This window comes from Leucoraja erinacea, chromosome 3 (assembly GCF_028641065.1).
Source record: "Leucoraja erinacea ecotype New England chromosome 3, Leri_hhj_1, whole genome shotgun sequence".
Taxonomy (NCBI): Eukaryota; Metazoa; Chordata; class Chondrichthyes; order Rajiformes; family Rajidae; genus Leucoraja; species Leucoraja erinaceus.
Window position 1 is genome coordinate 14,959,773 of NC_073379.1, and position 104,867 is coordinate 15,064,639.

At 44.1% G+C, this 104,867-nt stretch overlaps 1 protein-coding gene across 1 annotated transcript; it reads left to right on the forward strand.

The window, feature by feature from the left end:
* Nucleotides 1–2,269: 2,269 nt before the first annotated feature.
* Nucleotides 2,270–83,319, forward strand: znf366 (zinc finger protein 366). The gene is made up of 5 exons (XM_055632167.1): nucleotides 2,270–3,445; nucleotides 27,971–29,264; nucleotides 44,405–44,596; nucleotides 71,908–72,082; nucleotides 78,223–83,319. The coding sequence occupies exons 2-5, from the start codon at nucleotides 27,993–27,995 to the stop codon at nucleotides 78,684–78,686; spliced, it is 2,103 nt and encodes a 700-aa protein (XP_055488142.1). The 5' UTR covers nucleotides 2,270–3,445; nucleotides 27,971–27,992; the 3' UTR covers nucleotides 78,687–83,319.
* Nucleotides 83,320–104,867: the final 21,548 nt, after the last annotated feature.

Here is a 104,867-nt window from a genome sequence, read left to right on the forward strand (position 1 = left end):
CCTGAATTCTGTTCTATTAGAAAATGTCTCGTTTGGAGTAGGATCAGAAAACATCAGGGGCATGAGATTTTCAACCAGTTGGCCTAATAGTTGCAGAACCCTGTGACCTGCATGGGTTTTCCCCGGTATCTCTGGTTTCCATCTACACTCAAAAGACGTACAGGTTTGTAGTCTAAGTGGCTCCAGTAAAATTATATTTTGTCCCTAGTGCGTGTAGGATAGTGTTAGTGTACGGGAATCACTGGTCGGTGCATACTCGGTGGGCCGAAGGGCCTGTTTCCACGCTGCATCTGTAAACTAAACAAAACTGGAACTGTGCAACTCAGATTGTGAACATAAGCTCCACGTTTTGGCAAGAATTCAAGAACATTGCCAAGCAGAGAGCAAGTATTCCCTGCAAGTGCAGGAGGGAATGAGAGCTGAAGCGCAGGTCATTCCGACACATTTTCGAGTCAGATTAGCAGAGAAGGAACTTTCCTGTGTATTCTTTTCACTGGGATAAAATAAAACAACCAGTAAAACTACAGAGGAGGAGGGTAACGGCTCCCTCTTGAAAATAGAACATAACTGGATCTTAAATATGGAATATAGAAACATAGAAACATAGAAAATAGGTGCAGAATGGGCCATTCAACCCTTCGTGCCATCACCGGCATTCAATATGATCATGGCTGATCATCCAAAATCAGTACCGCGTTCCTACTTTCTCCCCATATCCCTTGCTTCCGTTAGACCTAAGAGCCTCATCCAACTCTCTCTTGAAAACATCCAGTGATTTGGCCTCCTCTGCCTTCTGTGGCAGAGAATTCCACAGATTCACAACTCTCTGGCTGAAAAGATTTTTCCTCATCTCAGTCTGATATGGCCTACCCTTATTATGGCCTACCCTTTACGTGGACGGTCGTTTTGACTGCTTATGCAGTCCCACACCATGTTCTATGTTCTATGTCCTATTACCCAAAAGTAAGCATCCACAATGCCCGCAAAAGAAAATCAAAAAAACTGCAGCTGCTGGAAATGTGGCTTATTGGTGGAAATATTCAGCAGTTCGGGCAAGAGGAGAGAGTGAGAGTGTTATTGTTTTAGGTCAGGAACCCCTTTATCAGAAGTGGGATGGGATAACTCTGATAGGGTGGGTCCAAATAAATTAACGGGTCAGTTACATGCACATTAATAGACAATAGACAATAGACTATAGGTGCAAGAGTAGCCCATTCGGCCCTTCGAGCCAGCACTGCCATTCAATGTGATCATGGCTGATCATTCACAATCAGTACCCCATTCCTGCCTTCTCCCCACATCCACTGACTCTGCCATCTTTTATGTGTATTTGTCTTTAATAGGTTGTAAATATCAAGTTTGGGGAAATTGCCCAGAACAGAACATAGAATTGCACAGCGCAAGAATTTTAAGAAAGTAATCAAAATGGAAAAGGACCAGGAGGAGTTGTAGGTAATCCTCCTCCTGAAAGATCCTCGGAATGAAAAAGAGAGAAGTACCAGAAAAAATACACATCACACCCTCTCTATTAAGGAGCTGAAAGTGGATGTGTTACAATTGAATGTTTGCTTTTTTTTAACCACCACCCTCAAATAGCCCTCAAACTTGCCAGGTTGTGAGAAGGTGAGATGGTTGGAGCCGGAGGTTGGGGTGAAAGGGAGTTAAAATGCTTGAGTCAGGCTGACTGATTAAAGAGTTTACTTGGACTATTGTGTGCAGTTTGCAGTATTGTGTACAGTTCTGGTCGTCCCATTACAGGAAAGATGTAGAGGCTTTGGAGAGGGTGTAGAGGAAGTCTATCAGAATGCAGCTACAGGGAGAGGTTGGATAGACCTCAACTATACTTTATTCTCTGCCAAATCCGCCCAGACTGAAGAAGGGTCCCCACCTGAAACGTCACCTATCCCTGTGCTCCAGAAATGCTACCCGCATTGTTGTGTTACTCCAGCACTTTGTGGGTTTGTTTTCTCAGGAATGTCAGAGGTTGAGGGGAAACTAGATAGAAGTAAATAAAATCACGGGAGGCATAGATAGAGTAGACAGTCCGAACCTTTTATTGTAGAACCTCGAAATGTCCAACAATAGAGGGCATCTCTATAAGGTGAGCGGTGGGGGGGAGGGGGGGGGGTTAATGGGGATGTGTGGGGGCATGTTTTTTACTCAGAGAGTGGTTGGCACCTGGAACACACTGTGGAGGCAGATATGATAGTGCTGTTGAAGAGGCTTTTGGATAGGCACATGGATAGGCACATTCAAAACATGTGATTGAGGCAGTGCAGCGTAGGTTCACGAGATTGATCCCTGGGATGGCGGGATTGTCATATGAGGAAAGATTGAAAAGACTAGGCTTGTATTCACTGGAGTTTAAAAGGATGAGGGGGATCTTATAGAAACATATAAAATTATAAAAGGACTGGGCAAGCTAGATGCAGGAAAAAATGTTCCCAATGTTGGGCGAGTCCAGAACCAGGGGCCACAGTCTTAGAATAAAGGGAAGGTCATTTAAGAAACGTTTTCACCCAGAGAGTTGTGAATTTATGGAATTCCCTGCCACAGAGGGCAGTGGAGGTCAAGTCACTGGATGGATTTAAGAGAGAGTTAGATAGAGCTCTAGGGGCTAGTGGAGTCAAGGGATATGGGGAGAAGGCAGGCACGGGATATTGATAGGGGACGATCAGCCATGATCACAATGAATGGCGGTGCTGGCTCGAAGGGCCGATTGGCCTCCTCCTGCACCTATTTTCTATGTTTCTATGTTTCTATGGAAGTGCAGGGAATAGATGGATTATGGGTCATGTACAGGCCGATGAGATCAGTTTAACTTGGCATCATATTTGACCCAAACTGTGGGATGAGGGGCCCGTTCCTGTGCAGTACTGTTCCACACCATGTCACAACATTCAAAACATGCATTACTAAATTCAATGATGTTGATCACTTTGTATGCGGGTCTTAAGCTTTTATTATAAAAACTGAGTTTGCATTCTGCTAATAAAGTGGGTACTAAAATCCTTAAAAACTGTTTCTTGTTCACTAAATGTCTCGTAAATTATGTTTAAACTCTTAACTCTCCATAAAAACAACAAAGTCCTGCGAGCAAGCAGTGCCCCAATCTAGGCTGGGAATGAAGGCTCAAACCTCTATCTAATTTCCTTTTTTGTTGTTTCCATATGAATCTCTTTTTTTTCTCAGAGAAAGATGACTATCTGGAGTTTCCTTATTTTTTTGCAGGAAGTCAAAGGCTTGTTGGTTTCCTCTCCCCTCCCTTCCTTCCTTTTTTTCCGAAGGTACTCATCTGAAAAAAAAACGAGAACAAAGTAACTCTGTTCCTGTTCTCTTTCTTTGGTAGTTTCAAACGTTGAAGCGATCAGTACCTTCTTTTAATCAAATCTATGTGTGGAGGCTGAGAGGAGCAGGTAGCCAGACGTACTTTATAGACCCACTGGTAAGTTTCATGAGAAATTCAGATTTCGATTGTTGACATGTACGCTAGTTGAAAGGGAATAACCTTGTGATTGTTAGTCTGACAAGGTAACACTTGTCAAATGATGCACTGTTAATTAGAAATATTTTAAGCACAGAACTCACACGTGTTACAGTTTGGTGGTGGTGTCATTCTTTCTTCATTTGAAATTCATTGGTTTGTAAGAATACTATGTTTCTCTAAAGGAAATAACAGGAAGTTTTTGAGAATCCAAGTACTGGTGTGAAGTGTGTGGATATTCTGATTTTTTTCTGGATGTGCATATTTAACATACTTTTCAAAATGATTAAGATCAAAATGTATAAAAGATCAGCCTTTCAGCAAGTTCTCCTTGTCTCATTTTATCTCAGAGCTTTGTCAGGTTTGTAAAACTATATCTCCCATGGTTAGACATGAAACTCTGCCCACGGTCCAGGATGGTCCCGAAGTATTTGCATACAATTTGAAATACCAATTGTTCAAAAAATAATTTATTGATGTGTTGCTTATTTTGCCAATTTAAATGAATCTGCAAAGTAATAGCAACTGCATCATTTGTATGCAGTCGCTGCATTGTAATATATTCATTGTCATTTTGATGTGTTTTTTTAATTTTTGAGATGATCTGATTTTTTCTGTAACTTTAACGCAATGCAACAATTTGTATCTATGGTATAGAAGCCTGCAGGCAGCCGCAAATTGCTTAGATTAAGTGATGTGTTCATTCATGAAATCTGGTTGAAATTTGCACATTGCATTGCAAGAATTCAGAAAATTGTATAGAAATTATTTTAATGAACATAATGGTTGAGCACAAGAACAAAATACACATCTAAACTGTTTTAATAATCTCTCCTTCTCAAAAGGCTGCCTTATTTAACCTGAACAGTTAAATAATTACTCATTTACATTTGAAATGATCCGAAAATAATCTAGTAACTCTATCGTTCTACGACTTCTACCTGTATGCAGGCATACACAAACATAGCCACACATACACAGACACACACGTACACACACACACACATGCACGCACAAAGACAGACATACACATACACACACACATGCACACAGACAGACATACACATACACACACACATGCAGACATACATATGTACACATACACACACACATGCAGACATACATATGTACACATGCACACATGCAGACATACATATGTACACATGCACACATGTAGACATACACAAACACATACGCATATAACAAACCAAGATTCCCAATAGTGCCCATCATAGGAATAATTATTCTAATACATTAGCAGATTTGTTTCAAATGCAGAAGAGTAAATTGAAACTAAAAGATTTAAAAGCAGGAAGTGTTCATCCATTTATCGGCAAATGAAGGTAAATTCCCAGGGCAAAAGGCAGAGAGAGCAACAGCAGAAGTCTTGTGTTTCTGTCGAGAGCATCGCACCAAACCAGCAGAGACGCCGGCTCGATTTCACTTCCCTATTTCAGTAAATCATTTTCAAAACAGATCACAGATTTTCAACTGATAAAATGACGGCCAACATTTTTAGTATTCTGAGGTGCTGGCCCATAGATTTCCACGCCTGATCCTGCAGAGCGAGTATTGGAAGAGGTTTCACAAATGCTGAATAATGCAGCAGTCATTCACTCTGTTTCACACAGGATCATAAATTGAATGAAACTTCTGTGACCCTCATGATTTTCCAAATGCATGAGCACATTGATATGTAGGAAGGAACTGCAGACGCTTGTTTATACAGAAGATTCTGGAGTGACTCAACGGGTCAGGCAGCATCTCTGGGGAAATAGAATAGGTGACATTTCGGGTTGGAACCCTTCTTCAGACTGAAAGTAGAGGAAGGTTGGGGGGGGGGTAGGAAATAAACTGGAGGTGAGGAAAGGCTGAAAAATCAGGGCCGGCCGGCAACAAATGACCTCAAGGAGGTAGAGCCCATAATGTTATATTGTTGGCCGGGGAAGGTGAGATAACGAGGGATACGGATATGCGAGCTGTGAAACTGGTAGGTGGAGGAAGAGGAGAGAGAGGGGCAAGGAGGGAATGCAGGAGTTACTTGAAATTAGAGAAAGCACAATTCATTCTGCTAGGTTGTACTTTTTAAAAACTGCTGTAATTGAACAATGTGCTTCAGTCCACGTGAAGCACTCTGTGACACGATAGGAACTGTACTTTAGTTTCTCCAGTAAGTTTTTCTCTCATAACTATATACAACCATGTTGGTGAGATAAGGAACGATGGATTCACATTTCTAGGACATCTTGCTTGACTGGAACCCCTATCATCACCATAAACATTCAATTCCTCCACCACCAAGACTATAACTCGCACCATCTGCAGACTAACTACACACATGAAGTCTAATTCAACAATACCATCTCAACCCGTGACCACTGCATCAAGAAGGACTAGAGCAGCAGGTACATGCCATCCTTAAAAACAAAGGGTAGGCCATTTAGGACTGAGACGAGGAAAGACATTTTCACCCAGAGAGTTGTGAACCTGTGGAATTCTCTGCCACAGAAAGCTGTTGAGGCCAATTCACTGGATATTTTCCAAGAGAGAGTTAGATTTAGCTCTCAGGGTTAATGGAATCAAAGGATATGTGGAGAAAGCAGAAACGGGATACTGATTTTGGATGATCAGCCATGATCATATTGAATGCCGGTGCTGGCTCGATGAGCCGAATGGCCTACTCCTGCTCCTATTTTCTATGTTTCTATAGTTCCATCCTGACATGGAAGTATATTGCTCTTCCGTAACTGATATTGAATCTGAATTGTGGAATTGTCTCTCCCATAGTCTTATTGCAGCACATGTTCCAGAGAGCTGTGAGGTTTCAGGCACACTGGCATCTTAGAGACACGGAACAGATGCTGGCTTTTCTAAAGATGCTCCCATTCAGAAAAAAATAACCAGAAAGAAAATGGAGTGCATTGATATCAGATTATACTGGTAATGAATGCATTAAAATAATTCCATGCAATTGTGGTCACAGAGTCATACAGCATAGAGACAGGCCCTTCTGTCCAACTTGCACAGGTCGACCAAGATGCCCCATCTACACTAGCCCCATCCGCCTGCATTTGGCCCATATCCCTCGAAACATGTCTTATCCATGTGGCTGTATAATGTATTTTAACTATTGTGATAGTATGTGCCTCAACGACCTCCTCTGGCAGCTTGTTCCATACGCCCACCATAATTCTTTGCAGCTGATATTAAATTAGTTTTTAGGTTTTGAGTACGGATAAATTGCACAGTTTGGGAAGTGTTGATGAGGTTATTCAAAAAAATAACACCTGGAGGAAAAGAAAATGTCACATTGATGAAATGATGATTTTATGGAGTGAAACAACAAAAATATAATGAAAACCTGTAAAGAAAATCTGGTTTGAAGTCTTATCACAAACTGCATTTATCTTGCTATAACCTTTGATTTTATTTACATTTCTACTTGAATACGTTGCCGCAATGCGAACATTTCCTTTTAGTTTTTAACATAGTGTGTCCAACTCCCGCCTTAAGGGACCTGTGAACTGTTGGTCTAGTGGACTTTTAGTTCAGTTTAGTTTAGAGATACAGCTCGGAAACAGGCCCTTCGGCCCACCGACTCCACGCCGACCAACGATCCCCGCATATTAACACTATCCTACACACACAAGGGACAGTTTTTACATTTACCAAGCCAATTTACCTACATACCTGTACGTCTTTGGAATCTGGAAGGGAACCGAAGATCTTGGAGAGAACCCATATGGTCATGGGGAGGATGTACAAACTCCATACAGACAGCACCCGAGTTGATGTCAGAGACCCGGGTTCGATCCTGACTTCGGGTGTTGTCTAGACGGAGTTTGTATTTCTCTCTGCATTTTCTCCAGGTCCTCCAGTTTTCTCCCACATTTCAAAGATATGCAGGTTTGTAGGTTAATTAGCTTCTGTAAAAATTGTGCCAAAAAGTGGGTAGGATAGAACTAGTAATGGGTCGGCACGGACTCGGTGGGCCAAAGAGCCTGTTTCCACACTGTATCTTTAAACTGATCCAAAAGATCAAATATACCAAACATAAATACAATCTGTTCAAATTAACCATATAATATAACCATATAACAATTACAGCACGGAAACAGGCCATCTTGGCCCTTCAAGTCCGTGCCGAACACTTATTTTCCCCATGGTGTGAACACTTATTTTCCCCATAGTTTCCCTCAAGTACTATATGTAGAAAAAAGGGGAATACGGTGTGCAGAATTCTCAGCATTGCAGTGCATTGTTGCACATCTGCTATTTAAACAGAATCAAATGTTCTCAATGGGGTGGAGATGACTTATGGAAGGACCATTGAGAAGCCCGATGACAGAAGGGAATAAGCTGTTCCTGAGATTACTTTTGTGTGCTTTTAAGCTTCAGTACCTTCTGCCGGTCGGGAGCAGGGAGAAGAAGGAATGACTGGGTGGGTCAGGTGTTTGATGATGTTGGCTGCTTTTCAGCAGCAGTCTGAAGTGTAGATGGAGTCAACGGTGGGAAGTCTGGTCCGTGCGATGGATTGAGATACATTTACAACTCTGCAACTTCATTGCAAACTTGGGCATAGCTATACCATATACGCAGACAGTATGACAATCTCCCAGATAACCCTCATCTTCTACAAATATTTCAAGCAATCAAAAAGAGAAAATTGTCGAAAACATTTAGTAGGGCAGGCAGCCTCTGTGGTTTATGGGAAAAAGGTAATTATCCAACTCGGAGCAAATGAACTGTTAATCATATTCCCCGTATGTTACCCAAGTGTTTGTTATTATTTACAAGTTGTGGATGTCGCTGGTATCCCCTATTGTCTGTCCATACTTGCCCTGAACTAAGGGGGCAATGAAGTGAACTGCATTGGTCGTTCTGCATTCTCATTTAGGCCGTGGCCAGTTAAGGTGGCAGATTTTCTTCCTTGAACTTTGGTGAACCGGTATCAAGACACAAGAGACTATAGATGATAGAATTTTAGTTTAGTTTAGTTTAGAGATACAGCGCAGAATCAGGCCATTCGGCCCACAGAGTCTGTGCCGACCAGCGATCCCCGTGCACTAGCATCATCCTTCAGACCAGGAACAATTTACAATTTTTACCGGAGCCAAATTAACCTACAAACCTGTATGTCCTTGGAGTGTGGGAGGAAACCAGAGCACCTGGGGAAAGCCAACGTGGTCACAGGGAGAACGTGCAAACTCTGTACAGACTGCACCCATAGTCAGGATCAAACCCGGGCCTCTGGCACTGTAAGGCAGCAACCCGACCTCTGAGGCACTGTGCACAGCAAAGTCAGGATTGAACCCGTGTCTCTGCCGTTCTATCGCTCTACCGCTGCGTCACCGTGCCACAGCAAGAAACAAACTACTGAAGGAGCTCAGCAGTCCAGGCAGCATTTGTGGAGGGAAATGGGCAGACAACGTAACTATCTTCAGACTCTGAAGAAGGATGGAAGATATGACAGCCACCGTTGCTGAGACCAGTTTATCAATAACTATTTGATGAATGACTTGATAAAGTCCTGATTGATGGAATGCACTGAAAGTGTCCCCACCTTGATTCCTGCTAATGTGGCTGGTTTCTGCTAATGAGGACAGAGTAAACAGACTGGGCAGCAAGCTAGTTTCTTGCACACGAACATCACTGAAACATGAACTGGCCGGGTCACACTCACAACAAGAAATTCAGAATGGGGATGGGAAGAATATTTTCCATTTAGAGGTTAGTTAAGGGCCTGTCCCACGAGCATGCGACTGCATGCGGCAAGCGCGACCTAATGTGGTCTCTTGAGCCGTACGGCCTCACGGGGCCGGTCCCACTTTGATCGCTGGAGCCGTATGGAGTTGTGCGGAGCTGGTCCCGACATCGCGCGGAGCTCCGGAAAAACTGACACTGTTCAAAAATTACACGCGGCAACGGCCTGCCGGCCCGCAGCCGCATTGAGGCCGTACGCACCGTCTCGACGTCGTACGCAGCGTCTTGACGGCATACGCCCTGCGCGAATTTCCAGCGGACTTCGCTCGAACTCCACGTCAACTCGTACGGGATCACTTGACCTCCGCGCGGCCCCCGCTTACGGTTTGATCGCGCTCGCCGCATGCAGTCGCATGCTGGTGGGACAGGCCCTGTACGGGGATCACTCGACCTCCGCGCGACCCCCGCTTACGGTTTGGTTGCGCTTGCCGCATGCAGTCGCATGCTCGTGGGACAGGCCCTTAAATCTTTGGAATTCTCTGCGGAATAAAGCTGTGGAGGTTCAGGCTTCCGAGATCAGCACATTTCGAGAGATTAAGTATCGGGGGAAATAGAGCCTCAGTCGATGCTGAGGTTTTAAACCGATGAAGCAGGAAGGAGGGCATGAATGACCTACACTTGCTACTATATCTTACAATCTTATTCCTCACTTCAGGTCAGTTTATTGTTACGTATACCGAGATACAGTGAAAAGCTTTTGTTGTTTGCTATCTAGTCAGCGGAAAGACAATACATGATTACAATCAAGCCATTTAAGAGGTGGAGCAATTGTGGTTGTCACACTTGTCACACCTCCAGACACACACTTGTCACACCTCCAGACACTTGAGACTACTTCCACGCTGCTCCCCTGAGCTATTAGGAGTTACACCTGCATTTAATCTGCTCCCCTAATCTATCTCTTGGTATAAATACCTGAGATCATCACCAATTCGGTGCCTACTAATCCGTTCTGCATTCTGTCAGTTCAATAGCAGTTCAGAGTTCTGTCGGTTCCAGGTCCTTATCTTTTGGTTCAATTCGTGTTTGCATTTTCTTCAGTACTTCTCAGTGAGCCTGCATTCGAGTCCATTTCTGAGCCTTCTGACAGTAATATGTGATTGCAAATCTGTTTCCGTGAGTAGCACGCAAATAGTCGCCATGGGTTGGGCACCTTCAAGGAAGCATCCTCAGCAACTATGGTGGGATTCAAGTCTCAAGCTTGAATCATTGTTTCAGAACTCTGGTCATCTCCCAGTAACTAAGGAACTATACTCCTATGCATAATCCTACGTAACTATCTGTATTTCTACAGTATCCTGTTCACTGTGGAGATACAGGTGATGATCAGGAGTTGTGAATTATACTGCATGAAGTAAAATAATTTTAGTTCCAGTATTTTGATTTTGAACTCCTTGAAGAAAAGCAAAGACATAGATACTTTGACACTAGGCTATTTCACAAAAGATGATATTGTTCTGCATTCCTTTGCACAGATAGCTGTTGGTTTAATGTGAAGAACATAAAGAGCACACTCTACCATGTAGCTATGAGGAAAAATGTTTTCACCCAGAGAGTTATGAATCTGTGGAATTCTCTGCCACAGAAGGCAGTGGAGGCCAATTCACTGGATGTTTTCAAGAGAGAGGTAGATTTAACTCTTGTGGCTAATGGAATCAAAGGATATGGGGAGAAAGCAGGAATGGGGTACTGATTTTGGATGATCAGCCATAAACATATTGAATGGTGGTGCTGGATCGAAGGGCTGAATGGCCTACTCCTGCACCCATATTTTATTTTATGAGATCATGTCTAAATCACCATGTCACTGCTTTCCATTCCACTTTTGGATCTACAGTTAATAAATCTTAGCCTTGCATATATTTCTCGACTAACCATCAGCCCCAATAGATTTCAAGGCATTCACCAACCTCTGGGTGAAGACATTTCTTGTTAACCCAATCCAAGTAAGTGGCAATTATCCCTATTATACAATCCTTCGTTCTGAACCTTTCTAACGGGTCGACAAAACCTCCCAGTTTGTCCAGCATTTTTTAAAATGTATAGTTAGGAACTGCGGATGCTGTTTTATACTGAAGATAGACACAAAATGTTGGAGTAACTCAACGGGTCAGGCACTAACTCAGCCGGTAAACATGTAATCCATTTCAATGAGCTCTCTCATATTTCTTCTAAACTCCACGGTGTAAACACCAATTCTACTCAATCTCTCCTTGTACAACAAACATTTAGTCCAATCAATCCAATAATACTTTGTTGCAGGAAAGAACTGCAGATGCTGGTTTAAATCGAAGGTAGACACAAAATGCTGGAGTAACTCAGCGGGACGGGCAGCATCTCTGAGAGAAGGAATGGGTGACGTTTCGGGTCGAGACCCTTCTTCAGACTGGAGAAGGATGTCGACCTGAAACGTCACTTATCCCTTGTCTCCAGAGATACTGCCTGACCCGCTGAGTTACTCCAGCATTTTGTGTCTACCTTCGATTTAAACCAGCATCTGCAGTTCCTTCCTACACATGTAGACCTTTTGTATCACCTCAGTGTTTACCCTCAAATGCAATAACAACTGGGACGGCAAATGTTCATGAGCTGGAAGATTAAAGAAAGTGATATGAATATCTTGGATCTATTGGCTTTGTGGAATACGTGGGTATGTGATTTATGAAGGTGACAGCAAGATAACTAAAAAGCTATTAAGCGAGCTTCAAAAAACCTCTGTGGACTTCAGAGAAAGTAGTTTTTATTTAGCACAATGGAAATCAGTTCATTTTTATTGGAAAGCAGGAAGTGTTTTTGAAGCTGCATTATTGCTTATTGGAGCTTTACTGCAGAGGCTGAAAAACATTCCTCGTCACAAAAACAGTCCTCTGGAGTCAATATACCATATGGATAATAAAAACAAATCCTAAAGATACATAATTAAAAAAAAAAATCTGTTCTGGATGGGAGAAGCATCTTGTAATGAAATGGCAATTTTCCATGTTAAATACAGGAAGGAATGGCCACAAAGAGGGGGTTGATTTTCACATTTGAATGACTGCTGTTCACAGATGATATCGCAGTGACTGATATTCCTTGATTGTGTGCATCATTATAGTGAGATAAGAACACCCTACCTACTGTACTGTAGTTTGAGTTTTAGGATCTAAGAGGATCAGTGATGTTTCCACTAGTGGGAGAGTCTAGGACCAGAGGTTGTGGGCTCAGAATTAAAGGACGTTCCTTTAGGAAGGAGATGAGGAGAAATTTCTTTAGTCAGAGGGTGAAGAATCTGTGGAATTCTTTGCCACAGAAGAGCGTGGAGGCCAAGTAGATAGATTCTTGATTAGTACAGGTGGAGGGTGAGATAGATCAACCATGATTGAATGAATTTAGGAGTAGGCGATGGGCGGAATGGCCTAATTCTGCTCCTATCACTTATGACTTTTTGATTGTTAGGCTGAGTCTTTCCTGTAAACCCACTCTATAGAACTTTGTTTTAGCTTCTCATTAATAATAAGAATTAGTCCTGTGGGAAACAGAGGCAGTGTCCGTGCCGAGAATAGAGCTTGGGATCGATTATCTTTTGGGTCTCTTTGCAGTGGAACAGTGAAGGGACCCAAAAACATTTTGAGTAGGAAGGAATTGCAGATGCTGGTTCACACTGAAGATAGACACTGAGTGGTAGAGTAACTCTGTGGGTCAGGCAGCATCTCTGGGGGAAAATGCCAATTTGGTCAGCATGAACAAAGTGGGCCAAAGGGCCTGTTTGCATGCTGTGTCGCACTATGACTCCATGATCCTCTGAAATGTTTCTCTCTTTAAGCTTCAAATTCTTTATGCATTTTTGGCACAGGATAAAAAGTGTAATTTATTTGTTTTATTTCTGTTTTGACCTGGTAATATTTAATATATTCCAATGGGCGCTAGAGTTCAGCGAACTTAGTTCATAAAGGACATACTAGAGGAGTGCTTGGCTTTAAAGACAAGAATCAGCTTATTGGAGGGTCATTCTGACACATTGAATTTAAATCTACAAGGGAAGAAACCTTGCAACTTGATCTCTCGATCATGCAGAATATTCCTCAAAATTATTTCTCAAATGTCTGCTATCAAACGTATGAGAAAGAGAAGCAAGAGAGGCAAGGAAGGAGATGAAGAAAGTGTGATAGCAATTAATTAGACATTGGTTTATTATTATCACTTGTGCTGAGATACAGTGAAAGACTAGTGTGTGACACGGTGGTGCAGCGGTAAAGTTGCTGCCTTACAGCGCTTGCAGCGCCGGAGAACCGGGTTCGATCCTGACTACAGGTGCAGTCTGTACGGAGTTTGTACGTTCTCCCCATGACCACGTGAGTTTTCTCCGAGATCTTCGGTTTCCTCCCATACTCCAAAGTTGTACAGGTTTGTAGGTTCATTGACTTGGGTTTGTATAGTTGGTATAAGTGTAAGGCACACAAAAATGCTGGAGAAACACAGCGGGTGCAGCAGCATCTATGGAGCAAAGGAGATAGGCAACGTTTCGGGCCGAAACCCTTCTTCAGACCGTCACGACATCAACCGCCTCAACTTCTTTACTCCCCTGTCTCACTCCAATCTCTCTCTCCCCCCCCCCACCCCCCCCCGAACGTACTGCCACCGACTCACTCCGCAACAACCCAGAAAAAAAAAACAAGTTAGACTATTGGTATAAGTGTAAATTGTGTGTAGGGCAGTGTTAATGTGCAGGGGTCGCTGGTCGATGCAGACTCGGTGGGCAAATGGGTCCACTCAGCGCTGTATCTCTAAACTAAACTAAACATTGTGGTGTATCTGAGTACAATCAACACAAGTGCAGCAGATGCAAAGAGAAAAATACTATAGTGCAAAATATAATATTACAGCATTGTAGCATTAAAATTACAGAGAAAGTGCAGATTATAAAAAGTGTAAGGGCCACAATGAGTATATCGGGCCTACATCTCCAGCTTATGAAAGGTCTGATTCGTTATGTGATAACAGCAGGGAAGATTGTGATGGTATGTGCTTTTAAGCTTTTGTACCTTTTTCCCGACAGGAGAGAGGAGATGAGGGAATGACCAGGGTGTAATGGACTGAGTGACTGTGAAACAGAAATGTACTATTTCAATGTACTTTTGCTCATTGACAACAACATTTTTATCGTCCAGTTTTGTGCTGTTGGTGACAGGACTTCCTGAACAATGATCAGACACTCCAACAACTCAGACATGCCTTACTCACAATTAATTTAAATGTATTCAAAATTCTCTTTCTCTTTTGCACAAGTATTGTGGTTATTCATTTATTGAATGTTGTTTATTGCACATTATCTGTGTGCATTGTGTTTACAGGCCCGTTATGCTGGTGCAAGTAAGAATGTAATTGTTTTGCTGTTGGTACATATGACAATTAAACACTGTTGACACTTGAAACTCAAAAAAGCCGCACTCCGGTTTAAATACGTTCAAGAAAGACAAACAAAAAACTAAGCATGAGGATTCAGTTAATGATCTAATATATAATATTTGCAAAGGGCGGGCTATCTTTTGGCAAGTAACATTAAGACTGCTTCTTCCTATTTGTCAACCATAACTTTCTCTCATAAGATTATGTGATAGGAGCAGAATTAGGCCATTCGGCCCATCAAGTCTACTTTGCCCTTCAATCATGGCTGATCTATCTCTCCCTCCTAACCCCATTCTCCTGCCTTCTCCCCATAACCTCTGACACCCGTACTAATCAAGAATCTATCCATCTCTGCCGTAAACATAGCCACTGACCTGATCTCCATAGCATTCTGTAGGAAACAGTTCCACAGATTGACCACAGGTTTCATGTGGATGACCTGAGATTGACCTTCTCCAACCTATTCTATTGCATTCAGTGCTCATCATAAGGTCTCCACTACATTGGCAAGACCAAGTGTAGAATAGGCAACCAGTTTAAAAGCATCTTGAGCTTCTGGTTACATCTCATTTCAACTCCCCTTCCCATTCCCACACAGTCCTCTCCGTCCATAGCCTTCTCCATTGCCAAGATGAGGCCAAACGTAAACTAGAAGAACAACATTTCATATTCCGCATGGGTAACTTACTGACTAATGTTATAAACACTGACATTTCCAGTGCATTCCTTTCCCGCTGCCGTTGTGCAGCCATACATTACAGGTTCTCTGATCCTTTGTTCACCTTTATCCTCCACTGCACTCTCCCCCCCCCCCCCCATGACCAAAGTCAAAGCCCCCGGCTGGCTATCCCGCGGCCATAAAGCCACGCCGGGTGATGCAAGGTCTCTTGGTGTCCACCTATCGAAGAGTCCCGTGGCTTCCAATTATAGGCCCAGGACCTCTTCAAACACATCGGGCGGGGGATACACAGGCCGTAAAAGCGGGTTCCTTCCACCCGCGGGCTCCCGGTGCCCACACAGACCTCCGTTGATGCAGGATCTCAACCCAAAAGCATCAACCATCCTCCACCGCTCCTCACAGATGCTCGCTTGACCCCGCCGACGTTGAGTCGTAGCACCAGAGTCCCCGGTCCCTTCTGTACGAGCTAATCGTTGCAAACGACAACGTTCCCCGAGAAAAGGTCGGGTCCCTTGCATTCGAACCCGGGAGAGATTTAACGGTAACAGCCGCATCCTTCACGTACCCTTGTGGGCTCGCAGGTTCGTGGATCATTTTTCAACATTTTCCATTGCCCGACCTGGCTCTTCTAACGATCATCTCTCCTTGAGCTATCGAACCGCTCCTTTCCCCACACATCGATACACTGCCGCATTAACGTTACACATGCCGATGCAGGATCTAACCCAAAACATCAACCATCTCTTTTGCCTCACAGATGCTGCCTGACCTGCCGAGTTCTGCATTAAGGGCCTGTCCCACTGTACGAGCTAATTCAAGAGTTCCCCCGAGATTCCCCTGATTCGAACTGGGAGAATTACGGTAATAGCCACTCGTAGGTACCCGGGGCTTTCGTGGCCATTTTTCAACATGTTGAAAAATCTTCACGAGTCTTCGCTGCCATTAGACGAGCTAGACGCCCCGAGCTCGTACCACGGTGGGAAAACTCGGGAGAGCTCTTGAATTTTGCTCCAGATTCCAGCATCATCATCATATTGTTTCTCCATAAGGACCACAAATAGACTGAGCTGGGTTAAGGAACTGGGCAATGGTTCGGCAAATAGAGGATAACGTCGTAAAGTATGAAACTGTCGGCTTTCACGGAAAAACTAAAATGGAAGCATTGTGAGTGATTGCAGAGCACTGAGATACAGAGGAAACTGGGTGCCTTGGAAAATGATTCGCAAAAAGCCTAGCATGCAGGTAAAGCAAGTAATTAGTGAAGTTAACAGGATGTTGTTATTTTTTTAATTTAAAATAAATGTAATTGTTTATTCATTTATTGCCAAGGTAATTTAATATAAAAGTAATAGTTTATACTTCAGATATATTATGCATTGGTGGGACTTCATCTGGAGTGCTGTGTAGAGTCTCTTATTCAAGGAACTAGTGGGGTGCTGCACGGCTTGGTGCTGGGACCCCAGTTATTTACAATATATATTAATGATTTAGACGAGGGAATTAATTGCGATATCTCCAAGTTTAAGGATGACACAAAGCTGGGTGCAGTGTGAGCTGCCAGGAGGATGCTATGAGGCTGCAGGGTGACTTAGATAGGTTGGGTGAGTGGGCAGATGCATGGCAGATGCAGTATAATGTGGATAAATGTGAGGTGATCCACTTTGGTGGCAAGAACAAGAAGCCAGATTATTATCTGAATGGTGTCAGATTAGGATGGGGGGTGGAGGGGGCAACGAGACTTGGGTGTGCTTGTACATCAGTCACTGAAAGTAAGCATGCAGGTACAGCAGGCAGTGAAGAAATCTAATGGCATGTTGGCCTTCGTTGTGAGAGGATTTAAGTTTAGGAGCAAGGAGGTCCCACTGCAGTTGTACAGGGCCCTGGTGAGACCACACCTGGAATAGTGTGTGCAGTTTTGGTCTCCTAACTTGAGAAAGGACATTATTGCTATTGAGGGAGTGCAGCGTAGGTTCACCAGGTTAATCCCAGGATGGCCGGATGGACATATGATGAAAGAATGGGTCGGCTGGGCTTGGTATTCACTGGAATTTAGAAGGATGCGAGGAGATCTTATAGAAACATATAAAATTCTTAAAGGATTGGACAGGCTAAATATGGGAAAAATGTTCCCGATGTCGGGGGAGTCCAGAACCAGGGACCACAGTTTAAGGATAAGGGGTAGGCCATTTAGGACTGAGATGAGAAAAGACATAGATACTTTGACACTAGGTTATTTCATAAAAGGTGATATTGTTCTGCATTCCTTCGCACAGATAGGTTTAATGTGAATAACATAAATTGCACACTCTACCATGTAGTGTAGATGAGGAAAAAACGTTTTCACCCAGAGAGTTGTGAAGCTGTGAAATTCTCTGCCACACAAGGCAATGGAGGCCAATTCACTAGATGTTTTCAAGAGAGAGTTGGATATAGCTCTTAGGGCTAAAGCAATCAAGGAATATGGGGAAAAAGCAGGAATGGGGTAATGATTTTAGATGATCAGCCATGCTTATATTGACAATAGACAAAGGTGCAGGAGTAGGCCAGTTGAATGGCGGTGTTGGCTCAATTGGCTAAATGATCTACTCCTGCACCTATTTTTTAATGTTTTTTTGTGTTTCTACGGAAGGATGCTGTTGTGTTACAAACAGTTCAGAAAAGGTTTACCAGATCAAAACCTAGAATGGGTAGGTTGACTTAAGAGGAATGGTTTGACAAACTGGACTTAAATCCACTTGAATGTAGAAATATGAGAGTTGACATTGTTGAAATAAAATATCCTGAGTAGTCTTGACAGGATGGATATGGAAAGGATATTTATAGACAATAGACAACAGTTGCAGGAGTAGGCCATTTGGCCCTTCGAGCCAGCATAGCCATTCAATGTGATCATGGCTGATCATCCCCAATCAGTACCCCGTTCCTGCCTTCTCCCCATATCCCCTGACTCCCGCTATTTTTAAGATTATTTCCTTTAGTAGGAGAATTTACAACTAAATTCACCCCTATTCCCGAATATTCTCCAAGGGTTTAAAATTCATTGTATACATTATCACTTTATTGGTCCTCACACAATGCATATCCTCACACACACTTGAATTAAATGTCATCCTGCCATTGCTCTGTTTATTTCACCAACTGATCAATATTGTTCTATGGCCTGATACTACCCCTCACCATCAATAACACATTAAGTATCATAGAAGCTCGCTCCATAGATGCTGCTGCACCCGCTGAGTTTCGCCAGTATTTTTGTGTACCTTCGATTTTCCAGCATCTGCAGTTCCTTCTTAAACACAAGTATCAGAGCAGGCCACGTGGCCAATTGTTAATGATTAATTCAAAGATACAGCATGGAAACAGGCCCTTCAGCCCACCATGTCCACGCTAACCATTGATCACTTATTCACGTTAGGTCTATGTTATCCCACTTTCTCATCCACTCCCTATACACTTGCGCCAATTTACAGAGGAAAATGAGTTTACAAACTCGCATGTCTGGCATATAGGAGGAAACCAGAGCGCCCGGGCCAAACCCACACGATTACTGGGAGAATGTTAATGTGTTTGGATAAAAATTGTAATCAGCCCATTGTGTGTGTAGGATAATGTTAGTGTATGGGGTGATCACTGGTCGGCACGGACTCAGGGGGCTGAAGGGCACGTTTCTGTGCTGCATCTCTAAAGACTAGAGTCTAGAGTGTTTTATTGTCATATGCCCTGAAACATAACAATAACATTCTTACCTGTAGCAGCACAACAGATAGGTAAACATAGTAAGGGCCTGTCCCACCAGCATGCGACTGCATGCGGCGTGCGCGACCTGACGTGGTCGCTTGAGGCGTACGACCTCGCGGGGCCGGTCCCACTTCAATCGCCGGAGCCGTATGGAATTGTGCGGAGCTGGTCCCGACATCGCGCAGGGCTCCGAAAAAACTGACATTGTCCAAAAATTCCGCCCGCAGCCGCATTGAGGCCGTACGCAGCGCCTTGACGGGCATACGCAGCGTCTCGACGCCGTACGCAGCATCTCGACGTCGTACGCAGTGTCTTGATGGCGTACACCTAGCGAGTGGCGTTGCACGATGACGTCACCGCCCGGCGTGCCGTTGCGTGATGACGTAACCGCCCAACTCCGTGCGATGTCCAAATTCAGTCGGCCCGCCTCCTACCCAGCTGATTGGTGAGTATGATGTCGGGACCAACCCCGCACAACTCCAGACGGCTCCGGGGTTGGAAGTGGGACCGGCCCCGCGACGCCGTACGCCTCAAGCGACCACGTTTGGTCGCGCTAGACGCATGCAAACGCATGCTGGTGGGACAGGCCCTTTACTTATCATACTGGTAGATTTGGATGTTTGTGGTGGCGGTATTGTCGATACCTTTGACGAGGCTGCCACAAGTTGTCCATGACAAAGAGGTGCTGATTAATGGACTGTCATCTTGGTGCTGAGCTTGAGCTCTGATGTTGACCACATCTTTGCTTGATCTCAATTTTTTCCCTACGATTAGGTCTGTCATGTGTTCCTCAAAGATTGTGTGTCATTGTGGAACAAACGAAAGCCAGTCACAAATTTTTGAAGACAGCTGAATTTAAGACGGATCCTCCATATTCCTATTCAATCCACAGAGTTGTAAGTTTTATGACGTCAAAGAAACTAGAATTGGGAGTTTGTGTTCCTGTTCAACTTTTCCTTGGCTTTATCATGAAGTGCATATTGTAATCTTTAGACTTTACTTTAGACTTTAGAGGTACTTTAGACTTCGTAGAGACAGTACGCAAACAGGATTTTTGCCCACCGAGTCTGTGCCACCTAGCGATCAACCATACACTAACACTAAATAACCTACAAGCCTGTACGTCTTTGGAGTAAACCCACGCGGTCACAGGGAGAACTTGGGCAGCACGGTGGTGCTGCGGTAGAGTTGCTGTCTTACAGTGCTTGCAGCGCCAGAGACCAGGCTTCGACCCCGACTACGGGGGTGCTGTCTGTACGGAGTTTGTACATTCTCCCCGTGACCTGCGTGGGTTTTCTCTGAGATCTTCGGTTTCCTCCCACACACCAAGGATGTACAGGTATGTTGGTAAATTGGCTTGGTATATGTAAAAATTGTACCTAGTGTGTATAGGATAGTGTTAATGTGCGGGGACTACTGGTCAGCACGGAGCCGGTGGACCGAAGTCTCTCTAAACTAAACTAAACTAAACTAAACTAAACTAAACTAAACTAAACTAAACTAAACTAAACGTACAACCTCCATGCAGGATCAAACCCAAGTCCTCAGTGCTGCAAGGCAGCAATTCCACCACTGTACCACTGTGATGGCCAAATACTGCTTCTATATCTCATGGACTCATGGACCACGTTTCTCACCAGTCGCATAACTTGGTGGAACTTTTGAATGTTTAAGTCTTTCCCCAAGCAGCATTTTGTAGATGATCCTCCTTCAAGACTGGAAGTTTTCAAAGTGCACACAAAACAAGATGTTCCCTTCTGATCTCACCTCAGGAAGTACTTCACTAGTTTGAGGGTCATGGGTTGAAATCCCCCTTTAAAGGCTTGAGGCCTAATCTAAAATGGCTGTGCAGAGTAGACCAACTGCCAAGCCAGGTAAGCAGATTACCACAAAAACAACATTAGGACATCACCTGGCAATTTGAATCCAAATGTTTCCCCACATTTTTCACCACTTGGATAACTTGGAGGACTTGTACAAGATCATGAGAGGAATCAATCTGGTAGATGCACGGAATGTCTTGCCCAGAGTATGGGGAATCGAGGACCAGAGGACATAGGTTTAAGGTAATTTAATAGGAATCTGAGGGGTAACCTTTTCACACAAAGGGTGGTGGGTGTATGGAACGAGCTGCCAGAGGAGGTAATTGAGGCAGGGACAATTGCAACGTTTAAGAACAATTAAACAGGTAGTTCAACAGTCCTTTATTGTCACATGTACCCTAAGGTACAATTAAATTTGATTTACCCTACAGTCATACCAACAAAAGGCAATTAGGCACAATATTACATAAAAATTAAACATAAACAGCCACCACAGCGGCGTGTGAGAATTCCTGGGCACACAGCATAAGTGGAGACCCAAAGCCATCAGTCCAATGTCCGGACCACACGCACACGCTCCTTCACCGTGATGTGACCAGAGTTGCACCGACTGCTTGTCCCTCACTCTGCAGTCCCTGTCCACCCGAACAGCCAAAAAGCCGTTCACACTCTCACCAGACTACAGGACGCTCCCGTGGTGTGACGTCCACCATACTTACGGTAATCCCTCCGAGTCCCCACCAGCACAGGATCCATCTTGCATTTTGGTGACCTTGCACTCCTCACTGTGATGGAAGGCGAATAACTTTTACCTTCTTCCTCCTTGGATAGGACCTTCTTCCTCCATGGATAGGACAGGTTTGGAGAAATATGGGCCAAAAGCATGCAGGTGAGACTAGTGTAGCCGGGACATGTTGGCAAGTGTGTGCAAGTTGGGCCGAAGGGCCTGTTTCCACACTGTATCACTCTATGACCTTCTGAATGGCTCTAGTTCAGTTCTGAGGGAGCTCTGCACTGATAGAAATCAATTGTGCTTCTGGGTGGTTGTGATAAAGCCTTTGGCAAAACCTGAAGAAAAGCAGAAGAGTTATTTTAATCTTGTAAACTATTATTATTCCTTTAATGAAAGTCAATAAGTAATTTGGAAAATTTGTAGAAACTATTCCCTAGATATAATAATAATAATAATAATAATAATAATAATAATAATAATAATAATAATAATAATAATAATAATAATAATACACTTTATTGTATAACGTCTGAGTGCAGGTAGATGGGACTAGGTGAGAGTAAGTGTTCGGCACGGACTAGAAGGGCCGAGATTGCCTGTTTCTGTGCTGTAATTGTTATATGGTTATATGGTTATTATATTGTCATTGTAAATACATACAACAAAATTTCAGGCGCATTGCCCGAGCGGAGCTCCAACGTAACAGATAAATAATAAGGACAATGAAAACAACAAAAACGTCAAGAAAAACATCGTTGTCAGAATGTGCAATATTTGACAGTCTAGTGTTGTGGCAGTACAAAATATTGGCTATGGGAGCTGTGTGTTCAGTGCAGAGTTCAGAATGGTGATTGCCTTGGGGTAGAAACTGTTTGTTAATTTTGTGGTGTGTGATTTGTTGGACCTGTAACGCTTTCCTGAGGGCAGAAGGGCAAACAAGTGATATGCGGGTTAAGATGGATCCTTTAGGATGTGCGATGCCTTCCGCAGGCAATGAGAGCTAATTATCTCTTCCAGGGCAGGCAGGTGTGTGTTGGTGATCTTCTGGGCTGTATTGATGATTCTCTGCAGAGCCTTGTCAGCCGCAAAACTGTTGCCATACCACACCAGGATGCCATGTGTCAGGACAATTCTCTGTGGAGCAACGTTAGAATGACACTGGCAGCTGTTATGGCAAGTTGACTTTCCTGAGTGATCATAGGAAGAATAGCCGTTGTTTACCAGGGAGAGCGTGTTAGTTGATCAACTTTAAAGTATATCATCAACTTTAAAGTGTTTTGGTTCATCCTAAGGACATAAAAAACACGAAAAAAAAATTCCAAGTTTGAGCTTTCATTTTTAGTTGAAATTCTTATATCATTTGTGAAAAATATACATCTTCTAGATGCACTGGGATGCATCCTCAGTGATGTAACCTGGGGTCATTGGGTGTTTCGGGTCTCACAACATCAGACACCCTCGCCCAGGCGACCCAGCCGGTGTTGATCAGGCCCCGACTTGTGTCCCAGCAGCAACCGCTCATGGATCAGCCATCTTAGTAACCACTCTGCAGGAGTTGGAAGACTCTAGTGCATGGAGGGACTGGGCTAAGTGGGGTGAATCCTGGCCGGGCTCCTCCTGTGTCTCACCAGGTTCGAGGCCTGTGCGCTGCAACTCTTTCACCTTCTCTGAGTATTTCATTCTCGCCTGATGGATTTTTAGGCCACGGTGGTTCATTAGGCCTTTCCGTAGCTTTATTAGTCATTTTAAATTGATTCAAATGTAGAAATCTGGACATTTTAATTTAAAATATTTCTCCTTTATTTTATAAAACAGGGATGTTTTAAGCTGGATCTGGAGAGGGTGGCGTTGAAATGTGGCGTTGGTCAGGCCACATTTGGAATATTGTGAGCAATTTTGGGCACCATATCTGAGGAAGGATGTGCTGGCTCTGGAGAGGGTCCAGAGGAGGTTTACAAGAATGAGTCCAGGATGAGTACGTTAAACCTATGATGAGCATTTACTAGCCTGTACTCGCCGGAGATTGGAAAAATGAGGGGGAACCTCATTAAAACGTACTGGATAGTGAAAGGCTTGGTTTGAGTGGATGTGGAGAGGATGTTTCCACTAGTTGAAGAGTCTCGGACCAGAGGTCATAGCCTCAGAATTAAAGGGCATTCCTTTAGGAAGGAGATGAGGAGGAATTTATTTAGTCAGAGGGTGGTGAATCTGTGGAATTCTTTGCCACAAAAGGCTGTGGAGGACAAGTCAATGGATATTTTTAAAACAGAAATAGATAGATTCTTGATTAGTACAAGTGTCAGAGGTTATGGGCAGAAGGCAGAAGAATGGGGTTAGGAGGGAGGGATAGGTCAGCCATGATTGAATGGCGTAGTAGATGATGGCCGAAAGGCCTAAATTTGCTCCTATCACTTATGACTAGAGCCAGGATTTTGCCATAAATGCCATGTGCCTTTCCATGCCTTTTTCTGATGATTTCACCAAAATAATGCCTTTTTCACAATCATGTGCCTAAATCTGCCTTTTTTTGCTGTTTTCCTAAAAGGTTGTGCTATTTTCTCTAGTTGTACCATGATTGCAATGATGTTTTCTATGTTAACACGCTAATATTAATGTTATTATTAACGTGTTAATATAGTATAAATTACAAGAACATTTCCACCACCGGGGTGAATCCGAGGGTGCCACTGTCGGTTGTTCATTTGTTCCTGCCGCTGCCCGCTGGTTCAGTCTCCTCCAAGATCTATTAAGAAAGATGCAGATGCTGGAAAAATCGAAGGTAGACAGAAAGTGCTGGAGAAACTCAACGGATGAGGCAGCATCTATGGATAGAAGGAATAGGCGATGTTTCGGGTCGAGACCCTTCTTCAGACTGATGTGGGGAGGGGGGGGTGGGAAAAATTAGGGAAGAGGCGGAGACAGTAGGACTAGAAGGAGAGCTGGGAAGGGGGAGGAGGGAGAAGCCAAGGGCTATCTAAAATTAGAGAAGTCAATGTTGATACCACTGGGGTATAGACTACCCAAGCGAAATACCCAAGCTTGTCTCCTCACTACATTTACTGCTGGCTCCAGTTGCAAATCGGAGTTTTCGAGCGATCTGTGCAAGGCATTCATTGATGCTGGAATTCCACCGTGGAAATTGGAAAACAAATCTCTCAGAGATCTTTAGAGAAATACACAGAGGAACATAGACCAAGCGAGTCATCATTACGGAAAAATTATGTTGACAGTAACTTCAACATTGTTGTCTAGAAAATTAGAGATGAAGTTGCATGCAACAAAATATGGATCTCAATAAATGAGACAACCGATGCTGTGGGGAGATAAGTTGCCAATGTGGTCATTGGTACACTGGAGGCAGGACAACCATCAAAGGAGTATTTGTTGACATTGGAAATATTGGAGAAATCAAAAAGCTCAACTATTGCTCAGTTGTTTACATCTTCACTTGCTGTACTTTGGCCAGAAGGTATAAAACACGAGAATGTTCTTTTGTTTGTGACTGATGCAGCCCCGTACATGAAAAAAGCTGCTCGTGCTCTTAAAGTTTTATTCCCCAAAATCTTGCATTTGATATGCTTAGCTCAAGGACTTCATAGATTTGCCAAGCACATACGTAGCTTGTTTCCAATGTCAAGAAAATCTTCCTCAAAGCACCGTCACGTGTGCAGTTGTTCAAGGAAATGGCACCCGAAATTCCGCTACCGCCTCAGCAGGTTTTAAATAGGTGGGATACATGGCTCTCTGCTGTACTCTACTATGCTGCAAAAGATAAAATAAATCGTCAACTGTTTTGAAGAAGAAGAATCTGCTGCAGTCAGGATCATCAGTGAAATCGTGCAGAAAAAGTTCCTCCACCGCGATCTTGTATTTATTGTTTCCAATTTTGCAAACTTCCCACAAGCTATCACTTCCCTTGAGAAAAGTGGTGAAACATTAGTGAATAACTTGCAGGCTTTCAACAAAGTAACTGACGATATTTGTATAATTTCTGGCGATATAGGTAAAGACATGCAAGGAAAATGTGAGAGATTGATTTTAGCTAACAAAGATCTTGAAGAAATACAAAGCACAGCTAAAGTTCTCAAAGGTAGTTGTAATGCACAAGATATCTACACGAATCTGGAGTCTGTAGCTTGTTTCAGGTATGCACCACTGACCTCAGCTGAGGTAGAAAGAAGTTTTTCACAAATGAAGCATATTCTGTCTAACAGACGGCATAGTTTAATACCAGATAATTTAAAAAGAAAATGCTAGTAATTATGTACAACCAGGCAACTTTGGTCATTTAATGTAGTATACCTTTATATTATCATTTTTAACCATATTTTGGTGGTGGAAATACATGCCTTTTTTGGTCAATAAATGCCTTTTTCGTGCTGTTTTTGTAATTTTACTATGCCTTTTTGCCTGCCTATTTCAGTTTTTTAGTGCCTAAACATCCTGGCTCTACTTATGACCTTATGACCTTTACGCAAAATGGCACAACCTGCTGGAGTAATTCAGTGGGTCAGGCAGCATCTCTGGAGAGCATGGATTGGTGACGTTCCGGGTCAAGACCCCTCTTCTGAAGAACGGGCCTCGACCCGAAATGTCACCTATCCACGTCCTCAAGAGTTGCTGCCTGATCCACTGAATTACTCCAACACACTGTGTCCTTTTATCTCCAAAATCACCTCTGTTTAAGCTGACCTCAATCCATTATGCTACTTGTCTGATGAAGGGTCTCAACCCGAAATGTCGCCCATTCCTTCTCTCCATAGATGCTGCCTCACCCGCTGAGTTACTTGATGATTTTGTGTCTACATGCTACTTTACAATTCAGTTTCACCAAAATTTAATTCCAACTTGAACTTTGACTAGTTCCCTCGATGAATTTGTGAGATTCACCAAATGTGTCGGTAAGGAAAGGCTCTTTATTTTCTTTAATACACAAATATCAAGAGACACATCGTAAGCATTGTGAAATACTCGACTTGATCAGAAAATGACTAGTGATCACCAACTCAACCAATGAAAGGTACACATGACTTCTCAGTCAATCACTGATTTTAAATGAGCTATTCAAGGTGGACGGCTTAAAACCTCAATAAAAGTAGTTTTGCTGAAAATAGGTTTGTTGTCGAATGAACAATCTATTACACTACTCAATAGTTGTTCATTGAAATTTTCCATGAGTGTTTTGCAAATTATTTTTCACTTAAGCTATATCCTAGCGCACTCAATTTCAAACTAACTTATTGCCAAACAGAAAAGGTACATGACTGATTAAGAATTGTTTGAAAGATATATGACATTCCTCATTAAATAGTTATCTTTGTATAATTACAATCAATATCCCATTTGAAACAGCACTTCAGAAATATTTAAGGGCGGCACGGTGGCACAGCGGTAGAATTGCTGCCTTCCAGTGCTTGCAGCGCCAGAGGCCTGGGTTCGATCTAGACTATAAGGTGTTGTCTGTACTGAGTTTGTTCGTTCTCCCCGTGACCGCATGGGCTTTCTCCGAGATCTTTGGTTTCCTCCCACACTCCAAAGACGTACATATTTGTAGGTTAATTGGCTTGGGTTTGTTTACTTGGTATGTGTAAATTGTCCCTAGTGTGCGTAGACTTGTGTTAATGTGTGGGGATCGATGAGCCGATGAGCTTGTTTCCACGCTGTATTTCTAAACTGAACTAAACTAAACTATTCATAGCATCCAATCCCAGCTTAATTTTTTGGGACCTTACAGAGAGCATAATTTCTAAATTGTATTTTATTTATTGGTTTTTCATAACCTGAAGGCTAGCAAGGCCAGCATTCTTACCCATCCCCGAATGCCTTTCAGAAAGTGGTAGTAAGCCATCCTCTAAAACTAATTTTTCCCCAAGCTTCATTAATGTCACCATCAGTTTCCCATATGGAAGGACCAGAAATATGATTTTTTTTTTGAGGATATATATCTAAGGACCTGTTAGAAAAAGCTTTAGTTTTGTTTAAATTAAATTAGAGATACAGCGCGGAAATAGGCCCTCCGGCCCACCAAGCCTGCACTGACCAGCGATCCCCGCACATTAACACTACCCTACACACACGAGGGGCAATTTTATATTTATACATTTATACCAACCCAATAAACCTACAAACCAGTACATCTTTGGAGTGTCGGAGGAAACCGAAGATTTCGGAGAAACCCTCATAGGTCATGGGGAGAACGTACAAACGCCATAAAGACAGCACCCATAGTCAGGATCGAACCCGGGTCTCTGGCGCTGTAAGGCAGCAACTCTACCCCTGCTGGGCTATACATTTCTATCATCTGTATTACCTGTTGGTGAAGGATATTTTTTTTACTGTTGTGTTATTTCCTTTATTTTAAGGAAAGAAGTCGAGTCAGCTTCAATGGAGTACAAGGACACGGATGAAAATTATAAAGACATTCTTAATTCCAGGTACATGAAAGGAACACACACTTCTCCACACTTCCCAATACGGCCTCTTTCACTGACCATGAAAACAAACAAATTCACATCCTATCAATATGATGAATCAGCGATTCCCTTCTCTAGACACAACGTCACTAGTGGAACCTTGGAAGGATTCTCAACCATCTCCGAAGGAGGGTCTCGGAAGAGGAAAAGCACGCCCACAAAAGTCATCCATACCGTTCAGTCAGAAGAATTGCCGAAAGATGTCGAAGAAGATATCAAAGTGGAATTGCCATCACCGACACCCATGAACCAAATGATAGATTTAAGCAATGTAGGATTTCAGCTGTTCAGAAGTTTTGATCCCCATGACACAATGTGCATGAGGCATGAGCCCATTAAACACAACGTGATGTGGCCCCCCAGCCCTCTGATGATGCATCCGTCTCGACCGTACTTTGCCAATGTCCCTCCAGAGTTCATCCTCCCCTTTGTCATGGCACCATCAAGTCTGCATCTGAGGTATCCCTTTTACCAAAATGCCCCTCTGCGAAACCTTAATACTGGCGCCAGCACTCTGGAGGACAAGCAGACCGCAGTTGAGCGTGTTGACGTCAACATTCAAATCGATGACAGCTATTACGTTGATGTGGGCGGCAGTCAGAAACGTTGGCAGTGCCGCATATGTGAGAAGTCGTATACGTCCAAATACAACCTCGTGACGCATATTTTGGGACACAGTGGCATCAAGCCGCACGCTTGTTCTCAGTGCAGGAAGCCCTTCAAGCAGTTGAGCCACCTCCATACTCACATGCTGACCCATCAGGGCACCAGGCCTCACAAATGTCACGTTTGCCACAAAGCCTTCACTCAGACCAGCCACCTCAAGCGGCACATGATGCAGCACAGTGACGTGAAGCCGTATAATTGCAGCATTTGTGGCAGGGGATTTGCTTACCCGAGCGAGCTGAAAGCCCATGAGACCAAGCATGCCAATGGCCGGGATAACATTTGTGTCGAATGCGGACTTGACTTCCCCACCCTGGCGCAGTTAAAGAGGCATCTCACATCTCACCGAGGCCCAACACTCTACCGGTGTGACGAATGTGACAAAACATTTCAGTACCCGAGTCAGCTGCAAAATCACACAATGAAGCACAAAGACATCCGTCCATATATCTGCACTGAATGTGGCATGGAATTCATTCAATCTCATCACCTCAAACAGCATTCCCTGACTCACAAGGTAGGCATTTCCTGCAAAACTGAGATTGGAAGACTGGGGTGGTAGGGTGAGATAGTGAACTTTCACCTTCAGCAGAAAAGGCACAAACTGCAAGATGTAGATTTAAAGAAATAGGCAGATTTAAAGAAATCATTTAAGAGGAATTGAGGGAGAAAATGGTGGGATTTGTGCTTGATTGGATGAACAATCTGAAACTGGAAATGTAAAAAGATGTGTGGGGCAAAATGTTTACACAAAGAGCGGTGGGTGCTTGGCACGAGCTGCCAGGGATGGTGATGCAGGCGAATGTGACAGTGGTAATTAAAAATCTTATAGGTTGGCACATTGATACACTATGCAGGGAATGGAGGGGAATGGAGTGTTGTAACCCATGAAGCTATGATCAAGAGTTGGAAACTATATTGAAAAATTAAAACTAAATTAATCTGTATACACAACATTCATTGATACTTTGTTGTCACATGTACTTAGGTACAGTGAAATGCTTTGTTTTGCTTACAACCCGGTAAAATCATACAGCAGACCTCACCTAGGCAGTAGATGTGTTGCCATGTTTTGGCATCGACAAAGTTACAAAAGTTGACCGAACAGTCCTATGTACTGCCTGCCGCTGCATGTGGCAGCAGCCCCCCGCCCACACCCACATCCCTCCTGTTCTCGGCACCTCCCCCGGCCACAGGGTGCACCTTCGTTCTCAGTGCTCCCCCTCCACCCCAGGTGAGGATGAAGAGGAGGAGAGATTGACACAAATTACCCACTACTTATATTGGTTTTGAAGAATGAGATCTGATCTTGGATTTGGAGAGGGATTGACATGGTGATGTTTTCCCTAATAGGAGGCTCAGAACAAGTGGTGGGCTGCACTGTGGCGCACTGGTGGAGTTGCTACCATACACCGCCAGAGACCCGGGTTCATTCCTGACTATGGGTGCTGTCTGTACTTACCCATGTAAGTTCTCCCCGTGACCGAGTGGGTTTTTCCCGGGTGCTCCGGTTTCCTCCCACACTCCAAAGACGTAAAGGTTTGTAGGTTAATTGGCTTCTGTAAAAATTGTACTAGTGTACGGGGTGATTGCTGGACTGTGCGGACTCGGTGGGCCGAAGTGCCTGTTTCCACGCTTATCTCTAAAATCTAAAATCTAGTCCAGATGTTAGGGTGTTAATTCTACCGCTGTTACCCCCACAGATTAAGGTCAAGGTTCTGTAGACTAGGGTCTCTGATGTTCTCAAAGCCGAATATGTACCAGGTGTGAATGTTCAAAAAACATCAGTCAAAATTTGAATAGCTTTTCAAATGGAAGTTTTGAGACAATAAAGGGATTATAAAACAGCATAAAACAAGAGAAAAAAAGTAAACCCTTGGATCCAACTTCATCTAAATATTATTCTTGTTCGGTCAGTCTTAGAACGAAAAAAAAATCAAAAATCTGCAGATGCTAGAAATTGGAAATAAAAACCGAAAGCCTTGGGACCAGACACTTTTCGTAATTCAGAATTTCTCGGCTTTCAGAATGGAAGATTTTTAGCGTAGATTTTAACGGCTGGCTCAGTGGTAGAGTGCTCGGCTCGTATCCGCAAGGTCGCGAGTTTGCGCCTCGATCCCGACAGTTACTCATTTTTAAGTTTGTGGAATAAATCAGACATAGAGATGGAATTGAATAAAAAACCTGCAATGTTGGAAAATCAATATGTCCCAGACAGAACAATGCAATTCTTACTTGCAGCAGCACAACAGAATATGTAAACATAATACTCTGTAAACAATGTAATAAATGATCATAAAACCCGGGTGTGTGTGTTGGAGTGTGTGTGTGTGTGTGTGTGTGTGTGTGTGTGTGTGGGATGTGTACTTGCAGTGGGCCTGTGTGGTGTGTGAGGTGTGTGCTCGGGCTGTGGGTGTGTGCCACATGTGTGTTGTAGTGTGCATGTGTGTGTGTGTGTGTGTGTGTGTGTCTGTGTGTGTCCAGGGTGTGTGTGTGTCAGTATAACAGTGTGCTGTGGGCCGTGTGTGTGTGTGTGTGCTGTGTATACGGGTGTGTGGAGTGTGGCTGTGCGTGTGCGTGTGCGTGTGCAGTCGTGTTCCGTGTGTGCGTGTCCGTGCCCCTGTGAATGTGTGTGTGTGTGTTGTCCCTCTGCAACTGCAAACAACCCCACAGTGTGTGTGTACAGGGTGGTGTGGAGTGTGTGTGTGTGTGTCCCTACGGGGACAGCGGAGTGTGTGGAACGTGTGTGTGTGTGTGTGTGTGTGTGGTGTGTGTGTGGTCTCTGTGTGTGTGTGTGGGCCTGGGGGTCGGTGTGTGGTGACTGTGTGTGTGTGTGTGTGTGCCCCCGTGTGTGTCTGTGTATATATATAAACAAACAGACAATAATAATGCAAAAGACAAAACTAATGTCCCCAATTCTATGTAGTTCAGAGCTTATTTGGAGGTTGTAGTGTTTACTAGCCTGATGGCTGTAGGCTGCGGGGGGACAGTTTCTTTCCAGCTGTTATTAGGCAACTGAATCATCCTACCATAACCAGAGAACAGTGCTGAACCATTATCTACCTCTTTGGTGACCCTCGGACTATCCTTGATCGGACTAGCTGGCTTTACCTTGCACTAAACGTTATTCCCTTATCGCATACACTGTAGATGGCTCAATTGTAATCATGTGTTAGAAACATAGAAACATAGAAAAATAGGTGCAGGAGTAGGCCATTTGGTCCTTCGAGCCAGGATCACCATTCAATATGATGCCTCAAAAGGTCAGCCAAATTCATCAAGGACCCACACCATCCTGGCCACACACTTATCACACCATTGCCATCAGGAAGAAGGTACAGGAGCCTGAAGGCTGTAACGTCCAGGTTCAGAAACAGCGTCTTTACCACAGCCATCAGGCTATTAAACACAACAAATAAGCTATGAGCTCTGAACTGCAAAAGATAATATTATTATTTGTTATTTGCACTATTTTTGTTATTTATTGAACTTTTTCTTTTTTTTCCCCATTATATACGATGTTTACATATTCACATATTCTGTTGTGCTGCAGCAAGTAAGAATTTAATTGTCCCATCCGGGACATACAACAATAAAATACTCTTGAATCTTGACTTGACTTGGTCATGGCTGATCATCTAAAATCAGTACCCCGTTCCTGCTTTCTCCCTATATCTCTTGATTCCGTCATCCATAAGAGCTATACCTAACTCCCTCTTGAAAACATCCAGTGAATTGGCCTCCAGTGTTTTCTGTGGCAGAGAATTCCACAGATTCACAACTCTCTGGGTGAAAGCGGTTTTTCCTCATCTCAGTCCTAAATGACCTACCCCTTATTCTTAAACTGTTACCTCTGGTTCTCGACTCCCCCAACATCGGGAACATTTTTCCTTCATCTAGCCTGTCCAACCCTTTAAGAATTTTATATGTAATGCCTGCAACAAAAACTTTTCACTGTGCCTCGGTACAAATGACAATAAACTAAACTGAACCAAAGAAGATGTTCCTGAACCTGGATTTAATATTGACGAATTATGAACCAGAAGCAGGGAAATGGATCTAGCCCGTGAAACCAATTGGCAACATTAACCTATTGGGCTGAAGGGCCTGTTTCCACACCAATTAGCTCTTTGACATTGCCTCAAAAAAGCTTGATTCTAAAATCTTTGTCCCATTTAATCATTATAAGATTATGTGATAGGAGTAGAATTAGGCCATTCGGCCCATCAAGTCTTCTCCATCATTCAATCATGGCTGATCTATCTCTCCCTCCTAACCTAATTTTCCTGCCTTCTCCCCATAACCTCTGACATCTGTACTAATCGAGAATTTATCTATCTCTGCCTTAAATATATCCACTGACTTTGCCTCCACAGCCTTCTGTGGCAAAGAATTCCACAGATTCACCACCCTCTGACTAAAGAGGCATCCAAATCTTGATTCTCTTACATGTAGAGAGCCAGTTCAATGGATACAAATCATTTCAATATCTTTAATTGTAACCATCTTATAAGCAATTACTTGGTTTGAATGGGTCTTCTTCAGGCAGCCTTCCCTGGCTGATAATCTGCCCCGTTAATAATTTCCTCCCCAGTTCAGAAGGCAAAGCAGTGCATTTTAAAGACATTGCGAAGGATTGTTTTTCGTTCAACTCACAGCTAAACATACTTGAACACAACAGGAAGGGACCGCCGCCTCGTGTCATTAACCCCTCGAGATTGGTTACAGCTTTCAGGTTCAGAGCTACCAGCAGCGGACAAAAGAAAAGTTAAGGAAGTTGATTGAAAGAGGACAGGATATAGGCAAGGCTGCGAGCTTGGTAGATAGAAAGAACGCGGCTCTCCTGATATGTACGCAGCAGGAAGAGGAAAGCAGCTGGTGTTCAGATGTCTTAAAGTTGTTTTGCATTTTACTGTTCATTATAGGTTATTAGGAGGCTCGTTTCCCCATCATTTTGTGCAATTCTGGTGTGATTCTGAATAAAATAATTCAATTAAGTTGCAATTATAACTATTCTTGTTTTAAATAGTAGGCAGACTGAAGGTCTTAAGAAGGGTCTCAACCTAAAACACCACCTATCCATGTTCTCCAGACCTGCTGCTTGACATGCTGAGTTACTCTAGCATGTTGTGTCCTTTTAGGCACACTGAAATTCTGTCCAAAAGTTGCTGAAACACATTTGCTTGAAACAACATTGTGTGAGAGGCACCATCTTTCCTAAGCAATGTTTCCAGTAAGTGATGGCTATAATTGAACGGATACCATGTGCTTCTCACAGCTGATAGGCCCTATGGCATCAGAGATGACCATCTGGGGCAACTCTCCTTCAGGTGGAGAAATCCTACAGTAGCTTGCAAAAGTATTCATACCCCTTGAACTTTTCCACATTTTGCACGTTACAACCACAAACGTAAATGTGTTTTATTGGGATTTTATGTGATAGACCAACACAAAGTGGCGCATAATTGTGAAGTGGAAGGAAAATGATACATGGTTTTCAAATTTTTTTACAAATAAAAAACTGAAAAGTGTGGCGTGCAAAAGTATTCAGCCCCCTTTACTCTGATACCCCTAAATAAAATCCAGTGCAACCAATTGCCTTCAGAAATCACCTAATTAGTAAATAGAGTCCACTTGTGTGTAATCTAATCTCAGTGTAAATACAGCTGTTCTGTGAAGGCCTCCGAGGTTTGTTAGAGAACATTAGTGAACAAACAGCATCATGAAGCCCAAGGAACACACCAGACATGTCAGGGATAAAGTTGTGGAGAAGTTTAAAGCAGGGTTAGGTTATAAAAAAATATCCCAAGCTTTGAACATCTCACGGAGCACTGTTCAATCCATCATCCGAAAATGGAAAGAGTATGGCACAACTGCAAACCTACCAAGACATGGCTGTCCACCTAAACTGACAGGCCGGGCAAGGAGAGCATTGATCAGAGAAGCAGCCAAGAGGCCCATGGTAACTCTGGAGGAGCTGCAGAGATCCACAGCTCAGGTGGGAGAATCTTTCCACAGGACAACTATTAGTTGTGCACTCCACAAATCGGGCCTTTATGGAAGAGTGGCAAGAAGAAAGCCATTGTTGAAAATAAGCCATAAGAGGTCCCGTTTGCAGTTTGCCACAAGCCATGTGGGGGCCACAGCAAACATGTGGAGGAAGGTGCTCTGGTCAGATGAGACCAAAATTGAAGTTTTTGGCCTAAATGCAAAACATTATATGTGGCGGAAAACTAACACTGCACATCACCCTGAACACACCATCCCCACTGTGAAACATGGTGGTGGCAGCATCATGCTGTGAGGATGCTTTTCTTCAGCAGGGGCAGGGAAGCTGGTCAGAGTTGATGGGAAGATGGATGGAGCCAAATACAGGGCAATCTTGGAAGAAAACCTGTTAGAGTCTGCAAAAGACTTGAGACTGGGGCAGAGGTTCACCTTCCAGCAGGACAACGACCCTAAACATACAGCCAGAGCTACAATGGAATGGTTTAGATCAAAGCATATTCATGTGTTAGAATGGCCCAGTCAAAGCCCAGACCTAAATCCAAATGAGAATCTCTGGCAAGACTTGAAAATTGCTGTTCACAGACGCTCTCCATCCAATCTGACTGAGCTTGAGCTATTTTGCAAAGAAGAATGGGCAAACATTTCAGTCTCTAGATGTGCAAAGCTGGTAGAGACATACCCCAAAAGACTTGCAGCTGTAATTGCAGCGAAAGGTGGTTCTACAAAGTATTGACTCAGGGGGGCTGAATACTTTTGCACGCCACACTTTTCAGTTTTTTATTTGTAAAAAAATTTGAAAACCATGTATCATTTTTCTTCCACTTCACAATTATGCACCACTTTGTGTTGGTCTATCACATAAAATCCCAATAAAATACATTTACGTTTGTGGTTGTAGCGCGACAAAATGTGGAAAAGTTCAAGGGGTATGAAAACTTTTGCAAGCCACTGTAGTTGCTGTCCTGCTGTAAATGCAGCGTCGGAGACCTGGGTTCGATCCTGACTACAGGTGGCGTCTGTACGGAGTTTGTACGTTACTTTTTTGCTTACGTGGGTTTTCTCCGAGATCTTCGGTTTCCTCCCACACTCCAAAGACGTACAGGTTTGTAGGTTAATTAGCTTGGTAAATGTAAAAATTGTCCCTAGGGGATGTAGGATAGCGTTAATGCGCTGGGATCACTGGTCGGCGAGGAATCGGTGGGCCGAAGAGCCTGTTTCCGCACTGTATCTCTAAACTAAACTGAACTAAACTAAACTTTAGGGATATGGACCAAATTGTAGCCAAATGGACCTCGCTAGAATAGACATGTTGGTTGACGTGGACGGGTTGCACCGAAGGGCCTCTTTGGCTGTGTGACTATTTGGCTGTCTGACCTTGGGTTTTCAATCCACAGATGCTCTACTTGATATGCTGAGTACCGCATCCATTTTCTGTTTTAATTTACAATTTACAGCATCTGTAATTTCTGAATCATAAGGAGTGAGACAGATCACAAGTTTACAAGTTCACGTCATAGGAGTAGAATTAGGCCAAAGATAGACACAAAAAGTTGGAGTAACTCAGCGGGACAGGCAGCAACTCTGGAGAGAAGGAATGGGTGACATTTCGGGTCGAGACCCTTCTTCAGACTGAAAGTCAGAAGAAAGGGAAATGAGAGAGATAGAAGATGATGTGGAGAGATAAAGAAAAATGAATGAAAGATAAGCAAAGATGTTAAAGGAAACAGGCCATTGTCAGCTGTTTGTTGGGTGAAAATGAGAAGCCGATGTGACTAGGGTGGGGGAGGGATAGTGAAAGAGAAGGAATGCCGGGGTTACTTGAAGTTAGAGAAATCAATAGTCTTACCACTGGGCTGTAAGCTACCCAAGCAAAATATGCGATGCTGTTCCTCCAATTTGCATTTAGCCTCTGACAATGGAGGAGACCTAGGACAGAAAGGTCAGTGTGGGAATGGGAAGGAGAATTAAAGTGTTTCGCAACTGGGAGACCAAGAAAGGTGTCGGAGATGGTCCAAGTAAATTTGAGTGCAGGATGGAAATTGATGGTGAAGTTGATGAAGCCCAAGAGTTCTGCATGGGTGCAGGAGGTAGCACTTATGAAGTCGTTAATGTAACAGAGGTAGAGTTCAGGGATAGGGAGAGTGTACGCCTGGAACATGGATTCTTCAACGTAGGCCATTTGGCTCATCAAGTCGACTCCGCCATTCAATCATGGCTAATCTCTGCCTCCTAATCCCATTTTCCTGCCTTCTCCCCATAACCCTTGACACTCGTTCTAATCAAGAATTTCTCTGCCTTAAAAATATTCACTGACTTGGCCTCCACAGCCCTCTGTGGCAATGAGTTCCACAGATTAACTACCCTCTGACAAAAGAAGTTCCTCCTCACCTCCTTTCTAAAAGAGCGCCCTTTAATTCTGAGGCTATGACCTCTGGTCCTAGACTCTCCCACCAGTGGAAACATCCTTTCCACATCCACTCTATTGAAGCCTTTCATTATTCTGTAAGATTCAATGAGGTCCCCTCTCTTAAACTCCAGCAAGTAGTGGCCCAGTGCAGTCAAACGCTCATCATATTACATGGTAAATGGTAGCGAATTGAGGAATGCAGTTGAACAGAGGGATCTAGGAATAACTGTGCATAGTTCCCTGAAGGTGGAATCTCATGTAGATAGGGTGGTAAAGAAAGCTTTTGGTGTGCTGGCCTTTATAAATCAGAGCATTGAGTATAGAAGTTGGGATGTAATGTTAAAATTGTACAAGGCATTGGTGAGGCCAATTCTGGAATATGGTGTACAGTTTTGGTCGCCAAATTATAGGAAAGATGTCAACAAAATAGAGAGAGTACCGAGGAGATTTACTAGAATGTTGCCTGGGTTTCAGCAACTAAGTTACAGAGAAACGTTGAACAAGTTAGGTCTTTATTCTTTGGAGCGCAGAAGGTTAAGGGGGAACTTGATAGAGGTCTTTAAAATTATGAGAGGGATAGACAGAGTTGACGTGGATAAGCTTTTTCCATTGAGAGTAGGGAAGATTCAAACATGAGGACATGATTTGAGAATTAAGGGACTGAAGTTTAGGGGTAATATGAGGGGGAACTTCTTTATTCAGAGAGTGGTAGCGGTGTGGGATGAGATTCCAGTGGTAGTGGTGGAGGCAGGTTCGATTTTATCATTTAAAAATAAATTGGATAGGTGTATGGATGGGAAAGAAATGGAGGGTTATGGTCCGAGTGCAGGTAGATGGGACTAGGTGAGAGTAAGTGTTCGGCACGGACTAGAAGGGCCGAGATGGCCTGTTTCCGTGCTGTAATTGCTATATGGTTATATGGTTATATGCTAACCCACTCAATCCTGGAATCATTCTTGTAAACCTCCTCTGGACCCTCTCCAGAGCCAGCACATCTTTCCTCAGAAATGGGAAGATAACAGTCTGACGAAGGGGTCCCGACCTGAAATGTCACCTATCCAAGTTCTCGAGAGATGCAGCCTGACCCGCTGAGTAGGTCATAGAGTTGCCAATGGCTTTTCTAATCCAATGGGATTGGTTAGTTTAGTTTAGTTTATTATTGTCATGTGTACCAAGGTTTACACTGAAAACTTTTATTTCCTTTCTATCCAGTCATAGAAAATATTATACATGAATACAATCCACAGTACACAGATAAAAGATAAACGTACAACATTTTGTGTATATTGAAGTCTGATTAAAGATAGTTCAAAGGTCTTCAATGAGGTAGATGGGAGGTCAGGACCAAAGATCTTATAGCGAAGCAAGATAGGCTACTCGGGCTAAATGCAATGGACTGACGTGTAGTACGCTATGGAGGGGGATCATGGGCATTTTCCACGCCCATTTTAGCAACCTGAGCCTACCTAACCCGACCCGACTCGCACTGTAATCAATGTTGCGGGGCAACAGTTTGTGTGGGTCAGATTCATAAATCTGTCAGTTCAAACTTCTTGTCAAGAATAAAATTTGACTCTGGTAATTGTCTTTGGTCAGGACCGCACTCTTGTTGATGAGAGGACTATCTAATTGCCTGATAACAGCTGGGAAAAAACTGTCCCTGAATCTGGACGTGTGCGCTTTCAAACTTGCCTGATGGGAGAGGGGACAAGAGGTATTTGGTGGGATTGTGTCAAAAATAAAATATTTTGAAAAATAATTTCTAACCTATTGCCTTTATCTCTTCTCCTAAACATTTAGCAGTAACAGCATTGCACGTTGTCATGTTCTTAAGTGGCAAGAAATATTTACAGCCAAATGCTAGAGAAAGATTGTTTAAAACAAGAGCACTGAGCCATCTGCTTGCGGCTATAAAAGATCCTACCATCATCAATTGTCATTAGCTAGAACTTCATTTGAAGCATCTGTCTAATTGCCTTGGTAACTAGAGCAGGTCATATATTAGGTACTCTGTACAGAAAGGCTCAATTTCTGACTCCGAAGCAGCTTTGTGCGTGAGGTGAAACACTCTCATCGTTGAAACACCTTCAACCTTTTATCATTCATGTCAAGTTGGCCAATATATGATGCCCATCTATTGAGGGTGGTATGGTGGCAAAGCTGGTAGAGCTCCGGCCTCACATCATCAGATAATCAGGTTCGATCCTGATCTCAGGTGCTGTCTGGGTGGAGTTTGCATGTTCACCCTGTTACCGCGCAGTTTTTCTCCGGGGACTACAGCTTGCTCCCACATCCCAAAGACCTGTGGTTTGTAGGTTAAATGATCTCTGTAAAATTTCCCCTAAAATGTACAGAGTGGATGAGAAAGTAGAATAACATAACACTAGTGTGAATGGATGATTAATGGTCTGTGTAGACTTGGTGGGCTGAAAAGCCTATTTCCATGCAGTACCTCTAAATTAAAAGACTGATAGAAACATAGAAAATAGTTGCAGGAGTAGACCATTCGGAATTAATTTGTTTAAACATTAGTTTCGGTGAAATAACTGCTACTCTACACTACTCTAGTAGTGTACTGGTTCATGAGTTGATGGGTCAGCAAACATTTGGGAAGGAAAAGGGCGTGATGATCTTTATTGCAATGGGGTTTAGTGCAGTTTAAGGACATTTAGTTGGAACTGTGTAGGACTTCAGCAAAGCCATATCTGGAGTACTGAGTGTAGTTTTATCTCCATATTTCAGGAAGGATAAGATTGCCTAGGTGGCAATGCAACATGGATTCACCAGATTGATTCTCGAGATGTTCCATTGATGGGAGATTCAGGAGGAGTGGCTTATATTCACAGGAGCTTAGAAAAGTGAGATGGGATCTTATTGAAATCTATAAAATCTAACAGCAGGTACTGTCATAACATTTAAGAACATGACATTGGAACAGGTACACAGATAGGAGAGGTATAGACAGTTATGGCCCAAGCACAGGCAGGTGGGACCAGTGAAGCTGGGGCATGTTGGTCGGTGTGGGCAAGTTGGGTCGAAGGGTCTGTTTCTACACTGTTTCACTCTATGACTCTCTTTGACTGCATGAATTGAGAGACTAGAAGCGGGGATGGGTCAGACTGGGTTCACCACTGTTATGTCCCTGCATGTTGGAATTACAGTACCAGGCCATGATGCGACAATTTAGGATATTTCTACAGTGTATCTATCAAAGTTTATTAGAATATTCGGTGGCATGCCGAATCTCTTTAAACTTCTAAGTAAAGGTGGCGTAGAGCCTTTTCTGGTTATTACATCTATTTGCAGGTCCCAGGACAGGCCATACGAGGTACTTATGCATCAAAGTTTGAAGGTGCTATCTCTCTCCATCACCAAAGCACCAGTGAAACTTGCCGTGCTATATCCTGGTTTCCCCTTTCTGAAGTCAACGTTTCGTTGATGCAGAGTGAGTGGTTGTTGTTGAAGCTGCACTCATCCAGATGTTCTATCTCCCTCCTGAATGCTGACTCATCACCACCCAAGATTCAGCCAACAACAGTGGTGTCGTTGCCATGAGAGCTGTGCTTATTGGCGCAGTGATGGGTGTAAAGAGAGTTGAGCAGGGGGACAAACAGGAAGCCCTGAGATGTATCTGTGTTCTTCTTCTTGTGTATGGCGTACACAGCCTTTGTGTTCTATGATCTTATTTGATTGTGCACGCCAGGTTGATTGCATTCGTCGAAACATGGCGGACCACGTGAAGGTTGGAATCCCCCACCCCGTACCTGGGTTGATAGTGAGTGAGGAGGACACATTGCGATAAATCTACACTGACTGAGGTCTGCCGATGACAAAGTCAAGGGTCCAGTTGCAAAGGCCGTAAGACATGGAGTCGAATTAGGCCATTCAGCACATCAAGTCTACCCCACCATTCAATCATGGCTGATCTATTTTCCCCTTTCAATCCCATTCTCCTGCCTTCTCCCCGTAACCTTTGACACCCTTCCTAATCAAGAACCTATCAATCTCCGCTTTAACAATACCCAAAGAATTGGCATCGACAGCTGTCTGTGGCAATCCATTCCACAGATTCACCACCCACTCATTAAGGAACCTCCTCCTCAGTTCTATTCAAAGGGAGGCAGAAAGACCCACATCATGAAAATATTACCTGTAAAAAATATCGTTCTGAAGAAATTAATCTACATACCTCATGGTGAACTAAATAAGATAGACTTTAGACGTTAGACTTTAGCGATACGGAGCAGAAACAGGGCCCTTGGCCAACCAAGTCCATGCTAAACAGCAATCATCCCGCACACTAGTACTATCCTTACAATTTACAATTTACAATTTTTACTGAAGCCAATTAACCTACAAACCTGTACATCTCTGGAGTGTGGGAGGAAACTGGAGCACTCGGAGAAAACCCACGCAGTCACAGGCAGAATGTGCAAACTCCGTACAGACAGCACCCGTAGTCGGAATCGAACCAGGGTCTCTGGCGCTGTAAGGCAGCAACTCTATGGCTGTGCCACCATACTGCCCCTAGTCATGGAATTAATGGAAGCATTGATTGTTATATTCCTACATTTCTAACTTATTGGACACTTCCTGGATATTGGAGGATGGTGAGTGTAATCCCACCATTTTAGTTTAGTTTAGTTTGGAGATACAGCATGGAACCAGGCCCTTTGGCCCACCGAGTCCACACCGAACAGTGATCCCGGCACATTAACACTATCCTACACACACTAGGGACAATACGCACACACACCAAGCCAATTAACCTACTTACCTGTACATCTTTGGAGTGTGGGAGGAAACCGAAGATCTTATGTTCTGTTGTGCTGAAGCAAAGCAAGAATGTCATTGTCCTATCAGGGACACATGACAATAAACTCACTTGAACTTGAACTTGAACTTGACTTGAAGTGCTGGAGAAATTCCACGGGTGCAGCAGCATCTATGGAGCGAAGGAAATAGGCAACGTTTCAGGCCAAAACCCTTCTTCAGAATGAAAGTGTCTCGTTCAGGGCGCCTGGTAGTGTCTGACAGAGTATTACCAGACTCCAGCTACTCATTGGTATTGGTCGTAGAGTCACAGAGTGGAAACAGGCATTCGGCCCAACTTGCCCACACCGACCAACATGTCTCATCTACACTAGTCGCACCTGCCTGCGTTTGGCCCATATCCATTTAAACCTGTCCTTATCCATGTACCTGTGTAAGTGTTTCTTAAACGTTGCGATAGTCCCTGCCTCAACTACCTCCTCCGGCAGCTGGCATTTTTATTAATTATTCATTGTCATGTGTAGCAAGATACAGTAAAAATCAATGTTTTGTGTACAGTCCTGGCAGAACATACCACACGCGTGGACAATCAAACCATATGTGTGTGCAGCAGGTGGTCCTAAACGAGAAAGGAAACAGGATATACAGGAAACATACTGATTGGGATGAGGGAACTGAATGTAATATTTCTAAGTTTACCAAACATGAAACTGGGTCGGACTGTGAAATGGGAGGAGAATTCAAAAAAGATTCAAAGGGAATTCAGCCAAGATCAGCGAGTGGCAAATAGGTGGCAGGTGCAATATAATGTGGATAAATGTAAAGTCATCCAATTTAGTGAATAAATCAGAACGGTAAAGATTATTTTGGATTACACTTCTTCCCACCCTGCTTCCTGTAAGGACTCCATCCCCTACTCACAATTCCTCCGTCTACACCGCATCTGCTCCCAGGATGAGGTTTTCCAAACCAGGGCATCGGAGATGTCCTCATTCTTCAGGGAACGGGGGTTCAAGATACAAGATACATTTATTTGTCACATGTACCAATTGGTGAAATGTGTGGTCGCCATACAGCCATACAAATAATAAAGAGCACAGAACACTCTTCTACTATAGATGAGGCTCTCACCTGGGTCTCTTCTATAGCCCGTAACTCTGCTCTCACTCCCCATCCCCCCACTCGTAACAAGGGCAGAGTCCCCATTGTCCTCACCTTCCACCTCACCAGCTGTCACATACAACAAATAATCCTCCGACATTTTCACCACCTCCAACGGGATCCCACCACTGACCACATCTTCCCATCTCCTCCGTTTGCTTTCAGCAGAGACTGCTCCCTCCGTAACTACCTGGTCAATTTGTCCCTTCCCACCCAAACCACCCCCTCTCCGGGCACTCTCCCTTGCAACTGCAGGAAATGCTACATTTGTCGCTTTACCTCCCCCCTTGACTCCATTCAAGGACCCAAGCAGTCTTTCCAGGTGTGGCAGAGGTTCACCTGCACCTCCGCCCACCTTATCTATTGCATCCGCTGCTCTAGGTGTCAGCTGCTCTACATCGGTGAGACCAAGTGTAGGCTTGGCGATCGCTTCGCCCAACACTTGCACTTGGTTCGCAATAACCAACCTGATCTCCCGGTGGCTCAACACTTCAGCTCCCCCTCCCATTCTGAATCTGACCTTTCAGTCCTGGGCCTCCTCCATGGCCAGAGTGAGGACCACCGTAAATTGGAGAAGCAGCACCTCATATTTCCCTTGGGCAGTTTACACCCCAGCGGTATGAACATTGGCTTCTCCAATTTCAGGTAGTCGCTGCTTTTTTCTCCCGCTCCCAGCTCTCCCTCAGCCCACTGTCTCCGCCTCTTCCTTTCTTCTTCCCACCCCCCCCCCCCCCCCCCCCCCCCCCCCCCCCCTAACATCTCCACCCGAAACGTCGCTTATCTCCTTCTCTTCATAGATGCTGCCTCCAGCTTTTTTGTCTACCTATTATTTAAATGATGATAAATTTTGGAAAAGGCCTGAGAGTCTAGTCACTGAAAACAAACTCGCAGGTGGAATGGTAGACATAAAAAGCTGGAGAAATTTAGCGGGTGAGGCAGCATCTATGGAGAGAAGGAATCTCCCCACTATCCAGGTGGTCACAGTAGGGATAATATCCTGGGACTCAACAGAATATCAGGGCTTCTAGGCTCAGGCATGCAGTATAACCATTTGGACGAAATACAGCAGGTGCCTTTGGAACAGCACTGAAGTACAAGTCAGTGCATTTTGAAAAGGGAAATCAAAAAAGAAGAGAAAACAGAAGCATTTTTCGCATCTAGTTCTCATTTCTTTGTGGCTAAGATTTCAAGCTGAGAGCGAAAGAAGTTGGAAATTTACACCGTGTCGACATAATTGAAAGCACAAAATGAGATTTGACAGGGGATTCCCACAGTAAAATGTTTCCTCTTTTTGTCTCTTGTTTCAGGGCGTGAAGGAACATAAATGTGGGATCTGTGGACGTGAGTTTACTTTGCTGGCAAACATGAAGAGGCATGTCCTTATTCACACCAACATCCGAGCCTATCAGTGTCATCTTTGCTTCAAGAGCTTTGTGCAGAAACAAACTTTGAAGGCACATATGATCGTCCACTCTGACATCAAACCCTTCAAATGCAAGGTTTGGAAAGATGCATGAATTTTTTTTAAAGCGCAGATGCCGAAAGTCTGAAATAAAAACAGAAAATGCAGGCAGCACCGAGCATGTCGGGTAACATGTGTGGAAAGGGAAACAGCGTTGTTTTAGGGCTGAGCCCCCTCTGTTAACACTGTTTCTCCTTCCACAGATGCTGCCTGACCAGTTGAGTGTTTCCAGCATTTCCTGTTTGTATTGAATAATTGTGCAGCTAAGCAAATAAATTGTTTTCTCTTCATGATCATTGGTTGTAACTATCCAAGTGAGGCAAAGTGAAACTGATAAACTGATTAGCATTCAACAGGGCAGCAGAGTGGTACATAGAAACATAGAAACATAGAAATTAGGTGCAGGAGTAGGCCATTCAGCCCTTCGAGCCTGCACCGCCATTCAATATGATCATCGCTGATCATCCAACTCAGTATCCCGTACCTGCCTTCTCTCCATACCCCCTGATCCCCTTTAGCCACAAGGGCCACATCTAACTCCCTCTTAAATCTAGCCAATGAATTGGCCTCAACTACCTTCTGTGGCAGAGAATTCCACAGATTCACCACTCTCTGGGTGAAAAATGTTTTTCTCATCTCGGTCCTAAAAGATTTCCCCCTTATCCTTAAACTGTGACCCCTTGTTCTGGATTTCCCCAACATCAGAAACAATCTTCTTGCATCTAGCCTGTCCAACCCCTTAAGAATTTTGTACGTTTCTATAAGATCCCCCCTCAATCTTCTAAATTCTAACGAGTACAAGCCGAGTCTATCCAGTCTGTCTTCATATGAAAGTCCTGACTGCAAGCAGAGGAGTTGCTGCCTTACACCACCAGAGACCTGGCTTCGATCCTGTCTACGAATGCTGTCTGTAAGGAGTTTGTACGTTCTTCCTGTGACTGCATGGAGTTTCTCCAGATGCACGGTTTCCTCCCACATTCCATAGACGTACAGGTTTATAGGTCAATTGGCTTTGGTAAAATTGTAAATTGTCCTTAGTGTGTGTAGGACAGTGCGAGTGTACTGGGTGAACTCTGGTCAGTGCGGACTCGATAGGCCGAAGGGCCTGTTTCCACACTGTATCTCTAAAGTAAAGTAAAGTTGCACATAAGTCACGTCATTAATTTTGATAGCCAGCAATTTATTTTCCAAAATGTTGCCTGTCCAACAGCACAAAGAAATTATAATATCTCAGGCTAAAGGGTGACGATTATTGATATTTTAATATATGGGTTATTATTTATATAGTTAACAAAATGTCATTCATTGATTTGTTTTAATAAGTAGGAGCTTAAAATGAAGCAGTAAAAGTGTGCTGTAATAAAAAAATAGGAAAACAATTGAGATAAATAAAAGTCCAATTACTTTTCATGGCCTCTTGCATTATGAAGGCAAGAGGCCATTTGTCCACTGAGTCTATGTTGACTCCCTGTGGAGTAGTCCAGTCAACTATCGCCCCAACGTGATAATTGCATTCTTAAGAAACTTTGTGTTATACAGAATTGCGTTACAAAGTCAAATAGGAGAAAAGAGGTCAGGGACAAAGAAGTCTCAGATTCATAATAACAAAGTTATTTTCCTGCAGGGTTTTCAAATTTAAAGATCTTTTCAACAGCAATAAGTTGTATTATATTACTGCAAGCCAGAACTACCAAAGTTTGCATGTTACATTGTTTATAGAACATTGGTGCACACAAGTATCAACAGAAGCAATTCATCGTCAATTTAAATGGCCACCCGCTGGTTGAAAGCAGCAGCTGTGTTTTTAAGAGGCCTTGGTATCCAAATACTGTGGGGAAGTTACATGGAAACTGTTTTCCCCCCTGTACTGTTTAAATCCAAGACAGCTTTTTCCTAGAAGGGTCCTGACACAAAACATCACCTATCCATGATCTCCACAGATACTGCCTGACCCGCTGAGTTACTCCAGCACTCTGTGCTTTATTTTGTAAACCAGCATCTGCAGTTTCTTGTATCCACAGCTTATTTCTTCCCGTCAATTTCGAAAGTGAGTTTCTCTAGTTTCTGATTGAAATTGCATTATAACCAATTATAACCACATAATGCAAATGCTGTTCCCGAATTGATCATTTGCGTTATATCTAATCCATGTCATGGAAATGCTTGTTATAGCAGAACCATCTGTATCAGGGACTGGTATGCTAAAGTTTTGATTCTTCAGTACACAGAGCTTCTGATTTCAGCCCTTTATTGCAGGAAGGTGTCAAGTGAATAGAACATTTTCAGCTAAGGGATTATGAGAGTGATGCAAAGGGACACTAAAGGGCAATGTTCATTTTGCTGAGCAAAGGGCCTGATATCAGTTTTGGGAAGATGGACAACGCAGGGTGGTGAGGTGACTTGAATACTCATCCATTCTTGCAGAGATTGGTACAGAGGCTGCTGCTTCCCACTTGTAATGGAGATGGAGAGGGACACAAGTGGGTGAGTTGCCCACTGCTGGCCTCTGGTATTCAGTTGGCACGCAGTTGGTACGGAAGTAAAAAGTAACAGGATGAGAGGGTAGATCTAACCAGCCCACGTAGGCTCTGGAGCAACATTGCTGCTGGATCCAGGTGGTTCATAAGGCCATAAGTGATCGGAGCAGAATTAGGCCATTCAGCCCATCAAGTCTACCCTGCCATTCAATCATAGTTGATCTATCTTTCCCTCTCAACCCCATTCTCCTGCCTTCTCTATATAACCCCTGTCACCCGTACTAATTAAGAATTTATCAATCTGTGCCATTAATTTATGAAGGCGGTTTGAGGATTTATAATTAACTTGATATAATATGGAAGCAGGCCCATCGGCCCACCGATCAATGATCACCCCTTGCAACCAGCTCTATGTTAACCCACTTTGCCATCCACTCCCTACAGTCTGGGGGCAATTTCTGACAGAGACCAAATAACCTGCAAACCCGCACGTCTTTAGGGTGGGGGGATATCAGAGCACCCTGAGGAAACCCATGTGGTCACAGGGAGAACATGCGAACTCCACACAGACAGCACCTGAGATCGGGATCAAGTCTCGGGTGCTGAGATAAGATACCTTTACCAGCTGCACCACTGTGCCGCCCTATAATTTTCATTTAATGCAAACACAACCCCACCACCCGCTCCATCATTTGTACCAAGTGAGATTTGAACCTGTCTTATTTGGGTTACATGCCATTAGCCTTGTTCACTACCACTATGCCACCATGCAGTACAGAGAAGTTGATTTCTAGCAGTTGGATAGAATTTTATTCGCAAGACGTAAAATAGCAGGCTTATTCCATGAGTTTGTCCTTCTTGTATGATTTTAAGCTCCATGTAAACTTTAAGAGACCAATATTAAAATTATACAGGAAGGTAAATAATAAAATTATAATTATTGACATTTAATTAACATAATATTATATGATGTATATTATAATACATATTATGCATATTATCAAATATAATATATAATATAATAATTAACATATAACAGGATGGTAATCCTCACTACTGAAGCTTAAGTGGATTCAAAATTAATATCATTCAAATATCTTAAATTTATATGTCACACATTTCACAATGCTGCTGTCAACATCGACCTTATGGTTGCCCAGTATTTTAAATAAGATGTGACATCCAATTTAGTATATAAACACATAACAGATTGTAATTCCATTTTCTGTAAGAAGATTTGTTTTCTGAGCGGGGGAGTTCTGTAAAGATTATCTGTGACCCAGACACGCTGATGACATGAAGCATTTAAAGCAGAGATACCTATCATTAGTTCGGTGGAGGGTCAAAGCTCTGCGATCTCTGCTCCTGCTTAGTTTAGATACAGTGCGGAAACAGGCCCTTCAGCCCACCGAGTCTGCACCGACCAGCGATCCCCGCATATTAACACAATCCCACACACCAGGGACAATTTGCACATGTACCAAGACAATTAACCTACAAACTTGTACGTCTTTAGCGTGTGGGAGGAAACCGAAGGTCTCAGAGGCAACCCACGAGGTCAAGGGGAGAACGTACAAACTCCGTACAGACAGCACCTGTAGTCGGGATCAAATTCGGGTCTCCAGCGCTACAAGTGCTGTCAGACAGCAACTCTACCGCTGCACCACCGTGCCACCCGTCACAGTTGCCGCCAGTTGCAATCTCTGTTCCTGCTGTGTGCTGGGAAGATTGTAACTTACTGCAGATAATATATTGTTTTCTCTTTTGTACAAATCTTTTATAGATCATTGATAATATCTTCAGAACTAGAACCAGACAAGAATTAACTGTGAATCTCCACCTCATTAATATGTAGATGGACACAAAATGCTGGAGTAACTCAGTGGGTCAGGTCGCATCGCTGGAGAAAAGGAATAGGTGACGTTTCGGGTCGAGACCCTGCTTCAGATGAGTCAGGGGAGTGGGAAACTAGAGGTAGGAAAAGGTACAGAACAAATCAGAGCTGGCACCGATGACCAAGGAGAGGTAGAGCCCACAATGTTCCATTGTTGGCTGTGGAAGAGGTGATAACGCAGTGATACGAACAGTGAAACTAGCAGGATGACTAGGACGGGGGAGGGACAGAGAGAGAGGGAATGCAAAGGTTACTTGATTAGAGAAATCAATATTCATATCTGATGGGTTGTAAGCTTAATCCTTAATTGCATTTGCGTATGTCGGAAGTAAACAAATAAAGTCCAAAATCAAATAATGTGCGAAAGCAATAAGGATACTAGATATTTAAGTAAAACAAGAGCAGACCAATGTGGGAGTTCAGGTGGAACGAGTCATCTTGTCAATGCCCATTGTATCTCTGTTCTTCAACGCCAGAGCTGGCCAGTCCATACCACTCCATATTCAGGTCAGATCACTTAAGTTAGTTCTAAAAGTGAACTGACAAAACTTATGAAACTATGTAAATGTTGCCCACAATATGAAATGAAACATGACCTCATGTTTCCCCAAAGTCGTCAGTCGAGAGCAAGAGCAGAGAGCGGCGCTATAAATTGCTTACAGAGTAATAAATCCATCTCAAAATGACTTGACATGTAGGCTATGATAATCTATGACTGGCACTGTAATTAAAATGAATTATATATTTTTTCAAAAATCTTCAGAATCATGTTGGGAATTACTGACCAAAACTAATAGGGCAAATTAATGCATAGTCTGTGTATCTTTCATTGCTGCCAGATTATTGAACGTTGGAAAAGCTATACAAAATTAGTGATGAATGTGTACTTAATAAAATCTAAATAGACAATAGACAATAGATAATAGGTGCAGGAGTAGGCCATTTGGCCCTTCAAGCCAGCACTGCCATTCAATGTGATCATGGCTGATCATCCCCAATCAGTACCCCGTTCCTGCCTTCTCCCCATATCCCCTGACTCCGCTATTTTTAAGAGCCCTATCTAGCTCTCGCTTGAAAGCATCCAGAGAACCTGCCTCCACCGCATTCTGAAGCAGAGAATTCCACAGACCCACCACTCTCTGTGAGAAAAAAGTGTTTCCTCGTTTCCGTTCTAAATGGCTTACTCCTTATTCTTAAACTGTGGCCCCTGGTTCTGGGCTCCCCCAACATCGGGAACATGTTCCTCTAGCGTGTCCAAGCCCTTAACCATCTTATATGTTTCAATGAGATACCCTCTCATCCTTCTAAACTCCAGAGTGTACAAGCCCAGCTGCTCCATTCTCTCAGCATATGGCAGTCCCGCCATCCCGGGAATTAACCTTGTAAACCTACGCTGCACTCCCTCAATAGCAAGAATGTTCTTCCTCAAAATAGGGGACCAAAACTGCACACAATACTCCAGGTGTGTTCTCACTAGGGCTCTGTACAACTACAGAAGGACTTCTTTGCTGCTATATTCGATGCCTCTTGTTATAAAGGCCAACATGCCATTCGCTTTCTTCACTGCCTGCTGTACCTGCATGCTTACTTTCATAGACTGATGTACAAGGACCCCCAGATCCCGTTGTACTTCCCCTTTTCCCAACTTGACGCCATTTAGATAGTAATCTGCCTTCCTGTTTTTCTACCAAAGTGGATAACCGCACATTTATCCACATTAAACTTCATCTGCCATACATCTGCCCACTCCCCCAACCTATCCAAGTCACCCTGCATTCTTATAGCATTCTCCTCACAGTTCACACTGCCACCCAGCTTTGCTAATTTTCTAATATTACTTAGAATCCCTTCATCCAAATCATTAATGTATATTGTAAATGTTAAGAGGTTAATAAAATCTGCAAAACTCTAATAGACACACTATGATCTGTTAGGATATTGTTTGGCACATACAAAGGAACAGCTTTAGTCAGAGGGTACTGTAGTTAATCTGTGGAACTCATTGCCGCAGAGGTCTGTGAAGGCCGTCAGTGGATATTTGTAAGGCAGAGATAGACTAATTATTGATTGGAACAGATGTCAAGGGTTAGGGGGAGAAGGCAGGTAAATGAGATGAGGAGGCAGATATCTACCACGATTGAAAGGTGGAGTAGGCTCGATGGGCCGAATGGCCTAGTTCAACATATAACCTGTGAAATGATATTATGATGTAAAATTATATCTTATCGTCAGAGGTTAAGATTAGTGACTGATCTTGGTTAGTGAAGGGTTAAAACAGTGACCAGATAGATGCCTTTTGGCACAAGGATCCTCTTCAGCAGAAGGAAGGATATCGCTGCACTGACTGCCTGCTTAACAATAGTTTCATGTCCCCGGGGAACTTTCTGCAAATAGATTTCATCTCGCTTTCTCTTGCACTCCTTAAAACTTCCTGTTTTCTCACGGTCCTGTTGGACAAATTATAGGCTTGTTCCCTCTCTCTGAGAACTCAGAAACCTCTCCAGAATAATTCAAAATGTGGACAGCAACATTGTTTTATAGCCCCATGATTTTAAAATTGAGATTCAGGGCTACATTTAGTGGTGTGGTGGCTACCTGTTACTATGAATTTGTAAAGACAAACAAATTGAAACAGTATAACTGACTGGATGTTTAATTTAGTTTAGAGATATCGCATGGAAACAGACCCTTTGGCCCACCAAGTCCGCGTCGAGCAGCAATCCCCGCACATTAACACTATTTGACACACACTAGGGACAATTTACATTTATACTAAGCCAATTAACCTACAAACCTGGACGTCTTTGCAGTGTGGGAGGAACCCAAAAATCTCCGAGAAAACCCACGCAGGTCACGGGGAGAACGTACAAACTCTGAACAGACAGATCCCGTAGTCTCTGGCACTGTAAGCGCTGTAAGTCAGCAACTCTACCGCTGCACCACCGTGCCACCCTAAATGTTGTGGAAATGTTTCTTGAATCATCGGTATTTATATTTATTGAGTCATTTGCACAGTTTCAGAAGGAATTTAAAAACACACTCCAGGAGTTTGTTGATGTCCAGGGTTATGGCCATCCAGACAATGCTATTCCTTGGTAAGACGCATGCATTTTCCCACACTCTGTATTATATAGTGTGATTCACCTGATTTACCAAACATTCAGGATTATCTGCAAAGTGGGATTCAGGTGTGTGATGGAATCATTTCCACTTGCCTGGATGAACAAGTCCAACAAGCCTCAATAAGCTCAATATGGGGCAAAACACCTTTTCAATCCTGACCTCGGGTAATGTCACTGTGTGGAGTTTGTACGTTCTCCCTGTGAGCATGTGCGTTCCTCCGCATGCTCCAGTTTCCTCCCACATCCCAAACACATGCGGGTTTGTAGGTTAATTGGCCTCTGTGCATTACTCCTATTAACCAGGGAGTGGATGCAAGAGTGCAATAACATAGAACTAGCACAAACCAGTGATGGATGGTCAGTGTGGATTCACTGTGCCGAATGTCCTGTTTCCATGCTCTATCTCTAAACTAAACTAAACTAAACCTTCCTTAATTGTCTTTCTATCCTAAATATTCGTTCCCTCCACTGATGGCTACCTTGGCTGCAAGATGTACAGTTTACAACATGCACTGCGTGTACTTGCGTAGGTTGTTACAGCTCCACAACATTTACCATAGAGAAGAGTAGGAACACTGCCATCGGTTCTCCTCCAAGTTGACAATCATTCTCTAAGGTGGCACGGTGGCACAGTGCCACTGGCTTACGGCGCCAGAGACCCGGGTTCAATCCTGATTACGGGTGCTGTCTGTACGGAGTTTGTATGTTCCATCTGTGACCATGTGGGTTTCCACTAGGTGCTCTGGTTTTCTCCCACAGCCCAAAGACATTGGCTTCTGTAAATTGTCTCTAGTGAGTTGGATGGAACTAGTATATGGGTGAGCGCTGGTCGGCACAGACTCGGTGTACTGAAGGGCCTGTTTCTATTCTGTATCTCTAAACTAAACTAAACTAAACTAAACTAAACTAAACTAAACTAAACTAAACTAAACTAAACTAAACTAAACTAAACTAAACTCGAATTCTGATTTGGAACCATATCATTGTCCCTTCATCACCATTGGGTCCAAATCCTGGAAATCCTAATTTAAGACTGTGAGAATATATTTAACAGAGGTGAGCGTTGACAATGCAGGGCATTCCTACATCCAAATCATAATTAATATCCGAGGCTGCATTCAATCAATGGCTCCCTGTCACCAACCACAGTGAAATGGCCAAGTGCAATATGTTACAGCTTAAGATTTGATTCCCTCCAGATTTCCTCAATTGTGTGTAATGGGCACTCAAGAGTCAAGAGAGTCAAGAGTCAATTTAATTGTCATTTGGACCCCTAGAGGTCCAAACGAAATGCCGTTTCTGCAGCCATACATTACACACAAATAGACCCAGACACAACATAATTACATTTTACATAAACATCCATCACATAGCTGTGATGGAAGGCCAAAAAAAACTTATCTCTCCACTGCACTCTCCCCCCCCCGATGTCAGAGTCAAAGTCAAAGCCCCCGGCTGGCGATGGCGATTGTCCCGCGGCCATTGAAGCCACGCCGGGTGGTGCGAGGTCGCACACCGGGTCTTGGTGTTGGAGCCCCCGGCGTGCGCTCGTAAAGTCCCGCGGCCGTTCCAGCCGCGCGGGGCAATGGTGTTAGGCCCCGCTCCAGGAGCTCTTCGACCCCGCACTCGGGCGGGAGAATTCGCCGTTGCAGAAGCCCCGAAAAGCGGTCTCTCTCCAGGGAGCCGCGGGCTCCCGGCGCCGCTGTCCGTAGACCCGCAGCAGCAGCCTCCGACTCAGCAGCAGCAGCAGCAGCGGCAACGCTCCTCCACCGCTCCGGACTCGGCCAGCCCCGCGACGGCGACGGTGAGTAGCACCAGAGTCCCCGGCTTCTCCTGTTGGAGGCCGCTCCTCGTTGCGGCCTCAACGACAATGGAAACCCGACGAGAAAAGGTCGGGTCTCCAGGGCAGGGAGAGATTTAAAAAGTTTCCCCCCCCCCTCCCACCCCACCCCCCCCCCCACACACACACCCCAACAAAAAATAACAAAAACTACATTAAAACACAGACAGAAAATAATAAAAACGCGGACAGACTGCAGAGGCCGCTGCTGGCCAGAGCCGCGCCGCCTACTCAGCGCCGTTCCTTGATGTTCTGGCTGAGAGTGGTATCTGCACAAAATGCCAAGTTGCCACGACAAATAACAATTATACGGCAGTGTAAAGGGCCTGTCCCACCAGCATGCGACTGCATGCGGCAAGCGCGACCAAACCGGAAGCAGGGGCCCCGCGGAAGTTGGGTGATCCACGTACAGGGCCTGTCCCGCCAGCATGCGACTGCATGCAGCAAGCGCGACCAAACCGGAAGCGGGGACCGTGCGGAGGTCGAGTGATCCCATACCAGTTGACGTGAAGTTCGAGCGAAGTTCGCGGGAAGTTCGCGCGTGACGTATGTCGTCAAGACGCTGTGTACGGCGTCAAGACGCTACGCGGCATCAAGACGCTGCGTACGACGTCAAGACGCTGCATACGGCGTCGAGACAATGCGTATGCCCGTCGACGCGCTGCGTACGGCCTCAATGTGGCTGCGGGCCGGCAGGCCGTTGCTGCGCGGAATTTTTGAACAGTGTCAGTTTTTCGGAGCCCCGCGCGATGTCGGGATCAACTCCGCACAACTCCATACAGCTCCGGCGATTGAAGTGGGCTCAAGCGACCACGTTAGGTCGCGCTTGCCGCATACAGTCGCATGCTCGTGGGACTGGCCCTTTACTTCATCTTATTTGTACCTCAAACAGGAGGGCTGAAAACAATTATTTATTTTTCTCATAACGGAATGATCGGCAGAAAGGTGCTCAAAATACAGAAACAGATGAGGGAGCATTTACAAGAGATCCCCTCTCACCGAAGATCTCAGTTGAGTTGTTGTCCATGTTGCTCTATGTACAGCACCCGTGTTATTGGAAACAATGAGTTGAATTTTCTTTTGACGTGTTTTCTCGTTGGTCTGAGATGGTTCTGACTTGTTGCAGCAACACACCATAATCCTTATTCCTATGACATGATTCATTCAGTGGGATCTCTGGCCATGAGGGGGATAATTTGTTTGTTAACCAGCAAAATCGCACCTTTGGGGCATCATCGAACATGGCAAAAGGGAGCATCAATTTAACGTCACATCCAAATGGTAATGTCTCTAATGATGCAGTACTCTCTTGAAGTGCCAACTTAGATTTTGTGCTTATGTTTCAGTGAGGATAGTTAAATTGCCACTTTGCATAGTCAGAAGAAAGATGAGGTACAGTCAGTATTCAGCTGCGTTAGATAGCCAACTCAACCAATATCAATGGAATAGGAACAAATTCGGTCCAGAGGACATAGGTTTACGGTGATGGGAAAAGATTTAAGAGGAATCCGAGGGGTGACTTTTTCACACAAAGATTGCTGGGTGTATGGAACAAGCTGTCAGAAGAGATAGTTGAGGCAGGGACTATCCCAACGTTTAAGAAACAGTTAGACAGGTACATGGATAGGACAGATTTGGGGGAATATGGGCTGTAAAGATGTGTCATGAACACACTGTGTCTTCACTACTTTTATTGATATCACATAACCGTTGCTGCCCTAGCTGTACGTGGTCTGTCACAGGAGCTAGAGAGGGATCAATGAGTGGGGAGGTTGCAATTATACTTCTGATATGGGGAGTGGTTAGTAGTGGTGAGGTCACTATATTAAAGGTACATGCACATGTCATCTACATCCTTCCCCTTGGAAACAAAGCAATATAGTAGTGACGGGGCGACCACGTCCCATATGCTACGAGCATGTAAGCAAACAGTTAAACAAACAGATGAACCAGCTAAGCAAAATCACCATAGCGGACAGGCGGCTTAACCAGCCGGCCGGACCGGGTACGCAGCTCGCCATCTCCCCCCTCTGCAGGAAGAGCAGGAGCAGGAACTGGGGCGGGCGACCGAACCGGGGATCCTGGAGGAGAAGAAGTCGGCGGAGGCAGAGGAGGGGACGCAGGCGCAGCGGCGGTTGGACGGGCAGGGGAACGAGGGCTGTCAGGTGGAGAGCGGGGCTGGACGAGCTGAGATGGCAGGGAGCGAGGCATGCGTGGGGCGGCGGGCAGTGTACCGGACAACGGAGGGGAGAAAGGGTCGGCAGGCGGTGGTGCGGGCTCGTTGACAAGCCGCAGATGTTGGCGGGACCGGCGGTAGATGGTACCGTCGTGGTCGACCAGGTAGGACCGCAGCGAACCAGCATCACCGACGACGGTGGCAAGTTTGGAGTGACCGGAGGGGGACTGCATCCGCATGACTTGGCCGGGGAATAGACGCGGCAGGGGACGGCAGGACTGGTCGTGGGAGCGCTTTTGCACTGCGTGCTTAAGGGCAATGCGCTCCTGGACAGCAGCAGGCTGGAGAACCGAGGGCACGAGGGACTGCTGGGTCACAGGGCGTGGAGGTCTCGTTGTGCAAACCATCAACCGCTGAGCTAGCGAGCCCAAGGCAGTGTCGCGGGAGATGTTCCGAAGATTGAGGAGGGCCAGGTAAAAATCGGATTCGGACAGTCTGCAATGCTCCAGCAAGTCCTGGGTTTTTTTGCGTACGCCGTCTTTTTGCTACGTTGTCTTTTTGCATACGTCGTCTTTTTGCGTTTGCGTGTGTTTTTTTGCGTACGTCGTCTTTTTGCGTACGTCGTCTTTTTGCGTACGTCGTCTTTTTGCGTTTGCGTTGTCTTTTTGCGTACGTCGTCTTTTTGCGTAGGTCGTCTTTTTGCGTAGGTCGTCTTTTTGCGTACGTCGTCTTTTTGGGTACGTCGTCTTTTTGCGTACGTCGTCTTTTTGCGTTTGCGTGTGTTTTTTTTGCGTACGTCGTCTTTTTGCATACGTCGTCTTTTTGCGTCTGTCGTTTTTGTGTTTTTTTTTGCGTACGTCGTCTTTTTGCGTACGTCGTCTTTTTGCGTACGTCGTCTTTTTGCGTACGTCGTCTTTTTGCGTACGTCGTCTTTTTGCGTTCGTGGTCTTTTTTGCGTTCGTCGTCTTTTTGCGTACCTCGTCTTTTTGCGTTCGTCGTCTTTTTGCGTACGTCGTCTTTTTGCGTACATCGTCTTTTTGCGTACGTCGTCTTTTTGCGTACGTCGTCTTTTTGCGTTCGTTTTTTTTCGTGTCGTTTTTTTGCGTACGTCGTCTTTTTGCGTACGTCGTCTTTTTGCGTACGTCGTCTTTTCTTTTTTGCGTTTTTGCGTATGTCGTCTTTTTGCGTACGTCGTCTTTTTGCGTTGCGTCTTTTTTGCGTACGTCGTCTTTTGCGTACGTCGTCTTTTTGCGTACGTCGTCTTTTTTTGCGTACGTCGTCTTTTTTTTTTACGTTGTTTTTTTTTGCGTACGTTTTGCGTACGTCGTCTTTTTGCCTACGGCGTCTTTTTGCGTACGTCGTCTTTTTGCGTACGTCGTCTTTTTGCGTACGTCGTCTTTTTGCGTACGTCGTCGTTTTGCGTGTGTTTTTTTTTGCGTACGTCGTCTTTTTGCGTACGTCGTCTTTTTGCGTACGGAAGAGCAGAGCAGGTCTGGGGGCGGTACGCGTCCGTACGTCGTCTTTTTGCGTACGGAGTCTTTTTGCGAAGTCGGCGGAGGCAGAGGAGGGTTTCGCAGCGGCGGTACGACGGGCAGGGGAACGAGGGCTGTCGTGTGGAGAGCGGGCTGGACGAGCTGAGATGGCGGGGAGCGAGGCATGCGTGGGGCGGTGGGCAGTGTACCGGACAACGGAGGGGAGAAAGGGTCGGCAGGCGGTGGTGCGGGCTCGTTGACAAGCCACAGATGTTGGCGGGACCGGCGGTAGATGGTACCGTCGTGGTCGACCAGGTAGGACCGCAGCGAACCAGCATCACCGACGACGGTGGCAAGTTTGGAGTGCCGTACGGGGGACTGCATCCGCATGACTTTTTGCGTACGGTCTAGACGCGGCAGGGGACGGCGAGGTACGCAAAAAGAGCGCTTTTGCACTGCGTGCTTAAGGGCACGTGCGCTCCTGGACAGCAGCAGTGCTGGAGAACGAGGGCACGAGGGACTGCTGGGTCACAGGGCGTGGAGGTCGTCAAAAAGACGACAAACCATCAACCGCTGAGCTAGCGAGCCCAAGGCAGTGTCGCGGGAGATGTTCCGAAGATTGAGGAGGGCCAGGTAAAAATCGGATTCGGACACGTCTGCAATGCGTCCAGCAAGTCCTGGGCGCACGTTTTTTTGCGTACGCGTCGTCTTTTTTGCTACGTTGTCTTTTTGCATACGTCGTCTTTTTGCGTTTGCGTGTGTTTTTTTGCGTCCGTCGCCTTTTTGCATTCGTCGTCTTTTTGCAGCGTACGTCGTCTTTTTGCGTACGTCGTCTTTTTGCGTCTGTCGTGGGTTAGTGTTTGTTGTCTTTTCGCGTTTGTATTTTTGCTTTCGTCTTCTTTTTGCGTCGGTCGTCTATTTGCGTACGTCGTCTTTTTTGCGTACTGCGTCTTGTGGCGCATGCATGTGTTTTTTGCGTACGTCGTCTTTTTGCGTTCGACGTCTTTTTGCGTACGTCGTCTTTTTACCTACGTGACTTTTTGCATATGCGTGTGTTTGCATACGTCGTCTTTTTGCGTACGTCGTCTTTTTGCGTACGTCGTCTTTTTTGCGTACGTCGTCTTTGCGTACGTCGTCTTTTTGCGTACGTCGTCTTTTTGCGTACGTCGTCTTTTTGCGTACGTCGTCTTTTTGCGTACGTCGTCTTTTTGCGTACTCATCTTTTTGCGTTCGTCGTCTTTTTGCGTGCGTCGTCTTTTTGCGTACATCGTCTTTTTGTCCGTCGTCGTCTTTTTGCGTTTGTGGGTCCGTCGACTTTTTGCGTTCGTCGTATTTTTGAGTTCTTCGTCTTTTTTGCGTACGTCGTCTTTTTGCGTACGTCGTCTTTTTGCGTCCGTCGTCTTTTTGCGTTTGCCCTTTTACGTTTGTCGTCTTTTTGCATATGTTGTCTTTTTTGCGTACGTCGTCTTTATGCGTACGTCGTCTTTTTTGCGTACGTCGTCTTTTTGCGTTTTGCGTGTGTTTTTTTTGTTGTTTTTGTCGTATTTTTTTGCGTACGTCGTCTTTTTGCGTACGTCGTCTTTTTTGCGTACGTCGTCTTTTTGCGTACGTCGTTTTTTTTAATTCCGTCGTCTTTTTGCGTACGTCGTCTTTTTGCGTTTGCGTGTTTTTTTTTGCGTACGTCGTTTTTTTTGCGTACGTCGTCTTTTTGCGTACGTCGTCCTTTTGCGTAGGTCGTCTTTTTGCGTAGGTCGTCTTTTTGCTTAGGTCGTCTTTTTGCGTACGTCGTCTTTTTGCGTACGTCGTCTTTTTGCGTACGTCGTCTTTTTGTGTCCGTCGTCTTTTTTTGCGTACGTCGTCTTTTTGCGTACGTCGTCTTTTTGCGTTCGTCGTCTTTTTGCGTACGTCGCCATTCATAGTCTTTTTGCGGTTGTCTTTTTACGTGTGTTGTTTTGCGTTCGTCGTCTTTTTGCGTTCGTCGTCTTTTTGCGTTCGTCGTCTTTTTGCGTTCGTCGTCTTACACACTTTTTGTCTTTTTACACAAGCAAAAAGACAAACGCAAAAAGACAACGTGCGCAAAAAGACGACGTATGCAAAAAGATGACGAACGCAAAAAGACGACGAGCGCAAAAAGACGACGTGCGCAAAAAGACGACGTACGCAAAAAGACGATGTACGCAAAAAGACGACGTACGCAAAAAAACGACGAAACGTAAAAGGGTACGGACGCAAAAAGACGACGTACGCAAAAAGACGACGTACGCATAAAGACGACGTACGCAAAAAGACGACGTACGCAAAAAGACGACGTATGCGCGACGTCGTCTTTTTGCGTACGTACGTCGCAAAAAAACGTCGTCGCAAAAAACGCGTTTGCAAAAAGTCGACGTACGCAAAAAGACGACGTACGTACGTCGTCTTTTTTTACGTACGCAAAAAGACGACGTACGCAAAAACGCGTACGTCGTTTGCAAAAAGACGACGTACGCAAAAAGACGACGTACGCGTACGTCGTCGTTTTGCGTAAAAGACGTCTTACGCAAAAAGACGACGTACGCAAAAAGACGACGTACTTTTTGCGACGTCGTTGCGCAAAAGGTCGACGTACGTCAAAAGCGTACGTCGTCTTTTTACGCGTACGTCGTTTTTTTGCGTACGTACGTCTTTTTTTTGCGTACGTCGTCGTTTTTTTGCGTACGTACGCAAAAGGACGACGTACGCAAAAGGACGACGTACGCAAAAAGACGACGTACGCAAAAAGACGACGTACGCAAAAAGACGACGTACGCAAAAAGACGACGTACGCAAAAAGACGACGTACGCAAAAGGACGTCGTCTTTTTGCGTTTGCATGTGTTTTTTTGCGTACGTCGTCTTTTTTGCGTGCGTCGTCTTTTTGCGTACGTCGTCTTTTTGCGTTTGCTTGTGTCGTTTGCGTGTGTCTTTTTGCGTACGTCGTCTTTTTGCGTTTGTAGCCTGTTTTGCGTTTGCGTACGTTTTTTTTTGCGTACGTCGTCTTTTTGCGTACGTCGTCTTTTTGCGTACGTCGTCTTTTTGCGTACGTCGTCTTTTTGCGTACGTCGTCTTTTTGCGTACGTCGTCTTTTTGCGTACGTCGTCTTTTTTGCATAAGTCGTCTTTTTTCGTACGTCGTCTTTTTGCGTCCTTCGTGTGTTTTTTTGCGTTCGTCGTTTTTTGCGTACGTCGTCTTTTTGCGTTGCGTCCTTTGTCTTTGTACGTCGTCCTTTTGCGTACGTCGTCTTTTTGCGTACGTCGTCTTTTTGCGTACGTCGTCTTTTTGCGTACGTCGTCTTTTTGCGTACGTCGTCTTTTTGCGTACGTCGTCTTTTTGCGTACGTCGTCTTTTTGCGTACGTCGTCTTTTTGCGTACGTCGTATTTTTGCATACGTCGTCTTTTTGCGTACGTCGTCTTTTTGCGTACGTCGTCTTTTTTTGCGTACTTCGTCTTTTTGCGTACTTCGTCTTTTTGCTTACGTGCATGTGTTTTTTTGCGTCCGTCGTCTTTTTGCGTACGTCGTCGTCTTTTTGCGTACGTCGTATTTTTGCGTTCGTCGTCTTTTTGCGTACGTCGTCTTTTTGCGTACGTCGTCTTTTTGCGTTCGTCGTCTTTTTGCGTCGTCGTCTTTTTGCGTACGTCGTCTTTTTGCGTTTGCGTCGTCTTTTTGCGTTCGTCGTCTTTTTGCGTTGGTCGTCTTTTTGCGTACGTCGTCTTTTTTGCGTACGTCGTCTTTTTGCGCTCGTCGTCTTTTTGCGTACGTCGTCTTTTTGCGTATGTCGTCTTTTTGCGTACGTAGTCTTTTTGCGTTTGCATTCATCTTTTTGCGTACGTCGTCTTTTTGCGTACGTCGTCTTTTTGCAAAAAGACGACGTACGCAAAAAGACGACGTATGCAAAAAAACACGCACAAAAAGATGACGTATGCAAAAAGACGACGTACGCAAAAAGACGACGTACGCAAAAGGACGTCGTCTTTTTGCGTACGTCGTCTTTTTGCGTACGTCGTCTTTTTGCGTACGTCGTCTTTTTGCGTACGTCGTCTTTTTGCGTACGTCGTCTTTTTGCGTACGTCGTCTTTTTGCGTACGTCGTCTTTTTGCGTACGTCGTCTTTTTTGCGTTTGCGTCGTCTTTTTTTTGCGTACGTCGTCTTTTTGCGTACGTCGTCTTTTTTTGCGTTTGCATGTCGTTTTTTTTGCGTACGTACGTCGTTTTTTGGTACGTCGTACGTCGTCGTCTTTTTGCGTACGTCGTCTTTTTGCGTACGTCGTCTTTTTGCGTACGTCGTCTTTTTGCGTACGTCGTCTTTTTGCGTACGTCGTCTCTTTTTACGCGTACGTCGTCTTTTTTCGTACATCGTCTTTTTTGCGTACGTCGTCTTTTTTGCGTACGTCGTCTTTTTGCGTACGTCGTCTTTTTGCGTACGTCGTCTTTTTTGCGTACGTCGTCTTTTTTTTGCGTACGTCGTCTTTTTGCGTCGTCGTTTTGCGTCGTCGTTTTTTGCGTACGTCGTTTTTTTGTGTACTCGTTTTTGCGTACGTCGTCTTTTTGCGTACGTCGTCTTTTTGCGTACGTCGTCTTTTTGCGTACGTCGTCTTTTTTGCGTACGTCGTCTTTTTTTGCGTAAGTCGTCTTTTTGCGTACGTCGTCTTTTTGCGTACGTCGTCTTTTTGCGTACGTCGTCTTTTTGCGTACGTCTTTTTGTCGTCGTTTTTTGCGTACGTCGTCTTTTTGCGTACGTCGTCTTTGTGCGTTTGCCGTCTTTTTGCGGTCGTTGTTTTTTTGCGTCTGTCGTCTTTTTACGTCGTCTTTTTGCGTACGTCGTCTTTTTGCGTACGTCGTCTTTTTGCGTTTGTCGTTTTTTGCGTTCGTCGTCTTTTTGCGTACGTCGTCTTTTTGCGTACGTTGTCTTTTTGCGTTTGCGTGTTTTTTTGCGTACGCCCGTCGTCTTTTTGCGTTTGCGTGTGTTTTTTTTGCATACGTCATCGATTTGCATACGTCGTCTTTTTGCGTACGTCGTCTTTTTGCGTACGTCGTCTTTTTGCGTACGTCGTCTTTTTGCGTACGATGTCTTTTTGCGTACGTCGTCTTTTTGCGTACGTCGTCTTGTTGCGTACGTCGTCTTTTTTGCGTACGTCGTCTTTTTGCGTACGTCGTCTTTTTGCGTACGTCGTCTTTTTGCGTACGTCGTCTTTTTGCGTACGTCGTCTTTTTGCGTACGTCGTCTTTTTGCGTACTTCGTCTTTTTTGCGTTTCGTCTTTTTGCGTACGTCGTCTTCGTCTTTTTTTGCGTTCGTCGTCTTTTTGCGTACGTCGTCTTTTTGCGTTCGTCGTCTTTTTGCGTACGTCGTCTTTTTGCGTACGTCGTCTTTTTGCGTCGTCGCAAAAAACTACGTCGTCTTTTTTGCGTACGTTTTGCGTTTTTTTTGCGTACGTCGTCGTTTTTTTGCGTACGTCGTCTTTTTTACGTTTTTTTGCGTGTGTCGTTTTTTGCGTACGTCGTCTTTTTTTTTGCGTACGTCGTCTTTTTTTGCGTACGTCGTCGTTTTTGCGTACGTCGTCTTTTTTTTGCGTACGTCGTCTTTTTTGCGTACGTCGTCTTTTGCGTACGTCGTCTTTTTGCGTACGTTGTCTTTTTGCGTTCTTCGTCTTTTTGCGTTCGTCGTCTTTTTGCGTACGTCGTCTTTTTTTTGCAAAAAGACGTCGTACGCAAAAGGACGAAGTAAGAAAAAGGACGACGTACGCAAAAAGACGACGTACGCAAAAAGACGACGTATGCAAAAAGACGACGTACGCAAAAAGACGACGCAGACGCAAAAAGACGACGTAAACGCAAAAAGACCCACGTAGACGCAAAAAGACGACGTACGCAAAAAGACGACGTACGCAAAAAGACGACGTACGCAAAAAGACGACGTACGCAAAAAGACGGCGTACGCAAAAAGACGACGTACGCAAAAAGACGACGTACGCAAAAAGACGACGTACGCAAAAAGACGACGTACGCAAAAAGACGACGTACGCAAAAAGACGACGTACGCAAAAAGACGACGTACGCAAAAAGACGACGTACGCAAAAAGACGACGTACGCAAAAAGACGACGTACGCAAAAAGACGACGTACGCAAAAAGACGACGTACGCAAAAAGACGACGTACGCAAAAAGACGACGTACGCAAAAAGACGACGTACGCAAAAAGACGACGTACGCAAAAAGACGACGTACGCAAAAAGACAACGTACGCAAAAAGACGTCGCAAAAAGTACGTCGTCTTTTTGCGTACGTCGTCTTTTTTTTGCGTACTTCGTCTTTTTGCGTACTTCGTCTTTTTGCGTTTGCATGTGTTTTCTTGCGTACATCGTCTTTTTGCGTACGTCGTCTTTTTGCGTACGTCATCTTTTTGCGTACGTCGTTTTTTTTAACTACGTCGTCTTTTTGCGTACGTCGTCTTTTTGCGTTTGCGTGTTTTTTTTTGCGTACTTCGTCTTTTTGCGTACGTCGTCTTTTTGCGTACGTCGTCTTTTTGCGTACGTCATCTTTTGCGAACGTCTTTTTGCGTACGTCGTCTTTTTGCGTACGTCGTCTTTTTGCGTTTGCGTGTGTTTTTTTGCGTACGTCGTCTTTTTGCATACGTCGTCTTTTTGCGTATCTTTTTGCGTACGTCGTTTTTTTTAACTACGTCGTCTTTTTGCGTACGTCGTCTTTTTGCGTTTGCGTGTGTTTTTTGCGTACGTCGTCTTTTTGCGTACGTCGTCTTTTTGCGTACGTCGTCTTTTTGCGTACGTGTGTCTTTTTGCGTACGTCGTCTTTTTGCGTACGTCGTCTTTTTTGCGTACGTCGTCTTTTTGCGTACGTCGTCTTTTTGCGTATGTCGTCTTTTTTTGCGTACGTCGTCTTTTTTGCGTACGTCGTCTTTTTGCATACGTCGTCTTTTTGCAAAAAGACGACGTACACAAAAAGATGACGTACGCAAAAAAACACATGCAAACGCAAAAACACGACGTACGCAAAAAGACGACGTACGCAAAAAGACGACGTACGCAAAAAGACGACGTACGCAAAAACGACGCAAAAAGACGTCGTACGCAAAAAGACGTACGCAAAAAGACGACGTACGCAAAAAGACGACGTACGCAAAAAGACGACGTACGCAAAAAGACGTACGCAAAAAGACAAAGAAAGCAAAAAGACGTCTTTTTGCGTACGTCGTCTTTTTGCGTACGTCATCTTTTTGCGTACGTCGTCTTTTTGCTTACGTCGTCTTTTTGCGTACGTCGTCTTTTTGCGTACGTCGTCTTTTTGCGTACGTCGTCTTTTTGCGTACGTCGTCTTTTTGCGTACGTCGTCTTTTTGCGTTTGCATGTGTTTTTTTGCGTACGTCGTCTTTTTGCGTACTTCGTCTTTTTGCGTACTTCGTCTTTTTGCGTACGTCGTCTTTTTGCGTTTGCGTGTGTTTTTTTTTGTTGCGTCGGTCGTCGTCTTTTTGCGTACGTCGTCTTTTTGCGTACGTCGTCTTTTTGCGTACGTCGTCTTTTTTGCGTACGTCGTCTTTTTGCAAAAATACGACGTATGCAAAAAGCCGACGTACGCAAAAAGACGACGTACCCGTACGTCGTCTTTTTGCGTACGTCGTCTTTTTGCGTACGTCGTCTTTTTGCGTACGTCGTCTTTTTGCGTACGTCGTCTTTTTGCGTACGTCGTCTTTTTGCGTACGTCGTCTTTTTGCATACGTCGTCTTTTTGCAAAAAGACGACGTACGTCAAAAAGACGTACGTCGTCTTTTGCGTAAGTCGTCTTTTTTCGTACGTCGTCTTTTTGCGTCGTACGTCGTCTTTTTGCGTACGTCGTCTTTTTGCGTACGTCGTCTTTTTGCGTACGTCGTCTTTTTGCGTTTTGCGTCGTCTTTTTGCGTACGTCGTCTTTTTGCGTACGTCGTCTTTTTGTGTTCATCATCTTTTTGAGTTCGTCGTCTTTTTACGTGCGTTGTCCTTTTGCGTTACGTCGTCTTTTTGTTTTGTCGTTTTTTTTTTTGGTTCGTCGTCTTTTTTCGTGCGTTGTTTTTTTGCTCTTGCGTGTGTTTTTTTGCGTTCGTCGTTTTTTTGCGTACGTCGTCTTTTTCTGTACGTCGTCTTTTTGCGTACGTCGTCTTTTTGCGTTGGCGTGTGTCTTTTTGCGTCCGCCGTCTTTTTGCCTGCGTTGTCTTTTTTCATGCGTCGTCTTTTGTCTTGCGTCGTCTTTTCGCGTCCTTCGTCTTTTTGCGTCCGTCGTCTTTTTGCGTACGTCGTCTTTTTTTGCGTAAAAAAGTTTGTTCGTCACCTTTTTGCGTACGTCGTCTTTTTGCGTACGTCGTCTTTTTTTTACGTCGTCTTTTTTGCGTGTGTCGTTTTTTTTGCGTTGCGTACGTCGTTGCGTACGTCGTCTTTTTGCGTACGTCGTCTTTTTGCGTACGGCGTCTTTTTGCGTACGGCGTCTTTTTGCGTACGTCGTCTTTTTGCGTTTGCGTCGTCTTTTTTGCGTACGTCGTCTTTTTTTTTGCGTACGTCGTCTTTTTTTGCGTACGTCGTCTTTTTGCGTACGTCGTCTTTTTGCGTACGTCGTCTTTTTGCGTACGTCGTCTTTTTGCGTACGTCGTCTTTTTGCGTACGTCGTCTTTTTGCGTACGTCGTCTTTTTTTGCGTACGTCGTCTTTTTGCGTACGTCGTCTTTTTGCGTACGTCGTCTTTTTTGCGTTTGCATCGTGTTTTTTTTTTACGTACGTCGTCTTTTTGCGTACGTCGTCTTTTTGCATACGTCGTCTTTTTACGCAAAAAGACGACGTATGCAAAAAAACACATGCAAACGCAAAAACACGACAAACGCAAAAACACGACGTACGCAAAAAGACGACGTATGCAAAACGACGACGTACGCAAAAAGACGACGTACGCAAAAAGACGAGGTACGCAAAAAGACGACGTACGCAACATGACGACGTACGCAAAAGGACGACGTACGCAAAAGGACGACGTACGCAAAAAGACGACGTACGCAAAAGGACGACGTACGCAAAAAGACGTACGTCGTCTTTTTGCGACGTACGTCTTTTTTTGCGTACGTCGTCTTTTTTCGTACGTCATGTTTTTGCGTCGTCTTTTTGCGTACGTCGTCTTTTTGCGTTTGTCGTCTTTTTGCGTTTGTCGTCTTTTTGCGTTTGTCGTTTTTTTTGCGTACGTCGTCTTTTTGCGTACGTTGTCTTTTTGCGTACGTTGTCTTTTTGCGTGCGTACGTCGTCTTTTTGAGCACGTCGTTTTTTTGCGTACGTCGTCGTTTTTTTGCGTACGTCGTCTTTTTGCGTACGTCGTCTTTTTGCGTACGTCGTCTTTTTTGCGTACGTCGTCTTTTTGCGTACGTCGTCTTTTTGCGTACGTCGTCTTTTTGCGTACGTCGTCTTTTTGCGTACGTTTGTCTTTTGCGTACGTCGTTTTTTTGCGTACGTCGTCTTTTTGCGTACGTCGTCTTTTTGCGTTTGAGTGGGTTTTTTTGCGTACGGCGTCTTTTTGCATACGTCGTCTTTTTGCGTATGTCGTCTTTTTGCGTACGTCGTCTTTTTGCGTACGTCGTCTTTTTGCGTACGTCGTCTTTTTTTGCGTTTGCGTCGTTTTTTTGCGCGTACGTCGTCTTTTTTTGCGTAAAGTCGACGTTTGCAAAAAGTCGTCGTTTTGCAAAAAGACGTCGTTTTGTGTAAGTCGTCGTTTTTTGCGTACGTCGTCTTTTTGCGTACGTCGTCTTTTTGCGTACGTCGTCTTTTTGCGTACGTCGTCTTTTTGCGTACGTCATCTATTTTGCGTTTGCGTGTGTTTTTTTGCATCTGTCGTCTTTTTGCGTACGTCGTCTTTTTGCGTACGTCGTCGTCGTCGTTTTGCGTACGTCGTCTTTTTGCGATCGTCGTCTTTTTGCGTACGTCGTCTTTTTGCGTTTGTCTTTTTGCGTTTGCGTGTCTTTTTGCGTACGTCGTCTTTTTGCGTTGGTCGTCTTTTTGCGTTTGTCGTCTTTTTGCGTCCGTTGTTTTTTGCGTACGTCTTTTTGCGTACGTCGTCTTTTTGCGTACGTCGTCTTTTTGCGTACGTCGTCTTTTTGCGTTCGTCGTCTTTTTGCGTACGTCGTCTTTTTGCGTATGCGGCGTCTTTTTGCGTACGTCGTCTTTTTGCGTACGTCGTCTTTTTGCGTACGTCGTCTTTTTGCGTACGTCGTCTTTTTGCGTACGTCGTCTTTTTGCGTACGTCGTCTTTTTGCGTACGTCGTCGTTTTTGCGTACGTCGTCTTTTTGCGTACGTCGTCTTTTTTGCGTACGTCGTCTTTTTTGCGTACGTCGTCTTTTTGCGTACGTCTTTTTTTTGCGCACGTCGTCTTTTTGCGTACGTCGTCTTTTTGCGTTTGCGTTCGTCTTTTTGCGTACGTCGTCTTTTTGCGTACGTCGTCTTTTTGCGTACGTCGTCTTCTTTTTGCGTACGTCGTCTTTTTGCGTACGTCGTCTTTTTGCGTACGTCGTCGTCTTTTTGCGTACGTCGTCTTTTTGCGTACGTCGTCTTTTTGCGTATGTCGTCTTTTTGCGTAGGTCGTCTTTTTGCGTAGGTCGTCTTTTTGCGTAGGTCGTCTTTTTGCCGTCGTCTTTTTGCGTACGTCGTCTTTTTGCGTACGTCGTCTTTTTGCGTAAGTCGTCTTTTTGCGTACGTCGTCGTGTACGTCGTCTTTTTGCGTACGTCGTCTTTTTGCGTACGTCGTCTTTTTGCGTACGTCGTCTTTTTGCGTACGTCTCTTTTTGCGTACGTCGTCTTTTTGCGTACGTCGTCTTTTTGCGTACGTCGTCTTTTTGCGTCGTTTTTTTGCGTACGTCGTCTTTTTTGCGTACGTCGTCTTTTTTGCGTACGTCGTTTTTTTGCGTACGTCGTCTTTTTTGCGTACGTCGTCTTTTTGCGTACGTCGTCTTTTTGCGTACGTCGTCTTTTTGCGTACGTCGTCTTTTTGCGTACGTCGTCTTTTTGCGTACGTCGTCTCGTCGTTTTTTTTGCGTACGTCGTCTTTTTGCGTACGTCGTCTTTTTTTGCGTACGTCGTGTTTTTTTGTTTTTCGTGTGTTTTTTTTGCGTACGTCGTCTTTTTTGCTTTCGTCGTCTTTTTTGCGTACGTCGTCTTTTTGCGTACGTCGTCTTTTTGCGTACGTCGTCTTTTTGCGTACGTCGTCTTTTTGCGTACGTCGTCTTTTTGCGTACGTCGTCTTTTTGCGTACGTCGTCTTTTTGCGTACGTTGTCTTTTTGCGTACGTCGTCTTTTTGCGTTTGCGTCTGTTTTTTTGCGTACGTCGTCTTTTTGTGTACGTCATCTTTTTGCATAGTTCGTCTTTTTGCATATGTCGTCTTTTTACGTACGTCGTCTTTTTGCGTTTGTGTGGGTTTTTTTGCGTACGTCGTCTTTTTGCGTACGTCGTCTTTTTGCGTACGTCGTCCTTTTGCGATACAGTGACACAGTGTGGGACTAGTGTAGTTGGGACATGTTGGGAGCTACATGTGGATGTTGGGCCCAAGGGCTCGTTTCCACACTGTATCACTCAATGACTATGCATCATTCCTTCCAAAAGCAGTGTTAGCAAGCTTTCTGATGCCTTCTCGTTGCACTATGATTCCTTCCTGACATTGGAAACAAGGAAGTTGAATAGAGCCAAAGCAGCGTGGAATACAGCGTGGAAACAGTCCCTTCTGTCCATCTTGCCCACACTGACCCACATGTCCCATCTATACTAGTCCCACCAGCCTGCGTTTGGCCCATATCCCTCTAAACCTATTCTATCCATGTTTGATAGTTGAGAAACAAGGAGGAGAGCTTGCATGTCCTCAATCCGTTTCTCCAGCAATGAATTTTATCAGCAGTTAGGCATTCCAGCCCCTTCCTACAATGGAGGGAGGATCCAGCCCAAATGTGGCACACAATTCCCATGATCAGCTTCACTGACATGTTTCCTTTTGTTACTAGAATTCTGTCCAGCAGAGAAACAAGTAGAGTGGGAAGGATAGATCACCAAACAAGTTGATAAAAAGACACAAAGTGCTGGAGTAACTTAGCAAGTCAGGCAGCATCTCTGTAGATCTTGGATAGGCAATGTTTTGGCTTGAGACCCTTCTTCACTTTGAAACAGGGTTCCGACCCAAATTATCAGCTATGTTCTCCATAGATGCTGCCAGACCCGCTGAGTTACTCCAGCACTTTGTGTCCTATTGTACATTAACCAGCATCTGCAGTTCTTTGTTAGGAAGGATGTCATTAGCTGGAAAGGGTGCAGAGAAGATTTATGAGAATGTTGCCAGGACTCAAAGGCCTTAGCTATATGGAGAGATTGGGCAAGCTAGGACTTTACTCCTTGGAGCACAGGGGGCTAAGGGGTGGTGTTTAAAATCATGAAGGGAATTGATACGGTGAATACACAGAGTCTTTTACCCAGCGTAGAGGAATCAAGAACCAGTGGTGGATATATGGAAGGATCTTACAGAAGAGGTAATTGAGCAGGTACTGTAACAGCATTTAAAAGACTCTTGGACAGGTACATGGAGAGGAAAGGTTTTGTGGGATATGAGCCACATCCGGGCAAATGGGACTAACTTAGATGGGGTATATTAGTAGGCATGGACAAGTTGGAACAAAGGGCCTGTTTCCATGCTGTATGTTTCTATAAATCTATGACGAAGTGTAGTTCGGAACATCTGACAATGAAAATACCTCTGACAGAGCCCTGTGAGCATGATGTACAATAACACATTCCTTCTGGCAGCTAGCTGATTCCATTGAAAAGCCAAAATACTCAGGCACAGTAGCCACAACACTTTAGTTTAGTTTAGTTTAGTTTAGTTTAGTTTAGTTTAGTTTAGTTTAGTTTAGTTTAGTTTAGAGAGATACAGCATGGAATCAGGCTCTTCGTCCTACCGAGTCCACACTGACCAGCGATCACCCCGCACATTAACACAATCCTACACACACTAGGCACAATTTAAAATCATACCAAGCCAGAACTGAATGTGCTTGGAATGTGGGAGGAAACTGAAGAACTTGGAGAAAACCCATGCAGATCACAGGGAGAATGTACAAACTCCAGACAGACAGCACCTGTAGTCAGGATCGAACACTGGTCTTTGGTGCTGTAAAGGGCCTCTCCCACTTGGGCAACCTAATCCGCGAGTTCTGGCGAGTTTGCCCTCGACTCATACTCGCAGCATGGTTGACACGAGGTCGTAGGTGGTCTTCGTAACTCTCCTTCATGCTCAAGAGTGGTCTCCGCATTCTGGAGGCCTCAGCTAGGTCGCGGCGTTTTTTCAACATGTTAAAAAATGCCCGCGAGTAAAAAAAGGTGCCATGGAAAATATCGATACTTTTTTACTCGTAGGTTTAGTCGTAGTAGGTCGTCATGTTAGTCGTAGGTAATCGAGGGTAGTCGAAGGTAGTCATAGATATTCTTCATCATAGTCGAAGGGAGGTCGAAGTGGGGGTCGAAGGAGGTAGAAGGAGGTCATCTTCACACTCGACTATTCGGTGTCCAATTTTCCTGAAGTTAGTCGTAGCTAGTCATAGCTAGTCAAAGCTGGTCTTCAACATAGTCAAAGGAGGTCAAAGGAGGTCTTCTACACAGTCGAAGGAGGTCTTCAACATGACGTTTTTTCAAACTCTTCTAAACTTACCAATTAGGTCGCCCAAGTGGGACAGCCCCTTTAGGCAGCAACTCTACTGCTGTGCCACTGTGCCACCCTAACACTTAACAACTAGGTTACTTGTTATACACTGGTCACCTATTGAAAACAACTTGGTGGTTGGATGTAAGCCACAGCAACTATTTTTTGAGCTCACAATAGTCTTGGTTTTATTCTTGCAATATCTAATATCTCAGCATAGTATGTGCCCCCACTTAATATCTCAGGTGGTTTCTTAGAAATGAATAAAACAGGCTGTGGGGCTGCGAAACAGTCACTCCAACCTGAATCTGCTGCATTTGCACTGACAATTTAATAACTGGCACTGTGTCATAACTCTGGCATTGGTTCAGGCCACTTAAATCAGCTGCCCTGGACATTTTATGACTGTTTTTACTTGTATTTTAATGTTGCTGTTTTTACCTGCACTTTTTTAAATTATTCGTACTGTTTTATCAGGAACTGGATTGTTTTCTTTTATCGTTTTTATTTTATGCATGAAATGTTTAATTTTTTATGTGCGATGCTCCGGTATTCCCTGGGAAATGTCTTCTCATTTTGCACTGTACAACTGTTGCTTTGCAAGATGACAATAAAGGATGATAATGATCCCATTAAATGTGTGTCTTTATTTTCGTTGACAGGTGTGTGGGAAAGAATTTAATCGGATGCACAATTTAATGGGCCACATGTATCTACACTCAGACAGCAAGCCGTTTAAATGCCTCTATTGCCCCAGCAAATTCACTCTGAAGGGAAACCTTACTCGCCACATGAAGGTCAAACACGGCATCATGGATGGAGGGCCCGACTCACAAAGTAAGTGCACAAGTGTGAACGCTATACAGAGATTTATTTCCCGAACATTGAAATTGAATTCAAGAGAAAAAAAAAGGATCTAATCCAATACAATTGTCGGGTAGATAATATTGTAGTTGCATTCAAAAGGATACAAAGTGCTGGGGTAATATCAGCGGGTCAGGCAGCATCTCTGGAGAACATGGATAGGTGGCATTTCGGGTCGGAAACCTATTTCAAACTGAAGAAAGATCTCGACTCAAAACATCATTTATCCATGTTCTGTGGAGATGCTGCCTGACTTGCTAACTTACTCTAGCATTTTGTGTCCTTTTATCCATATATTCATTCAACTTTTGAAGACCATTCTTCAGGTGATCTAAAATATTACCTATCCATGTTCTCCAGAGATGCTGCCTGTTCTGCTGAGTTACTCCAGCACTATATCTCCTTTTGTGTATTGACCAAGTTCCTTGTTTCTACATTGTGGTTTTATTATTGGACTAGTAATCCAAGAGTTAGTCTATACAATGCAACGTGGAACTAGGGTACAAACTGCCTTATACCGTGCCTATCGCCACAAATTAACTGGACTTGGAGATGGTAGATCCTTTCCCCACCGAGAAAGTTGCCATGATATTAAAAAGATCACATTGATGCAATCATTTGCAGCTTATGTCAGGGTTTATGGAGAGAAGGCAGGAGAATGCAGTTGGTTAGGGAACGATAGATCAGCCATGATTGAATGGCGGAGTATTGATGGGCTGAATGGCCTAATTCTGCACCTATCACATGAATTTATACCATGGGAATTCAGTAGTACAGGTGAAACCTGGTTACACGTTAGTCTTCCCTTGAGGAATGGGACTCGTGTATGTTGTATGTGCTCCTCTTGGTATAGGAACGTTGGTGATCTGTAAGATGTGACAATGACCAGTCAGTGAGGATGTCACCTCTCACTGGTCTTTCATGCTGTAGCCTGGAAGGAATCCGTGGATTAAAAGTTAAGAGGCTGCGGTGAATGCGAACGCTACCAGCAACGCATATCAATGCCCCGGTGGCACCCGTGGGTGGTACATTTCAGTGATGGCTTCCCCAGTGGAGCTGAGATTTCTGAGCCAGTACGTGTCAGCGAAGTCCTGCCTGTGGATGTGCTCGCTGACGACCCTCTCTGACCATTGCCTTATGCACATGCCTGCTCCTTCCACTTGCCTCTGCTCCTCCTGCTCACTCTGCTCACTCAGCTTGCCCTTGCCACACTTGCCTTCCATTCCCAATGTAGCAGACTGTCCTCGCTTGCAGGAAAACGCAGGGAGAGGCAAAAACAGAGAGACAGGTGGAGATAGATATCCAGTTGTTCTGGATAGCACACACTAAAAAATGCTTTTCACTGTACCTATACAATGCAGAACCAGAACAAAGGGTCACAGTTTAAGGATAAGGGGAAAGTCTTTTAGGGCCGAGTTGAGAAAAACATTTTTTCACACAGAGAGTAGTGAATCTGTGGAATTCTCTGCCACAGAAGGTAGTTGAGGCCAATTCATTGGCTATATTTAACAGGGAGTTAGATGTGGCCCTTGTGGCAAAAGGGATCGGGGGGTATGGAGAGAAGGCAGGTACAGGATACCGAGTTCGATGATCAGCCATGATCATATTGAATGGCGGTGAAGGCTCGAAGGGCCGAATGGCCTACTCCTGCACCTATTTTCTTTGTTTCTACGTTTCTATGTACCTAAGTACATGTAACAATAATAAGCTAAACTAAACTAAACTGAACTGAACTAAACTAAATTAAAGTAAACCTAACTAAACTACACTAAACTAAACTAAACTAAGCTAAACTAAATCAGTTGGAGTACTGAAAAATTGACCAAAACCCTGCAGACAGAGAGCATGGACCTCCCTGAAATAAAGACAATTGGTGACCAGGGAACACACTTAAGCATTAACTACAAATGTAAGGTGCATGGAATAGCGAGGAACCATAATGGAAAAAGCTTCTGTGAAATCTAGCTAAAAGGTGTACAAAATCATGAGCGGAATACACACACAGAGTCTCTTGCCAAGAGTAGGTGAATCGAGGACCAGAGGACGTAGGTTTAAGGTGAAGGGGAAAAGATTTAACAGGAATCAGAGGGGTAACCTTTTCACACAGAGGGTGGTGGGTGTATGGAACAAGCTGCCAGAGGAGGTAGTTGAAGCTGGGTCTATCCCAACGTTTAAGAAACGGTTCGACAGGTACATGGATAGGACAGGTTTGGAGGTTTATGGGCCAAACGCGGGCAGGTGGGACATGTAGCTGGGACATATTGGACAGTGTGGGCAACTTGGGCCGAAGGGCCTGTTTCCATGCTGTGTCACTCTATGACTATGTGAAACAAACTAGCATGACGCAAATGTTCAGTGAGAAATACAATCAGATCAAAAGGCTTATTCCTTTCAGTATATACATTCCCTCCCTGTGACGTACTCTATCCCACCCATTTTCTTCTGTGAGGAAACCTTGTGTGTAAATATTTTCAAAAGCTAGAAAGGTTATCCTGTAAAACGTCCCCTTGAATCTTTGTTTTTAATTCTGGCCAACTTCCTTCCACGGACAATATCCGCCTGCCATCCTTGCCTCTGATGCCATTGTGTGATGCCGATTATGTGGTTCTATCAACATACAACATCCCTCCAGGACAGATTAAAGCACGGAGATGCTTTCATTGTAGCAATTTCTCAGGCTTAAAAGAAAAGGAAAAAAGTAAAATGGAAAGATAGGAGCAAGACAAATGAAAGGCAAGTTTAAGTTGGCATGATGTTCATCATGGACATTATGGCCCAAAGGGCCTGTCCCTGTGCTGTACTCATTGTCGTAGAGTCTTAGAGTCATAAAACGTGGAAACAAGCCTTTCAGCCCAACTTGCCCACACCGACCAACATGTCGCATCTACACTAGTCCCACCTGCCTGCGTTCGACCCATATCCCTCTAAATCTGTCCTATCTATGTCCCTGTTTAATTATTTCTTAAACATTGCTACAGTCCCAGCTTCAACTACCTCCTCTGGCAGGTCATTCCATGCACCCACCACACTTTGTGTGAAAAAGTTGCCCTTCAGATTCCTATTAAATCTTTGACCCTTCACCTTAAACCTATGTCCTCTGGTTCTCAATTCCCCTTCAATGATACCCGTCTATGATATATCTATTCTCTGAATTGGGAATATGTTGATTTTTGTGCTTGTACATAAAACACTTTTGGCCGCTGACCAGAATAAACCAACGTTCCTTCCGAACAATATTCCATTGACGTCACCTATAATAAAATATCATAATGTGCAATTATTCTGCCTAACCAAAGAAGTCAGAGCAATAACTAAATGTGTATTTTAATCAGTGCACAGTCCAAGGGGGGATAAAATCATTGAATGGTTTTTAAACGACTTCCAGCAGGCCTGTGGTGTTATGACAGCGAGAGATTAACATCAAACACTCATGTGCTCTAATATTTATAGCACTTTATTCCCTTTTGTTCCAGGTTTGATTGAGTACATTTGTACTTATTGTGACCCTACAATACGTCAATGTAACAATCAAATCATGAACCAAGGAGCAGGCCTCGAGAGCAGCAACATCTTTAAACAAATCACCTTTAAAAGTGTGACCTTCAATCAAAACCCACTAAATATGTTGTTTATTTTTTTTCTATTTGTTTCTGCTGCCCTTCTACACCCAGCAAATAATGAATAGAAAACAGGAATATGAAAATGTAAAAAGTGAAGTGTTTGGGACTGCTGTATCATAGAATTATCACAGCGCAGAAGGTCATTGTTCATCAGTCACTGAAAGTAAGCATGCAGGTACTGCAGGCAGTGAGCAAAGCGAATGGCATGTTGGCCTTCATAACAAGAGGAGTTGAGTATAGGAGCAAAGAGGGCCTTCTGCAGTTGTACAGAGCCCTAGTGAGACCACACGTGGAGTATTGTGTGCAGTTTCAGTCTCCAAATTTGAGGAAGGACATTCTTGCTATTGAGGAAGTGCAGCGTGGGTTCACAAGGTTAATTCCCGGGATGGCGGGATTGTCATCTGTTGATAGAATGGAGTGGCTGGGCTTGTATACTCTGGAATTTGGAAGGATGAGAAGGGATCTTATTGAAACATATAAGATTATTAAGGGTTTGGACACACTAGAGGTAGGAAACATGTCCCCGATGTTGGGGGAGTCCAGAACCAGGGGCCACAGTTTAAGAATAAGGGGTAAGCCATTTAGAACGGAGATGAGGAAATAATTTTTCACACAGAGAGTTGTAAGTCTGTGGAATTCTCTGCCTCAGAGGGCGGTGGAGGCCAGTTCTCTGGACACTTTCAAGAGAGAGTTAGATAGAGCTTAAAGATAGCGGAGTCAAGGGATATGGGGAGAAGGCAGGAATGGGGTACTGATTGTGGATGATCGGCCACGATCACATTGAATGGCAGTGCTGGCTTGGGGCCGAATAGCCTACTCCTGCACCTATTGTCTATTGAGGCCTTTCGGTCCATCAGGTCTATACCCATTCTATGAAGAGGCATCCTGTTATAACGTGGAACAGAGAGTCTTAGTCATACAGTGTGGAAACAGGCCCTTCAACCCAATTTGCCCACACCAATCAACATGTCCCATGTATACGTCCCACTTGCCTATTTGGCCCATGTCCCTTTAACCTGTCCTATTTACCTATTTGTACCTATTTAATTGCTTGCCTCAACTACCTACTCTGGCAGCTCGTTCCATAAATCCACTATCCATTGTGTGAAAGAATTACCCCTCAGATTCCTATGAAATATTGCCCCCTTCACCTTAAACCTGCACTATGCCCTCTGGTTCTTGATTCCTCTACTTTTGGCAAGAGACTCTACCCAATCTATTCCAATATCTACCGTCTACCCCATCTATTCCTCTCATGATTTTATACATCTCAAAAAATCACTCCTTATCCTCGTGCCCCAGCCTGCTCAGCCTCTCCCGATAGCTCAGAACCTCGAGCCCTGGCAACATCCTCGTAAATCTTCTCCACACACTTTCCAACTTGACAACATAAAAGAGTAGATAATAGGCAATACATAATAGACAATAGACAATAGGTGCAGGACAATAGGCAATAGACAATAGGTGCAGGAGCTGGCCATTTGGCCCTTCGAGCCAGCACCACCATTCAATGTGATCATGGCTGATCATCCCCAATCAGTACCCCGTTCCTGCCTTCTCCCCATATCCCCTGACTCCGCTATTTTTAAAAGCCCTATCTAGCTCTCTCTTGAAAGCATCCAGAGAACCTGCCTCCGTTGCCCTCTGAGGCAGAGAATTCCACAAACTCACCACTCTCTGTGAGAAAAAATGTTTCCTTGTCTCCGTTCTAAATGGCTTACTCCCTATTCTTAAACTGTAGCCCCCTAGTTCTGGAGTAGGCCATTCGGCCCCTTTGAGCTAGCAACACCATTCACTGTGATCATGGCTGATCATTCACAATCAGTACCCCATTCCTGCCTTCTCTCCATATCCCTTGACTCTGCTATCTTTAAGTGCTCTATCTAACTCTCTCTTGTAAGCATCCAGAGAATTGATCTCCACTGCCTTCTAAGCCAGAGAATTCCACAGATTCACAACTCTGGGTGAAAAAGTTTTTCCTCATCTCTGCTCTAAATGGCCCACCCCTTATTTTTAAACTATGGCCCCTGGTTCTGGATTCCCCCAACATCGGGAACATGTTTCCTGCCTCTAGCGTGTCCAATCCATTAATAATCTTATATGTTTCAATAAGATTCCCTCTCATCCTTCTAAATTCCAGTGTATACTGGAGGGCAGCACATGAATAGGCCCTCTGCCGTTAATGTCTGTGACAAACATGATGCCAAAATCAACTGCTATCTGCCTGCATATACCCCTTTTCCCCATCCCTGGCATATCCATGTGTCTATCCGAAAAGTCTCTTAAATGCCATTGTTCTACCTGTCTCCGCCACTAACCTTGCAGAGTGTTCCAGGCACTCACCGCCCACTGTGTAGTAGTTCGCCCACCTCACAACTCCTTTGAACTTTGCCCCTCTCGTCGTAAAGCCATGCCCTCCAGTGTTTGATTGAAATAGCATAAAATATCGCATGCAGAGTTTGGATTGAACATGTTGATGTTCCTTAATTTTAGGCTTCAGGCGGCGAGGAGGCATTGGATTTGCACCCAACAACCTGTCTAATTATGTGCAGGACGAGCCCTTCGATCTCTCCCAAAAGAGCCGAATAAAAAGCGTGTCCCAGTCTGACGGTGAGAGTGCCAAAGGGAGTTCTTGTCCAGAAGAAGATGAGGACAACTACTACACCATAGGACAATACAGTCCTGACGAGTATTGCAGAGAAGTCAAAATATATATGCCAGAAGACTTATCCCAGAAGACGGGAAGACTGATCCCAGATTTCGGAGACTCCGACAATGAAGTGCTGACCAAAGGGAGAGTGATAGATGTGGAAGATGAAGACTTGATGGTCCATGATAACTTTATGCAGAGTGGAATTGAATCTAACAAACACAACACGGCCGCCATGAACTATCTGTTTGACATTGGTGGAAACTACGCTGACTTTTGCCTTGATGGCAGGTGCAGTCCAATGTGAAATTTGTGGATGGGAAATATTAATTGCCACAATAATTTAGAAATCTAAAAGACAAAGTATTTGTATGTGGAAGCTGATTGAAAATCAGAGGTATGAGGTGCACAATAGTTCTTGCTGTTTTAACGTTGGGTTAAATAATGCAGTATATAGAATTGCTTTCTCTCTCATGATAGAGCTACTGTACATTCACACAACTTGCACTTCTGTCAATGGGCACCAGTGATGCTGACATTTCAAATAAAAACATTGGTTCTATCCATTTCTGAAATCTTCGTTTAGTTTAGAGATAACAGGCCCATTGGGCCCACCGAGTCCGCATCGACCAGCGATCGTCGCACATTAACACAATCCTACCACTAGCGACAATTTACACTTATACCAAGTATACAAACCCAAGCCAATTAATCTACAAACCTGTACGTCTTTGGAGTGTGAGAAGAAACCAAAGATCTCGGAGAAAAACCACGCGATCACGGGGAGAACGTACAAGCTCGATTACTAAGGAGAAGGTGCTAGGAAAACTGAAAGGTCTGAGGGTGGATAAGTCACCTGGACTGGATGGACTGCACCTCAGGGTTTTGAAGGAGGTGGCCTCAGAGATTGTGAAAGCATTAGCTGTGATAGTTCAACAATCACTAGAGTTAGTAGTGGTTCCAGATAATTGGAAAATTGCCAATATCACCCCCATTGTACAAGAAGGGAGCAAAACAGAAGAACAGAAACTATAGGCCGGTTAGCCTGACTTTCGTGGTTGGTAGGATTTTAAAGTAAATTATAAAAGATGAGGTTACGCAGTACTTAGAAGTTTACGATAAAATATGCCGATGTCAGCATGGCTTTGTGAAGGGAAGATTTTGCCTGACGAACCTGCTGGAGTTCTTTGAGGAAGTTAATAGTGGGACAGACAGAAGGGAGGCTGTAGATTTTGTTTACTTAGATTTTCAGAAGGCCTTCGATAATGTGCCGCATGTCAGGCTGCTAGGGAAGATAAGAGCCCAAGGTATTAAAGGGAAGATACCAGCATGGATAGCAGGTTAGCTGGATGGCAGAAGGCAAAGAGTTGCAATAAAAGGCGCTTTTTCAGGTTGGCTGCCAATGACTAGCCAATTCTCTTCACGTTACTATTAATGATTTTGGAGAAGGGGATTGAAGGCATTGTGGCCAAGTTTGCAGATGATGCTAAGGTAGGTGGAGGGGCAGGCAGTGTAGAGAAAACAAGGACTCTGCAGAAGGACTTGGACAAGTTTGAGGACTTGGACAGGTTGGAGAGTGGGCAGAGAAGTGGCAGATGAAATTCAGGAAAGCAAAGTGCGGAGTCATGCATTTTGGCAATAAGAATAAAGGCGTAGAATATTTTCTAAATGGAGAGAGAATCCAGAAAATCAGAGGGGCAAAGGGACTTGGGAGTGCTGGTGCAGGATTCCCAAAAAGTTAATTTGCAAGTCGAACCGGTAGTAAGGAAGGCAAATTCAATGCTAGCATTTATATCATGACGACTGGAATACAAAAACAGATGTAATGCTGGCTCTGGAGAGGGTCCAGAGGAGGTTCACAAGAATGAGTGGGTTAGCATACGATGAGCGTTTGACAGCACTGGGCCTCTACTTGTTGGAGTTTAGAAGGTTGAGGGGGGACCTCATTGAAACTTACAGAATAATGAACGGTAATAATGTGGAAAGGTAGTTTCCACTGACGGGAGAGTCTAGGACCAGAGGTCATAACCTCAGAATTAAAGGGCACTCTTTTAGAAAGGAGGTGAGGTGAGAGTGTAGTTAATCTGTGGAATTCATTGCCACAGAGGGCTGTGGTGGCTAAGTCAGTGGATATTTTTTAAGGCAAAGCTAGACAAATTCCTGATTAGAATGGGTTATGGGGAGAAAGTAGGAAAATGGGGTAAGGAGGAAGAGATCAGCCATGATTGAATGGCGAAGTCGACTCGATGGGCCGAATGGCCTAATTCTACTCCTATAACGTGAACTCCATACAGACAAGCATCTGTAGTTGGGATCGAGCCCAGGTCTCGGACACTGCAAGTGCTGTAAGGCAGCAACTCTACCGTTGCGCCACCATGCCTCCCAGCGTCAAATCAATGTTTGATGTTTCTTCAATCTTCAAACTATTCACCTGCCAGCCATACATGAATTCCATCTTGCATGCTTTCTGTGGCCTATAAGTTCATAAGAGATAGGAGCAGAAATAGGCCATTCGGCCCATCATTTCTATTCCGCCATTCAATCATGGGTGATCCATCTTTCCCTCTCAACCCCATTTTCATGCTTTCTCCCCATAACCCCTGACACCTTTATTAATCAAGAATCTGTCAATCTCCACCTTAAAAACATCCATGGACTTGGCCTCCACAGCCTTCTGTAAACATTGACTGTTCGTTGTGTGTACACCCACAGACTTTAGCCTGCCTATGTTCTCACAGTGATGTGGAGAGAGCACCCTACTTACTGCGTTACTAAGGGAAAAAACGTGCAGTCTCACTGCAGGTTTGTCAAATAATCAGCATACTATTTAGATGTATTGTTTCTCCAGACATCGTCTTGTGTGCTTATTTTGAGTGTCTCTGTCTAAATGTACCTGCCTGTATAAAGAATCACTAATCAGATACTAGATTTGAAATATAACTTTAAATTGTGCCCGCAAGCGAAAACCTTCTTTAAGTCTTATCCGATCCGAGCAAAGATTTTTTAAGGTCTTTAAGATATATTTCCTGAAGTATGAAGCAATGCCGGAACAATTCTAACCAACAGCAAACGGAGGAAATATGCGATCATAAAACGACCATTGGTTTCAATGAAATGTAAAATCTCATATGCTTGTCATCTGTATCTGATCTGAAGTGAGATAAAGAAACAAAAGAAAGCTCTTTTTATGGGAGACATGAATGCTTGGTGGTTTTTTTTTGGTTCTTTTGAAGATTTCATTGCAGAAAACTCCTACAAATGTCAGGTCATTCCAGAGTAACCATTGACTCCGTGGCTCAGGAATGACAATCCCACAGTTTTGCTGTGTATTTGAGTTCCGGTGCTGGCTCGTGCTTGAAATTTGCCATTTGAGTAGGAAATAAAACAAATTGCTTTTCATCCAGGCTACATAACATGGCGTGCTTTATTTCAGGAAGGCGTAGAGAAAATGCATTAACCTTTCTGACCTGAAGCACTACTATAGCCTGGGTCTATTCATGTAAAACACTGAGCTGAGGGCACCAGTTGTGAACACAAAGCTGAGATAAAACGGCCAAATGCAAACCACCATGAATGAGTTACTGGAAGAATATTATAAAGAAATGTACTTAGAAGATGCAATCACTGTCATGCATAGCATTGTAAGGAACAATGATAAAGCACACACACCAAAATCCTGTACTTCCAGTGACGGAAGTCCCGCAGGAACTGGAGGACAGTGATGTGAGGTGCGTCCGTCATCGCTCCCGTCGGACACCAGCACCACTGCGTTGCTAATGTTTTCAACGATGATGGTGATGATACATATGCCCCTGTCCCACTTAGGAAACCTGAACGGAAACCTCTGGAGACTTTGCACCCACCCAAGGTTTCCGTGCGGTTCCCGGAGGTTGCAGGCGGTTGCCGGAGGTTGCAGGTAGTGGAAGCAGGTCGGGAGACTGACAAAAACCTCCAGGAACCGCTCGGAAACCTTGGTTGGGGCGCAAAGTCTCCAGAGGTTACCGTTCAGGTTTCCTAAGTGGGACAGGGGCATTACAAAGCATTTGATCAGAAGATATTGCCACAATATTCTGCACACATCCCTAAAGTTATTCAAAAAGTACTGAATATGAATGCTGAAAATATTTGTTATGCAGATGCACCCCGATTTACAATGCTTCGACTTGCGATGATACTCCGGTCACTTCCGGTCACGTGATCGCAATATATCGCAATGCGTTTTCGGCTTGCAATATCTTTGGTTTACGATGGGTATATCAGAAGGTAACCAACCCCATTGTATGTCGAGGAGCAGATGTACAGTATAACTGTATCCCTGGATGGAAATGTCAAAGACTGGAGCGCGTAGCTTTAAAGTGAGAGGGGGGAAAGTTTAAAGAAGATGTGTGGGGCAAGTTTTTTTACAAAGAAGGTAGTGGATGCCCGGAACACACTGCCAGGAGTGGTAATAGAGGCAAATATGGCAGTGGTGTTTAAGAGGCATTTAGATAGGCACACGGTTATGCAGGGAATGGCGGGATATAGGTCACGGTCAGGCAGATATGATTAACATCATGTTCGGCACAGCCATTGTGGGCCAAAGGGTCTGTTCCTGTGCTGTACTGTTCTATGTTCTATGTTCTATGTTCTATGTAATCAAAAGATTAAAGGAAATGTAGTAATGGACCAATATGGAATACGTGTAGTAATGACCAAACTGCTTGTATTTATCTTCATTGATAACACAAGTATATTATTTACTTCATCACTTTTGTATCTGCTGTATTGTCAAATGACCAGTGGCTACATTTATCAGAATCACAAAATAGTACTTTACATTTTGTATGTTATTAACTCACACATGTGTCAATATTGATGAGTCTAACAGTTCCAGCAAGTTTTCAAAATGATTAATAATACAATTGCAATTTGCATTCCTAATTGTTACATATATTCTTTTATAATATTCACAATAATTTACAATAAAATATATATAAAATGTATCATGTGTCCCTGAATATCTTGCTAAACAAAGTTTCTGCAATATGGGCACAGCATTTCATTGAATACGTTAGTAGAATGGAATTTTGTGTTATGCCGGTAGCCTGAATCTGGCTTTATGTGGGGCCCAGCTCAGATAGCAACAGACACAAAATAAAACATCCCATAAACCAGGGGTGAGTTTCTCAAACAAATCGGGTTATTGAAGGCCTTAACAGCGCACCCTGGGAAACACTCTGAGAAAACCCAAAGTGTTTCAAAGATTCACAGCACCGACAGCATTTTTATATTCTCACAACACAATGGTTACTTGCGGATTCTACAGTTTTGATATGTCATCATTGATCAATGTCCCTGTAACCTTGCCACAGAATGCTGTGGCGACCAAGCCAATTGAACATTTTAAGGTAGAGGTAGATAGATTCTTGATTAGCACGAGTGTCAGGGGTTCTGGGAGAAGGCAGCAGAATGGGGTTAAGAGGGGAAGATAGATCAGCCATGATTGAATGGCAGAGTAGACTTGATAGGACAAATGGCCTAATTCTGCTCCTATCACTTGTGAACATAAACTTATGAACCTTTCATCTTTGTATCTTCCCAGAGTTATCTTTAACCTTATGCTCCCTGTTACTTAAATTCTTCCCATTTGTATAACAAATAGGCGCCTTAAATGTCAGTGTGCCTGATCAGTTTTATTGTCCTCAGTTTAGTTTGCAACCCTCAATGTTTATTTTAACTAACTTAGCTAGTTAGTCAAAAACAAGAATGGTGCATGGGACAGGTATAGGCAGCTGGGATCAAGTGCAATCCTGGAGGAGTTTCGGGAACTAAGGATTAAACTAAAAAACGGAAATCAGACGGGCAAAAAGGGGGCAGGAGATAGCTCTGGCGGGTAGCATTAAGGACAATCCCAAAAGATTTTACAAATACTTAAGTGGGAAAAGGGTAACTAGAGAGAGAGAGTGGGACCTCTCAGGAATCAAAGCGGTCACCTCTGAGTGGAGCCACAGGAGATGGGCAATGTCCTAAATGAGTATTTCTCATTCACCAAGGAGAAAGACAATAGGATGGAGGAAATTGGAGCAGTCACTGGAAGTGTTTTGAGACCAGCCAGAGTTACTGTCGAAGAAGTACTGAAGGTATTGTTGTGTTTGAAGGTAGACAAATCAGAAGGGGCCTGATCAGATATATCCGAGGACATTGCGGGAAACTAAGTTGCGGGAGCCCTGGTTGAAATCTGTAAGTCGTTCTTAAATACAGGAGATGTGCCAGGCGACTGGAGGGTGGCAAATGTTGTACCTCTTATCTAGAAGGGCAGCAGAGAAAATGCTGGGAACTATAGGCCGGTGAACTTAACATCTGCAGTTGGTAAGTTACTAGAGAGTATTCTGAGGGATAGGATATACAGGCATTTGGATGGGCAAGGACTGATTAGGGATAGTCAGCATGGTTTTGTACGTGGGAGGTCGTATCTCACAAATATTTTTGAAGACGTGACCAAAATGGTTGATGAGGGCAGAGCTGTAGATGTTGTGTACATGGACTTCAGCAAAGCATTCGACAAGGTTCCGCATGGTAGGCTGCTCTGGAAGGTTAGATCGTATAGGATCCAAGGAAAGATAGCTGAATGGATAGTAAATTGACTCCATGAAAGGAACCAGAGGGTAATGGTGGAAAGTTGCTTCTCAGACTGGATGCTAGTGACGCTTTCGCACTTTGGCCTTCATCAGTCAGAGCATTGAGTATAGAAGTTGGGAGGTAATGTTGCAGTTGTATAAGACGTTAGTGAGACCGCATTTAGAATATCGTGTTCAGTTCTGGGCACCATGTTATAGGAAAGATATTGTCAAGCTTGAAAGGGTTCAGAGAAGATTTACAAGGATGTTGCCAGGACTGGAGGGTGTGAGCTATAGAGAGAGGTTGAGTTGGCTGGGTCTCTATTCCATGGAGTGCAGGAGGATGAGGGGAGATGCACAGAGTCGTTTGCCCAGAATAAGGGAATCGAGGACTAGAGAACATAGGTTCAAGGTGAAGGGGGAAAGATTTAACAGGAATCCATGGGGTAACTTTTTCACACAGTGTGGTGGGTGTATGGAACAAGCTGTCAGAGGAGATAGTTGAGGCTGGGACTGTCCCACCATTTAAGAAACAGTTAGACAGGAACATGGATAGGACAGGTTTAGAGGGATATGGACCAAGCGCAGGCAAGTGGGACTAGTGTAGCTGGGACATTGTTGGCCAGTGTGGGTGATTTGGGCCGAAGGACTTGTTTCCACACTGTATCACTCTATGTCTCTAAGACTCTAGCTGTGCTGTGGGATCTAAACACCAGGATAAATCTATTTATTGCCTCACCAACCTATGCTGGCCATCTCTCCCATCATGCTTCCTCAGTTGGTACGGAAGCTCTAGGGTTAAACACATTACAAACTACTCATCTTCCTTATAATTTTCTAAATTTCCGACAACAATGTTTAATTAAACCCAGTTCAAATTCAATTGGTTGAAATTCAGAAAACAGGAAGAGGAGAAAATCATTCTGTTCCTAAAATTTGTTCTGTCATTCGATTGGATCATGGCAGAACTCATCGTTATTATCATTTAGTTATTTTTGCTTGATCCCTTTTAAGATCTTACACAAGAAATGCCCACTCTCACGGTGTACATCACAATTGACACATAACCATTAACTTTTGGGATGGACAGCTCCAAATTTCTGCTATCCTAGCCTGTGGAATAGTACCTTCTGAGAATATAGCTCCTTCTGGAATCGATATTGAACCGAGCCTTTCAAATTACTCATTTTCTCTATTTGTGTTGAAATGAGGCTCACAAACTGGATTAACAGCACCTCATATTCCACTTGGGTAGCTCACAAACCAATGGTATGAACAATGAATTCTCAAATTTCAGGTAACTACAAAACCCCTTGCCCTCTCCCTACTTCTCTCATATTCCCCCCTCTTCTTTCTCCCTTGACCTATTTCTCACTTTCCCCTTATCCCCTTTCACCTACATGCCTTTCTCTGGTTTCACAATTTGCAGCTCTTCAATCCTTTTATCTCACACATTCTGTCTTTCCATCTCTTGCCTTTGTCCAGCCATCTGCCTATCAACCCTCACCCCCCTCCTTACTTGTATCAATCTTGGTAATAACCTGCTAGGATCTGTCCTGCCCCTCCTCTGTTCCAGCTTTCTTCCCCCTGCTAACCACCCCCACTCCCATGCAATAGTCTAAAGAAGGGGCCTGACCTGAAACATCACCAATCTAAGTTCTCCAGAGATGCTGCCTGAGCAGCTGAGTCACTCCAGCATGTTGTGTCATTCAGCTGTGATATTGTCTCAATTGCTCTCTCCCCAGTAACACAGCCTGACCTACTGGATAGTTTCTCATGCTCTGTGATTACAATTCATATGAGATAGGAGCATTCGGCCCATCAAGTCAGCTCTGCCATTCAGTAAAGATTCTCCCTCCTAACCCCATTCTCATGCCTTCTCCCCATAACTCCTAACCCTCGTAAAGGATTTCTTGCATTCATTTGTCTATATTCTCATTATCTCTTTAGCTATAATAATCAAAGGACTAGATTCTCCTTCCTCAACTACCCTCACCAAACGACGACCTTGTCTACAGAAACCCTGGCCTCATCCTATCAGAGATATTCCATTTGTTCTGATGATCATCTCTACCCCAACCCTTCTTCCCCGGACACCATTGATTCCTGCTGATTGATACTAACTTGTTTTCTCTCTCTCAGTTTTGATGAAGACACTGCCTCAAGAAGGCAGCACAGTGGCACAGCGGTAGAGTTGCTGCCTTTGAGGATTTGAGTATAGGAGCAGGGAGGTTCTACTGCAGTTGCACAGGGTCTTGGTGAGACCACACCTGGAGTATTGCGTACAGTTTTGGTCTCCTAATCTGAGGAAGGACATTCTTGCCATAGAGGGAGTACAGAGAAGGTTCACCAGACTGATTCCTGGGATGTCATGACTTTCATATGAAGAAAGACTGGATAGACTCGGCTTGTACTCGCTAGAATTTAGAAGATTGAGGGGGGAATCTTATAGAAACTTACAAAATTCTTAAGGGGTTGGACATGCTAGATGCAGGAAGATTGTTCCCGATGTTGGGGAAGTCCAGAACAAGGGGTCACAGTTTAAGGATAAAGGGGAAATCTTTTAGGACTGAGATGAGAAAAACATTTTTTACACAGAGAGTGGTGAATCTCTGGAATTCTCTGCCACAGAATGTAGTTGAGGCCAATTCATTGGCTATATTTAAGAGGGAGTTAGATGTGGCCCTTGTGGCTAAAGGAATCAGGGGGTATGGGGAGAAAGCAGGTACAGGATACTGAGTCGGATGATCAGCCATGATCATATTGAATGGCGGTGCAGGCTCGAAGGGCCGAATGGCCTACTCCTGCACCTATTTATGTTACAGCACCAGGGACACAGGTTCGATCCTGACTATGGGTGCTGTCTGTACGTGAGATTTCTCCGGGTGCTCCAGTTTCCTCCCACATTCCAAAGACGTCCAGGTTTGTAGGTTTGTAGGTTAATTGGCTTTTGTAAATTGTAAATTGCTCCTACTGTGCAGGTTTGTGCTAGTGTACGGGGTAATCTCAGGTTGGCACGGACTTGGTAGGCTGATGGGCCTGTTTCATGCTGAATCTCTAGTCCAGATTCTAAAATCTAAAGGCAGCATCCATCAGCAGCGATCGTCACCAGCCAGGCCCATGCCTGCCTCTTGCTGCCACTGTTGGGCAGGAGCCCACTCCATTAGATTCAGGAACAGCTACTTTTCTACAAGGAAGGGTCTCGACCCGAAACGTCACCTATTCCTTCGCTCCATAGATGCTGCCTCACCCGCTGTGTTTCTCCAGCATTTTTGTCTACCTTACTTTCCTACAACCATCAGGTTTAGTTTAGTTTAGAAATACAGCACAGAAACAGGCCCTTCAGCCCACTGAATCTGTGGTGACCAGTGATCTCCATACACTAGTATTATCCTACACACGCTAGGGACAATTTACAATTTTACCCAAGCCAATTAGCCTGCAAACCTGCTTGTCTTTGGAGTGAAGGATACTGGAGCAGCTGGCGAAAACCCACGTGGTTCACAGGAAGAAGGTGCAACCTCCGTACCGACAGCACCTAAGGTCAGGGTTGAACCTGGGTCTCTGGCGCTGCAAAGGGGCTGTCCCACTGTACGAGCTAATTCAAGAGCTCTCCCAAGTTAAAAAAAAAATCAAACTCGTGGTAAGCACGTAGAATAGCGGGTACGTCGGAGCTTGGGACGTCTCTTAGCGGCTCGTAACGCTAACGGCAGGTACTCGCGAAACTCGTTAAGCTCATGAAGACTCGTGAAGATTTTTCAAAACCTACGAGCGGCTATTATCGTAATTCCCCGAGTTCAAATCAGGGGAAACTCAGGAGAACTCTTGAATTATCTCGTACAGTGGGACAGCCCCTTAAGGCAGCAACTCTACGCTGCACCACCGTGCCACCCAGCACTTAATGTTTTGACAATAAACTCAACTTTGGCTTGCCTTCCACCTAATACATTAACTATTTTCCTTTCCGCTATTGCTGTCTGGCCTGTTGAGCTTGTAGCGTTTTCTATTTTCTATTTCAGTTTTCCAGCAACACCAGTTTAAAAAAAATTAATTTCCTCTTAAACTAATTGGAGCAGATTGACCGAGGACACAAATTCTTTCTCGCATCTCTTTTCTTTTGGGAGGGGAGGAAGAAAGTAAATGATTTGGAACTAGTGGTGGGAAGAGGGCGGGGGGGGGGGACTCCTTGCTGTGTTATATATAGATTGTGCAATAATATTCATACAACAGTCAATCAGCTTAATGTATGCAGCCACTTTGTTATTAATAATGAATGAGGAACTACAGTTTTGGACTGAGCTTGCTTATTACAGTTAAGTGCTGACTTGGGCGTTGCACGTACTTTGGTTTTGATAAAAACTAAAGAATTACATTTTGATGAGTAATCCGGTAGAAATTATAAAGGTCTCTTGTTTCCTCAGAGTTAGATCATAAGGCATAGGTGCAGATTCAGCATTCAGCCCATCGAGTCTATGCTGTCATTCTATCATGGCTGATCTCTTTTTCCTTTTCAACTCCATTGTACTGCCTTCTAACACCGATCTGTTTTGTAGTCAATGCCTACTATGTTCTGTGTGCTGAAGCAAAACAAGAATTTCATTGTCCTATCAGGGACACATGACAATAGACTCACTTGAACTTGAACTTCCCCCCCATAACTTTTGATGACGTTCCTAATCAAAAATCTCCGCTTTAAAAATACTCAATGTCTTGGTCTCCACAACCAGGAATGTGGCAATGAATTCCAAAGATTCACCACCCTCTGGCTAATAAAATTCCTCCTCATCCCCATTCTAAAGTTATGTCCTTTTTTTCTGCGGCTATTCCCTCTGGTTCTGGACTCACCCATTACTGGCAACATGATTTTCATGTCCACTCTACCAAGGCCTTTCATTACCCAGTAGGTATCAATGAGATCCCTCCATCATCTTTCCAAACACCAGCCCCAGAGCAAATGCTCCTCATACATTAATCTAATCATCCCCGGGATCATTCTCGTAAAGTTCCTCTGGACCCTCTCCAAAACCAGCACATCCTTCCTCAGATATCAGGCCCATAACTGCTCACAATATTCCAAATGTGGCCTCACCAGCGCCTTATGAAGCCTCAGCATCTGGGGGACTAGCTTTCAGTTTAGGTTTAAGAGGCTTTCTTTGGTGCCTGATGAGACATATTAAGGGGACACAATGGTGCAAATAATGAAATGCTATAAGTACTGGGGTTAGAGTCATAAGATCTTAATATCAAATAATGAAATGCTATAAGTACTGGGTTAGAGTCATAAGATCATAATATCATAAGTGGACAGCAGAATTAGGCCATTCGGCCCATCAAGTCTACTCCGCCATTCAATCATGGCTGATCTATCTATCTCTCCTAATCCCATTCTCCTGCCTTCTCCCCATAACCTCTGACACCCGTACTAATCAAGAATCTATCTCTGCCTTAAATACACAGTGTATCCACTGACATGGCCTCCACAGCCTTCTGTGGCAAAGAATTCCACAGATTCACCACCCTCTGACTAAAGATATTTCTCCTCATCTCCTTCCTAAAATAACGTCCTTTGACCTCTAGTCCGAGACTCTCACACTGGTGGAAATATCCTCTCCACATCCACTCTATCCAAGGCTTTCACTATTTTGGACATTTCAATGAGGTCCGCCCTCATTCTAAACTCCAGCGAGTACAGGCCCAGTGTCGTCAAACGGTTTGTAGGACAATGGCCATATTCTAAAAATTAGTGGCAATCCTATCAGGGATGGTTAGGAAATGTTTCTGCAAACAATGGACATTTGGAACTCTCTTCTGTAATATGAGCGGATGCTGAAACAATTATGTTAAATCTGAAATTGATTAATTTTTGGTGTTTTTTGACTAAGTGACGGGGGATTAAATGTATGTACGCATGTAAATCACCAAACTCATTAAATGGAAGAACGGCCTGGGGAAACAGCCGTGGGCTCACTGCCCTGTGCTAATTGCAAGATTACAGTTCATTTATTATCATCATGAAAATCTTTTCCACTTCCAAATTGTACAAGCAAGAACAAGTACCTCATTATTCCATTCATTTGTTTTATGCTTATTTGCATAACGCACATTTAATTAATAACAAAACCTAATTTACGTTCTGTATTTTTGAAATAACGCTCAAACATTCACGCATGTTTAAATATTTATGTTGAATTTGAGTATTTAAAAATTCCGCACTGCTTTTCAGGAATGTAAACCCCACGAAAAACGCAACGTGTCCGTATTTTGTTCCTGTGTTATTCTGTGTTAACATGGTGTAATCATTAGCATATTTATAAGGCAGAGATTGACAGATTCTTGATTAGTAAGGGTGTCAGGGGTTACGGGCAGCAGGATGGGTTGAGAGGGAGAGACAGATTAGCCATGATTGAATGGCAGAGTAGATTTGATGGGCCAAATGGCCTAAATCTGCTCCTATAAGATAATGCATAAAGTGAGCACAGATTCTGTCACAATATCAGATGAGGGAAAATATTACATTATTAACATTTTAGTTAGGCAAAATTATATTTGAAAGTTAATTGCAAACTAATGCATTCAAAGAAGGCAATATGTAGGCACTATATACAATAGTCTGCAGACTTTAGGCCCAATATGAGTCTGTATTATTGTTATCAAGGCCCTCTAGTGGATAGTGGCATTAAAATGAAAATGGCTTTTAGTTTGTAGTTTTAGTTTTATAGATACAGCGTGGAAAGAGGCCCTTCGGCCCACTGAGTTTCCGCTAACCAGAGATCCTCGTACAATAGCACTATCCTACACACTAGGGACAATTTAGTCTTTACCGAACCGATTAAACAACAAACCTGTACGTCTTTGGATTGTGGGAGGAAACCAGATCACCCGGGGAAATCCACACGGCCAAGGGGAGAAGGTACAAACTCTGTACAGACTGCGCCTGTAGTCAGGATCAAACCTGGGTCTCTGGCGCTGTAAGGCAGTAACTCTACCGCTGCGCCAACGTGTCGCCCCTTCTTACACAGTGTGTTGTAACTGTTGAATGGTAAGTCTGGTTATCTGAAATATTTGAACATAATGAGAAGGGGGAAAAAGTAATGAAAAGTAATTATGATAGATGATCAGGATGAATGAAGATGAATCAAGTTGAGAAATTTGGTGAACTCGGTAAATTGTGTAGATTGCTCACATCAAGTCAAAAGGCTTTTGATCAGTCCAATGAAGGATCCTGACTCGCAACCTCACCTATCCATGTACTCAGAGATGATGCCTGACCTGCTGAGTCACTCCAGCACTGGCTTTTTTTTAAACTACTGAATCTGTTCACCTGTCACTATGCAATGAAGGAAAGAGAATCTTAATGGAAACTAACATTAGTGGTGCAGTATCAGCGAATTGCAGACAAGAATTTAAGTGACTTTGGTCTTGTTATAGTGAAGCTCATAGTCTTCCAGCCTCCTCTGCATTTACAATAGGGAATGTATCAAGGTGATAGGGATTTAAGCATACAGCGTGGAGCCAAGCCCTTTGGCCCACTGATCCCATGCCGACCATCGATCACCTGTAGTGCTATGTTATCTAACTTTCTCATCCTACACATTAGGGGCAATTTACAGAAGCCAATTAACCTACAAACCTGCACGTCTTTGGAATGTGGGAGGCAACCGGAGGACCCAGAGAAAACCCACATGTTCATGAAATGTTTAGTTTAGTTTAGAGATACAGCATGGAAACAGGCCCTTCGGTCCACCAAGTACTCGCCGACCAGCAATCCCCACATTAACACTATCCTACACACACTAGGGGCAATTTACAATTATATCAAGCCAATTAACCTACAAACCTGTACGTCTTTAGAGTGTGGAAGGAAACTGGAGCACCCTGGAGAAAACCCTCACAGGTCATTGGGGAGAGCATACAAACTCCGTTTAGACAGCACCCGTAGTCAGGATTGAACACGGATCACTGCCACTGTGCTATCTGCATATATGTGAAGTTAGCGTGAGAATGGGGAAAGTGAGGTGAAGCTCCCTCTTTTGATGGGCTTTGAACAACGATCCAACATGAGAGGCCAGAATAACTATAAAAGATAGAGGTAAAATGGAAAGATCGAGAGCATGAACAAAGAGTCTTTGTTCGGGAACAGCTCCATCCAAGGCCGCAAGAAATTGCAGAGAATTGTGTTTCTCGCAGCCCATCACACAAACCACCTCGCTTCCATTGACCCAATCTACACTTCACGCTGCCTCGGCAAGGCCAGCAGCATAATCAAGGACGAGTCTCACCCCGGTCACTCCCTCTCCTCCCCTCTCCCATCAGGCAAGAGGTACAAAAGCGTGATAACGCACACCTCCAGATTCAGGGACAGTTTCTTCCCAGCTGTTATCAGGCAACTGAACTACTTCATCATCAACTAGAGAGTGGGCCTGACCTACCATCTACCTCACTGGAGACCCTTGGACTATCTTTAATGTGACCTTCCTAAATTTTATCGCACTAAATGTTACTCCCTTTAACCTGTATCTGTACACTGTGGACGGCTTTATTGTAATCATGTATAGTTTAGACAATAGACTATGGAGCCATGAGGGAGGAGCTGGCCAAAGTTGACTGGAAAGATACCGGAGCAGGGATGACAGTGGAACAACAATGGCAGGTATTTCTGGGAATAATACAGAAGGGATCAGTTCATTCCAAGGAGGAAGAAAGATTCCAAGGGGAGTAAGGGGCGTCCGTGGCTGACAAAGGATGTCAGGGACAGTATAAAAATAAAAGAGAGCTACAACGTAGCAAAGATGAGCGGGAAGCAAGAGGATTATGTAATGTTTAAAGAGCAACAGAAGATAACTAAAAAGGCAATACGGGGAGAAAAGATGAGGGACGAAGGTAAGCTAGCCAAGAATATAAAGGAGGATAGTAAAAGCTTCTTTAGGTATGTGAAGAGGAAAACAATTAGTTAAGACCAGTTGGACCCCTGAAGTCTGAAAAAGGTGAATTTATTATGGGGAACAAGGAAATGGCAGATGAGTTGAACAGGTACTTTAGATCCGTCTTCACTAAGGGGGACACAAACAATCTTCCTGATATAGTAATGGCCAGAGGATCTGGGGTGATGGAGGAACTATAGGAAATCCACATTAGGCAGGAAATGGTGTTGGGTAGACTAATGGGACTGAAGGCTGATAAATTCCCAGGGCCTGATGGTCCGAGTCAACATGGATTTACGAAGGAGAAATCATGCTTGACTAATCTTATGGAATGTTCTGAAGATGTAACTAGAAAAATGGACAAGAGAGAGCCAGTGGATGTAGCGTACCTGGACTTTCAGAAAGCCTTTGATAAGGTTGCACATAGGAGATTAGTGGGCAAAATTAGGGCACATGGTATTGGGGTTAGAGTGCTGACATGGATAGAAAATTGGTTGGCAGACAGGAAACAAAGAGTAGGGATTAACGGGTCCCTTTCAGAATGGCAGGCAGTGACTAGTGGGGTACCGCAAGGCTCGGTGCTGGGACCGCAGCTATTTACAATATACATCAATGATTTAGATGAAGGGATTCAAAGTAACATTAGCAAATTTGCAGATGACACAAAGCTGGGTGGCAGTGGGAACTGTGAGGAGGATGCTATGAGAATGCAGGGTGACTTGGACAGGTTAGGTGAGTGGGCAGATGCATGGCAGATGCAGTTTAATGTGGATAAATGTGAGGTTATCCACTTTGGTAGCAAAAACAGGAAGGCAGATTATTATTTAATGGTGTCAAGTTGGGAAAATGGGAAGAACAACGGGACCTGGGGGTCCTTGTTCATCAGTCAATGAAAGTAAGCATGCAGGTACACAGGGAGTGAAGAAATTCAATGGCACGTTGGCCTTTATAAATAGAGTATAGGAGCAAATAGGACCTTCTGCAGTTGTAGAGGGTCGTGGTAAGACCACACCTGGAGTATTGTGTGCAGTTTTAGTCCCCTAATTTGAGGTAGGATATTCTTGCAATTGAGGGAGTGCAGTGTAGGTTTACAATGTTAATTCACGGGATGGTGGGACTGTCATATGCTGAGAGAATGGAGCAGCTGGGCTTGTACACTCTTAAGTTTAGAAAGATGAGAGGGGATCTCATTGAAACATAAGATTATTAAGGGTTTGGACAAGCTAGAGGCAGGAAACATGTTCCCGATGTTGGGGGAGTCCAGAACCAGGGGCCACAATTTAAGATTAAGGGGTAAGCCATTTAGAACGGAGTTGAGGAAACACTTTTTCTCACAGAGAGTTGTGAGTCTGTGGAATTCTCTGCCTCAGAGGGCGGTGGTGGCTGGTTCTCTGGATACTTTCAAGAGAGAGCTAGATAGGGCTCTTAAAGATAGCGGAGTCAGGGGATATGGGGAGAAGGCAGGAACGGGGTACTGATTGGGGATGATCAGCCATGATCACATTGAATGGCAGTGCTAGCTTGAAGGACCGAATGGCCTACTCCTGCACCTATTGTCTATTGCCCCTCATCCTCCCCTCTCAGCCCCCTCAACCTCCCCCCTCCTCCCCCAGGCTCAGCTAAGGTCCAGGGCTCTCCCCTTATCCTTTTCCAAGCACAATGAGTTTTTTGCAGTTTGAGGAAGGAGAAGAGATCACAGGAAGCAGGTAGTGTTGAAATGATTGAGGTAAAAACTACAGAGGAATATAATGGCAGGTCATCCACTAATGCAGTTTCCCACTGCAAGGGGACAGTTAAATCCCTATCACGTTGATACTTTGCCCAATGTATAGCAATGTTACAAAATTTTGAGATTTTAAATATCAAGTCTGCAATTTATCCCGTCAGATAAAGCATAAAAAGAAGTTTAATTTGACACCTAATTCACTTTCATATCTTCAGTATTAAAAAAAGTTATGGCCATTTTCATACTCGGAAATTGGCATCTTGTTCCCTATTGCTTTTTCATTGACAACACAAAAGCTGTGATCGAGAACATTTAAAAGCAGATAACTTCCTTAAGTATTTAAGAGAACTGAAAGAAATGTTCAGTTATTATAGATTGAAGCATTCTGAAACAAATATGAAACAATCTTACTTAGATGACTTGAAATTAAAGCATATAGTTAGTTAGTTAGTTAGATACCTAATTGTAGCTAATTACAAAATTCAATTACTAGATCTAAACATCTATCCATTTCTTAAAAATAGATGAACATTTTTAAATAGCCTAAGTGTCCAAATAACATTCACACAATAATTCACAATATAACATAATTTTTAAATCTCATTGTCATGGGTTTATAGGCCAAATGGAAGGAATTTAATGTTTAACACCTATAAATTAATGGCCATTTAAATCAGCTTGCGAGTGGGATTTTCTGGAACGGGACCATTTTGAACGTTGAGTTGCAGTGAATTTAGTCCCCCATATCGGCAGCAAATACACTGCTGGTTCTTCGGTGGAAAAAATCACCGTTTCGCAACTTAAAATGTGAATTAAATACATCTTAAGAAACACTTTTATACATAAAAATAAACTACTTTCTTTTACCTGTCCCCTCCATAAAATCCGTCCCCGTTGTCGGCATTGACGGCTTCAGAAGCTGATTTAAAAATCATTCCAGCGATTAACTTGTCGGGCAAATTTTTTTTTAAAACACACAGAACGGCCGTCGGAACGATTCTTTAAGAACATCTTGCACTACAACAAAATATAATTCAGGACCAGGTCGGAAAAAACGTTTAAAATCTTATGGCACAAAGAGAAAGGCACTAGAGATCTTTCACCTTCAAGTAAGTTCAAGGTTAAAAGGTAAAGTGGCAAAGAAAATAATTGCAAGTGCAAGACCACAGGGGTGGAAGAGAAGAGCAAGACAGATTTGTATTCTTTGCTGAGTCAGCACAGACTTATGGATCAACTGGCATCAGGGCTAAAGCTCCCTCATGACCATTATCATTGCACCGTTCCATGTGGCAGCCAGAATGACGAATAGTTTAGTTTAGTACAGTTTAGTTTACTGTCACGTGTACCGAGGTACGGTGAAAAGCTTGTGTCGCGTGCTAACCAGTCAGCAGAAAGACAACACATGATTACAATTGAACCATTCACAGTGTATGGATACATGCTAAAGGGAATAACGTGTATAACAAAATGTGAATAATCTTTGGACCCGAGTTAAATTTATCCGCTTTCTTCCTGACCTCCTGCAGAAGATTGTGGGTGGCAAGAAGGGGAGTAGGTGAGGGTGAGAGAGGGGCAGGACTGAAGAAGGGGCTCTGGACAAAAGCATGTGTGTGTGTTGCCATTTTCCAACATACGCGTGCGTGAGTGCTGCCTGATCAATAGGATGAATTGGCCAGGTTCACTCTGTTGGTAGGAAGGAACAGCAGATGCTGGTTTATACTGAAGATACTGTAGGCACAAAGTGCTGGAGTAAGTCAACGGGTCAAGCAGCATCTCTGAAGATTGACTTTGACCTCATTGCCATTGGATCAAATGACATTTTATTAAGTTCTTTGGCAGTGTTAATTCTGGCCAAATTGGAGAGGCTAGGACACTAAAATTGAGTAAAGGCTTCTGGGCTGCTTGGTCATTTGGTCAATTTAAATGTGCCTTCTGCAGAAATAGGGCAAACTGCAGAATGGCGGCAGTTTGTCTGGAGCCTAGATAAGAGCTGCAGGAAGAGAATGAAACATCTGCAGATCCTGACAATTAGGTGAAAATTGCATGGAATGGATTGGATGAATGCAAACCAGACATAAACATTGTATATAATGTTGCAAAGCTTTACTTTGCTAGATGCTGTGTTCAAGAAGGAACTGCAGATGCTGGAAGATCGAAGGTACACAAAATTGCTGGAGAAACTCAGCGGGTGCAGCAGCATCTATGGAGCGAAGGAAATAGGTGACGTTTCAGGCCAAAAAACCCTTCTTCAGACTGAAGAAGGGTTTCGGCCTGAAACGTCGCCTATTTCCTTCGCTCCATAGATGCTGCTGCACCCGCTGAGTTTCTCCAGCAATTTTGTGTACCTTTGCTAGATGTTGATTGGATTAAGTCTGCATATCTTGAATATCAAGGCACATGTTGTGATGTTTGTTATTCCTCTTCAGAAGTTCCGTTTGAATAAATTGTATTAGTCACTGTATTATTGGGTTGGGGAAATGTCTATCATGTACTGTGTGAATCGATATCGGTTATTGGACTGTAAAGAGACCACCCCCATGTGGTTCAGCCCCTCAAGGTTCGGGGACCTATAAAAGGCCGCTCCCATGAAGTCCTGTGTCGATCGTCTGGGAGAACGCTTAGGACTGTGTGACTTTCTGGAGTGTCTCTGCTTGAGCGAGGCTAAAGAGGGCTTGATCAGGCAGATATGAGGATCGAACCCACGGTGGTTAGTTACAGTAGTGGTAACTGTAATTGTGTTTTGTCAAAATTAAGTGTAGATGTGCAAGTGCGTGACTCAGTGATTTTTGACTGAAATTAGAGTGGGGGGAACGAGCTATTTACAGCAGCTGACATGCTTGGGTAGCTTTCACCCCAATGGTATAAACATTGAATTTTCCAATATTAGTTTATTTGCATGTCTTGGCTGGTATTGCTCCACCAGGAATCTGCAGATCAGTTGCTGGTAGAACTGAACATAGTAGGCAAGTTGGGGACACCTGCCATTCCTGTCACTTCCATCACCCAGCCTCAAAATGGCTGAAATTGAGGAAGAGCTTCCTCCACACATTCCAGCCACTGGCACAGTCTCCGCAAGCAACCGGACTAGCCTTGTGGGAAAAGAAACACAGTGAAAACCACCACCACGCAAAGACGCCAATCTTTACCAAGGAACAGCTACCACCTGTTTACAGGTGTGACTGGAAGGCCTGGAAATCGCTCAATAGGCTTCATACAGGGATGGGCCGATGCAAGACCTATATGAGCAAATGGAGCTATGCAGATGCGGCAGACACAGAATGTGAATGTGGAACATCTGTGCAATCCGTGCCACACCCTCAGCCCTCCCTTCACCACCTCCAGTTTAATTTCCATTTGGAATATTTTGGAGGACCAAGAAACCAAGAACAAGAACCACCCACTAAGATGCCCACTTCTTGGTGAACGATGCAGCCTGGAAGATTTAGCAGTGGCAAACGAGAAGGTTGTCCACTGTGCAAGTGAATGGCCAAACATTTGAAACATAGGTGATGGACAGGAAATAACTTAACCGACATACAAACCCCCACCACCCAACTTCTCCCCGACCTCTCTCCCTCCTCCTCATAAAGATGTATTGCTGTGTCTTGCAACAGAAATAAAAGACCTAGATTCAATGCAACCATGAATCTTTCATTTTGTGACTTCTTTTTATCCTTTAATTCAACTCACAGTATTTTAGAACGTTTTTAATTGTGCTGCTGGTAACATCAGTCGCCATTGCAGCTGTGCAAAGATGACATTAATATAAATGAATCACTATTATAGCCAGAGACTTGATATCAATTAATCTGACAGGTGTCAGGAGGATTCTGCTCGCTAGAGACAGAGAGAAATGCTGGGACCGGGAGTTCTCCCCGTGACCCCGTGGGTTTTCTCCGAGATCTCCGGCTTCCACCCACACTCCAAAGACATACAGGTTTGTAGGTTAATTGGCTTGGTAAATGTAAAAATTGGCCCTAGTGGGCGTTGTGTAGTGTTCATGTACGGGGATCGCTGGTCGGCGTGGGCCTGGTGGGCCGAAGGGCCTGTTTCCGCGCTGTATCTCTAAAGTAAACTAAACTAAACTAAACTAAAAAGACCTTGAGAAGATAAAAGTGTCTGGGAACAGCATTTTGCAAAGGGACTGTATGATTAGAATGAAAATATGTTAGTTAGTTCAGTTTATTGTCACATGTAGCAGTTAGTTCAGTTTATTGTTATATATGTGTGTGGGTATATACTTGTGAGTATGTGTATATATTCACACTGAACTTATTTTTCTGTTTTCGTTTATCATATTGTTTACAGTGTACTATGTTTACATATTCTGATGTGCTGCAGCAAGTAAGAATTTCATTGTTCTATCTGAGACATATGACAATAAAACACTCTTGACTCTCGACACTATACAGGTAATAGGGTCAATACCATTATAAGGGAAAGTTGCAGCAGTGGATTAATGGAGAAAGCAGAGTTTTCAGTCAGACAAAGGGAAGATTGGAGTATGTGAGGAGGGATATACGTCTCTTTGTTAACTGCGAGGCACTGGGTGACTGGATTCAATCCCAGAAGGCCTTGCATCAGTGCTCCTCGCTATTTCCTCTTTGCTGCAAGCACAATATAAAACAAGGAGGCTGCCCATTTTCTAGATACTTCAAATTCCATTTTCCTCTATGCAGATTGCAGCTGAGTTCCCTTATTTCTTCAAACAAAGGAAAGGAAGTGGAAGTGAAAACTACTCTTGTCCCCGAGGGACTGCGTTCACACAAGAATGACTGATATGGAAAAAGGGTCATACGATTATGGAAAAATGTACAAAATAGGTATTTTAATGATATCCTGTTCTTCATTAGTTGAATAAACAATCTCCAATCTAACTTATTTTGGATTGATTTTACCAAGGCAAAAATATATTAGCAGTTAGTGTAGAAAACAGAGGCAGGTGGCACTGTGGTAGAGTTGCTGCCTTACAGCAGTAGAGACCCAGGTTCAATCCTGACTACGGGTGCTGTCTGTATGGAATTTGCACATTCTCTGTGTGACCTGCGTGGGTTTTTTCCGGGATCTCCAGTTTCCTCCCACATTCCAAACACGTACAGGTTTGTAGGCTAATTGGCTTGTCAAATTGTTCCTAATGTGCGTGTGTGTTGGCGAGTGTTAGTATGCTCAGTGGGTGGAAGGACCTGTTTCCACGCTGTATCTGTAAACTAAACTAAACTAAACTATTAGCAGATATATGTGCAGATGAAACATGCTGAAAGTATCCCGCAAATGCTGTTTAAGGCACAATTCACGAATAAATGTTTAAGAACGAACAAAATGCTGGGAAATCGAAGGTAGACAAAAATGCTGGAGAAATTCAGCGGGTGAGGCAGCATCTATGGAGCGAAGAAAATGTCCTTCTCTCCATAGATGCTGCCTCACCTGCTGAGTTTCTCCAGCATTTTTGTTTACTTTCATGAATAAATGTTCGCAGCACATTAAACTATAATGGAACTTTTAATAAGTGCCGCAATGAATATTTTAAATTATATACTATGATTAATTTAGGATATAGAGGCAGCTAATACCTACAATATACAAATTAAACCAGTGTTATTATTAATTTTAAACTAATGGTGGGGCAATTTAGATGCAGAGATAAACACTACAATTGTCAGAGCATTGAAGGATAATGTACTGATGTGACAAATGGGATTAGTGTAGCTGGGTAGATCAGCATGGAGGGGCCAAAAGGCTTGGTTCAGTGCTGTTCAACCCTACGACAAGTCATGTATAGGAAACAACTGTAGATGTTAGTTTAAATTGTAGATAGACACAAAATGCTGGAGTATTCACCTCTTCAACCCTCACCCTGAACACCGTCGTTCCACAGGGCTGTGTGCTGAGCCCCCTCCTCTACTCCCTCTTCAACTATGACTGCACACCTGCACATGGTACTAACACCATCAGCAAGCATGCAGATGATACAACAGTGATTGGCCTCATCAGCGACAACAATGAGTCGGCCTACAGGGAGGAGGTCCAGCTCCTTGCAGCATGGTGCGCTGACAACAACCTGGCCCTTAACTCCAAGAAGACCAAGGAGCTCATTGTGGACTTCAGAAGGTCTAGGGGCGGCACACACACCCCCATCCACATCAACGGGACGGAGATGGAACTTGTTTCCAGCTTTAGGTTTCTGGGGGTCAACATCTCTGATGACCTCTCTGGGACCCACAATACCTCAACAGGCTATCAAGAAGGTTCACCAGCGTCTCTTCTTCCTGAGGAGACTGAAGAAGGCCCATCTGGCTCCTCAGATTCTGGTGAACTTCTACCGCTGCACCATCGAGAGCATCCTTCCCAACTCTATCACAGTACTGTATGGCAACTGCTCTGTCTCCGACCGGAAAGCACTGCAGAGGGGGGTGAAAACTGCCCAACGCATCACCGGTTCCTCACTCCCCTCCATTGAGTCTGTCCAAAGCAAGCATTGTCTGCGAAGGGCTCTCAGCATCGTCAAGGACTGCTCTCACCCCAACCACAGACTGTTTACCCTCCTCCCATCCAGGAGGCGCTACAGGTCTCTCCATTGCCGGACCAGCAGGTTCAGGAACAGCTTCTTCCCTGCGGCTGTTACACTACTTAACTCTGCAAATTGGTGATTGACAGTACCCCCCCCCACCCCCCCCCCCCCCCCCCCCCCCCCCCCCCCCCATTTCTTCCCCCAGAAAAATTGTACTACAGGTGCACAACCTTTTATCCGGTGTTCCGGAAACCGGAAAACTCCGAAAACCAGCCATTTTTTCCAGGATGTCGTCTGCACACCAAAGCTCGTGTTTCGCGCCAAACTTGACCCGAAACGACCCACGGTCAACCCAGGTCTGTACTACTGTAGCGGCTGCCTCCTCCCCGGAGACCGGGGAGACACTTAAACATCTGTAAATCATTGCTTAAATGTTAGTCAGTTAGTTTGGAGGACTTTTATGTGAAGGGGGGGGTTGAAGGGGTAAACTTTAATTCTTAGTCCCCTACCTGGTCGGAGAGACGGGGAGCGGTCAATGCCTTACCGGGTCGCCGTGCGGTAAGCTCCGCAGCGCTGTGGCCGCCAACTCCCAGCTGGGGCTGCGGGCGGCGCCGATTGTAGCTCCGACCCCGGCAACTCTACCCCTGGCTGCGAGGCTCCGCAAATGTTGGGAGTCGGCGGCGTCGCAGCGCTGGGATACCAGTGGGAAGCGGGCAATGCCTTACCGGGTCGCTGTGCGGTAAGCTCCAGGGCACTGAGGCCGCCTTTTCCTAACGTTCGCGGAGCTGGGGGCTGCGGGCGGCGCTGGATTTGGAGCGCCTCGCAGCCAGGGGTCGAGTTGCCGGAGTCGGAGCTACAACCGGCGCCGCCCGCGGCCGGACGGAGCCCCCAGCTCCGCGATGTTGGGAGTCGCCGACCAGGTAGGGGACTAAGAATTAAAGTTTACACCTTCACCCACCCACCCCACCACCACCACATAAAATCCCTCCAAACTAACTGACTAACATTTATGCAACGATTTACAATGATTCCCCGGTCTCCGGGGAGGAGGCAGTCGCTCCAGACTTTTCAAGCCGCCCGCGCTACCTACCTAATCTATGCTAAAAATCTTCCATTCGGAAATCCGAAAATGTCCGAAATCCGACAAGTGTCTGGTCCCAAGGCTTTCGGATAAAAGGTTGTGCACCTGTACTACTACTGTCTGTACATACATATATATATATATTTTACTGCTGCTCATTATTCTATGTTTGCTCTTCTGGGTGAGATGCTAACTGCCCTTCGAGCCAGCACCGCCATTCAATGTGATCATGGCTGATCATCCTCAATCAGTACCCCGTTCCTGCCTTCTCCCTATATCCACTGATTCGCTATATTTAAGAGCCCTATCTATCTCTCTCTTGAAAGTATCCAGACAACCGGCCTCCACCGCCCTCTGAGGCAGAGAATTCCACAGACAGACTCTCCAGACTTGCTGCATGTGCTGCTGAGCTACTCCAGCATTTGGTGTCTATAACAATTTATCATGGCACGGGTATTGTCAAAATCATGGACTGAAGCGGCCAGCATCAGATGCTTCAGTTCACATCTATTTTTTGTACAAACATATTTAAATATTGTATTTGCAGAATCAAATGTTACACATGCATGTGCACACATATACGCACGCACATTCACACACATCTTATCGCTTTAGACTTCAGTGATACAGTGTGAGAACAAGCCCTTTGGCCCACCAACTCTGCGCCAACCAGAGATCACCCAGCGCACTCGCGACAATTTAAAATTAAAAGGTTCAAAGGTCAGTTTATTGTCACATGTACCATTTAAGGTAAAGTGAAACTCCAATTACCATACAGCCATACTAAAAAAAAGCACCAAGACACACAACTACATAAACATCCACCACAGTGGATTCCCCACGTTCCTCACTGTGATGGAAGGCAATAAAGTCTAATCTGCTTCCTCTTTATTAGACAATCGAACTAGAGAGTCATTACAATTAGAGATTTGTTGTTGGTAATCAGCAAGATCTGTCTTATTCAAGAAAAAACTCTAAACATGCATTCTTTGAATAAATCTGTGGGTAATAAATCTCTCAAATAATATTTAACAACTGTGAATATCGAGGATTAAATTTGTCCTTATCCAAGTGTAATTAGTACCTGGCATAGTTAGGGTCATAGAGTCATACAAGCCCTTCAGTCTAACTTTCCCATGCCGCCCAAGATCCCCCACCTACATTAATCCCACCTGCCCACGTTTGGTCCACATCCCTCTAAAATAGGCACAACATTCTGGAGTAACTTAGCGGGTCAGGCACCAACTCCGAAGTGAAGAAATAGGTGATGTTTGGGTGGGAACCCTTCTTCTGACTTCAGTATGAAGAAGGGTTCTGACCCGAAAATTATTATTTTTTGTCTGGGATGCTGCGCGACCCACTGAGTTACTCCAGCATTTTGTGTTTATCTTCGGTGTAAATCAACATCTGCAGTTCCATCCTACCCATATCCCTCTAAACCTCTCCGATCCATGCACCTGTCCAAATGACTTCTAAAACAATTATGTGAACATATTTTGAACTCCAGTTCTGCAAATTGGTCGCATTAAAATTAACCAACGGGTCTATGAACAACTCATGGAATGTTCTGCATTTACAAGTATTGTGTTTTCAAAAAAAAGTTTTTTTTTTAAATGTTAGTGTGCAAAACCATGACCAGGTGTGCAACTGGGTTTC

Bases quoted from the DNA above. Each gene is read 5' to 3' on its own strand.
- znf366 (XM_055632167.1), top strand. From the start codon at position 27,993: ATGGAGTACAAGGACACGGATGAAAATTATAAAGACATTCTTAATTCC. The intron at 29,265-44,404 runs GTAGGCATTTCC...CTCTTGTTTCAG, and splicing joins AGCATTCCCTGACTCACAAG to GGCGTGAAGGAACATAAATG. The intron at 44,597-71,907 runs GTTTGGAAAGAT...TTTCGTTGACAG, and splicing joins TCAAACCCTTCAAATGCAAG to GTGTGTGGGAAAGAATTTAA.